This window comes from Lepus europaeus, chromosome 20 (assembly GCF_033115175.1).
Source record: "Lepus europaeus isolate LE1 chromosome 20, mLepTim1.pri, whole genome shotgun sequence".
NCBI classification, from domain to species: Eukaryota; Metazoa; Chordata; class Mammalia; order Lagomorpha; family Leporidae; genus Lepus; species Lepus europaeus.
In genome coordinates this window covers 4562136-4684573 of record NC_084846.1, presented here as the reverse complement: position 1 = coordinate 4684573, position 122438 = coordinate 4562136, and the positions used below count along the sequence as shown (strand labels likewise).

At 43.3% G+C, this 122438-nt stretch overlaps 2 protein-coding genes and 1 non-coding gene across 12 annotated transcripts; all 3 read left to right on the top strand.

Annotated features, from left to right (window-relative positions):
* Positions 1 to 3390: 3390 nt before the first annotated feature.
* On the top strand, positions 3391 to 68379 carry LOC133749560 (zinc finger protein 26-like). The gene is made up of 7 exons (XM_062178780.1): positions 3391 to 3612; positions 19043 to 19125; positions 20932 to 21058; positions 21958 to 22026; positions 22527 to 22606; positions 22821 to 24816; positions 61018 to 68379. The coding sequence occupies exons 2-7, from the start codon at positions 19051 to 19053 to the stop codon at positions 62382 to 62384; spliced, it is 3714 nt and encodes a 1237-aa protein (XP_062034764.1). The 5' UTR covers positions 3391 to 3612; positions 19043 to 19050; the 3' UTR covers positions 62385 to 68379.
* LOC133750158 (U6 spliceosomal RNA) lies at positions 30204 to 30310 on the top strand. Its single transcript, XR_009864660.1, has one exon. It is a non-coding gene; the product is annotated as a U6 spliceosomal RNA (small nuclear RNA).
* Positions 68380 to 80334: 11955 nt separating the features above from the next.
* ZNF266 (zinc finger protein 266) lies at positions 80335 to 96061 on the top strand. 10 transcript variants are annotated; one of them, XM_062178765.1, is made up of 9 exons: positions 80340 to 80423; positions 80614 to 80680; positions 83329 to 83503; positions 86275 to 86426; positions 86886 to 86974; positions 88548 to 88674; positions 90055 to 90141; positions 92262 to 92344; positions 93766 to 96061. In XM_062178765.1, exons 4-9 carry the CDS (start codon positions 86402 to 86404, stop codon positions 95197 to 95199), a joined length of 1845 nt encoding a protein of 614 aa, XP_062034749.1. In that variant the 5' UTR covers positions 80340 to 80423; positions 80614 to 80680; positions 83329 to 83503; positions 86275 to 86401; the 3' UTR covers positions 95200 to 96061. The 10 variants fall into 10 exon arrangements, with proteins under 10 accessions (XP_062034745.1, XP_062034749.1, XP_062034746.1 ...); XM_062178762.1 differs by lacking the exon at positions 83329 to 83503; XM_062178766.1 differs by lacking the exon at positions 80614 to 80680 and having other exon boundaries at positions 80360 to 80423.
* Positions 96062 to 122438: the final 26377 nt, after the last annotated feature.

Sequence of the window (122438 nt, the reverse complement as noted above, 5' to 3'; positions counted from 1 at the left end):
TCAGATCTTACACCAGTCTCAACAGTGCCCTTTAGGACACTGCTTACCAACCAGGATTCTGGCAAAATGCGGTAATTACCCCGTGGCTGTCAAGGATTTGGAGTCATGGGTTATCCTATGGATGGAGGCACCCCAGAGAAATTGAGACATCTTGCACCTGTCCCCTCTCCTCTTATTAACCAGAAACCCAAACCAATGGCCTAGGTCTCAGGCAGCTACAAGCATGATTCAGAAATATGATTGGGGAGGAAAAAGACAAATGCCAGTTAGAGGAAAGATAATGGTAGCTACAGATTAGTTATTGCTCTGAAAGCAAGCTCCTGGGTGCCAGGAGAGGAAATATAAGGGAATTGAATAGCATAATGAAATTTATTGCAAATGATATAAATATTGTTTAAATTTTAAATAACTTGGAAGAAATTTCTATCATTGGGTCCTATTGGAAATCCATAGTATATATACTAAGTGTATAACAAAAGAAAAAAAGCATTATTTGATTATTATACTTATATAGGAGCCAGGAGCCTGAAACTCCAGCCAGGTCTCCCACATGGGTGGCAGGGGCACAAGTATTTGGTCCATCTGCTGCTGCTTACCCATGTGCATTAGCAAGAAGCTGGATGGGAAGGAAGTAGCTAGGACTCAAACCAGCACTGCAGTATGGGATGCTGGTATTACAGGGGGCAGTTTAGCTTACTGTGCCTCAAAGCAAGCTCACCCAGAAATTATTTTTAAAAATAAATTCCTTGTGCTATGTAATAAATATTTTGTATACCAAATGTTGAAAAGTTAAAATGTCAAAATAGGTATTTATAGAGGCTTAAAACACATTTGGTTATTTATATGAACTTTTTAAAGATTTGTTTATTTGAAAGGCAGAAATCATGGCCACAATGGTCAGGGCTGTCCCAGGCTAAAGCTAGTAGCCAAGAACTTTACCCAGGTCTCCTATGTGGGTGCGGGGGCCCAAGCTCTTGGGCTAGCCTCTGCTACTTTCCCAGGCACTCAAGCAGGGAGCTGGATCAGAAGTGGAGCAGCTGAGACTCAACCCAGGGACCATATGGGATGCTGGCATTGCAGGCGGCAGTTTAACTTGCTATGCCACAACACTCTCCCCCCACCCCATATGAACTTCTTAATAAGATGACATTGCAGGCCGGCGCCGCGGCTCAATAGGTTAATCCTCTGCCTGCAGCGCCGGCACCCCGGATTCTAGTCCCAGTTGGGGCACCGGATTCTGTCCCTGTTGCCCCTCTTCCAGGCCAGCTCTCTGCTGTGGCCCGGGAGTGCAGTGGAGGATGGCCCAAGTGCTTGGGCCCTGCATCCCACGGGAGACCAGGAGAAGCACCTGGCTCCTGCCATCGGATCAGCGCGGTGCGCTGGCCGCAGCGGCCATTGGGGGGTGAACCAACAGAAAAGGAAGACCTTTCTCTCTGTCTCTCTCTCTCTCACTGTCCGCTCTGCCTGTCAAAAAAAAAAAAAAAAGATGGCATTGCATCATGCTTAAATATAAATGTGTTAAATTTGCAAAGATTAATCACTGCAAACCATATCAAGCATGAATATTTGTGAAAACTTAGAACCATTACTTAATATAGTATGCCTGCTATCAGTCTTATTTCACAAGGTTTTATGGGTGGTTCTGAACTTATGGTATGATCTGAGGAAAACAAATATGGGGTTCTAGATAGTTGTTGGAAAATGGAATTATAATGTTATTTTTTACAATTTTTGAAATGTTTGTTTTGTTATTTTCATCATCTTAAAAGGCAGGACGAGAGAGAGAGAGAGAGAGAGAGAGAGAGAGAGAGAGAGAGAGAGAGAGAGATTTTCTTTTTAAAAAAGGATTTAAGGGGGCCGGCGCTGTGGTGTAGCAGGTAAAGCCATCACCTGCAGTGCCAGCATGGTATATGGGCACCAGTTCTAGTCCTGTCTGTTCCACTAATGATCCAGCTCTCTGCTACGGCCTGGGAAAGCAGTAGAAGATGGCCCAAGCGCTTGGGCCCCTGCACCCATGTGGGAGACCTGGAAGAGCTCCTGGCTCCTGGCTTCAGATCAGCGCAGCTCTGGCTGTTGCAGCCATTTGGGAAGTGAAGCAGTGGATGGAAGCCCCCCAGCCCTGCACTGTGTCTGCCTCTGTGTAACTCTGGCTTTCAAATAAACCATACTTTCCACTTTTCTTTTTTAGATGAGCTTTATGTAAATATGTTTTCATAATTTGCAATCCCTTCATTTAGAACTGTACAATTTTTTTTTAAATATAGTGTGCTATGCAACAATCACAATTTTAGAAACTTTTTCATAACAGCAAAAGAATATTTTGGATGTCAAACCCTTCCCTTCTCCCATTAACTTAACTTCTTAACTTCTTGGGCCATCTTCTACTGCTTTTCCAGGCCATAGCAGGGAGCTGGAAGGGAAGTGGGGCAGTCGGGACTGGAACAGCACTCATACGGGATGCTGACACTGCAGGTGGTGGCTTTACCTGCTACACCACAGCGCCGGCCCCACAGTGTTTTGAAATACTCTCCAAGGGACATAGTCAGATGGCAGCCAAAATTCACTGAAACGTGACTGCTGTGATTGGCTGAGACTCAGTGCTTGTTTATAAGGGTATACTCTTAGGTTACAATTTGTTTACCCTTCAAGATGTGCTATAGTTCATTATGTACATGACAAAATATGTTGGTATAATGGCGTTCAAAATAATTTTTTTTAACTTCACCCTGACCATCTACTAAAAACCACAGCAAAAATGATTACCAGGAAAACTTTTATCTTTTTTTTTTTTTTTGACAGGCAGAGTTACCAAGAAAACTTTAAAACCATTCTTGCCTAAGTGAAAAATGCCTGTTATCAGTGCTATTTTATAATGCCAAATGGGAGGCCGTGGACTTAATCCCATAAATAAATACAAACTCATATTTGAAGAAGAAAAAATATTGAAAACTTAAAAAAAGGATCCGTGCATTCGAATAACAAGGACCCAATTACTAGTTTTTTCTGATGTTCACATTAATAAAAAGAGGAAATAACTACAAAGTGGACAACTGAATAAAGAATATAGACCATTTCAGGGGTTGGCGTTTGTCAAAGGCGCCAATCAGTGTAAGGCTGTAGGAACAGGTGTAAGAGCGGGTAGGTGGACACGGTCTCGCGAGCATCTCCAGCCCGGGCCTGGACCCCGGTCCCACCTCCAGCCCCGCCCAGGGCCCCGCCCCTGCCCGTAGCCCCGCCCACAGGCCTGGATCTGACCCCAGCCCGAGGCCCGGAGCCCGCCCACCCAGAACGAAGGCGGAAGCGGAAGTGAGGTCACGGCCCTGCGCCGTCTCTTCCGGCCGCGTCTCCGCCCAGTGGGTGGTTGTCGGCCTTCCCCGCGTGGAGGCGCCGCTGGGTGGGGGCTGGGGCGGCGGTAGAGGAGGGTGTGGGAGGAGCGCCCCGAGGCTTCCTCCTGAGGGCTCCGCAGGCCGCGGCGACTGCCTCTTCGGAAGCCTCCGAAGCGGTCGTTGGGATTTTTTTTTTTATTTTCCCCCGAAGAAGAAGGAATCTCCGTCCGTGGCGTCTGCCCGTGCGTGCCCGGCTTCAGCGGATCTTGGGATCCCGGCGCCTGAGGTGAGCGCTGTGGGGCCGCGCTGGCTGCCGCTGGCCGTGCTCGTGGGCAGATGTTCCGTCTGAGAATTTGCCTTCCTCGCTGCGTGTCCCCAGGTTCATTTTTAACGCGTTACGTTCAAAGTGAAATATAAAGCTACCTTTTTTTTTAGATGTCCAGGCTGTGCTTGTTTCTGTTTGAATGTAAATGTGTGTAGACCACAAGGCGTCTGTTGCTGCAAACTTGCAGCTTCCAACTGCTTTTGCTGCACCCCAGTATGTTGTATTTACATTCTCCTTTGTGTGAAGATAGCTCTTTGCGTCTCATCTCATGCTCTCCTCGGCTTTTCAGGAGTGTGTGCATGTCTACATATTTGTGAATTCCCCGATTGTCCTCCCATTTTGATTTCCAGTGTTCATCACTGTCGTTGGAAAAGATACCTGCTGTAATTTCTATCTTAAGATTGTTTTGTGGTCCGACCTAGGATTTATCCTGGAGAATGTTCCATGTGCCCTTGAGAAGAATGTGCATTTTGCTGTTGGATAGAATTTTCTGCGCATGGTCAGTGCTTTTGGTATAAACTGTACTCCGAGTTCAGTGGTTCCTCATTTTCTGTCTGGATGACCTGTCATTTATTGAAAGACTGGGTATGGAAGTTCCCTGCTGTTATTGTCTTCTAGTATCTTTCTTTACCTCTGTTAATTTAATTATATATTTAGGCTCTCTGATGCTGGCGGCATATATATTTCAGTTCTGTCTTCATGATGAATGGATCTTTTTATCATTATGTATTGACTGTGTCTCCTCTTAGAGTCTTTGACCTGTAGTCGATTTTATCTGATGAAAATATAGCTACCCCTGATTTTGTTTGGTTTCCATTTTCATGGAATGTCTTTTCCCTTTCTTTCAGGTTTTTTTTATTTTAATATTTATTTATTTATTTGAAAGGCAGAGTTACAGAGAGGCAGAGAGAGAGAGAGAGAGAGGTCTTCCATCCGCTGGTTCACTCTCCACATGGCCGCAATGGCTGGAGCTGGGCCAATCCAAAGCCAGGAGCTGAAAGTTTCTTCTGGGTCTCCCATTGGGCCACAGGGGCCCAATCATTTGGACCATCTTTCACTGCTTTCCCAGGCTATAAAAGGAGAGCTGGATTGAAAGGGAAGGTGTGGGACTTGAACTTGCGCCCATATGGGATGATGGCGCCACTGGCGGAGGCTTAGCCCACTGAGTTACAGTGCCTATCCCCCTTTCACTTTTTTTTAAAATAAATTTTTATTTATTTGTCTTTATTTGAGAGAGACAGAGTTCGTCCATCAGGTCATTCATTCCTTAAGTGCTCACACGGTCTGTACCAGTCCAAAGCCAGTAGCCTGGGACACAATTCAGATCTCTCACTTGGGTGGCAGGGGCCTGTTTACTTGTGCCATCACTGCTTGTCAGCACACACATTGGCCAGAAGGTAGACTCAGAAGCAGAGCTGGGATTTGTACCTTGGCACTGTGATACATGGTATGGGTGTCCCAAGCAGCATGTTAATTGTGGTCTCCAGTGCCTTTTCCCATCCTTGTAGTTTCAGTGTGTGTCCTGAAAGATGAAGTCCCCAGTCAGACTATGTCATTGTCTTGTTTGTTAATCCATGTAGCTGTCTGTGTTGTATTGGAGAACTTAATCCATGTACATTCATGGTGATTATTGGTAGGTAAGCACCTACTGGTGCCATTTTATTAATTGTTTTCTGGTTGCTTTGTACATCCTTCTCCCTCTCTTTCCGACTGCCTTTGTGATTAGATTCTTTCTCTAGAGATGTGCTTTGATTTTTTAAAAAACTTTTATCATTTGTATATCGCATAGGATTTTGCTTTGTGGTTACCATGAAGCCTACAGAAGACATCTGGATGTCATCACAGGGTATTGATAAAATTTTAATTTTTTTAAAGATATTTTATTTATTTTTTTGAGAGGTAGAGTTATAGAGAGAGAGAGGGAGAGACAGAGAGAGAGATTTTCCATCCACTGGTTCACTCTTCAAATGGCTGCAATGGCTGGAGCTGCACTGATCGGAAGCCAGGAGCAAGGAGCTTCTTCCAGGTCTCCCATGCCAGTGCAGGGAGATGTGGGCCATCTTCTACTGCTTTCCCAGGCCATAGCAGAGAGCTGGATTGGAAGAGGTGAACTGGTGCCACATGAGATGCTGGCGCTGCAGGAAGAGGATTAGCCCATTATGCCACAGCACTGGCCCCAAAATTTTAATTTTGATTGCATAAAGTAACTCCACTTTTCTTGAACTCTGTTTTATTGGATTCACAATTTTTGTTGTGTATCCCTTAACAAATTATTGTAGGTATCTTTTTTAGATTTACTTATTTATTTTTTAAAGATTTATTTATTTATTTGAAAGAGTTACACAGTGGCAGAGAAAGAGAAAAGAGAAAGGTCTTCCATTTGCTGGTTTACTCCCCAATTGGCTGCAATGTCCATCTGGAGCTGTGCTTATCTGAAGCCAGGAGCTTCTTCCGGGATTCACGCGGGTGCAGGATCCTGAGGACTTGGGCCATCTTCTACTGTTTTCCTAGGCCATAGCAGAGAGCTGGGTTGGAAGTGGAGCAGCCTGGACTTGAACCAGCACCCTTATGGGGTGCTGGCACTGCAGGAGGTGGCGTTACCTGCTAGGCCACAGTGCCGGCCCCTTAAGATTTATTTATTTATCTGAAAGTAGAGTTACACAGAGAGGGAGAGATATTTTCCACCCACGGTTCACTTCCCAAATGGCTGCAACAACTGGAGCTGGGCCAGGCCCAAGCCAAGAGCCAGGCCCAAGCCGGGAGCTTCTTCCAGATCTCCCACATGGGTGCAGGGGCCCAAGGACTTGGACCATCCTTCACTGCTTTCCCAGGTGCATTAACAGAGAGCTGGAAGGGAAGTAGAGCAGCCTGGACTGGAACTGGCACCCATATGGGATGCCAGCACTGCAGGCCATGGCTTAACCCATTGTGCCACAGCATGTGTCCCTATTGTAGCTATTTTTATTTGATAATACAGAAACTTTATATGTGAGTAATGTGATGGTGCTATTCTTAGACATATTGGGAAGGCTGTAATTTACCCTTTTGAAGCAGAAATAAACTTGACATTTTTAAATACAGGGACACCTTAAATGTTACAAAGTATGGCGTGAAACAAAAGTAAACATTGAGGAATAAATTGTTCTATCATTCAAGAAAATAGAAATACTAATGCTAACTTTTTGCTCATAGTAAACTGAAACATACAAACCAAGCATTTTAATAAATCTGGGATGGGGCCAACGCTGTGGTGTACTGGTTATAGCCTCTACCTGCAGTGCCGGCATCCCAGATGGGCACTGGTTCAAGTCCCTGCTGCTCACTTCCAATCCAGCTCTCTGCTGTGGCCTGGGAAAGCAGTGGAAGATGGCCCAAGTCCTTGAGCTCCTCCACCTACATTGGAGACCCAGAGGCCGGCGCCGTGGCTCAACAGGCTAATCCTTTGCCTTGTGGCGTTGGCACACCGGGTTCTAGTCCTGGTCGGGGTGCCGGATTCTGTCCTGGTTGCCCCTCTTCCAGGCCAGCTCTCTGCTATGGCCCGGGAGTGCAGTGGAGGATGGCCCAAGTGCTTGGGCCCTGCACCTGCATGGGAGTCCAGGACAAGCACCTGGCTCCTGCCTTTGGATCAGGGCGGTGCGCCGAGGGTGAACCAACGGCAAAAAGGAAGACCTTTCTCTCTGTCTCTCTCTCACTATCCATTCTGCCTGTCAAAAAAAAAAATAAATAAATAAATAAAAGAGACCCAGAAGAAGCTCCTGGCTCCTGGCTTTGAATCGGTACAGCTCCGGCCATTGTGGCCATCTGGGGACTGAACCAGCAGATGGAAGACCTATCTCTCTCTGCCTCTGCCTCTCTGTAACTCTGCCTTTCAAATAAATAAATAAATCTTTTTAAAAAAAATCTGGAATGCCTACCAATGATCTCATTTGCTTCTATGTAACATTCCATTTTCGATAGTTTTATGTTTCAATCTATATAGTAATGAGTTAAATATTTCACAAAACATCATTAAAGTATTTTGTGATTTACTGTGTTTAATTTTACTTGTAAATTTTATACTCATATGTTTTCCTGTTATTTAGCATCCATTTTTTTTCAACATGAGAAACTCATTTTAGGTTTTTTTTTTTTTTTTTTTTAAGATTTCTTCATTCAGAAACCAGTGACTTTCAGCTTTGGTTATAGACAGTAAAGAACTGAAGTGCTCAGTACTCAGTGATTTAAAAATGTTAATGCTAAAAAAAAAAAAAGAAAAGAAAATGTTAATGCTGGGGCAGGCTCCATGGCATAGCTGGTTAATCTGGTCCCGGCTCCCCCTCTTCCTATCCAGCTCTCTGCTATGGCCTGGGAAAGCAGTGGAGGATGGCCCAAGTGCTTGGACCCCTGCACCTGCGTGGGAGACCAGAGGAGGCTCCTGGCTTCTGGCTTCGGATTGGTGCAGCTCTGGCCGTTGCGGCCAATTGGGGAGTGAACCAACAGAGGGAGGAACTTTCTCTCTGCCTCTCCCTCTCACTCTGTAGCTCTGCCTCTCAAATAAATAAAATCTTAAAAAAAAAAAAAAAAAGAAAATGTTAGTGCTGTATAAATGTCATATAATTAATTTCCAAAGGAGTATGTATTAAGTAAAAGTCTATAAATATATTAATGAGGCCAATTTTTCTAGCATTTTTGATTATTTTTTTCACTTGTTAGGAAGCTGTTGATAGTACTTAAAACTGCAACTTCAAAAAACAAAATAAATAAAAAATATTTATAGGAGGAAATGACTAATTTCTTTATTGAATTTGTATAATTTCTCAATGAGTGTGATACAATTCATGGGAACATTCAAGTACCTGAGAATTTTTTGACCCTTTACATTTATTCTAAAATAACTTACAATATGAAAATAAGATAAGGCATTTTGAACTAAGAAGACATCTTCATATGCTTATTTAGCAAAAAAATAATTTTTCAGTTCATACACTCTCATGTGTTTGAAAAATTCAAAACATGTAATATTTATACTTTACATAAATGTTTAAGAAAAAACAGTACTTAAGACCATTTAAAGAAAATGACATTGAGTTATACTATGAAAAACTAGCTGTACTTGCGTACATTATTGTCACGTGTGTTTCTGAAGACATCAAGACTCAGGATAAAACATTTGATAAGTGTAGTTTGAATTTCAAATATTCTGTGTTAATTTTCTGTATTAGAGCATAAAGTATGTTGCAATCTGTGTGACATAGTTAATAAACATTTTTAATTTGTGTAAACAAAAAATTTATTTGAAAGGCAGAGCTACAGAGAGATTTTTTTTTTAAAGATTTATTTATTTTATTTGAAAGTCACAGTTATACACAGAGAGAAAAGTCTCCCATCCACTGGTTCACTCCCCAATTGGTCGTAATGGCTGGAGCTGTGCCAATCCGAAGCCAGGAGCCAGGAGCTTCTTCCGGGTCTTCCACGTAGGTGCAGGGGCCCAAGGACTTGGGCCATCCTCTACTGCTTTCCCAGACTACAGCAGAGAGCTGGATCAGAAGTGGAGCCACTGGGTCTTGAACTGGTGCCCATATGGATGCTGGCACGGCAGGCATTAGCTTTAACCACTATGCCACACTGTCAGCCCCTTTAGTATTTTTTATAAGTCAGTTTTGGTGTTTAGAACTAACTCTTGTGTTTTTGTTTTTTTGAGGAATTCTTTGTTTCATTAATTTTTGACAAATCGCTTTGCTGAGTGTAAGATGCTTGGTTGTTGTTTTTTTCTTTAGCAGCTAAATATCATCCCCCTTTCACCTGGCCTAAGTTCTCTGGTGACGAATCTGCTCATAGTGATCATGTGATTGCTTCTCATGCTGCCTTCAGGATCCTCTCTGCCTCTGACTTATGACTGTTTCATTATAATATCTCTTGGTATATTCTTGTTTGGATTGAATTTAATTGGGGACTTTTTAGTTTCTAATATATAGATATTTATATATTTTTCCAGATGTAGGGAATTTCCTGATAGTTTCTTTTTTTGTTTTTAAAGGTTTATTTATTTTTATTTATTTATTTAATTTATTTTTATTTATTTATTTATTTATTTTTTGACAGGCAGAGTGGACAGTGAGAGAGAGACAGAGAGAAAGGTCTTCCTTTTGCCGTTGGTTCACCCTCCAATGGCCGCCGTGGTAGGTGTGCTGCGGCCGGCGCACCGCGCTGATCCGATGGCAGGAGCCAGGTGCCTCTCCTGGTCTCCCATGGGGTACAGGGCCCAAGCACTTGGGCCATCCTCCACTGCACTCCCTGGCCACAGCAGAGAGCTGGCCTGGAAGTGGGGCAACCGGGACAGGATCGGTGCCCCGACCGGGACTAGAACCCGGTGTGCCGGCACCGCAAGGCGGAGGATTAGCCTAGTGAGCCGCGACGCCGGCTATTTTTTATTTTTTATTTATTACACAGGTAGAGTTATAGACAGTAAGAGAGAAAGACAGAGAGAAAGGTCTTCCTTCCGTTGGTTCACTCCCCAAATGGCTGCCACGGCTGGCGCTGCGCCAGTTTGAAGCCAGGAGCTGGGTGCTTCCTCCTGGTCTCCCATGTGGGTGCAGGGCCCAAGGACTTTGACCATCCTCCGCTGCCCTCCTGGGCCACAGCAGAGAGCAGGACTGGAAGAGGAGCAACTGGGACTAGAACCCGGTGCCCATATGGGATGCCGGCGCTGCAGGTGGAGGATTAAGTGAGCCACGGCACCGGCTCCTTATTTATTTTTTAAAGATTTATTTGAAAGAGTTACACAGAGAGAGGAGAGGCAGAGAGAGAGAGAGAGAGAGGGAGAGGGAGAGGTCTTCCATCTGATGGTTCACTCCTCAGATAGCTGCAACGCCAGAGCTGCGCCAATCTGAAGCCAGGAGCCAGGAGCTTCCTCCGGGTCTCCCACGCTGGTGCAGGGGCCAAGGACTTGGCCGTTTTCCATTACTTTCCCAGGCCATAGCAGAAAGCTGGATCGGAAGTGGAGTAGCTGGCACTCAAACCGGTGCCCATATGGGATACCCGCACTGCAGGCCGGCGGTTTTTACCCGCTATGCCACAGTGCCGGCCCCACGATTTATTTATTTATTTGAAAGAGTTACACAGAGAAGGAGAAGCAGAGAGAGAGAGGGAGAGAGAGAGAGGTCTTCCATCCACTGGTTCACTCCCCACCCAAGTGGCCGCAATGGCTGGAGCTGTGCCAATCTGGAGCCAGGTACCTCCTCCAGGTCTCACATGTGGGTGCAGGGACCCAAGGACTTGGGCCATCTTCTACTGCTTTCTTAGGCTATAACAGAGAGCTGGTTCGGAAATGGAGCAGCCTGGACTTGAATTTGTGCCTATATTGGATGCCAGCATGGCAGGTGATAGCTTTACGCTCTACGCCATAGCACTGGCCCCCTGATAGTTTCTGTTTTTGTTTGTTTGTGTGTTTTTTTTTTTTTTTTGACAGAGTTAGACAGTTTGAGAGAGAGAGAGAGAGAGACAGAGAGAAAGGTCTTCCTTCCGTTGGTTCACCCCCAAAATGGCTGCTATGGCCGGTGCGCTGCGCCGATCTGAAGCCAGGAGCCAGGTGCCTCCTCCGGGTCTCCCATGTGGGTGCAGGGCCGAAGCACTTGGGCCATCCTCCACTGCCTTCCCGGCCACAGCAGAGAGCTGGACTGGAAGAGGAGCAGCCGGGACAGTACTGGCACCCCAACTGGGACTATAACCCAGAGTACCGGCGCCGCAGGCGGAGGATTAGCCTAGTGAGCCATGGCGCTGGCCCCCCTGATAGTTTCTTTTTACCTTCTTTTTACTGTTTGTCTCTCCCCCTCTTGAAGTCCTATAAATCAAATATTTACTGTTTGGATGTTTTATAAATACTGTAAGTTTTCATTATTCTTTTTATTTATTTATTTATTTTTTGACAGGCAGAGTGGATAGTGAGAGAGAGACAGAGAGAAAGGTCTTCCTTTTTGCCATTGGTTCACCCTCTAATGGCCACTGCGGCTGGCACATTGTGCTGATCCGAAGCCAGGAGCCAGGTGCTTCTCCTGGTCTCCCATGCAGGTGCAGGGCCCAAGGACTTGGGCCATCCTCCACTGCCTTCCCGGGCCATAGCAGAGAGCTAGCCTGGAAGAGGGGCAACTGGGATAGAATCCGGTGCCCCAACCGGGACTAGAACCCGGTGTGCTGGCGCCGCAAGGCGGAGGATTAGCCTGTTAAGCCATGGCGCCGGCCTCATTATTCTTTTTTCATTTTTCTCCTGTGAATGTATATTTTCAAATATATTTTTAAGATCTAAGATTCTTCTCCATCAGTTTTGCTGGTGATACTTTTTATTCCTTTTTTTTTTTTTTAAACTTTGTATGAAAGTTAAAGAAGTTTTGGGGGTTGGCGCTGTGACATAGTGGGTAAAGCCACCGCCTGCAGTGCCAGCATCCCATATGGATGCCGGTTCGAGTCCTGGCTGCTCCACTTCTGATCCAGCTCTCTGCTATGGCCTGGGAAAGCAGTGGAAGATGGCTCAATTCCTTGGGCCCCTGCATCCACGTGGGAGACCCAGAGGAAGCTCCTGACTCCTGGCTTTGGATCGTCACAGCTCCGGCTGTTGCAGCCAATTGGGGAGAGAACCAGCTGGTGGAAGACCTTTCTCAGGAGCCAGGAGCTCCATCTGGGTCTCCCACATGGCGGCAGGGGCCCAAGGACTTGGGCCATCTGCTGCTGCTTTCTGAGAGCTGGATAGGAAGTGGAGTATCCACGACTTGAACGGCACCCATGTGGGATGCCAGCGCTTCAGGCAGTGGCTTTATCTGCTATTCTATAGCGCCAGCTCCTGATACAACTTTTAACACACAACAATTCTCAGTAAGTGGCACTCGATCTTAATAATATCCATGTTGTAGATTTTACTGTTTTAAGTGGTTTTTACATATATGAAGCTACATCAAAAAGTTCATTAAAATTTAAAAATGTTTATTTTGCTGTAAAAAATGAGGACTCTGTGCACAGTTTTTTCTTTTTTATGAGACTGTCTATGTATTGATCTATTTGTTTATTTGAAAGGCAGAACAGCAGAGTAGGGGAAGAGTAAGAATCTTCCATTTACTGGTTCATTCCCTAAATGGCCACAACAGCCAAATCTGAGCCAGGCTGAAGCCAAGAGCCAGGAACTCCATTCTGGTCTCCACCATGGTTGTCTGAGGCCTAAGTACTTGGACCATCTTCTGCTGCTTTCCCAGGTGTATTAGTATGAAGCTGGACTGGAAGTAGAGTAGCCAGTACTTGATCCCTCAGTACTTGATGGGATGCAGGTTTCACTAATCATGGCTTAATGCACTGAACCACAAATTCCAGTCCTGTGTGTAGTTTTCATAATGGATATTTTCCTTAAAGCTTTTGAGGACTCATGTGTAAATAGATTTCACAGTTTTTTTCCACACAAAAATGAATATTTTCAAGTGTCCGTATTCACAGAGAGAGTCAGAGAGCATGGGTGTATGCACTAATGTATGGTGTTCAATGACTGAAAATTAACACTTGTTGATTAATGATTGATGTCAACAGAAATTTAAGTAGCCCTGTATAAGATATCACCACTATTCATGTTACCCTGATGTGTTCTGCAAATCATAGAAGAACACGTTCAAGCATTTTCTCTGAGTTTTGAAGGATGGGAATTGTCAGAATGTCTCATGGGTAGATACTGTTGGTAGTTTTCAGAGAATCTGCTTTAGGTACTCCCTCCCCCTGGCCCTTGCACAAAGGTCTGGGCCATTATAATAACACTGTTAGGTTCATTTCTGAGATGTTGAAATGGACCAGAGAGGGCGGTTCTATAAGTGAGCTCCTTCATGTGTCTGCTTTGGGAAGTAGTACTGCATAATGTAATTTCTGGGTCAATGTTTTTCAGGCTTAACTCTTATTATCTGTAAAATGGGGCTGTTATACTTTTCCTAATGGGCATTGTGGCTCACAACGCCCCACCCTTTTGTTTTTTAGCTCTGCTTGACATATAACTACAGTAGTGTTGTATCTTTATAGTATGTGTGTGAGTTTCTGTGAATGTGTTGGAGTATTTGATAATTTCAAACCAGGATGGGATGCCTTCTAGGCATGTTAATATGGGATTATGGCCAGTTTGGGGTTCTCATGCCTTTTTGTCTGCCCTAGGAGATTTGCCTTCTAGGGTTCTAATCTGTGTTCATGAAGAAAAGTCAGAGGTATAACAACATGATTGACTGCCTGGTAAATTGTCAGACATGGAGAAAGTCAGAGGTATAACAGAACCTGATTGACTGCCTGGTACATTGTCAGACATGGAGAAAGTCAGAGGTATAACAACATGATTGACTGCCTGGTACATTGTCAGACATGGAGAAAGTCAGAGGTATAACAGAACATGATTGACTGCCTGGTACATTGTCAGACATGGAGAAAGTCAGAGGTATAACAGAACCTGATTGACTGCCTGGTACATTGTCAGACATGGAGAAAGTCAGAGGTATAACAACATGATTGACTGCCTGGTACATTGTCAGACATGGAGAAAGTCAGAGGTATAACAACATGATTGACTGCCTGGTACATTGTCAGACATGGAGGAAGTCAGAGGTATAACAGAACCTGATTGACTGCCTGGTACATTGTCAGACATGGAGAAAGTCAGAGGTATAACAGAACATGGTTGACTGCCTGGTACATTGTCAGACATGGAGAAAGTCAGAGGTATAACAGAACATGATTGACTGCCTGGTACATTGTCAGACATGGAGAAAGTCAGAGGTATAACAGAACATGATTGACTGCCTGGTACATTGTCAGACATGGAGAATGTGGACCTTCCTGTGAGCGGAAATATTTGCATCTACTAGGTATACACAACTCTTTCTAGGCAAAGTTGTTTTCAGAGCTTTGCAAAGCAAATAAAGCCTCATTTAAGAACTGAGAGAGACCCTAGTTGAATTTCTCTATGAAGTGAAGCATCGCATATTGGTGAAAGAATGCCTTGGGGCTGGTGCTGTGGCTTAGTGGGTAAAGCTGCCGCCTGCAGTGCCAGTATCCCATATGGGTGCCATTTGGAGTTGGCTGCTCCACTTCTGATCCAGCTCGCTGCTATGGCGTGGGAAAGAAGTAGAAGATGGCCCAAATGCTTGGGCCCCTGCGGCCTTGTGGGAGACCCGGAAGAAGCTTCTGGCTCCAGGCTTTGGATTGGGCCAGCTCCGGCCATTGTGGCCATCTGAGGAGTGAACCAGCAGATGAAAGATCTCTCTCTCTCTCTCTCTCTCTCTCCCTCTCTCCCTCTCTCCCTCTCTCCCTCTCTCCCTCTCCCTCTCCCTCTCCCTCTCCCTCTCTCCCTCTCCCTCTCTCCCTCTCCCTCTCCCTCTCCCTCTCTGCCTCTCAGATGCCTCTCTGTAACTCTGCCTTTCAAATACGTAAAAAACATCTTAGAAAAAAAAAGGATGAGTGCTTCCCAGCTCCTCCTTTAAAAAAAGAAAGAATGCCTTGACCACCATCTGTTTCAGTTACCCTCATTGTTTTGTATCCATTTTTCTGAGTGTGTGATTTACTTATTTGAGAGATGGAGACAAGCAGACAGCAAGAGCTCACATCTGCTGGTTCACTCCCTGAATGTCCACAATGGTCGGGGCTGGGCCGGGCTGAAGTAGGAGCTGAGAACTCTATTCACATCACCCGGGTGATAGGAGTCCAACCGCTTGAGCCATCGTCACCTGCAGCCCACTAGGGTGCATTAGTAGGAAGTTGAAATCTGGAATGGAACAGGACTCTTACCTAGGCATTCTGATTATGATGCAGTTGTCACAACCAGCCTCTGAATTGCTAGGCTTGCCTGAGAAGTTAATTTGATAGAGGGTAGTAAGACAAGAAAGACCTTCCTTTCTGGTTGTGATGACACAGTTCATATTTGAGACATGCTGTTAAAGCCATATGACTAGAGTTAAGAAATAGTGAATGAGTATGGATACAGAGAAGAATCCTTAGGACCACTGAACCCTGGCTTAGGCAGTAAGATAATCTACCTTTCGGGCCGGCGCCATGGCTCAACAGGCTAATCCTCCGCTTAGCGGTGCCGGCACACCGGCTTCTAGTCCTGGTCGGGGTGCCGGATTCTGTCCTGGTTGCCCCTCTTCCAGGCCAGCTCTCTGCTGTGGCCAGGGAGTGCAGTGGAGGATGGCCCAAGTGCTTGGGCCCTGCACCCCATGGGAGACCAGGAGAAGCACCTGGCTCCTGCCTTTGGATCAGCGCGATGCGCCGGCCGCAGCGCGCCAGCCGTGGTGGCCATTGGAGGGTGAACCAATGGCAAAGGAAGACCTTTCTCTCTGTCTCTCTCTCACTGTCCACTCTGCCTGTCAAAAAAAAAAATCTACCTTTCTATATAGGCATGGTGTTATCTGTCCTCATTTTCCTGTGCATGTGGTAGAGGTGTTACACTGCTCAAGCTGTGTATATGATGATTTAGGACTCTGACCTTTAATGATGTGGCTATGGACATAACCCAGGAAGAGTTGCCTTTATTGGAATCAGAACAGAGTAATGCATACAAAGATATGATGCTGGAGAACTGTGAAAGCCTAGCTACAGCTGGTAAGACTACCATCATGCCTTTCAGCATCTTAGGGAACAGATTATTTATAAAGAACATTATTTATTTACTCTGTCCTAGGATTTGTATTTCCATCTTGGAACAAATGAGAAATAAACACAGTCTGTGTCCTAATAATGTTTTAATCACCTTGGTGGTTCTTAACTGTTTTGCAAGATCAACAGAGTTACTGTTATTGCTCAGAAATATTCATTTTTCATCTCCACCCTTGACTTATTGTATCAGATACTTTAAAAAAATATTTATTTTAAAGAGTTACAGTGAGAGGTAGAGACAGAGAGAGAGAGGTCTTCCATCCGATGGTTCACTTCCCAGATGGCTGCAACGGCCAGAGCTGAGCCTATCTGAAGTCAAGAGCCAGGAACTTCTTCCGGGTCTCCCATGAGGGTGCAGGGGTCCAAGGACTTGGGCCATCCTCCACTACTTTCCCAGGCCATAGCAGAGAGCTGGATCGGAAGAGGAGCAGCTGGGACTAGAACTGGTGCTCATATGGGATGCCGGCGCATCAGCCCAGGGCTTTCACTCACTGCGTCATAGCGCCAGTCCGATACTTTCCACCTAAGACTGTCCTGAATGTTGTGCATTGTAATATTTAGGGATTTCTGGTATAGTTCTCCATGATAACAAAGTTCTCCTTGGTTGACTTATTTATTTCCTGCTTGACTACAATTTTTGTGCTTTGTCAGTGTTTTTTATTTATTTATTTGAAAGAAAGTTACACAGAGAGAGGAGAGGCAGAGAGAGAGTTCTTCCATCTGCTGGTTCACTCCCCAAGTGGCCACAACGGCCGGAGCTGTGCCAATCCGAAGCCAGGAATCAGGAGCTTCTTCCAGGTCTCCTACGCGAGTGCAGGGGCCCAACCACTTGGGCCATCCTCCACTGCTTTCCCAGGCCATAGCAGAGAGCTGGTTCGGAAGTGGAGTAGCTGGGACTAGAACCAGCGCCCATATGGGTCGCTGGCATTGCAGGCGGCTGCCTTACCCGCTACGCCACAGTGCCAGCCCCTTGTCAGTGTGTTTGTAGGCATGAATTTGTTTTTCAGGGGTCATGGATAACCAGTTTGTAGACACAAAATGAGTTGGTATTTACATTTTTTAGTTCTTTTACAACAATTTCTCTGCTTTTTTTAAAATTTATTTTTATTTTTAAAAATTTTTTTGACAGGCAAAGTGGACAGTGAGAGAGAGAGAGACAGAGAGAAAAAGGTCTTCCTTTTGTCATTGGTTCACCCTCCAATGGCTGCCGCGGCCGGCGCGCTGTGGCCAGTGCACTGTGCTGATCCGAAGGCAGGAGCCAGGTGCTTATCCTGGTCTCCCAAGCAGGTGCAGGGCCCAAGCACTTGGGCCATCCCCCACTGCACTCCCGGGCCATAGCAGAGAGCTGGTCTGGAAGAGGGGCAACTGGGACAGAATCCGGCGCCCCGACTGGGACTAGAACTCGGTGTGCCGGTGCTGCTAGGTGGAGGATTAGCCTGTAGAGCCATGGCGCCGGCCAATTTCTCTGCTTTTGTTGGACTTGAAGCACAGGATTCTCCTTCATTAGTCTCCTGCATTAACTTATTTTTCCCCATGTACAGGATGCCAGTTTATGGAACCCAGTCTAATCTCTTGGTTGGAACAAGCACAAGAGATGGGAACTGTGCAGAGAGGAGTTCTTCAAGTTGAGTGTTTGTGAAGAGCAACCTTGATTATCGAGAATTTGAGAGTGTTCAGAGGCATAATGAGGAATCTTCTCAGATGCACTTCATCCGAGAAGATTGATGTAATTTACCTCAGAAGTTAGAAGTTCCCATACTCTAAGTTCTGTCTCTTCCAACTTGCTATAATGTTGTAAAATGACATTTTTCTTTTTCAAGTTTTTTGTTTTTTGTTTTTTTTTTTTTTTAATTTGACAAGCAGAGTTAGACAGTGTGAGAGAGAGACAGAGAGAAAGGTCTTCCTTCCTTCCTTCCGGCTGGCGCGCCACGCTGATCCAAAGCCAGGAGCCAGGTGCTTCCTCCTGGTCTCCTACGTGGGTGCAGGGGCCCAAGCACTTGAGCCGTCCTCCACTGCACTCCCAGGCCACAGCAGAGAGCTGGCCTGGAAGAGGAGCAACCGGGACTAGGACCCCAGCGCCCATATGGGATGCAGGAGCCGCAGTTGGAGGATTAAGGAAGTGAGCCACGGCGCCAGCCCCCCTCAAGTGCATTATTTTGATGTATGTTCTTTGTTCAGCTATTTACTATTCTTCCCTGATAATACTCTTTTGATTTACTATCAGTTTTAGTTTTCTTTCTTACTTACTTATTGAAAGTTAGAGTTATAGAGAGAGAGAGAAAGACACACAGAGAGATCTTCCATCCACTAGTTCATTTCGCAGATGACTGCAATGGCCAGGGCTGGGCCAGGCTGAAGCTGGGAGGTGGGAACTTCATCTGGGTCTCCCCCATGAACACTTTGACCATCTTCCACTGCTTTCCCATTCCATTAGTAGGGAGCAGGATCTGAAGTGGAGCAGCCAGGACATGAACTGTGCCCATGTGGGATGTCGGTGTCACAGGTGGCAGCTTTACTCACTGTGCCACAACACTGGCCTCAGTTTTAATTTTCATTGAATAAATTTATAACAAATTATCCAAATTTTTGATCTCTGATCCTTAAGATGACCAAATTTTTGACAAAATCTGAATCTTCAGTATTTGATTTCTTTTTTAACATGTTTATTTTGAAAACAAATATGAAAAGACTTACGATTTTTAACACCTTTAATCTGTTTTTTTTTCAAACTTGTTTGTTTTGTGTTTAATTTCAGAATGGGAAATGCAACTGAAAACTCAAGGTTCAGCACTTGAGCAGGATTTGTTGGAAGAATATTCCTCTGATGGGTTAGAAATGGTAAGCTCAACATGGAATATTTCTTATTTTCCATATTCAGAGGAGATTTGGTATTCTGATATAGATAATCACCATATGTCTTTTTTTTTTTTTTTAAATTTTTGACAGGCAGAGTGGACAGTGAGAGAGAGACAGAGAGAAAGGTCTTCCTTTTGCCGTTGGTTCACCCTCCAATGGCCGCCATGGTAGGCGTGCTGCGGCCGGTGCACCGCGCTGATCCGATGGCAGGAGCCAGGTGCTTCTCCTGGTCTCCTATGGGGTGCAGGGCCCAAAGACTTGGGCCATCCTCCACTGCACTCCCTGGCCACAGCAGAGAGCTGGCCTGGAAGAGGGGCAACCGGGACAGGATCGGTGCCCCGACCGGGACTAGAACCCGGTGTGCCGGCGCTGCAAGGCAGAGGATTAGCCTAGTGAGCCGCGGCGCCAGCCAGCATATGTCTTTCATACATCCAATATTGTATGTTCACATTTTATCCCTGTCATCACTGCTAAACTGTGCTTTCTGTAAAGGCAGAAACTGCATCATAATTATTGATATCTGCATTACTTCCTATATAATTAATTATATTTAATTATTATAATTAATAAGTGCTCAATAAAGTGATGAAATGGAAAAAAAGGGAAAATCCACATATGTAAAAGAAAATGAAATTCTGTCTTTTGCAACAAGATGGACGCAATTAGAAACCATTATACTTAGTGAAATAAGCCAGTCCCAAAAAGACAGATACCATGTATTTTCCTTGATCTGAGGTGACTAATACAGTACCCTAAGTGTGATATATTGGAGTGAAATGGACATTTTGAGATTCAATGGTTGTTTACTTTCTTCATACTATTTGAACTCTTTTACTTAGTGTAAGGTTAACTTTATGATCACTAAGTAAACTGAAAGTAGATCTCTATAAAAATTAAGAATGGGAATGAGAGAGGGAGGAAGAAGACAAGTTGGAGCATGGGTGGGATATATCACTGTTCCTCGATCTGTATATATGAAATACATGAAACTTGTATGATTTAAATAAAACTTAAAAAATAATAATGAAAAATTTAAGAAACAGAAAATCAGCATAGAAGAAAGATACTTGAAAGAAATAGATTCACATAGGAGAAAGCAATGTGTCTGAACACATAATCTGATCATGCTGAATTTAGGTATATTCAGACTTAGTGTGAAATTTATCTTCTTCCAAAAAAAAAAATATGGCATAATTGGATCAACTAGGAGGACATATTTCCTTGTAGCTATACTTGTCTTCCTGGCTCCCTAGAACAAATACTGACTTAGAATCCATGCCAAGACTTGAGTCACCGATTAAATTTCCCCAGAATATCTTGCTTCTCACATTGGTGAATGATTATGCTGAAATGTATCTCAGATTTTTAGTAAGTATGTTAATCTTAACTATCCTTATGCCAACTACATATATATGTATATATATTTTGGCACTCTGACAGATACTAAGGAAGATGAAACTCCTTTACTTGAAGAATTCATTCATATATCAGTGTTCATCAAGTGTTTATAATATGTTCATGAGTGTGCTACAATATAGAACAGTGATACAAGACGAGCTCCCAGACTAGTCGTCGTGAGATAAGGTCACATAGAGATGAATGACTTATTTATTTGAGTTGTGTATATTGAAAGTGTATGAAAAGAAGCTTTCTTAGGACTGTTGAACCCTGGGGTAGATAATGAGAGACCTTAGAACCTTTATATGCATTGGTCTCACTTGTTCATTGTGTAGTTAACATTGATGGAGATGTTACTTGTCTCAAACCAGTGTGTTTATGATGGTTTAGGACTTGGTAACCTTTGATGATGTGGCTGTGGACTTCACCCATGAGGAGTGGACTTTATTAGACTCAACTCAGAGAAACCTCTATAGAGATGTGATGGTGGAGAACTACAAAAACCTGGCCATAGTTGGTAAAACTGCTATCATTCCTCATAGTTTCTTTGGGAACAGAAATACATTATATACTTACTGTGTTTTGAAGATTGGTGATGTCATCTCTGAGTATAATGGGAAATAGCAGAGACATAGACCTTGTGTTAATACAATTTAATCTTTGGTGATAATTTTCCACCTGATTTGGTCTCAGGATCAAATGGCATCATTGAATTAAAAATGTACATTGTGAGACTCCACCTTTGACGCACTGAATCAGAAGACCTCTAGTTGCACCTCTGTCATCTATGTCTTATCAGTTCCTCCACATGAATCTGATTCACAGTAAAGGTGACAACCACTCGGGCCGGTATTGTGATGCAGCAGCTTAGGCCACTGCCTGTGATGCCGGCATCCCATGTCCTGACTGCTTTGCTTCCAGTGCAGCTCCCTGCTAATGCACTTGGGATAGCAGTGGAAGATGGCCCAAGTACTTGGTCCCCGTTACCCACATGGGAGACCTGGATGGAGTTCCATTCTCCTGGCTTCAGCCTGGTGCAGCACTGGCTGTTGCAGCCTTTTGAGGGGTGAACCAGTGAATGGAAGATCTCTCTGTCTCTCTCTCTGTATGACATTGTGCCTTTCAAGTTAAAAACAAAAACAAAAACAAACTCCAATGCTGTTAGAGTTTCCCGTGAGAATATCTTTTTCTGATTCCATTATTCCTACTTGAAGAAAAGTCTGTTTAAGCCTGACTGTGGATTTCAGGCATTAAACATGGCCAGTGTCTGTGGGACACTGAAAAAAGTGATATTTGCATTTTGAGATCTTTAGAAATAATTAATGCTTTCCTAAGAAATATAGTTATTTTTTCATGAGGAGCTCTGTCATTCCTTGCATGAGCCTCTTCCACTGAGGTGCCTTTTCCTGTGTACAGGATATCAGCTGTTCAAACCCAGCCTTATTTCTTGGTTGGAAGTGGAAGTGGAACAATGTGTTCATCAAGGTAAGAGTTTATGGAAAACATTTTTGGTCATTGAGAAGTTCAGTGTGTTTGGAAGCATGAGGCAACTTAAAAAAAAAAAAAAAAGGAAAAGCATTTGGGATCTGGGATCTGAAGTCTGAGGCCATTAGACAGTGATTTTGGGATATCTTTGACTTCTCATAGTCTATTACTTGATCTAAACTTTGCTGTGATCTCACAATCTGCTCTTCTTTGAGTTCATGGTTTTCTTTGTGCAGATATTGCCTGCTTTTCTTCCCTCATAATACTATTTTTGTTACTATCATGTTTAATTTTCTAGGAAAAAAGTGGTTAATTTTTAAAGTTTATCCCTAACCCCTTAACATTGCTGAATTTTAAATATGACCTTCTTGGACTTCTCAAATCTGTCTTTTAATTTCTTATGTTTAATATGAATAATATAAATGAGCTTTTTAACATTTTAACTTATTTAACCTTTTACTTTATACAAACCCTTATATATGTTTTTTGTTTCACTTCAGAGTGGGAAGTGGACCTTAATACCAAAGGGACAGCTCTTCAGGATATTTTTTGGTCAGATACTTCAAATGGGATACAACTGGTAAGAGTAGTTTCTAAATTCAGATAAGATTGGGATTTCCATGATAGAAATCAGTACAAATGTGAGATGCTTGCAGGAAGTAGCTTTCGCCCAAGAGGGAGCAATGTCTGTGGAGAGAAACCCCAAACCTGGGGTGAAGCTTAGTACTCCTGCGTTCTCACTAGTACTCCCTTAAATCTGAAAAAGCCTTTAAACACCGTTCATTTATCAACAGGCAAGAAGTCGCAGTGGAGGGGAACTCCGTGAATATAACCAGTGCAGCAAAGCCTCCAGTGATGACTTTCAGCTACACACAGATACTCAAAATACAGAGAATACTTCTGAATATAATCAGTATGGAAAAGACTTTCTTCTGCCCAGGACAGTCTCCATAGGAGACACACTTTCAGAATTAATTCAGTGTGAAAAATCCTTCAGCCTGACTGCAGATGTCCAACAGAGAGAATGCCCACAAGACAGAGTCTTTCGGAACAATGACTACAGCCAAACCAATGTCAGTCAGTCATACCTTCAGACTCTTGGAAGAAACCACACTGAAGGAAAACTCTCCAATTGGGAGCGATATGGGAAAACTTCTACTCAGCCTATAAGCCACGTTGTACACATTCAAACACACATCGTAAGAAAACCCTACAAAAATAAGGAATGTGGAAAATTATTCACATATCCTTTGTATAGTAATAATATTAAAAATCATACTAGAGAGAAATCCTGTGATTGGAAGGAAGATGGGAAAGCTTTCACTGTGCCCTCAGGTCAAACTGCGCACATTCAAGATCATGCTGGGGAGAAGTCCTATGAATGCAAGGAATGCGGGAAAGCCTTTGGGAAGTCCTCAGGCCTCGCTGAGCATATGAGAAGTCACACAGGGGAGAAGCCCTTTCAGTGTGATGAGTGTGGGAAAGCCTTTACCTCTTCCTCCTATCTTACTGCACATTTGAGAACTCACACTGGAGAGAAGCCTTTTGAGTGTAAGATGTGTGGGAAAGGATTCACGCGTTCCTGCTACCTTCGCATTCACACGCGAACTCACACCGGAGAAAAACCCTATTCGTGTAAGGAGTGTGGGAAAGCATTCACCGAGCGCTCAGGCCTTAATCTACACTTACGAACACACACTGGAGAGAAGCCCTATGAATGTAAGGAATGTGGAAAGGCCTTCACGAGTTCTTATCAACTCGCTGAGCATATAAAAACTCACACTGGTGAGAAGCCTTTTGTATGTGATGTATGCACAAAATCCTTTAGAAATTCCTCATGCCTTAAGAAACATTTTCGAATTCATACTGGAGTTAAGCCCTATCAGTGTAAGGAGTGTGGGAAAGCCTTCGCCGGGCGAACGGGCTTTGCTACACATGTGCTCACTCACACCGGGGAGAGACCCTACAAGTGCAAGGAGTGTGAGAAAGCCTTCACTACCTCCTCGGGCCTTATTGAACACATGAGAAGTCACCTGAGAGAGAAGCCCTTTGAATGTGAGCAGTGTGGAAAAGCTTTTTCTTCTTCTTCGTATCTCATTGTACATTTGCGAACCCACACTGGAGAGAAGCCCTTTGAGTGTGCAGTGTGTGGGAGAGCCTTCACACGTTCCTCCTACCTTCACAGGCACATGCGAATTCACACTGGAGAAAAACCCTATGAATGCAAGGACTGCGGGAAAGCCTTCACTGAGCGATCGTGCCTTAATGTACACTCACGAACACACACTGGAGAGAGGCCCTACAAATGTCAGGAATGTGGAAAAGCCTTCACTACCTTTCCTCGACTGACTGAACATATAAAAACTCACACTGGTGAGAAGCCTTTTGAATGTCAAGTATGTGCAAAATCGTTTAGAAATTCTTCATGCCTTAAGAAGCACTTTCGAATTCACACTGGAGTGAAGCCCTATCAGTGTAAAGAGTGTGGGAAAGCCTTCGCTACATCCTCACACCTTATTGAGCATGCAAGAAGTCACACAGGAGAGAAGCCCTTTGAATGTGACCAGTGTGGGAAGGCCTTTGTGGCTTCCTCATCTCTGAATGTCCACTTGAGAACTCACACTGGGGAAAAGCCCTTTGAGTGTAAGATGTGTGGGAAAGCATTTAGGCATTCCTCCAGTCTTTGCAGTCACATGCGAACTCACACTGGAGAGAAGCCCTATGCGTGTAAAGATTGTGGGAAGGCTTTCACTGAGCGCTCACGCCTTACTAAACACTTACGAACACACTGGAGAGAAGTCCTATGAACGTGGAAAAGTCATCACTAGTTCTGACTTTACCGAACGTAAAAAAATACCACTGGAGAGAAACCTTTTCAGTATAAGGAATCAGGGAGACTCTTTAGGAAGTCCTTATTTGTAATCTCATTTGAATTCAGTGTTGGAAAACCTTATCAGTATAAGCAATTTGTAAAAGCATTCAGTTGTCCCTGTTTATTTCCAATATATAAAAAAAAACTCACAGATACTGAGAGCCACTGGAATTTGCACACCATCCAGCATGTAAGAACATGCCTTGAAGCTGTATAGTATAGGTAATACTGAAAAGCTTTACTGTTTCATGAGGGTCTTGCTAAAAATGTGGGATTTCCAATAGAGAAAGATGATTGGCCTAAAATATGGAAAAGTTACAGTTCAGCTGTATATTTTGCTACTCACCTGTGATTTCTGAAATCTTCATGTTGACAGAAACATGGCTTTCTAGGTGGTCCTGTAGATAATTTTAAATATTTCACTTGTCTCAGTATGTGTATATTTTTATTATTTTAATTATAAATGTTCAATTTCTTAAGTGATTATATCTTTTTTGAGGTTTAATTTTTTTTGAGAAGAAAACATAATTTCTTACGAAGTTTTAAACAAAACTTCCTTATGATTGCTTCTTAAGGAATCTTAAAATATCTTGAGGTATAATTAAAAACTCATATATATTTAGGGTGTATAACTCAAGGTATGATACATGTAAATATTATGAAATTATTAACACAATCACACTGATTAGTACATTAGTTACCTCATGTAGTTACCTTTTATTTGCCATATTGTGAGAACACTTTCTACTATTTTAAATTCCAAGTATAGAATATGTTATAAGGACCAGGCTGTATATAACTGAAAAATTGTACCTTTGAGCAGTATCTCCCATTTTCTTTTTTTAAGATTTATTTATTTAAAGTCAGAGTTACACAGAGAAGGAGAGGCAGAGAGAGGTCTTCTGTCAGCTGGTTCACTTCTCAATTAGCTGCAACAGCTGCAGCTGCACCTAACCAAGCCAGGAACCTGGAGCTTCTTCTGGATTTCCCATATGGGTACAGGGGTCCAAGGACTTGGGCCATCTTATACTGCTTTCCTAGGCCATAGCAGAGAGCTAGATTGGAGATGGAGCAGCCAAGACTCGAACTGGTGCCCATATGGGATGCCAGCACTGCAGGTGGTGGCTTTACCTGCTACGCCACAGCACTGGTGCCAATATCTCCCATTTTCTTAGATTTCTCCCTCCCCCAGTCTATAGTAGCCACTATTCTGTTTCTGTAAGTTGGGCTTTTTAAGGATTCCATATGTGTGGCAGGGATCCAAGTATTTGAGCCTACTGCTCACCTGTTGCTTCCTAGAGACTGGAATTGCGAGCAGAGCTGGAACTTGAACCCAGCCACTACAGTATGGAATGTGAGCATCTTAAGCAATGCCTTAACTGCAGTGTAACCGTACCTCACACACATAGACACACACACACACATTTTATTTTTCCATACATCCTTGAGTGACAGTTTTCATAACCTACAGGTACAGAACATAGGAGTACAGATTTCTTCAGATAGTGATTTTATTTCCTTGCATATACCATGAGACTGCAAAAAAGTTCATGGGAAATATGTATTGTGAAGAGACTTAATGGATTTTAATATGTTGCTCTTAAATAAGCCATTAGTTCCATTTTCCCAGAACTTTCTGAAGTCTCGTATACCCAGAAGTGGGTTTGTTGGATCCTATGTTTAATTTATGAGTAACTTTCATACTTTCTTCATAGTAACTGTGTCAATTTATAGTCTCACCAACAGTGTACAAGCATTGTTCGTCCACCATTGTCACCAACACATGTTATCTTCTTATTTTTTTTTTAGAAAGCTTTTATTTAATAAGTATAAATTTCATAGGAACAGCTTTTGGAATATAGTGGTTCTTCCCCCTATACCCACCCTCTCACCCCCACTCCTGTCCCACCTCCTACTCCCTCTCCCATCCAATTCATCACTAAGATTCATTTTTTTTTTAAAGATTTATTTATTTGAAAGAGTTACAGAGAGAGGTAGACACAGAGGGAGAGGTATTCCATCTGCTGGTTCACTCCCCAGATGGCTGCAATGGCCGGAGCTGCACCAATCCGAAGCCAGGAGCTTCTTCTGGGTCTCCCACGCAGGTGCAGGGGCCCAAGGACTTGGGGCATCCTCCACTGCTTTCCCAGGCCATAGCAGAGAGCTGGATTGGAAGAGGAGCAGCCAGTACTAGAACTGGCGCCCATATAGGATGCTGGTGCTTCAGGCCAGGGCATTAACCTGCTGTGCCACAGCACCAGCCCCTCCCCTGCTTTATTTTAAAAAATATTTAATATATAAATACAAATAAGCTATATAATTTGAATGTATTTATCCTCTCATATTGTGTAGACCCTTACTTTTGTTTTTGTGTTTTACTTCAGAATGGGAAATGTCTTTTTTTTTTTGACAGGTAGAGTTAGACAGTAAGAGAGAGAGACAGACAGAGAGAAAGGTCTTCCTTCCGTTGGCTTACCCCCCAAGTGGCCGCTACGGCCAGCGTGCTGCTCCAATTCGAAGCCAGGAGCCAGGTGCTTCCTCCTGGTCTCCCATGCAGGTGCAGGGCCCAAGGACTTGTGCCATCCTCCACTGCCTTCTGGGCCACAGCAGAGAGCTGGACTGGAAGAGGAGCAACTGGGACAGGAAGTGTGTCTTAAAACCAAAAGGGACAGCACTTTGGTAGGATATGTTTTGGTTATTCAGATGTCTTGCCTCTAGTAAAATTAACAATGGAAGTTTTTTTATTTTCCACATTTAGAGAAGATTGGGCATTTCACAGTATAAATCAGCATGGGATGGGTGTTTAGCCTAGTAGTTACGATGCCTGCATCCCATACCAAAAGTACTGGGTTCAGTAGCTGGCTCCTATTCCTAACTTGAGCTTCCTGTTAACGCAGACCATGGGAAACATCAGTGACGGCTCAAGTAGCTGGGTTCCTACCATCTATGCGGGAGGACTGGGTTGAGTTCCAGGCTTTGACCTGGTCCAGTTCCAGCCATTTAGGAACAAGGGGAAGTGAACTGGTGGGTAGGTGGTAGCACTCTTCCCCCTCAAAATTTTTTCTTTAAAAATCACTCTTAATATGTGAGATATTTGAGTGAAGGGAACAATGTCTCTTGAGGGATGCTCAAAACCGTTAAACTAAATGCTAAATTTAATCTCTAATAATGTTGTATAAACTATCCTTGTATTCCAGTGATAACCCCAATTAGTCATGGTGTGATCTAAGTTTTTATTTTTTAATTTATTTTATTTTATTTTTTATTTTTTGACAGGCAGAGTGGACAGTGAGAGAGAGACAGAGAGAAAGGTCTTCCTTTTGCCGTTGGTTCACCCTCCAATGGCCGCCGCGGTTGGTGCGCTGCAGCCAGCGCACTGCGCTGATCCGATGGCAGGAGCCAGGTGCTTCTCCTGGTCTCCCATGCGGGTGCAGGGCCCAAGGACTTTGGGCCATCCTCCACTGCACTCCCTGGCCACAGCAGAGAGCTGGCCTGGAAGAGGGGCAACCGGGACAGGATCGGTGCCCCGACCGGGACTAGAACCCGGTGTGCCGGCACCGCAAGGCGGAGGATTAGCCTAGTGAGCCGTGGCGCCGGCCTTATTTTTATTTTTTAAGATTGATTTATTTATTTGAAAGGCAGAGTTATAGAGAGGGAGCTAGAGAGAGGTCTTCCATCTGCTGGTTCACTCTCCAGTGGCTGCAATGGCCAGAGCTGAGCTGATCTGAAGCCAGGAGCCAGATCTTCCTCCAGGTCTCCCACATGGGTGCAGGGTCCCAAGCACTGGGGCTATCTTCTACTGCTTTCCCAGGCCCACAGCAGAGAGCTGGATCAGAAGAGGAGCAGCCGGGACTAGAACTGCCGCCCATATGGGATACTGGCACCACAGGCTGAGGATTAACCCACTGCACCACAGCACCAGCCCCAGGATCTTTTAAGTTTTTTAAATGTGAATGTATTACATTTGCCTATCTAAAGGCAGAGTATATAATTCCTCACAGAAAACCAGACAGCTGTGCTGCCAATAAAAGTAGACTGAAAGTTAAGGGATGGAAAAAGATACTCTTTGTAAGTGGAACCAAAAGAGGACACCGTTGCTGTACTTCTTTCAGACAAAATAGACTTTTTGTCAAAAACCATAATGAGAAAAAAGGAAGCCATATCACAAAGTTGTCACTTCATAAAGAGGATATAACAGTTGTAAATACAGTCAAATGCCATTAGGTAATTCCATTTTTTGTGTGAACATTATAGACTGTACTTACCCAAACTGACATGGTATAGCCTACTACTATACCCTGGCATAAACTTACTTCTAGGCTACACACATGTTACTATAGTGAATACTGTAGGCAGTTGTAACACAGTTTAATGCAAAGTTAAATAAAATATCTTAGTGGTGGCCGGTGCCGCGGCTCACTAGGCTAATCCTCCGCCTTGCGGCGCCGGTACACTGGGTTCTAGTCCCGGTCGGGGCACCGGATTCTGTCCCGGTTGCCCCTCTTCCAGGCCAGCTCTCTGCTGTGGCCCGGGAGTGCAGTGGAGGATGGCCCAAGTACTTGGGCCTTGCACCCCATGGGAGACCAGGAGAAGCACCTGGCTCCTGCCATCGGATCAGCGCGGTGCACCGGCCGCAGCGCGCCAACCGCGGTGGCCATTGGAGGGTGAACCAACGGCAAAAAGGAAGACCTTTCTGTTTCTCTCTCACTGTCCACTCTGCCTGTCAAAAAAAAAAAAAAAAAAAAAAACTAGAAACATAACAGGTTCTTATTTATAGGAACTTAGTGTTTTAATATAAGTACAATTATCAACCAGTAAGTCAAGGAATGTTTATCAGAAAACAGTCGTACAGGCCGGCGCCGTGGCTCAACAGGCTAATCCTCTGCCTTGCGGCGCCAGCACACTGGGTTCTAGTCCCAGTCGGGGCACCGATCCTGTCCCGGTTGCCCCTCTTCCAGGCCAGCTCTCTGCTGTGGCCAGGGAGTGCAGTGGAGGATGGCCCAAGTCCTTGGGTCCTGCACCCGCATGGGAGACCAGGAGAAGCACCTGGCTCCTGGCTTCGGAACAGCGCGGTGCGCTGGCCGCAGCGCGTTACTGCGGCAGCCATTGGAGGGTGAACCAACGGCAAAAGGAAGACCTTTCTCTCTGTCTCTCTCTCACTGTCCACTCTGCCTGTCAAAAAAAAAAAAAAAAAAAAAACAGTCGTACAATAATTGGCCACATTTCTGGGAGAAAAAGATGTAACATGTAATATGGCAAGTACATTTTATGAAGGGCAGATGTTTTTAAAAAGTGATATATTGGTGTGCTTGCATGGGCAGTACATATACTAAATTGGAATGATACAGAGAAGATTAGCATGGCCCCATGTGCAAGGATGACATGCAAATTCATGATGCATAACAGTTTTACTGGGGAAAAAAGTGATATGTTGGGGCCGGCGCTGTGGCATAGTAGGTAAAGCCACTACCTGTAGTACCGGCATCCCATATGGGTGCCAGTGTGAGTCCTGGCTGCTCCACTTCCGATCCAGCTCTCTGCTGTGACCTGGGAAAGCAGTAGAGGATGGCCCAAGTCCTTGGGTCCTTGCATCTGCGTGGGCGTGGGAGACCAGGAAGAAGCTCCTGGCTCGGATCAGCACAGCTCCAGCGGTTGTGGCCAATTGGGGAGTGAACCAGCAGATGAGACCCCTCTCTCTGCCTGTCCTCTATGTAACTCTGACTTTCAAATAAAATAAATAAATTTTAAAAAGTGATATATTGTTAAAGAAAGTTAGGAAATCTGTACATAGATTGTAAGGAGAATTTTTAGTGCAAGGCAGGAAACAATTTAAAAAATTTCGGCATAAAGATAAAACATTTTGTACAGGAAAAGATGAAAAATTAAATAATTATCAAGTCAAATGACTCATAAAACATTGAGATGGCACATGAATAATTCTTGGTAAAAGGCTGGTACATCGGTGGTCAGAATAATTTTATTAACTCCACAAAGGCCACCCACTAACAACCACAGAAAAATGATTAGCAGGGAAACTTTAGAGCCATTGCTGCCTCGTATTAGTGCTGCTTTGCAACCTTGGAGGGGTGGCCGTGAATCTATGGTTAGATTGGAGAAAGAAAAAGATATTTGAAGAAGACAGCAAATTCAGGTTTACAAAACGTTATCAGGACACTGGAAACACAAGCAATCGATTGTCAGAGTTCAGTGTCCTGATAAAAGAGACCAGGCGAGAGGAAGGCCCAGAGATTAGCTTGGAGAAGGGACCACCTCACGGATTGGCATTTTGTCCACAGGGCTCTGAACAACGTCACGGGACGGAGGTGGAAACCACTCTGTGACGTACAGTGGGTGAGTCACCGCGTCTCCATGGAAACCGGGCGCGCGGCCGGGTCCCCCCTCCACCCGCCCGGCCGGCCCCGCCCCCGCCGGTAGCTCCGCCCACGGGGCTGGCAATCGTCTCAGACCTTGGTCTGCGGGCCCGTTTCTGCCTCCGGCCGACGCTCGAGCGGACCGCAGGGCCCGGCCGCACTCGGGAGGGAGGGAACTGGAACTTCGCCGCCGGAAGCGAGTCCAGGGCGGCTGAGGCGCCAGCGCCCGGGGCGCGCCCCGCCCGCCGGTAGGCTGTGAGCGGAAGTGACGTCACGGCCGTCGCCTCGGGCCCGGGCTTGGCGCCGCTCGGCGCCTTTTCTCCTCAGTGGCGGTCGTTGTAACCTCAGCTTCGGTGAGGCCGGTGGGAGGGACGGGCCGACCTTGAAAGGCGGCGGTGACAGGGCGAGTTCGGCCGAGGGGCTTCCTGAGGGGGGCGTGGCGGGCGGGTCGCTGTCAGCTGCGAGGGCTTCTCCTCAGGGCGGCTCAAGTCACTGAGGTCCCTCTTCCTTAAGTCTCCTCGGTGACTCTCTCTCTTCCAGAAGGAATCGGACTTCCGCGTTCACTGCCGCGGTCGTGGGTCCTGCGTCGCCTCCCGGCCCGGCGGGCCGGCGCCTTGCGGTGAGCCCGAGCCCCGAGCCCCGAGCCCCGAGCCCCGGGAGAAAGTTGGCCCCGGAGGGCCTCTAACTCCTGTTTGAAAACAAACGTTCCTCGGGAGAATGTAGCTTTCCCTTACGCGTCGTAGGTTTAGTATTTATTTATTTTTAGATTTATTTACTTATTTGAAAGTCAGAGTTACACAGAAAGAGGAGAGGCAGGGAGAGAGAGACAGAAAGAGAGAGAGAGAGAGAGAGAGAGAGAGAGAGAGAGGTCATCTGATGGTTCACTCCCCAAGTAGCCGCAATGATCGGAGCTGCGCCGATCAGGAGACAGGAGCCAGGAGCCAGGAGCTTCTTCAGGGTCTCCTACATGGATGCAGGGTCCCAAGGACTTGGCCCATCCTCCACTGCTTTCCCAGGCCATAGTAGAGAGCTGGATTGGAAGTGGAGCAGCCTGGACTTGAACCGGTGCCCAGTGGGCACTGTAGGCAGCAGCTGTACCTGCTACCCCACAGCACTGCCCCGGTGTTTAGGATGTGCATATTCTAATTTGTGCATATAAAACTGTAGACAAGTCATTCTAAAGAAAATCAGGAATATTCAGCCCTTCTCTTCGGCTGAGCTTCCTAGGCTTGTATGCTCCACAGAACTTCAAAACAGAAGCTTCTAGAAGAAAGGATGACGGCTTTATTACACTAGTGCTATAATATCTGAATTTAGCCTTTGCTTTCTCTCTCTCCAGAAAAATAAAATAACTTTCTTTTTTCTTTTGGTGAACTGAGAGCAAGTAAATTGAAACTGACAGGCATGACACTTGAGCTTTAAATGCTTGGTAATTTATCCGCTGTAGATAAGACAATTTAAGGCCAAAGCCTTGGCTCAATAGGCTAATCCTCCGCCTGCGGCGCCGGCACCCCAGGTTCTAGTCCTCATGGGGCGCCGGATTCTGTCCTGGTTGTTCCTCTTCCAGCCCAGCTCTCTGCTGTGGCCTGGGAGTGCAGTGGAGGATGGCCCAGGTCCTTGGGTCCTGCACCCGCATGGGAGACCAGGAGAGACACCTGGCTCCTGGGTTCGGATCAGCGCAGTGCACCGGCTGCAGTGCGCCGGCTGCAGCGCGCCAGCTGCAGTGCGCCAGCTGCAGCGGCCATTGGGGGGTGAACCAACGGAAAAAGGAAGACCTATCTCTCTCTTTCATTAGTAAAAAAGTATTGTTATTAAGATATAGCCGGGGTAACATGAAGTTCATGTTGTTCCAGTGTGTGCTAGTTTTTTTTTTTTTTAAATTAATTTATTTATTTGAAAGGCAGAGAGAGAGAGAGGTCTTCAATCCGTTAGTTCACTCCCCAAATGGCAGCAATGGCTGGAGCTGAAACGATCCGAAGCCAGGATCTAGGAGCTTCCTCCGGGTCTCCTGCATAGGTGCAGGGGCCCAAGGACCCCAGTCCATCCCCCACTGCTTTCCCAGGCCACAGCTGAGAGCTGGATCGGAAGTGGAGCAGCCGGGACTCAAACTGGTGCCCATATGGGATGCCAGCACCATTGTGCCCGGCCCTGTTATTGGTTCTTACCTCTATCTATTCAGGGTTCGTGGATTCCGACTTTGAACCTAGACCAGCCACTATTACTTCTGTTATTTTTTGAAGAGTCACTCCTGAAGAAAGACACATTTTGATACCTTTTCTTGTATTCTTGTGAGAAGTTTAAGTATTTCCTCCATTTCTTGTATTTCCTGATAACACCTACATGGTTGCTTAAGGCACAGTGAAGAAATTGAACCTAAAGTTGTTCAAAGGGAGCTTCTAAACTAATAAAAGAGGCCAACATCTAGCCAAGAAAATAAATGTATTAATAGATATTCATGAGTGTCCGGAAGGTAGAGAAAGTATTATTTTCTCTTGTTTTTGTATGGATGTTGGTGAAGCTAAGAAAAGAAATTGATATGTGAGGCCAAAAATAAAAAGTGTAGGAGTTAGCCATGCTGAATGGGAAAGTGAGCAGGCAATGGTGAGTGTTGTGTGAATTGGCAGATTATATTTCCATGGAGATAGCAGAAAGTGCCTAAAGAATTACTCCCAGGTTTGAGACTGAGAGTCATTTTCTGATACCTATTTAAGTGATATAAATCAAGATAAAATAGGAAAAAGCATGAATATGTTTTTTTAAAAAAGATTTATTTTATTTATTTGAAAGACAGAGTTTCACAGAGGAGAAGTAGAGACAGAAAGAAAGGTCATCCATCCACTGGTTCACTCCCTAGATGGCCGCAACGGCCAGAGCTGTGCTGATCTGAAGCCAGGCGCTTCTTCCTGGACCCCCATGTGGGTGCAGGGGCCCGAGGACTTGGGCCATCTTCTATTGCTTTCCCAGGCCATAGCAGAGAGCCGGATTGGAAGAGGAACAGCCAGGACTAGAACTGGTGCCCATATGGGATGCCAGCGCTTCAGGCCAGGGCGTTAACTCGCCTCGCCACAGCGCTGGCCCCAATATGTTTTAATTTCTTAAATAGAAAATTAATTCAGGAAATTAGAATCTGTGGCTGATATTGAAAAATTGGTCCTCCTTAAAAATTCACTTACTTTTTAATAATCAGTCTAGGAAATGTTTGTGTCCATTAACAGAGAGTCAGATTTTTTTTTAACGATTTATTTATTTATTTGAAAGTCAAAGTTACACAGAGAGAGAAGGAGAGGGAGAGAGAGAGACAATTATTCCATCTGCTGGTTCATTCCCGAATTGACCACAATAGCTGGAGTTGCGCCAATCAGGAGCCAGGAGCTTCTTCTGAGTCTCCCACGTGGGTTCAGGGGCCCAAGGACTTGGGCTATTGTGCACCACTTTCCCAGGCCATACCAGAGAGCGGGAGTAGCCACGTCTTGAACTGGGGCCCATATGGGATGCCTGCACTGCAGGTGCCCCCACCCCCCTTTAAAAAAAAAAAAAAACAACATTTATTTATTTGAGAGACAAAGTTATGGAGAAGGGGGAGACAGTCAAAATCTTTTTATTTTTTTTTTCCGGTCAATCCTGGTGTTCTTTTCCTGTTCAAACTAATCTTTAGTTTACCTGAATTAATATTTCAAATGAACATTCCTGTATTACTTTGTAGACATGCACACATCTAGGAGGTTGGGATCACTTCATAAGTAAATGGACAGAAAACATGCCTGCATGGGCTTCTAGTAAGCTCTGAAGGGGGTGTGTGGTTTGGTAATGTCTGTGTTCTCTGTTTGCCACTTAGGGGTCCCATAGGGCTAGGTGTACATAGTGAAACAATTGGTGAGGATTCTGAAGATAAACTTGATTTTTCTTCATAAAATATACTTGTTTATTGAGAGTTTATTGGAGAATAATTTCAAAACTGTAAACAGTGTGTCCTAACTGTACATATACATACAATAAGTCCTGTGTCCTTTTGTGCCTTCAGAGAGGCTGTCCAATGGGCATGCTGTGTGGCGTTATTAATTTTTTTTTTTAAGGTGAAGCAGAAAAAGAGAGTTCACTCCCCAGATGCTTGTCGTGGCTGGCACTGGGCTGGACCAGGCTAAAGCTGGGCGATGGGAAGCCAGTGTGGATCTCCCATGGAGTTGCAGGAGTGGAACTAAACCACCTGAACAGCCTCATGAAGGTGTTAGTGTGGTAGACGTCACCTCTGACTGCAAGTTCTTAGGTTGGGGCGATGTCATCTGAGAGGCTGTCATTTCCAGTGGTGACATTTTAAGCCAAGATTAAGTCATTTGGAAGTGGGATTGGAGTATCCTTTTTAAGTGAATACCTGCTGGAGTTAATGTGATCTGATTAAAAACCAAGAAAGCAATAAATTACTAAACCAATAGTAATAAGACCGGTAGTTAATAGAATGATGTTAAGCTGCACTTGAGAAGGAGTTTTTGGCTTATGATTTATTTTGTTTAAATTTGAAAGGCTCCTGAAATGGCCACAACAGTTGGCTGTTACGGGCTGAAGCCAGGAGCCAGGAGCCAGGAGCCAGGAACTCCATCCTGGACTCCCACATAGGTGGCAGGAGCTCAAGTACTTGAGCCATCATCAAGTATTCCCCAAGTACATTAGCAGGGGGCTGGATCAGAAGTGCACTAGCTGGGACTCAAACTGACGCTTAGGGATGTGGGTGTCCCAGGCTGCGACTTAACCTGCACGCTGCAATGATCCACTGGTTTTTTTTTTTTGGTGGAAGTATAGTTTCACATGGGCCCTATATCTGATGAACAGCTGCGTGTGGAACAATCTATGGTTAATGAATTCTAGGTTAATTACCCAGGAGAGTATGCAGTCTTAATTTGGCCTGCAACCCTTGTGGAGGCTTGGGCCATGATAGGAAAGTATAGGCATTTATTTTTTCAACTGTAATTTGCAATGTAGCTTTTTGTTTGTTTAAAGATTTTATTTATTTGAGAGGTAGAGTTAAAGGTAGAGAAAGAGAGACAGAGAGAAATGTCTTCCATCTGCTGGTTCACTCCCCAAATGGCCACAACAGATCAGAAGCCAGAAGCTTCTTCCAGGTGGGTGCAGGGCCCCAAGACTTGGGCCATCTTCTGCTGCTTTCCCAGGCCATTAGTAGAGAGCTGGATTGGAAGAGGAGCAGCTGGTACACAAACCAGCACCCATATGGGATGTTGGTGCTGCAGGCGGAGGCTTAGCCTATTATGCCTCAGTGCCAGCCCCAATGCAGTTTTCTTTGAGGATATCATTTTGTCTTTCAGTGAAATCATTTATGTGGGATCTACTAGGGAAATGAAAGTTTTGTGAATACCTTTTTCAAGAGCCTGGCATTATGTATTTTAAGATGTAATTAAGTGGGGCTGGCATTTGTGTGCGGTGGATTAAGCTGCTGCCTACAACACTGGCATCCCATATGGGCCCTTGTTTGAGTCCAGGCTGCTCTACTTCCAACCCATCTTCCTGCTAATGTGACTGGGAAAGCAGCAGCAGAAGGCCCAAGTGCTTGGGCCCTTGTCATCCATGTGGGAGATCTAGATGGAGTTCAGGGCTCCTGGCTTCAGCCTGGCCCAGCTGCAGCCATTGCAGCCATTTGGGGAGTGAACCAGTTGATGGAAGATATTCTCTCTTGTACTCTGTCTCTGACTGTAACTCTGCCTTTCAAATAAAAAAAAACTTTTTTTTAAAAGGCTATAAATAAGTAGTAAACAAGTGTTTGTTGGTCACTCCTAGTAATGTCTGTAACTGAGGGGAATAAGGAGTGTTCTGGCAAGACCTTGTCATGTGGCCTCAGTGTGTGAGGAGATGTTTGATTTTGTTTGTGTCTTGGGCATCTGTCAGGCAGGAGAGTCTGTTTTTTTTTTTTTTTTCTTTTTCTTTTTTAATCTTGAAGGGGATAGTTTCTTTAAAGGAGTGGCCCAATAGTTAATAATAAACGTGGAGGCAGGATCATTTGTTGACCAAATCATGTGGTGCTAAGATTGTCTGCCATTTGGCCAGTGTTGTTTTTTGGATCCCATCTTTTATTAGGGACATCCTACATAAAGGATGGAATGCAGCAGGTCCACTAAGCTCTGTCACATATATGGTCAATAGTGCCCTTTGCATAGTCTCTGAACTTCCATCACTGTTCATTTAGTTAGTTCCAAGGGGCTGTCCACTTAATCAAAGGGGCCTGGTTGAGGGATGACCTTCTTTAACACTTTGGTATTTAGTGAGAGGCTAAAGAAAGGGTGAGCAGGTGGAATATACCATATGACCCGTGTTTAAATCTATCCCATCTTAATGAGGTCTTAGTAGCTGTGCCAAGGTTGTGATGTGCTGTTTTTGTGACATAAAGGGGAAGTGGATAGGAGAGTCATAGGCTCTGGGTTTGTGAGAGCCTCCATTTCCAGGACAGTGCAGTGGGTAGCAGCAGGTCACTTGTTGTTTTAATGGTGAACAATAGCAAGCCAGGGGAGGCAGTTTCTTACGTTAGAAGGCCAAGGGCAACTGATGGCCACCTTATTTGTTTAGAGACTTTAAAGAGGCATTGGAAAAAGTTGCCAAAGCCTCTGTCATGGAGTGTTTGGTTTACATTGAGTTTTTGAAGGCCCTACTAGGAGTGTTTGTTGATTTTAGTTTGGCAGTTAAATTTGCAAATGAGGGACATATTGCCACTTCTTAGTACCTAAGAAGTACTAAAGGATATTGGAGTTACAGGTCCGTTGTGAGTGTGTCAGCTGAGTCTCCTTGGGGAAAGATGTTATGGATGTGATATCATACCTGGGTTATGAAGGAGGTGGGTGTTATAAAGATCATGTATAATGGCAGATCTGTTGAATAGCCTGGAAAAAGTGAGTTGTGTGCCTTCTGACGTGGAGGCAAACTGCAGGTATGAGGCTGTTGTAAGTTTGAATCCCTGAAGCCCTGTTCTACATTGGTCCATGTTAACTGGGGATCTGTGGGGTACTATCTTAGGAGTATTTATTCTCAAACTGAAATATTATAGAGCCAGAGGTGCTATCATTAGGAAGTTTAAGCAAGGCTATGGTTAAAGTGAGGCATACTTTTTTTTTCCCCTCTGTATTTAGTTTCCCTTTGAAGATTTTAGAGGCACAATGGTTAAATTTAGTGGAATCCCTTTGTTTAACTTGATCCCCAGATTGACTAAACCAAAGAAATTTTGTTAATTGATACACCAATGGAGTTTTGTTGATTGATACATCTTAGCAAATATTAAAAATAAGTAAAAACAGTTTACCTTTGGATCTGTCTGCCTGCCTTTTTCTTCCCTCTCTCTCTCCCTATCTCCATCTCTCCCTCCCTCCCTCCTTCTCTCTCTCTCTCTTTCTTTGTATTTTTGCATTTCATAAGTACAACTTTAGGAATATAGTGATTCTTCCCATCATACCTGCCATCCCACCCACTCTCTCACCCCTCCTCCTCCTCCCTCTCCCATTCTCAGTCCCATTCTCCACTGAGATCCATTTTTGATTAACTTGATACTAAACTCTATACTAAATAAAGAGTGCAGCAGTTTGCACAAACAAAAACACCTGTTCCTCAACATTTGTGACAAGGGCTCTTCAAATTCATTGCATCTTTAAGGTAATTTCACTTTTTTTTTTAAGAAAGATAACTTTATTTTTTTTTTATTTTTTTATTTTTTTATTTTTATTTTTTTTTTATTTTTGACAGGCAGAGTGGACAGTGAGAGAGACAGAGAGAAAGGTCTTCCTTTGCCGTTGGTTCACCCTCTAATGGCCGCCGCGGTAGCGCGCTGCGGCCGGCGCACCCCGCTGTTCCGATGGCAGGAGCCAGGTGCTTATCCTGGTCTCCCATGGGGTGCAGAGCCCAAACACTTGGGCCATCCTCCACTGCACTCCCTGGCCACAGCAGAGAGCTGGCCTGGAAGAGGGGCAACCGGGACAGGATCGGTGCCCCGACCGGGACTAGAACCCGGTGTGCCGGCGCCGCAAGGCGGAGGATTAGCCTGTTGAGCCACGGCGCCGGCAAGAAAGATAACTTTAAAGAAGCACCCAAGGATGATACTTTTTTTTGCTAGCACTTAGACATAATTATAATACAACTCTTTGAGGACAGAGGTCCTGCAGGGGAAGTTAGTGTATAGTGACTCTTGTTAATTTAACAATTAACATTCTTATGTATGATGTCAGTGATCACCTGAGGCTCTTGACATGAGCTGCCTATGCTATAGAAACCTTTGAATCCACAAACTCTCAGTATTTAGACAAGGCCATAAACAAAGTGGAAGTTCTCTCTCCCTCAGAGCAAAGTACCTCCTTCTTTGATGACCACTTCTTTCCACTGGGGTATCACCCACAAAAGTCCTTCATGTAGGGCATTTTTTGCTACAGTGCCTTGGCTTTCCATTCATGTAATACTCTGGTGGGCTTTTTAGCCAAACTAGAATGCCTTAAGGGCTGATTCTGAGGTCAGAGTGCTATTTAAAGCAATTGTCACTCTATGAGTCTGCTGTGTGGACTGCTTCCCATATTGGAACATTCAGTCCTTTTAAATTCTATCTATTATTATTGCCAGACATTTAATCCTATCCATATTATCACTTTAACACGTAATATGGTATTTTTGCCACCCACCTTAAGGGGATTTGGGGTCCCATGGCAAGTTTTTAAACTGTACCCTTAGAAGTAAGTCTGTAGGAATGTATGCAGAACTATACAGCTTTACAGTTATAAACTTCCTACACTTCATAGTTACAACTTTAGGTACATGGTGATTCCACCATGCCTACCCTCACCCCTCTTCTTCCTCCCTATCTTATTCCCACTCTTTATTTTTTACTGAGACCTATTTTCAATGGACTTTATACATATGTTTAATTCTGTGTTAAGGTAAAGAGTTTAACAAAAAGTATAAAAAATAAGAATAAAAAACTATTCCTCAACAGTCAAGATAATGGCTGTTCAAATGATTGCTTCTCAAAGAGTCAATTTCACTTCTACAGATTACATTTTAGGTGCTCTGTTAGTTATCACAGGTCAAGGAGAACATACGGTATTTGTCTGTTTGGGACTGGCTTATTTCACTAAGTATGATGTTTTCCAGACTCATCCATTTTGTTGTAAATGACCAGATTTCTTTTTTCTTTTCTTTTTTTAACCACTGTGTAGTATTCCATAGTGTACATATCCCATAATTTCTTTATCCAGTTTTAAGTTGACAGGCATTTGGGTTGATTCCATGTCTTAGCTATTGTGAATTGAATTGCACTAAACATGGGGATGCAGATAGCTCTTTCATATGCTGATTTCATTTCCCTTGGGTAAATTCCCAGGAGTGGGATGGCTGGGTTGTATGGTATGACTATATTTGGATTTCTGAGGTATCTCCACAATGTCTTCCATCCCACAAACAGTGGATTAGGATATCTTTTCCCCCATATCCTCGCCAGCATTTGTTGTTTGTTGATTTCTGTATAAAAACCATTCTAACTGGGGTGAGGTGAGACCTCATTGTGGTTTTGATTTGCATTTCCCTGATGCTTAGTGATCCTATGTGATCCTAGTGATCCTAGCATTTTTTCATGTGTCTGTTGGCCATTTGGATTTCTTCTTTTGAAAAATGTCTGTTAAAGTCCTTTGCCCATTTCTTCACTGGGTTGTTTGTTTTGTTGTTGAATTTCTTGATCTCTTTATATATTCTGGTTATTAATCCTTTATCAGTTGAATCATTTACAAATAATTTCTCCCATTCTGTTGGTTGCCTCTTCACTTTCCTGAGTGTTTCTTTTTGATGTAATCCCATTAGTTAATTTTGGCTTTGCTTGCTTGTGCCTTTGGGGTCTTTTCCAAGAAGTCTTTGCCTATGCCAATGTCTTGCAGGGTTTCCTCAACGTTCTCTAATAATTTGATGGTATTGGGTTGTAGATTTAGGTCTTTAATCCATTTTGAGTGGATTTTTGTATAAAGTGTAAAGTAAAGAGTCTTGCTTCATATTTCTACATGTGGAAATACAGTTTTCCCAGCACCATTTGTTGAAGAGACTCTCCTTGCTCCAGAGATTGATTTTAGCTCCTTTGTCAAAGATAAGTTGGTTATAGATGCTTGGATTGATTTCTGGCATTAGCATTCTTTTTTTTTTTTTTTTTGACAGGCAGAGTGGACAGTGAGAGAGAGAGAGACAGGAGACAGAGAGAAAGGTCTTCCTTTACCGTTGCTTCACCCTCCAGTGGCCGCTGCAGCCAGTGCGTTGCAGCTGGTGCACTGTGCTGATCCGAAGCCAGGAGCCAGGTGCTTCTCCTGGTCTCCCATGCAGGTGCAGGGCCCAAGCACTTGGGCCATCCTCCACTGCACTCCAGGGCCACAGCGGAGAGCTGGACTAGAAGAGGAGCAACCGGGACAGAATCTGGCGCCCCGACCAGGACTAGAACCTGGGGTGCCGGCTCCACAGGCGGAGGATTAGCCTATTGAGCTGCGGCGCCGGCCGGCATTAGTATTCTGTTCTATTGGTCTATCCATCTATTTTTGTGCCAGTATCAGGCTGTTTTGATTATAACTGTCCTGTAGTATGTGTTGAAATCTGGTATTTTGATGCCTCCAGCTTTGTTTCTGTTGTATAAGATTGCTTTAGCTATTTGAGGTCTCCTGTGTTTCCATATAATTTTCAGCATCATTTTTTTCTATATCTGAGAAGAATGTCTTTGGTATTTTGATTGGTATTGCATTGAATCTGTAAACTGTTTTTGGAAGTATGGACATTTTGATGATATTGATTCTTCCAATCCATGACATGGAAGATTTTTCCTTTTTTTTGTATCTTCCTCAATATCTGTCTTTAATATTTTGTAATTCTCATCATAGAGATCTTTGATATCCTTGATTAGTTTTATTCCAAGGTATTTGATTTTTTTCAAAGAATTTATTTATTTATTAGAGGTATAGTTATAGACAGTAAGAGGAAAAGGCAGAGAGAAAGATCTTCCATCTGGTGGTTAACTCCCCAAATGGCCACAATGGCCGGAGCTGAGCCAATCAGAAGCCAAGAGCCAGGAGCTTCCTCTGGTCTCCCCTGTGGGTGCAGAGGCCCAAGTGCTTATGCCATCTTTAACTGCTTTCCCAGACCATAAAAGAGAGCAGGATCAGAAGAGGAGCAGCCAGGACTAGAACTGGTTATCATATAGGAAGCTGGTGCTCAGGTAGAGAATTAACCTACTGCACCACAGTGCAGGCCCGGGTATATGATTTTTTTTTTTTTTTTTCTTGTCGCTATTGTGAATGGGATTGATTGTAGAAGTTCTTTCTCATCTGTGGCTTTGTCTGTGTGTACAAAGGCTGTTGATTTTTGTGTATTGATTTTTTAAAAGATTTATTTATTTATTTGAAAGAGTTACACAGAGAGAAGAGAGGGAGAGGTCTTCCATCTGATGGTTCACTCCCCAGTTGGCCGCGCTGATCCAAAGCCAGGAACCAGGAGCTTCTTCTGAGTCTCCCACGTGGGTGCAGGGGCCCAACCACTTGGGCCATCCTCTGCTGCTTTCCTTGGCCATAGCAGAGAACTGGATCGGAAGTAGAGCAGCCAGGTCTCTAACCAGCGCCCATATGGGATGCTGGCGTTTCAGGCCAGGGCATTAACCTGCTGCGCCACAGCACCAGCCCCGTATTGATTTTATATCCTGCTACTTCACCAGACTCTTCCAGGAGTTCCAGTAGTCTCTTGGTGGAGTCATTTGGATCCCCTACATATAGAATCATGTCATCTGCATATAGGGATAGTTTGACTTCCTCTTTCCCAATTTGTATTTCTTTGATTTCTTTTTCTTGCCTAATGGCTCTGGCTAAAACTTCCTGGAATATATTAAATAGCAGTGGTGAAAGTGGGCCTTCTTGTCTGGTTCCAGATCTCAGTGAGAATGCTTCCAACTTTTGTCCATTCAATAGGATGCTGGCCATGGGTTGTCATTGATTGCCTTGATTGTGTTGAGGAATGTTCCTTCTATACCCAATTTGCTTAGAGTTTTCATCATGAAAGGGTGTTGTATTTTATCAAACGCTTTCTTTGCATCTATTGAGATAATCATATGGTTGGTTTTTTTTTTTTTTTTTTTTGACAGGCAGAGTGGACAGTGAGAGAGAGAGAGACAGAGAGAAAGGTCTTCCTTTGCCGTTGGTTCACCCTCTAATGGCCGCCGCGGTAGCGCGCTGCGGCCGGCGCACCGCGCTGATCCGATGGCAGGAGCCAGGTGCTTCTCCTGGTCTCCCATGGGGTGCAGAGCCCAAACACTTGGGCCATCCTCCACTGCACTCCCTGGCCACAGCAGAGAGCTGGCCTGGAAGAGGGGCAACCGGGACAGGATCGGTGCCCCGACCGGGACTAGAACCCGGTGTGCCAGCGCCGCAAGGCGGAGGATTAGCCTGTTGAGCCACGGCGCCGGCCATATGGTTTTTTTCTTCAGTTTGTTAATGTGATGTATCACATCGATTAATTTTCTAAAGTTGAACCATCCCTGCATGACAGGGATAAGTCCTGCTTGGTCCAGTTTTCAGGTTTAGGAATTAAGGTAATGCTGGGTTTTTTGAATTTGGGAGGATTCCCTCCCTGTCAGTTATTTTGAATAGCTTGAGAAGAATTGGAGTTACTTTTTTTTTTTTTAAGATTTATTAATTTATTTGAAAGTCAGAGTTACACAGGGAGAGAAGGAGAAGCAGGCTATAGCAGAGAGCTGGATTGGAAGTGGAGCAGCTGGGCCTCCAACTGGCGCCCATATGGGATGCCAGCACTGTAGGTGGTGGCTTAACTTGCTATGCCACAGTGCCAGCTCTCCCCCCCCCCCTTTTTAAAAGATTTCTTTGTTTATTTGAAAGAGTTACACAGAGAGAGGAGAGGCAGAGAGAGAGAGAGAAGTCTTCCATCCACTGGTTCACTCCCCAATTGGTTGCAATGGCCGGAGCTGTGCTGATCCAAAGCTAGGAGCCAAGAGCTCTTCCGGGTCTCCCACGTGGGTGCATGGGCCCAAGGACTTGGGCAGTCCTTTACTGCTTTCCCAGGCCATAGCAGAGAGCTGGATCGGAAGTAGAACAGCTGTGTCTTGAACCGGCGCCCATATGGGATGCCAGCACTTCAGGCCAGAGTGTTAACCCACTGTGCCATAGCACCGGCCCCTGGAGTTACTTCTGTTTAAATGTCTGGTGGAATTCAGCAGTGAAGCCATCCAGTCCTGGTCTTTTCTTTGTTGGGAGGGTCTTTATTACTGATTCAGTTTCTCTTAGTTTTGGGTCTGTTTAGGTTTTCTGTGTCTTCATGGCTCAATTTATGTAGGTTGTATGTGTCCAGGAATCTGTCCATTTCTTCTAGGTTTCCTGGTTGATGTAGAACTCTTTGTAGTACTTTCTGATGATTCTTTTTATTTCTGTGGTGTCTGTTGTTACATTTCCTCTTTCAAATCAGGACTCCAGCAGCCAAGAGCCTCCACACCAGCTTTGGAGAGTGAGGTGAGACGAGACTGCGGCAGCCCAAGCCTCTGGCAGTGAAGCTGCTTTCGCTCCTTACCATCTGTGTACACCCTCCTGCACCCATTTGAATTTCTTTATAATGTTTCAGTGTGTCTGTGTTTGTACCTAAGAACATATAAGGGAAAAAAGTTCTTACCTTCCCCAAAATGAGAAGATGCACAGTCTCAATAGTCATTTACATATTAATTACTCCTCAAATTTAATGAATTCTATTACCTAATAGCTAAATTGCAAAACTATTCTCTAATAACATGAATTTAAAATAATAGTGGAAAGGAGGTAGAAATGAATGGTTAGTTATATAAAGGAATATGTGAATGTCTATAAGTACATATGTATAACAAAGAAAACATGCAAAATTAATACAGTTTTTATTACTGTAATTGTCCTTGAGACTATAGTTGACATCTATGACTTACTTCTTTAACAATCATTTCTATACTTTCCTTGCCCTCAACCAGAACCTCAGCTGCTCTGGATTCTGTACCTGGTAGTGATTCAGACCTTACTTTCTCAGTGGTCTATCTCCTCCATTATCCTACCTTTTTTCCCCTTTAAAGTATTATTTATTGTCATTTTTATTTGAAAGGCATAGAGAGAGACAGAGAGATCTTCCATCTGCTGGTTTACTCCCCAAATGCCGGCAACAGCCAGGGCTGGGCCAGGCTGAAGCCAGGAGCCTGAAACTCAATCTGGGTCTCCCAGGTGAATGGGAAAGACCCAGATTCTTGGGCCATCACCTGCTGTCTCCCAACATGCGCATTACAGGAAGCTGGAATTGGAACAGAGCTGAGATGTGAAGCAGGAATTCTGATGTGGAATGTGGGCATTCCAAGTGGTGTCATATAGCCACTGCACTAAACACCTACCCCCACCTTTATCACTTGTAATTTTTCATTATACATTATATGCAGCGTGGAAGATTTGATGGTCCTGCCCTTTTTTCATCATTGATTCAATCATACATTGATATTGTACTCCTTTGGTAATTGGGATTAATCAGTCTGGCCAATAGATTAATATCTCTCACCTCCTTTTACTCTTGCCTTTTGGCTTGATGATATATGAAGCCCATAATGGCCAACTGGCAATCTCCTCTTCCAATGTACTGGGGCCAAAATTGTACTTTCCTGGGAGAGCATTCCTCACTCAGGACTGAGGTCAGGCATGCTGTAATCTAAGTTGCCAAGATTGAGAGTAAAATTAGTATTAGTGGAGCCAACTTTACCTTCCCCAGTCAGTTCCTGAACTTAAATGTTCTGGCCTTTGGGAGATGGTATCATGTAAAGCTTTGTGATTTAGAGCATATATCTCTCCTGTGATACAGAATCCCTTTGTTTCATTGATCAGTGGAGCTGTTGTGCTTCGGTTCTCTACTTTTGAGTAGTATTAGCATATTGTACAGACACATCTGTAAACCAGGCTTTGTCACAAGTAGATTGATATCCAGAATATCCCAGGAATCTGTAGTCCTGGATTGAAGAGTTGGGAGATTGTGAGAATGGAGTTTATTGAAAGGGTCTTTGTTGTCTGCCCATGCAGTTTGCTCATTGGAACTGCCAGAGCCAGATTCAATGTCTTCTATGCTGTTTGTGTTAGATGATAGATTACTGCTGCCTGTGCCCAAACTGATGGCAACATCCGGTTCATGGTGTGAAGCTCAGTTTACTTAGTCACTTGATGTCCCACAGTTAGTTGTTCAGAAGTATGGTGTACCAATGGGGAAAAAAAAATTAGTTTCATGGGGCTGGCATTGTGGCACAGTGGCTTAAACTGGCACTTGCAACACCAGCATCCCAAGTTGGAATTTGAGTCCTGGCTGTTCTGCTTTTAATCCAGCTTCCTGCTAATGGACTTTAGAAGGCAACAGAGGATGGCCCAACTATTCAGACTGCTGCCACCTATATGGAAGACCAGGATGGAGTTCCCAGCTCCTGGCTTCAGCGTGATCCAGTTCTTGCTGTTGTGGCCATTTGGGCATGAACCAGATCTCTCTCTTTGTCACTCTGCCTTTTGAATGAATCTTTTAAGAATAGTCTACAGAAGAGGATACAGATTTGCTCCAGAGTATTAGAGATCTGTGCTCTGGTTCTTCAGTTGGTGCTTGTGAGAGGCTTCCAGAAACATCCTGTTTACCATGGACACTGTCACTGTAGCCTTATCTTAATGTACAGTGCTCTCTTGCTGTTGTTCCATTTGAAACTAGAAGCCTTATGGGCAAGTCTGTAGATGGGTTAAAGTACATTCAAATGTGCTGGGTACTCCCTCCAAATTCTAAAAAGTGTAAGAAGTATTGTGCCTCATTTTTTGAGAAACAGGTGGTATGAGGTGCAGTAATTAGAGTGACATCTTTGAGGGACTATCTTGACATGATCTGAGTAATTTTTAAAAGGATTTATTTATTTGGAAGATAGGAAAAGAGAGATCGAGAGAGAGAGAGAGATTTCCATCAGCCGATTCACTTCCCAAATGGCTGCAAGGACCCAAGTTGAGCCAGGCTGAAGCCAAGATCCTTGTGCAGGTCTCCTGTGTGGGTTTCAGGGGCCCAGGTACTTGGACCATCATCTGCTACTTTTTTCCAGGCACATTAGTGTGGAGCCGGAGCAAAAGTAGAGGAGCCAGGACTTGAACCTCATATGGTTCAGTGCTCATTTGGGATGCCCATGTGATAGGCAGCAGCCTAACCAGCTGTGCCACAATGACAGCACCCAATCTAGGTCATTGAATCCTCAGAAGCTTCATTGATTTTGTTGGTCCTTTAATCTGCCACTCCATCCTATGTACACTTTATAATATCTAACGTAATTGCTACTTCTTGCTAACGGGGTCAAATTCACAGAATATATTCAGTGTAGTACACCAGTGTGATCCTTTCTGTAGTATCAAGACCTCTGAAGATTATGTTTTGATAGAGAACAGAGTTGATGTGTTTATCGTAATCTATAGTAATTCTCCAAAATCCATGTCACTCCTGTACATTTCTAAGTGGTGAGTCTCCTAGATCTGGAAATTGGGTGAGTGGCTGTGATTCTCTCTTGTAACTTAAGTAGGTTTTGGGCCACCAGACTTGAGACTTCTTACTCCATAGATCAAGCAATATTTTAGTACTCAGGCTGGCAGAGTATGGCCCATTGGACACATCTGATCATAAACCTGTTTTTGTAAATGATTTTATTGCAGCACAGCTGTATTCATTTGTTACCATTTTGTGTGTGTGTGTGTGTATCTTTGTGTCTGCTTACACACTATAAGGGCATAGTTGAATATTTACAAGAGACCCTCTGGCCCAAAGAGGCTAACTTTTCTTCACTTTTTCTTTAAGATTTATTTATTTGAAAGTCAGAGTTACCGAGATAGAGGGGGAGACAGAGAGAAAGAGAGGTCTTCCATCTATTGGTTCGCTCTCCCAAGTAGTGAAAGCTAGGAGCCAGGAGCTTTATCTGGGTCTCCCATGTGGGTATCAGGGGCCCAACCACTTGGGCTTCCTGCTGCTACTATTCCCAGGCCGTTAGCAGGGAGCTGGATCAGAAATGGAGCAGTGAGAACACTAACCAGCACTATATGGGATGCCAGCATCACTGGTGGTAGCTTTACCCACTACATCACAACAGCAGCCCCAGAGCCTAGCTTTTACTGTTTATTCTTTTAGAATATACTTACTGATCCCTGTTCTAGTAGATAGATGGCTTATATGTCATTTCTAGGGTCACTTGTATTCATTTTGCCACCACCAATGGTCTCTGCAAGCCAGAGCATTCTGAATACTAGTATGTTCTATCTGCCTTTGACAGTTGATGTTGCCTTATTATGTTTCATCATTAAAGGCAACCCTCCATACCTGTTTGCCTGGATGCTTATCATCCCTATTAATCAGGGAACTCGTCTCAATGATGGCTTCCCCTACAGTCAAAACTGCTGTGTGTAGAATAACCACAGAGCTTTACTCTCCTCACTTAACTCTCTTGATTGCTTTTTGAAGAGGGTAGCACTTGGGCCTCTCCATAGGTTGGGAAAAAGAGGCTGTATAGAAGACATGTGATGAGTCCAGCATGATATGCTAATGTCTCTAGATTCCCTCCTTCACATTAGCCAGGAAAGCTCAGGTGTATCAATCCCATTAACTGTAGGTATCTACTGAGTCCAGTTTTCTTTCAGTCATCCAACTAATTTAGCTGTCAGCCTGGTCCATTAGTTTATGAAATACAGAATGGGTAAGAAAATTCCCCTCTATCAATGAATTTGGCTCTATCTAGTGCTGTATGTTATATTCTGCCATCCTTGGTCTACCTTGGAATCCCTTGTCTTATGTGTTGCCTGAGTTTCTTCTGATACATAACATGTAGGAATTATTTTTTTTTCTCTCTTTTTTTTTTTTTATTTTTGACAGGCAGAGTGGACAGTGAGAGAGAGAGAGAGACAGAGAGAAAGGTCTTCCTTTGCCGTTGGTTCACCCTCTAATGGCCGCCGCGGTAGCGCGCTGCGGCCGGCGCACTGCGCTGTTCCAATGGCAGGAGCCAGGTGCTTCTCCTGGTCTCCCATGGGGTGCAGAGCCCAAACACTTGGGCCATCCTCCACTGCACTCCCTGACCACAGCAGAGAGCTGGCCTGGAAGAGGGGCAACCGGGACAGGATCGGTGCCCCGACCGGGACTAGAACCCGGTGTGCCGGCGCCGCAAGGTGGAGGATTAGCCTGTTGAGCCACGGCGCCGGCCAGGAATTATTTTGTAATGTGAGCTTTTTCTTTTGCATTCTGTTATATCCATACAACAGATTTCTGTCTCAGAAGTCTTTTTTTTTTTTTTAAGAGGGACATTTCTTTCTTTCTTCTTTCCTTCCTTTTTTTTTTTTTTTTTTTAAAAGTTTATTTATTTGAGAGGCAGAATTACAGACAGGGAGAGACAAAAAGGTCTTCCATCTGCTGGTTCACTCCCAAAATGGCTGTAACTGCTGGGGCTGGGCCAATCTGGAGCCAGGGACTTCTTCTTGGTGTGGGGGCCCAAGCACTTGAGCCATCATCCCCTACTTTCCCAGGCCATAAGCAGAGAGCTGGATTGGAAGTGGAGCAGCCAGGACACCAACCGGCACCTGTATGGGATGCTGGCACTACAGGTGGAGGCTTAATGTACTACACTACAGCACTGGCCCCTCCAAATATACTTTTTAAATGAGCCAGGCATCAATTTCCAGAGTCTTTTATATTTTGGAGAGTACCAGCTACCACAGGCGATCAGAATTTAGGGACAGAATTATTTGAATTCAAGTAGAAGTTATTTTTGTCCTTTTTTTTTTTTGTCTGTGTTTTCTTTAAAAGAATATTTTAAAAAGATTTATTTATTTGAAAGTCAGAGTTACACAGAGAGAGAAGGAGAGGCAGAGATAGAAAGAGGTCTTCCATCCACTGGTTCACTCCCCAGATGGGCTGCAACGGCTGGAGCTGCACCGATCCTAAGCCAGGATCCAGGAGCAAGGAGCCAAGAGCTTCCTCCGGGTCTCCCACATGGGTGAAGGGGCCCAAGGACTTGAGCCATCTTCTACTGCTTTCCCAGGCCATACAGAGAGTTGGATAGGAAGTAGAGCAGCTGAGACTCAAACCAGCGCTCATATGGTATGTCAACACTGCAGGTGGTGGCTTTACCCTCTACACCATAGCGCCGGCCCCTAAATTTTTTTTTTTTTAAATTTGTGTAATGGAAACAGATTTCATCTATTTCATATATACAGTTTTAAGAGCATGATACTTCCCACTCCACCCTCCCTCACTCCTACCCTCCCTCCTCCCTTTCTGATTTTTCTTTTAATTTTTATAATGGCATACTTTTTTATTTAATAAATATAAATTCACAGATATATATTTATTTATAATAAATATAAATTACAACTTTTGGATTATAGTGCCTTTTTCCCCCATGACCTCCCTCCCACTCGTGACCATCCCATCTCCCACTCCCTCTCCCATCCCATTATTCATCAAGATTAATTTTCAATTATCTTTATGTACAGAAGATCAACTTAGAATACCCTAAGTAAAGATTTCAACAGACTGCACCCACACAGACACACAAAGTATAGAGTACTGTTCGAGTAGTAGTTTTACCATTAATTCTCATAGTATAACACATTAAGGACAACGATCTTACATGGGGAGCAGGTGCACAGTGACTCCTGTTGTTGATTTAACAATTGACACTCTTATTTATGACGTCAGTAATCACCCGAGGCTCTTGTCATGAGCTGCCAAGGCTATGGAAGCCTCTTGAGTTCACCAACTCTGATCTTATTTAGACAAGGCCATATCAAAGTGGAAGTTTCTTCCTCCCTCCAGAGAAAGGTACCTCCTTCTCTGGTGGCCCGTTCTTTCCGCTGGGATCTCACTCACAGAAATCTTTCATTTAGGTTGTTTGTTTGTTGTGATTTTTTTTTTTTTTTGCCACAGTGTCTTGGCTTTTCGTGCCTGTGAAACTCTCATGCGCTTTTTAGCCAGATCCGAATGCCTTAAGGGCTGATTCTGAGGCCAGAGTGCTGTTTAGGATATCTGATAATTGCATACTTTGAATTTTGTTTATAATCATGAGCTTAATCCTCTACTAAATAAAGAATTCAACAAATAGTAAATAGGAAAACTACTATTCCTCAAGAGTATAGACAAATGTTATAAACAATAATCAAACCTCAAAATGTAAATTTTGCTCATGTGCATTTTTTTCCTGTACTTTGCACATTAGTTACCACAAATCAGGGAAATATATATTTGTCTTTTGAGACTGGCTTATTTCACTAAGCATAATGGTCTCCAGTTATATTCATTTCATTGTGAAAGACAAGATTTCATTTTTTTTTACAGCTGAATAGTATTCCATCTTGTATATATACCGCAATATCTTTATCAGTTCATCAGTTAGTGAACATTTGGGTTGATTCCATATCTTAGCTTTTGTGAGTTGAGCTATTATAAACATGGGGGTATAAAAAATTTTTTAAAATACTTATTTAAATTTCCTTTTGGTAAATTCCCAAGAGTGGAGTGGTTAGGTTATGTGGAGATCTATTTTCAGATTTCTGAGGCATCTCCATACTGTCTTCCATAATGGTTATGCTAGTTTACATTCCCACCAACGGTATTAGGGTACCTTTCCCCCCACATTTATTATTTTTGATTTTGGGATGATAGCCATTCTAACTGGGATGAGGTGAAACCTTGTTGTGGGTTTTATTTGCAATTATCTTTGTTTGCATTTCCCTGATGGCTAGTGATCCTGAGCAACTTTTCATGTGTCTGTTGACCATTTGTATTTTGAAAATTGCTTGTTCATATCCTTAGCCCATTTCTTAACTGGATTGTTTCTTTCATTGTCATTCAGTTTCTTGAGCTCCTTATATATTCTGGATATTAATCGTTTATCAGATCTATAGTTTGCAAATATTTTCTTTGATTGCCTCTTTGTTGAGTGTTTCCTTTTCTATGCAGTAGCTTCTTAGCTTGATGTAATCCCACTTGTCTTTGCCTTTATTACCTGTGCTTCTGGGGTCTTTGAGCAATAACTTATGTTTGTTTGTTTTTTTTCTATAAGACTTATTTATTTATTTGAAAGGTAGAGTTGCAGAGAGAGAGGTCTTCCATCTGCTGGTTCACTCCCCAAATGGCTGCAATGGCCAGGACTGTGCCAAGCTGAAGCCAGGAGCCGGAAGCCTCTTCCAGGTGTCCCACGTGGGTGCACATTTTCCCAGGTGCATTAGCAGAGAGCTGGATTGGAAGTGGAGCATCTGGGACTTGAACTGATGCCCTTATGGGATGTCAGCACTGCAGGCTGCAGCTTAACCTGCTGTGCCACAGCGCTGGACCCTGAATCTACATTTTTAAAGCATTAAGTAATAATGATATTAGCTGTGAAATATTGTTAGGATAATTAAGGAGGCTTATGTATATATGTATTAAGGGAGCTTATGTGTATATGTATGTGTTAAGCTCTTAGTATTGCTTTCAACATATAGGATGCTGTTCTCAGTAAATGTTAGTTACTAATACGTTACAGAACATGACAATTTGTAGTGGCTTTCACATATATCACTAGCAGAGAAGCTAATGTATGGTGTTCGATGAATGATAATTAATGTTTATTTATTCATCTCAACAGGAATCCAAATAACCCTATGTACGAGAAACAGAGATTACCACTGTCCAGTTAGATTCATAGCCCTGAATTGTCTGTGGTGTCACAAAAGAGAGTGCCCAGGTGTATTTCACCATCAGTCCTACAGGATGGAAGCTGTCAGTTTGTCCCTTGGTAAGTTCTACTGATAGCATTGCTATTTTTTAGAATATTTGTTTTATTTTCCCCTGCACAGTGTAGATTGCTGTGATCTGGGCCTGGTTCATTCCAGAAATGCCAGAGTTGGCCAGACAGGGTGGTTTTAGAAGAACCCCCCACCTTGTCTACATACTTTGGTTATAGGTGCTACATAATTTCACTTGTGTTCTGTCCCCATGGGTAGATAAAGAGATGTTTGTCAAGTCTTAAACTTATTTACGTGTTAAATGAGACTGTTATGGGCAGCAGGTTCATTTCTGGCTCTCAGTGAGGCAGGCTGCAGTGGCATTGTATAGGAGTTCATATGTGTGTTTTTGTGAGTGTGCTGGCTTATATGGGGATTTTGAACTAGGATGGAATGAATTCCAGGTATATGAATGTGGAAATAATAGTAAGTTCTGGGTTCTCATGCCTTCTTTCTTTCCTACCAGGCCTCTTTTCTAGACTCCCAATCAGCCATCATGAAGAAAAGACAGAAGCAAAAAGAATGGTAGCTGACTGCCTGACAAATTGTTATCAGGTATCCAGAAACTGTCCTGGGAAATGATGCACTTGTGTAAACTGGGTAGACATATTTCTTTCTAGGTATATTTGTGTTCAGAGCTTCTTGTTTGTTTTTAGACACTTTTTAACAGACATTCTAGATATCTCAATACATATATATGTTATGTAATGTCCAATTAGGGAAAATATATCTGTTTCCTATACCTAACATACCTGTCTCACATTTAACATTTAATTATGATGAAAACATTCAGACTTCTATCTTCTGGTTTTTTTCTTTTTAATAGAGAAATATGCAGTACATTAACTCCAGAACTTCTTACTCCTATCTTTAACCATAGCTTAGTACCTGTTAATCAACTGTTCTTCCCTCCTCAGCCTCTGGTAACCACCGTTACACTTTTAGCTTCTAGAGTAGGGATCACCTTTTTTTTTTTTTTAGTACTCCACTTAGGAGTGACATCCTGTGATACTTCTCTTTTCTGTGCTGGACTTATTCCACTTTACATAATGAACTCTGGTTCCATTCATGTGGTTGCACATGACAAGATTTTTATCCATTTTTGTGACCAAGTAGTATTCCATTGTTCTGTGTAGCACATTTTCTTTATACATTCATCAGTGGATGGATACTTAGATTGTTTCCATTTCTTGATTGTTGTGAATTGTGCTGCAATAAAGATGAGAGTGCAGATACCTCTTTGACATACTGATTTCATTTCTCTAGGTTGTCTGCCTAGTAGTGGGATTGCTGGATCTTGTGGTAGTTCTATTTCTAGTTCTTTTGAGAACCCTTTAGACTATTCTCCACAATGACTATGCTAATTTACATTCCCACCAACATTGTGCAAGGGTTCACTTTTCTTCACATCCTCACTTATTCTTGTTATCTTTTAGTCTTTTTGATAATGGCTAACTGAGCTGGAGTGAGATGATTCCTCATTGTGGTTTTAATTTGCATTTGCCTGATGATTAGTAATCTTGAGCATTATTTCATGGACCTGTTGGCCATTTGTATTTCTGCCTTTGAGAAATGTGTGCTTGGATCTGCTGGCTATTTTGTGATTGGATTATTTTGACGTTTTTGCTACTGAGTTTGGTTCCTTATATATTACGTTTATTGACTCTTGTCAGATATATAACTTGCAAGTATTTTCTCCTATTCTGTAAATTGTCTCTCTACTCTGTGATTGTTTCCTTCGCCGTGCAGAGGTTGCTTAGTTTGATGAAATCTTATTTTATTTTTGCTTTTGTTTCTTATGCTTCTGGATTCTGGTTCTTGTCAATTCCAGTGTCCTGAAGCATTTTCATATCTCATATGTAGCTTCAAAGTTTCATATCTTCTATGTAGGCTTTTAATTTGTTTTGAGTTGATTTTCATATGGTGAGAGATAGAGGTCTTGTTTCATTCTTCTGCATGTGGATATCCACTTTTCCCAGCCCCAGCTACTGAAAAGATTGTCTTTTTTTCCACTGTGTTTTCTTAGCACCTTTGTCGAAGATCAGTTCACTGTAAATGCATGGATTTACTTTTAGTGCACTGGTCTTTGTGTCTGTTTTAACCTATTTTAATGCCAATACCATGGTGTTTTAATTACTATAGCTTTGAATATTTTAAAACCAAGGAATATAATGCCTCTTGTTTTGCTCTTTTAGCTCAAGGTTGCTTTAGCTATTTGGGGTCTTTTGTGGTTCTGTACAAATTTTAGTAATGTTTTTTTCTAGTTCTGTGAAAAATATCATTGGTATTTTACTGGAGATGACACTGAATCTGTAAATTGCTTTGAGTGGTATGGACATTTTAACAATCCGTGAACACCAAGATTCAATCCAGGTCTCCCATGTGGTGGCAGGGGCCTAACCATTTGAGCCATCATCCACTGCCTCCCAGGGTGTATCCAGCAGGAAGCTGGATACAAACTGCAGTAGCCAGGATTCAAACCAGGCACTCTGTATGGGGTGTGTGCATTCTAACCTATAACGTAACTGCTTCACCAAACACCTGCCCATACATGATTTATCAATTCTGTCTTTTCAAAGAACCTGCTGTACATTTCATTGATCCATGTTTGTATTGTTTTTTAGTTTTAGTCATTTATTTGTACTCTGAGTTTTACTACTTCTACTGTTTTTTATGTTTGATTTGGTTCTGTTTTATTTCTTTAGTTACTTTTAGTTACTTTAGTTGGAATGATAAGTTGTTTATTTGAGATCTTTCTGCTTTTTTAATGTAAACATTGATCTATGTAAACTTCTCTCTCACTGTATCCATAGGTTTTGGAATGTTTTGCCATTTCTATTCATTTCAAGAAATTTTAAAATTTCATCCTTAATCCTTCCTTGATCCATTGGTTGATTAGGAGCAAGTAAGTAGGTTTTTCTCAGTATAGGTTTCTTGTTTTATTGCATGGTGGTCAGCTATTCAATATCTCAATATGATTTCTGTTTTTTTTTTTTTTTTTAATTTGTTGAGCTTTGTGACATACTATAGGTTCTATCCTGGAGAATGTTCTATGGCTGTTAGAAGGAATGTTCTGATGTCTGTTAAGTCTGTTTGATGCAAAGTACAATTGAATTCTGCTGTTTCTTTGCTGATTCTTTTTTTTTTAGTGCTTTCTGAGTTTTTCTGTATAGTTACTCTTAGCGGTGAGTTTTTACCTTCTGGTAAAATTGGGGGAGGACTGATGGAGGCAGTCCCTGGCCATGTGACTATGGAAAATCCAAATACTAAGTCTATAGGTATTAGCCTCAGAGCAGGAGCTATGGGGCTCTTTCTGACTCTGAGCTTTATCATGATGGGCCTGGCACTGAGATTATAAGGGTAAGGTAAATAACTAAGGACTGTTTTTAATTCCCTCTTCCTCCTCAAAGTAGGAGGTATCTTCTTCCATGCTGTGCCATGTGGTACTAAGGGATTACATTGGCAGCTCTTCCTCTCCCTTCTGTTTTCATCATGACTTTTCTTATTTTACTAAAACCAGGCACTGTGGTCTCTCACCTGGGTTCTGTAGCTCTTGTGAGGGTGATGTGGTGCTTGAAGTTGGTATCTGTGGGGAGATGTTCATTGTCAACTTACTTAGCTGCCACCTTGCTCAGCTTCCTCCAGAACTTTTTTAAAAGGTAAGTTAAACCTCACTGGAGGGACTGCATCCATAGTTGAATTTCTCAAGGGAGTGGAGCCTCTCATATTGTTGAAGGATGACCCTGAAAATCACCCCAGTATTTTAAGTAATTATGAAATAATCTTGACCCTCATGATGCCAAGTACATGTTTCCTATTTTACTGAGTGTCCTGACACATAAGGTTGGCTAAAGTCATCAAAGCCATATATGAATTGGTGCAGATAGAGAAAGGAGTCTGTAGGACCACTGAACCTGGAGTAGACAGCAGGAGGCCTAAAATTATTGGGTCCCATGTCCTCATTCTCCAGTGAACATTGGTTGAGATGTTATCAGACTCAAGCCCACAACTATGTCATGGTGTAGGACCTGGTGACCTTTGATGATGTGGCTGTGAACTTCACCCAGGAGGAATGGAATTTACTGAACTCAGCTCAGAGAGACCTATACAGAGAGGTGATGCTGGAGAACTATGAGAACTTGGCTGCAGTAGGTAAGACTGTTGTCATTCCTGGTAGCCTTCTACGAAACGGATATGTGAAGGCACTAGAAGCAGTTCATAGAAAAATGGAATTTAAAAATAACCTTATTTGGATTAAAAAGTTGAAATCCCTGCCTATTTTTTTCATAATATGCATTTTGCAGGAACCTCTTGAAGACTCCTGTATGCATGAATTTCACATTTTTTTTGCATTGAAATTTAATTGCATTTTATGTTAACATTTTGAAGTAATCTTGTATGTTATATTCTTTTTTTTTTTTTTTGACAGGCAGAGTGGACAGTGAGAGAGAGAGAGACAGAGAGAAAGGTCTTCCTTTTGCCGTTGGTTCACCCTCCAACGGCCGCTGCGGCCGGTGCACCACGCTGATCCGATGGCAGGAGCCAGGTGCTTCTCCTGGTCTCCCATGGGGTGCAGAGCCCATTTACTTGGGCCATCCTCCACTGCACTCCCTGGCCACAGCAGAGAGCTGGCCTGGAAGAGGGGCAACCGGGACAGAATCCGGTGCCCCGACCGGGACTAGAACCCAGTGTGCCGGCGCCGCTAGGCGGAGGATTAGCCTACTGAGCCGTGGCGCCGGCTTGTATGTTATATTCTTACTGTGCCCCAGTATCATGATGTCAAATCTGACTAGAGAGATAAATAACAGAGGTAGAGTCCTACACTAACATGGTTTAATCTCCTCTGGTAGTTTTCAAGATGTCATCCTAACATCAGTAACATCACTGTTACTCTTCAAAATGTCCATTTTCAGTCTCTGCCCTGACATCCTTAATCAAACTCCTCTTTTGCGGCTCTATGTTTTAGTGATTCCTCCACATGATTCTGATACACTAAGAATCACTGGCATAGTTATTTTTTCTAAATGTGTTTCACTTAACTTTCTATTTAATTAAAATTTTAACACTTTTTAGTTATGTAAATATACATCAGCTTGGGTTTCAAGGATTGGAGATCAGTGTCCTCAAGACACAGAAACAGAATGTTTGTATTCTGACCTCTTTAGCCTTCATTTCACTGCTTCCATTAGAACTGAAATTTCTTTTAAATAATTTCATTTTATTGAAAAACAGAGATCTTCTGTCTGCCACTCTCCAGATGCCTACAACAGCCAGAGCTATGCCAGGCTGAAGCCAGGAGCCCAGAACTTGATTTAGTTCTTCCATGTGGGTAGCAGAGATCCACATTCTTGAGTCATCGCCTGTTACTTCCAGGGTGCACATTAGCAGGAAGCTGGAATTGAAAGTGGAGCCAGGACTCAAACCAGGCACTCTGATATGGGATTCCAGTTGGCATTCTAGTTGGCATCTTTAACTACTGGGCCAAGCATCCACCATGATGTCTGAATCATGGTATGGTTTATCATTTCTTGCTTGAGCCTCTTCTAGTAATGTATCTTTTTTTTTTGACAGGCAGAGTGGATAGTGAGAGAGAGAGACAGAGAGAATGGTCTTCCTTTTGCTGTTGGTTCACCCTCCAATGGCTGCCACGGCCGGCGCACTGCGGCCGGCGCACTGCGCTGATCTGAAGGCAGGAGCCAGGTGCTTTTCCTGGTCTCCTACGGGGTGCAGGGCCCAAGCACTTTGGGCCATCCTCCACTGCACTCCCAGGCCACAGCAGAGAGCTGGACTGGAAGAGGGGCAACTGGGACAGAATCCGGCGCTCTGACCGGGACTAGAACCCAGTGTGCTGGCGCCAAGGCGGAGGATTAGCCTATTGAGCCGTGGTGCCGGCCCTTTTTTTTTTTTTAAGATTTATTTTATTTATTTGAAAGACAGAGTTACAGAGAGAGGTAGAGACAGAAAGAGAGGTCTTCCATCTGCTGGTTCACTCCCCAATTGGCTGCAACAGCCGGAGCCGCGCTGATCCAAAGCCAGGAGCCAGGAGCTCTTCTGGGTCTCCCATGTGGGTGCAGGGGTCCAAGGATTTGGGCCATCTTCTACTGCTATCCCAGGCCACAGCAGAGAGCTGGATCGGAAGAGGAGCAGCCAGGACTAGAACCAGCGCCCATATGGGATGCTGGTGCTTCAGGCCAGGGCTTTAACCCACTACACCATAGCACCGGCCCCTATTAATGTATCTTTACTTGTATACAGGATGTCAGCTTATTAAACCCAGCCTGATCTCTTGTTTGGAGGAAGAAAAAGAGTTGAGGACAGTGGAGAGAGCTGTTCTTCAAGGTTAGTATTTGTGGATAATATCCCTTGTCAATTAAAAGTTCAGTATGCTTGAATTTTAATGGGGAAGCTTTTAAAAATACTCTTTGTCAGAATACTCCTCCTACTCTTTCTCCTCCCTTCCTCCCCTCTCCTTTTCCCCTTCCTTCTCTTTTCCTTTCCTTCTTTCTCCCTCCCTTTCTCTTTCTCCTTCTCTCTCTCTCTCCTTCCCTCTCTACTTCCCCATCTCTCTCCTTCTCTTCTTTCATTCTCTTCCCCTTTTCCTTCTTTTAATAGATTAGACTTTCTCACTTATCTAAAGTGCAAATATAGGGATTTGAGATAGAGGTAGGAAGATCTCTGCTGTCTCTCATCAGTTCCTTTTGTCTTAATATCTGCCCTTCCTTGAGTTTGTGGTTTTTGTGGATGATCTCAGTTGAGATCTTCCCTTCATTACTTTTCTGATAACACTGTTTCTGTTAACTAGGACATTTTCATTTTCATAATAGATTATCAATAATTACTAAATTTTGAATGCAGATTCTCATGATTGCCAAATTTTAAACATAGCAGCATTGCTGTGATCTATTTTTCTTTGCTTCTAAGCATGTTTAAAATGAAAACAAATACAAATGAACCGTATCATTTTTAACTTACTTAATCTACTATTTTGTTGTGTAAATCATTACATATGTTTTTCTATTTGACTTCAGAATGGAACATACACCTTAACAACAAAGGACCAGCACTTTGGCAAGATATTTTTTGGTCACATACTCCAAATGGGATACAAGTGGTAAGATATACAGCAGATATGCCTTATTTTCCAAAGTGATTGGAAATTTCATGATAGAAATCAGCACAAATTATAAATTTTTGAGTGAAGCAGCATTTACTCATAAGGGAGTCATGCATCTGGAAAGATGCTCCAAACCTGGCATGGAGCTTGGTGCTTCAGAGTTCCCCTCAGGACACATTCCCCCAGCTATAACCTGACATTTGGTTTTTAAAGCAATTTTATGAAAGTCTACAGGAATCTTTTCCAAAATTAGTGCAGATGTCACTAATTTCTTTCAAAGTCAAAGAAATCCAGAGAGTAAAAACCATGTGCGTTTAATGAAAATAATAGAAATCATCATCATCATTATCATATTTGTTTTCATTATGAGTAAAATTTTTTAATAAGTTTGAAAATTTTTTAAAACCACCATTTATTTCTGTCAACAGGCAGGAAGTCAAAATGGAGTGGAGCTCTATGAATGTAAGTCAAATAGTGAAGTGTTCAAAGAACACCCAGGCCTTCTGACACACATGAGTGCTCAAAATAGAGGGAACACAGGTACATATGATCAGTATGGAAAAGTCATTTCAACTTTGCACAAGAAACCTGGAGAGAACCTTCCTGTGTTCAGACAGTATGGGAAAGACTTCAGTGTAACCCCAAATACTTACCAGACAGCAAGCTTGCGAGACAAATCCTTTGAATGCAGTGACTATGGACAAGCCTTTATTGATCAGTCATACCTTCAGGCACATGGGAGAACTCAAAATGGTGAAAAACTCTGTGAATGGAAGCAGTGTGGTGGCACCTTGACTTCCTCCGTAAGTTGTCCGGATATACATGTTCAAACACCAACTGGAAGAAAATCCTATGAATGTAAGGAATGTGGAAAAAGTTTCAGATATTCTGCCAACCTTAATATTCATATGCGAACCCATACTGGCGAGAAACCTTATCAGTGTAAGGAATGTGGGAAAGCCTTCTCTAGGTTTTACCCCTTAACTCAACATTTAAAAACTCACACTGGAGAGAAGCCGTTTGAATGTAAGGTATGTGGAAAATGCTTTAGAAATTCCTCCTGCCTCAATGATCACTTCCGAGTTCACACTGGACTAAAACCATATAAATGTAAGGACTGTGGCAAAGCTTTCACTGGGCGCTCTGGCCTTAGTAAACACTTACCAACTCATACTGGAGAGAAGCCGTATGAATGTAAGGAATGTGGGAAAGCCTTCACTACCTCCTCAGGCCTTATCAAGCATACACAAACTCACACAGGCGAGAGACCCTTTGAATGTTACCAGTGTGGGAAAGCTTTTGCTTCTTCATCATCTCTTATTACACATTTGAGAATTCACACTGGAGAGAAGCCCTTTGAGTGTAAAATATGCGGGAAAGCATTTTCATGTTCTTCTTATCTTCGTATTCACATGCGAACTCACACTGGAGAGAGACCCTATGTGTGTAAGGAATGTGGGAGAGCCTTCACGGAGCGCACATGCCTTACTAAGCATTTGCGAACACACACTGGGGAGAACCCCTTTGAATGTAGCATATGTGGGAAAGCATTTGCATGTTCTTCCTACCTTCAGAATCACATGCGAACTCACACCGGAGAGAAACCTTATATATGTAAGGAATGTGGGAAAGCCTTCACTGTCTCCTCGCATCTAAGTAAACATACAAGAATTCACACTGGAGAGAAACCTCACAAGTGTAAGGAATGTGGGAAGGCCTTCACTGTGCGCTCAGGCCTTACTAAACATATGCGAACTCACACTGGGGAGAAGCCCTATGATTGCAAGGAGTGTGGGAAAGCCTTCACTACATCCTCAGGCCTTATTGAACATATAAGAATTCACACAGGAGAGAAACCCTTCGAATGTTACCAGTGTGGGAAAGCCTTTGCCTCTTCCTCCTATCTTATCGCACATTTGAGAATTCACACGGGAGAGAAGCCCTTCGAGTGTAATATGTGTGGGAAAGCGTTCACGTGTTCCTCCTACCTTCAGAATCACATGCGAACTCATACTGGAGAGAAACCGTATGTTTGTAAGGAATGTGGGAGAGCCTTCACTGTTTACTCACACCTAAGTAAACATGTAAGAATTCACAGTGGAGAGAAATCCAAGAAATGTAAGGAATGTGGGGAAACTTTCAGTAGTTCTTCTCATCTTACTGAACATACACAAACACACTGGAGGGAAAACCTTTGGAGGTAAGGAATGAAGAAACTTTTAGGAAGTTCTCAGACCTTAGCACATTCAAGTTTGCACTGATAAGAGATGGCCCTCTTCAAAGACCTGAACAAACTCACTCTGACGATGTCCCTTGAATTTTAGGAATATGGGAGAGCTGTTGGAAACTGCTCACATCCAATGTAGGGATGCATCTGGAAGCCATACAGTGTCCAAAACATGGACAGCCTTCACAGTCCTTGGGTTCTTACAAACATGTGAGATCTTGTAATGGAGAGAAACCCTAATTATGTAAGATGAGGAAAAGTTGTAGTCCTAAATATTTTCATGTTCACTTGGGATCTCATGGTAGAGAAAGGTTTCATGAAAGTAAGAAATGTTGGAATATCACCTTAAAATTACATTGTCCCTCACCCTTTAATAAACATAAGGTTATTCATACTTACTGAGAAACTGCATGTATGGGATGTGAAAATTGCTTCCCTCTGTTCTAAAATGTTTGGCTTTTTTGGTTTTATGGATTTTTTTGAACATTTGAAGTTTGAATATTTGAAGAATTTTTAAATATTTGTGTATTTTTAAACTCAGTTCTATCTGATTTCTACTGCAGTCTTAATTTTTCTCTCATCTTTATTGAGGTATGATTGACAACTAAATTTATATTTAAGGTGTACATCCTGGTGGTGATACATGTATGCATTGTGAGATGATTATTCTAGTGAAGCAGATTAGAATACTCCTTACCTGGCATAATGACCTTTTATTTTTGGTGTTTTGGAAATTTTCTTATGTCTTAGAAGATTTTAAGTATATAGTATCTTATTAAAGTCACCATGCTGTATAGGTCTCAACTTACTCATCTTTCACTGAAAGTTTCACCAATATCTCTTTGTTTTCCCCATCCCACAATCCCTGGAAACCACTATTCTGTTCTGCGCGTCTATGAATTTGAGATTTTTAGATACCACATATTAAGTGTGGCCATACAATATTTGTTTTTGCGTCTGGCTTCACATAGCATAATACATCCAGGATCAACCCTGTTGTGACAAATGGCAGAAATTTCTTCTATATTTAAGGCTTAATATTTCATTATACACACACACAAACACCATGTTTTCTTTATTCTTCTGTCAAGAGACACTTAGGTTCTACTCTTACCATGAATGGTATTAGTATTGCTCCTTTGGATATAAGGGTGCATATATCTAGTCATTTTATTCCTTGGATATATACACAGAATTGTGTCTGCTGGATCATATGGTTCTATTCTTTGAAGGATTTATTTAATGTATTTATTTTGAGAGGTAGAGTTACAGACAGAGAAGGAGAGACAGAGAGAAAGGTCTTCCACATACTGGTTCACCCCTCAAATGGCTGCAATGGCCAGAGTTGGGCCATTCTGAAGCCAGGAGCTTCTTCCAGGTCACCCACATGGGCTCAGGGGTCCAAATACTTGGATCATTTTCTGCTGCTTTCCCAGGCCATAGTAGAGAGCTGGATCAGAAAAGGAGCAGCCAGGATTGGAACCGGCACCCATATGGGATGCTGGCACTGCAGGTGACAGCTTCACCCACTATACCATGGCACCAACCCCAGTTGTTCTATTTTTAATTTATTAGGATCCTTTATACTCATTTCCTGATGACTCTGCCCATCTTCATTCCCGCCAGCAGTGCAAACTAACACTTGATTATCTTTTGATGTTTTTGATAAGAGCCATGCAAATGTGACGTGATCATTTTGATTTTCATTTCCTTGATGACAGTGATTTTGAGCATCTATAAATATTTGCTGACCATTTGTATATCTTCTTTGGAAAAATATATATCCAGGTGTTTTTCCCCTTTTAAAATTATTATTTTTGCTATTGAGCTATATGAATTCTTTATATGTTGGATGTTTATCCATAATTGGGTATGTAGTTAAAAAATATTTTCTTCTTTTCCATACATTCCTTTTCCAGTTTGTTGTTGTTTCCTTCACTATGAAAAAAAGTTTTTAGCTTGATATAGTCCTGTTTGTTTTTGCTTACATTGAATTCTTTCCATGTCAACTCCAAAAATGTTGTTACCAAGACCATTGTCAACATACTTTTTCACTAATTTTCTTTTTTAGGGTTTTTATGTTTGTTTTTTTTTTTTTTTTTTTTTTTTTTTTTTTTTTTTGACAGGCAGAGTGGACAGTGAGAGAGAGAGACAGAAAGGTCTTCCTTTGCCATTGGTTCACCCTCTGATGGCCGCCACGGCTGGCGCGCTGCGGCTGGTGCACTGCGCTGTTCCAAAGGCAGGAGCCAGGTGCTTCTCCTGGTCTCCCATGGGGTACAGGGCCCAAGAACTTGAGCCATCCTCCACTGCACTCCCGGGCCATAGCAGAGAGCTGGCCTGGAAGAGGGGCAACCAGGACAGAATCCGGCGCCCCGACCGGCACTAGAACCCAGTGTGCCAGCGCTGCTAGGCGGAGGATTAGCCTGTTGAGCCACGGCGCCAGCCCGGGATTTTTATGGTTTTAAAGCCTTAGATTTTCATCTTTAACCCATTTTGAATTGAGCTTTGTGTATGGTGTGAGGTAGTGATCCAATTGCATTGTTTGAATGTATCTGTCTAGTTTTTTCAATATAATTTATTGAGTATCTTTTACACATTGTGTATTCTTGGCACATGTGGGCTTTCTGATGTGTTCCATTGGTGTGTCTGTCTGGTTTTGTGCCAGTATCATATTTATTTGATTGAAATCAGGATGTGTAATACTTCCAATTGTGTTTTTGCTCAGAATTCTTTTGCCTTTTCTGAGTCTTTTGTGGTTCTGTATGCATTTTAGAAGTTTCAAAAATAATGTAACAAATGCCATTGATATCTTAAAAGGGATGGCAGTAAGTAGGTTGCTTTGGGTGGTATGGGCATTTTCTCAATATTATTTCATCAATCAAATAGGATAGCATCCCTTGTAATAGTTTCTTATTTAATTTTTTCTGACTTTACCTTCAAGTTATCAATCTTTTATTTCCCTGGTTAAATTTATTCCTAACTATTATATCATTTTTATGCTATATTAAATGGGATGTTTCCCTAATATTTCACTGCTAGTGTATAGAAACACTACTGATTTTTGTATGTTGACTTGGATACTTCCCTGGATTCATCTGTTCCTGTTTTTAAATGGATCATTACAGTTTTCTATATTCAAGACCATGTCATCGCCGGCGCCGTAGCTTAACAGGCTAATCCTCCACCTTGCGGCACCGGCACACCGGGTTCTAGTCCTGGTTGGGGCACTGGAGTCTGTCCTGGTTGTCCCTCTTCCAGGCCAGCTCTCTGCTATGGCCCGGGAGGGCAGTGGAGGATGGCCCAAGTGCTTGGGCCCTGCACCCGCATGGGAGTCCAGGAGAGGCACCTGGCTCCTGGCTTCGGATCAGCGAGATGTGCCGGCTGCAGCAGCCATTGGAGGGTGAACCAACAGCAAAAAAGAAGACTTTTCTCTCTGTCTCTCTCTCTCTCTCACTATCCACTCTGCCTGTCAAAAAAACAAAAAAACAAAAAACAAAAAAAAAGACCATGTCATCTGCAAAAAAAAAAAAAATGCAGTTTATTTCTTTCCCTTTTGCATGCTTTTTATTTCTTCTTGCTTAGTTGCTCTGGGTAGGACTTGCATGGTGAATAGAAGTGGCAAGGATCGGTACTCTTGTCTTTCTCTTGCTGTTAAAGAAAAAGCTATAGGTTATCCTTGTTCATTATGCTGTTGGCTGTGGTCTTGTCATATGTGGCCATTATTGTGTTATAATACATTTGTTCTATGCATAATATGTTGGGAGCTGGTATCATGAAAGGATGTTGAATGCTTCTTCTGCATTTTTACCAATGTAATTTTCTCTTCATTTTGTTAATGTGTGTGATATTTATTGATTTGCTTATGTTGAACCATCTTTGCATCCCAGATATAGGTCCCACTTGTGTGTGGTACTTTTAATTAATTTAAATGTGAATGGGCTAAATTTGCCCATCAACATAGAATGGCTGATTGCCTTTAGAAGAAATGACACATTTTATGCAGCCTATGAGAGATTTCATTTTTAGGAATGTAAGTAGACTGAAAAGAAGGGATGGGAAAGATGTTTCTTATAAATGGAATCTGAAGAGAATAGGAATACCCATGTATGTTTCAGACAAAAGGCATGTTTAAGTCAAGAACTATGTCAAGAGAAAAGGAGATCATGATGAAAAAAATGGGAACTTCATGAAGAAGAAATAATTGCTGAACATATGTATACACCTAATAACAAAGCACCTGAGTATAGAAGGCAAAAATCAACAGCTCTGAATCAAGAAATATAACAATAGTAGGGGCTTCAATATCCCACTTTCAACAGTGGATAGATCATGTAGGCTGAAAATAAAACACTGGACCTGAATAACACCTTATACCAAATAGACCTTACAGATCTATACAGAACATTCCATTTAAAAGCAACAGAATATACATTCTATTCTATAGCATAGAGAACACTCCAGGATAGATGATATGTAAGACATTATACAAGTTTCACATTTTCTCACTTGTCCTTTATCTGGACCAGGATTCAGTTTATAATCTCAAGTTGCATTAATTTTGATATTGTAAAAATCCACACTACCAATAATTAATGATTGCAAATCACTATATATGTAATTACTGATGCTTGTATTTAATTCAGTGGTCTAATTTTAATGCTTTCCATTTTTATCATTTTTTAATGGGTCATGTTTTTCCTCATTAAATTCTTAAAGTCTGGGACTTATGTACTTCATTACTTTAAGACTTTTCTGCTTTAAAAGTCTTAATACCTTTGCTTTATCATAAAATGTACATTTTGAACACAGTCATTTCTGTGACCAAGATCCTGGCAGACACACTAGCTGAGGGACTTACAGACTGATGTGAAATCACACAAGTTTAAACTACAGGCCCACAGACTGGTGGACACAGCCTCTAGCAACCACCTGATAAACAGGTACACAATGATGAATAGGACTGATTCCTGGACCCAGACATTGAAAATGGTCCAGGGACACGTTGTGACAGATAAAAAATCGTTCCACATTCTTTGCAGCTCTTCTCATTGAGGTGTAGCCCATATCTCTCCCTTTATTTCTTGATCAGTCTTTTGACTGGGAGGTGTGTTCAGCCTGGTGGCTAAGATGCTGATTAAGATGTCCTGAAAGGCAGTGGTGATGGCTCAAATAAGTCATTGGGTTTCTACCACTCATGAGGAGGACCTGGATTCACCCCAAGCTATTGTGGGCATCTGAGGAGTGTGCCAGTGGTAGGGAACTCTCAGTCACTGTGCCTCATAAATAAAAGTTACACATACACATATGTGTTTTAGAAAACCATTTGACATTGCTACTGAGTTTGAACATAGGTATTCCTTGTTCTACAAAATATGTAGACATCAAGATAAAAGTCCTAGATTGCCCTGAGCTGATTTGAAATACCATTTGGGGAAAGAGCCTGAATTTCCCTGAGCTGAAAAGATAAATGCCCTTCTATAAAGAAAAATGATAGTTTGCTAGTTGTAGTAGCTTCCCATTCTTGGCACAAGGTGAATTAACACAAATATATTACCTCACAGTTTCCATTGGCTGGAATTGTAAGTATGGTTTAGCCTAAGTTATGCTCGGGATCTCCTAAGATGAAAGTGTGTTGTCCACTATACATGCTAATCTGGAGGCTACAATGTTTTAGGGTACGCTTGCAATCTCCATCAGATAGGTGGACGAGCTTATTTCCTGTGGCTGTGGAACTCTTGGAAGTTTCTTTTGTTCCAGAGAGCAAAAAGATAATATATGCTGCTGTTAGCCTTTGACCCTGTTTGAAGAGACTTGTGTAATTTGTTCAGGTGAATCTGTTTACAGAGCTCTCTAGACTATAAATAAACCCAGTGATTTTTCTGGAGATTGCCTTGCTTGAATAACATACAGTCTGAATGGGACTGGAATTTGATCTGCCTGCTTTTTTGCCCATAATGTAACAACTACAAAACTCTCATCCTTTGACCTTTGAAATACTTTCTTGGCTAGAAGGAAGTTGTTTGTCTTGCCAACATTGAGAGGGAAGGGAGGCCGGCGCCATGGCTCAACAGGCTAATCCTCCACCTGTGGGGCTGGCACACCGGGTTCTAGTCCCGGTCGAGGTTCCAGATTCTGTCCTGGTTGCCCCTCTTCCAGGCCAGCTCTCTGCTATGGCCCGGGAGTGCAGTGGAGGATGGCCCAAGTTTTTGGGCCCTGCACCTGCATGGATACCAGGAGAAGCACCTGGCTCCTGGCTTCGGAACAGCGCGGTGCACCGGCCGCAATGCGCCAGCCGCAGCTGCTGTTGAGGGGTGAACCAACAGTAAAGGAAGACCTTTTCTCTCTCTCTCTCTCTCACTGTCCACTCTGCCTGTTAAAAAAAAAAAGGAAGGGATTAGGGGATTATGCAAAGACATAGCAGAGGGCAGGATTTAAAGGGACCATTTCAGGATTCTGCCTAGTAAATGAGTACACTCAGTAACATGAATGAATGATCCAGAAAGAAATCAAACGTGAAAGATCGGATACTATATTGTCTTTTTTTTTTTTTTTGACAGAGTGGACAGAGAGAAAGGTCTTCCTTTTCTGTTGGTTCACCCCTCAATGGCTGCTGCGGCCGGCGGCTGGCGCATCGCACTGATCCGAAGCCAGGAGCCAAGTGCTTCTCCTGGTCTTCCATGTGGTTGCAGGGCCCAAGGACCTGGGCCATCCTCCACTGCACTCCCGGGCCACAGCAGAGAGCTGACTGGAAGAGGAGCAACTAGGACAGAATCCGGCGCCCCGACCGGGGCTAGAACCCTGTGTGCCAGTGCCGCAGGCGGAGGATTAGCCTATTGAGCCACAGCGCCGGCCAACTATATTGTCTTATACATGGACATGCACACATAGCAAAATTTGTTCCAGTTATGGGAAAGATGGAATGAGCATAATTATACTATCATGTCAAATACAGGTATGAAATATGGAAATGATGCATGGTGCAGCCACTTGAGGAATCTGTAAAGGAAATGTTAGCAATTGGATGATAAAAAGCATCAGATTTCAAATTACTGGCAATCAAATCCTTACTTTACCAGTTTTCTCTCCTCTGGTGTTTTCCAGTCTATGCTCAACATAGCTAAAACTCCCAAGGAAAATGTAAGCACATGCTTAGCTCGAGAAGCAGCTTTATGGTTCTGGCACAATGAGACGGGGGTTTCCCAGTGCTCAGTGAACTAGAGATAAATGCCAGTTGTTCCCACCATTCATTTGCTCCCAGCCTCCAAGTCATCCTTTGATGGCAGTGAAACCGCACAAACCTTGAAAACTGATGTAAGACAGATAATCTACATGGTCAAGTGGAATGGACGCTTAAAGTACTACAGTATTGAGTTCATTTTTCAATAAACTCACATTGAAACAACTTACAGTGCTGATTAAAACTTGCAAGCTGAGCCCAGCTGGGTAACTGCCTGGTTATAAAATATATTTATTCTCTGAAGGATTGAAGAACCAGAGGACCATAGCATATTACTTAAAATATCTAGTATATAATCCCAAATTTTCCAGTATAGTATCAGAGTCTCAGGGACCTGTATGACATTGCCAAAATGCTAGCATTCATGACATTAGTATCCTTTAAGAAGAGAAAGTGATGCAGCAAAAAATTTTGAAACATGAGAAATTTCTCAAATGTAATGAAAGATAAATCTTCAAAAAGTTCAGTGTCCTAAAATATAACTCCAAAGAAAGTAAACCCAGACATAAACTGCTGAAAGCTGAAGACAGTCTTGAAAGGAGACTGAGAATAATAACACATTACTTAAATAATTCAATTCACAAAAATCACAAAAACCAAAGCAAATTCCATGAGAGCTGAGAGAAAAGGAATAGTCAATGCTTTTTGGCTTGCTAAATGAAATATATTCTAAAACTTCTTATTTCTACCTTACACTAAGAGTTCTACAAATAGTATGACCGAAACAAAACAAAAAAACCACTGTTCCTCAACAGTATAGACAAGGGCTGTAAACAGTCATCGAATCTAAATATGTTCATTTCACCCAATACATTACATTTTAGGTACTGTATTAGTTAACCCAGATCAGGGAAAACATGATATCTGTCTTTTTGGGACTGGCTTATTTCAATAGGTATGATGGTTTCCAGTTGCATCCATTTAGTTGCAAAAGGAAGGATATCATTTTAAAAAAAGATTTATTTATTAATTTGAAAGGCAGAGTTACAGAGAGGTAGAGGCAGAGAGACAGACAGAGGTCTCCCATCTGCTGGTTCAATCCTTAGATGGCTGCAACGGTTGGAGCTGTGCCAATCTGAAGCCAGGAGTCAAGAGCTTCTTCCAGGTCTCCCACCTGGGTTCAGGGGCCCAAGGACTTGGGCCATCCTCTACTGCTTTCCCCGGCCATAGTAGAGAGCTGGTTTGGAAGTGGAGCAGCCAGGACTCGAACTAGTGCCCATATGGGATGCCAGCACTGCAGGTAGCTTTACTGCTGCACCACAATGCTGGTCCCATCATTTAACAGCTGAGTACTACTACATAGTGTATGTATACATCATAATTTCCTATCCAGTCATGAAATTGCTGGACATCTGGGTTGATTTCATATCTTAACTGCTATGAACTGAGCTGCTATAAACATGGAAGTACAGGTAATTCTTTTTTTTTTATTTAATGAATATAAATTTCCAAAGTACAGCTTATGGATTACAATGGTTTCCCCCCCATACCTTCCCTCCCACCCGCAACCCTCCCCTTTCCCATTCGTTCTCCCCTTCCATTCACTTCAAGATTCATTTTCAATTCTCTTTATATACAGAAAATCAGTTTAGTATATATAAAGATTTCAACAGTTTGCCCTCACATAGCAACACAAAGTGAAAAAATACTGTTGGAGTACTAGTTATAGCATTAAATAACAGTGTACAGCACATTAATGACAGAGATCCTGCATGATATTTTTTTTTAAAAAAATTAATTTTCTATGTAATTTCCAATTTAACACCAAGGTTTTTTTTTTTTTTTCATTTTCAATTATCTTTATATACAGAAGATTGATTCAGTATATACTAAGTAAAGATTTCATCAGTTTGTACCCACACAGAAACACAAAGTGTAAAAATACTGTTTCAGTACTAGCTATATCATTACTTCACACTGGACAACCCATTAAGGACAGATCCCACATGGGACGTAAGTACACAGTGACTCTTGATGTTGATTTAACAATTTAACACTCTTGTTTATGGCATCAGTAATCTCCCTAGGCTCTAGTCATGAGTTGCCGAGGCTATGGAAGCCTTTAGGGTTCACCGACTTCGATCTTATTCCGACAGGGTCATAGTCAAAGTGGAAGTTCTCTCCTCCCTTCAGAGAAAGGTACCTCCTACCTTGATGGCCCCGTTTTTTCCACTGGGATCACACTCGCTGAGATCCTTCATTTAGGTTTTCTTCTTCTTCTTTTTTTTTTCCCCCAGAGTGTCTTGGCTTTCCATGCCTAAAATACTCTCATAGGCTCTTTAGCCAGATCCAAATGCCTTAAGGACTGATTCTGAAGCCAGAGTGCTATTTAGGACATCTGCCATTCTATGAGTCTGCTGTGTCTCCCCCTTCCCATGTTGGATCGTTCTCTCCCTTTTTTGGTTTTATCAGTTAGTATTAGCAGACATTAGTCTTGTTGGTGGGATACCTTTGACTCTTAGATCTATCAGTGTGATCAATTGTGAACTGAAATTGATCACCTGGACTAGTGAGATGGCATTGGTACATGCCACCTTGATGGGATTGTATTGGAATCCCCTGGCACGTTTCTAACTCCATCATTTGGGGCAAGTCCGATTGAGCATGTCCCCAATTGTATATCTCCTCCCTCTCTTTTTCTCATTCTTATATTTAACCGGGGTCACTTTTCAGTTAAGATTTAAACACCTAAGAATAATTGTGTGTTAATTACAGAGTTCAACCACTAGTACTAGAACAAAAAAATACTAAAATGGACAAAGTATTACATTGTACATCAACAGCACAAGAGCTGATCAAGTCACTATTTCTCATAGTGTCCATTTAATTTCCACAGGTTTCCCTTTGGTGCTCAGTTAGTTGTCACCGATCAGGGAAAACAAATGATGGTAATTCTTTCATATGCTGATTTCATTTGGGTAAATTCCCAGGAGCAGGTTTGCTGTGTCATATAGTATGTCTATATTCAGATTTCTAAGATACCTCCATACTGTCTTTCACAGTGGCTGCACCAGGTTACAGTCCCACCAGTAGTGGACTAGGGTACCTTTTTCTCCACAACGTTGCCAGCGTTTGTTGTTTGTTGATTTCTGTGAAAGGCAGTCAAACCCGAGTGAAGCAAAAGCACGCTGGTTTTGATTTGCATTTCTCTGATGGCTAGTGATCCTGAGCATTTTTTCAAGTGTCGTTGGCCAATTTACTTGAAAAATGTCTGCAAGATGCTTTACCATGTCTTAACTGGATTGTTTGTTTTGTTGGTGTTGAACTTCTTGAGCTCTTTGTAGATTCTGGATGTTAACCCTTTGTCAGTTGCATAGTTTGCAAATATTTTCTTCAATTTTGTCAGTTGCCTCTTCACTTTGCTGAGTGTTTCTTTTGCAGTCCAGAAGCTTCTCAGCTTGATGTAATCCCATTTGTCAATTTTCGCTTTCATTGCCTGTGCTTCTGGGGTCTTTCCAAGAAGACTTTGCCTATACCAATGTCTTGCAGAGTTTTCTCAATGTTCTCTAGTAATTTGATGGCATCCGGTCATAGATTTAGGTCTTTGATCCATTGTGAGTGGATTTTTGTGTAAAGTGTAAAGCAGGGGTCTTGTTTCATACTTCTGTACACAGTGTTCTTATTTCTTAGCCATCATTGCTTGTATGCAGTAGCTCAAGCTCCAAATGATGTCAGTTGCATAGACGAGGAGTGTGTGTGTGCATGCATCCATATACGATGACTCAAAATTAATTTTGAATGTGTTTCAAGTGGTTTGGGGGCTATGTATAGGCTTGGATGCATATGCCTGCTTGTGATCTTTTGGGTGTTCCTATTGCGATGAAGGAAGAATAAAAGGATAGTAGAAGAATTGTTGATACTATTTTTTGACAAGTGAGGAGTTGGCTCTTTTTTTTTTTTTGACAGGCAGAGTGGACAGTGAGAGAGAGACAGAGAGAAAGGTCTTCCTTTGCCATTGGTTCACCCTCCAATGGCCGCCGCGGCTGGTGCGTTGCGGCCGGCACCCCACGCTGATCCAAAGCCAGGAGCCAGGTGCTTTTCCTGGTCTCCCATGGAGTACAGGGCCCAAGCACTTGGGCCATCCTCCACTGCACTCCCGAGCCATAGCAGAGAGCTGGCTTGGAAGAGTGGCAACCGGGACAGAATCCAGCGCCCCGACCGGGACTAGAACCTGGTGTGCCAGCGCCGCAAGGCGGAGGATTAGCCTATTGAGCCACGGTGCCAGCTGAGTTGGCTCTTGATCCAGCTTTCACCAGGGGTTATGTGAAAGTGAAGACCTCAGCATTTCAGAGAGGGTCACTGGATATTTGAGAAACCTTTTAACCATACTGGTCATAGAGCAAAGTGGTTGGGGTATGAGATCTAGGTTCAGATGGCCAGAGTGCACATCAGCTCTGCCTCTTGCTGGCTGTGTAAATTGGACAAGTTACATGGATTCTGTTACTTCAGTCTCCTCTTTAGTGAACTGAGGATGATTTTCATCACAGTAATTTAGTGTTGCAAGAATTAAATAAGCGCATCACTTAAATAGAAGAAAACTAAAACTGTTTAACGGTATTTAGTAAGATTACTAAGTGTGGGGCTGACATAGTACAGTGGATTAAGCTGCTGCTTGCAACACCAGCATCCCATATTGGAGTGCTAGTTGAAGTCCTGGCTAAATTGCTTCTGATCCAGCTTCCTGCTAATGCGGTTGAAAAGGTGGCAGATAGATGATGGCTCAAAAGTGTCTGGGCCCGTGCCACCCATGTGAGAGGCCTGGATGGAGTTCCTGGCTCCTGGCTTCAGCCTGGCTCAGTCCTGGATGCTGCAGCCATTCGGGAAGTGAACCAGCAGATGGAAAATTCCTTTGTCTTTCCCTCTCTCTTGCTCAGCCTTTCTTTTCTTTTTCTTTTCTCCTTCCTCTTTTTCTTTTTTCCTTTCCTTTCCCTTCTTTCCTCTCCTTTTCCCTTTCTTTTTAAAAATATTTATGTATTTGAAAGTCAGAAAGGGAGGGAGAGAGAGAGAGAGAGAGAGACACTCATCTTCCATCTGCTGGTTCACTCCCCAATAGCCGCAGTGGCAGGGGTGGGCCAGACTGAAGCCAGGAGCCAGGAGCTTTTTCTGGGTCCCTCACATGAGTGCAGGGGCCTAAGCACTTGGGCCATCCTCTGCTGCTCTCCCAGGCATATTAGCAAGGTGTTGTTTCGGGAGTGGAGCAGCTGAGACTGGAACTGGTCCACATATGGGATGATGGCATCACAGGCAGCTTTACCTGCTACACCACTCTGCCGGCCCCCTGCTCTGCCTTTCAGATAAATAAATCTTAAAAGATTACCAAGTCCTAGGTAATGACATTTTAAAGAAAACATCATTGTATGCAGATACTATAAATAGAATATTAGTCCAGGTATGATACAAAAATTAGTACACTATGATCAGCTGTATTCTAAGATTGCAAGAGTGCCTTATTATCGAAACTTCCTCAATGCAATTGATTTCTGTATTGGAGGTGAAAGAAAAATAATATTGCAGGGAAGTCCAGAAATAAGGCTTCACACACATTGCCAATTGGTTTCAATAAGGTTGTCAGGGTAATTTGATGAAGGAAAGAAAAGAATGTTTTCAATGAAGGATGCTTGTAAATTAGGTATTTGTATGCAAAATCATAAAGTTTGGCTCTTGCATCACAATTGAAAATCCACCAAATACAAATCTAATACCTAAAACTGCAACATTCCCAGAGGAAAGTATAGTGAGAAAGCTTTATTACATTGGATTTAGAAACGTCTTATGTGTGGTGCCAAAAGCACACAGTAAGCAGAGAAAAAATAAGCCAAACCTTATCAACATTAAAATCTTTTAGGTTTCAAAGTGTAGTCATTAGCATATACTTTTGAATTCTAACAGAGAACCTATGGGATGGGAGAAAATATTTGCAAATCATCTGTGATAAGGAACTTCTATTCAGAGTATATGAAGAGCTTCTACAGCTCAGCAATGAAGACAAATTTTTTAAACTTTTATTTAATAAATATAAATTTCCAAAGTACAACTTTTGAATTATAGCAGCTTTTCTCCCCATAACCTCTTTCCACCCGCAACCATCCCATCTCCCACTCACTCTCCCATCCCATTCTTCATCAGGATTCATTTTCAATTATCTTTATATACAGAAGATCAATGTAGTATATGCTATGTAAAGATTTCAACAGGCTGCACCCACAGACACACAAAGTATAGAGTACTGTTTGGGTAGTAGTTTTATCATTAATTCACATAGTACAACACATTAAGGACAGAGGTCCTATACAGGGAGCAGGTGCACAGTGACTCCCGTTGTTGATTTAACAATTGACACTCTTATTTATAACGTCAGTAATCACCCGAGGCTCTTGTCACGAGCTTCCAAGGCTATGGAAGCCTCTTAAGTTTGTCAACTCCAATCTTATTTAGACAAGGCCATATTCAAAGTGGAAGTTCTCTCCTCCCTTCAGTGAAAGGTACTGCCTTCTTTGATGGCCAGTTCTTCCTGCTGGGATCTCACAGAGATCTTTCATTTAGGTTATTTATTTATTTATTTATTTTGCCACAGTGTCTTGGCTTTTCGTGCCTGTGAAACTCTCATGGACTTTTAATCCAGATCCGAATGCCTTAAGGGCTGATTATGAGGCCAGAGTGTTATTTAGTGCATTTGCCATTCTATGAGTCTGCTGCATATTGGGCTTCCCATGTAGGATCAGTCTCTACTTTTAATTCTATCAATTATTATTTGCAGACACTGGTCTTATTTATGTAATCCCTTGGACACTTAATCCTATGTTTTTGATCAATTATGAACTGAAAGTGATCACTTTGACTAGTAATATGGCATTGGTACATGCCACCTTGATGGGATTGAATTGGAATCCCCTGGCACATTTCTAGCTCCACCACTAGGGGTAAGTCCAAGTGAGCATGTGATGAACTGTACATCTCTTCCCTCTCTTATTCCTACTCTTATATTTACAAGGATCACTTTTCAGTTAAATTTAAATGACTAAGAATAATTTTGTGTTAATTAAAGAGTTCAACCAATGGTATTAAGTAGAACAAAAAATAATAAAAGGAATGAAGTAGTAAGTTATTCCTCAGCAGTCAGGACAAGGGCTGATCAAGACATTGTTTCTCAAAGTGTCCATTTCACTTCAACAGGTTTCCTTTTAGGTGCTCAGTTAGTTGTCACTGATCAGGGAGAACATATGATATTTGTCCCTAAGCATGATGTTTTCCAGATTCCTCTATTTTGTTGCAAATGACCAGATTTCTTTCTTTTTTTTTTTTACTGCTGTATATATTCTATAGAGTACATATCTCATAATTTCTTTATCCAGATTTCTGTTGATGGGCATTTGGTTGATTTCATGTCTTAGCTATTGTGAGTTGAGCTGCAGTAAACATTGAGGTGCAGACAGCTCTTTTATTTGCCAATTTAATTTCCTTTGAGTAAATTTCAAGAAGTGGATGGCTGGGTTGTATGTTAGGGCTATATTCAGGTTTTTGAGCAATCTCCAGACTGACTTCCATAGTGGCTTTACCAGTTTGTATTCCTACCAACAGTGGGTTAGTGTCCCTTTTTCCCCACATCCTCGCCAGCATCTGTTGTTGGTAGATTTCTGAATGTGAGCCATTCTAACTGGAGTGAGGCGAAACCTTATTGTGGTTTTGATTTTCATTTCCCTGATGGCTAGTGATCCTGAACATTTTTTCATATGTCTGTTGGCCATTTGGATTTCCTCTTTGGAAAAATGTCTATTGAGGTCCTTGGCCCATCTCTTAAGAGGGTTGTTTGTTTTAATGTTGTGGAGTTTCTTGATTTCTTTGTAGATTCTGGTTATTAAACCTTTATCTGTTGCATAATTTGCAAATATTTTCTCTCATTCTGTTGCTTGCCTCTTCACTTTCCTGACTGTTTCTTTTGCAGTACAGAAACTTCTCAATTTGATGTAATCCCAATTGTTAATTCTGGCTTTGACTGCCTGTGCCTCTGGGGTCTTTTCCAAGAAGTCTTTGCTTTGCCTATATCTTGCAGGGTTTCTCTGGTATTCTCTAATAATTTAATGGTATCAGGTCATAGATTTAGATCTTTAATCCATGTTGAGTGGATTTTTGTCTAAGGTGTAAGGTAGGGGTCTTGCTTCAGGTTTCTGCATGTGGAAATCCAGTTTTCCCAGCACCATTTGTTGAATAGACTGTCCTTGCTCCAGGAATTGGTTTTAGCTGTTTGATCAAATATAAGTTGGCTGTAGATGTTTGGATTGATTTCTGGTGTTTCTATTCTGTTCCACTGGCTGTCCATCTGTTTCTGTACCAGTACCATGCTGTTTTGATTATAACTGCCCTGTGGTATATCCTGAAATCTGGTATTGTGATGCCTCTGGCTTTGTTTTTGTTGTACAAGATTGCTTTAGCTATTCTAGGTCTCCTGTGCCTCCATATGAATTTCAGCATCATTTTTTCCAGATCTGAGAAGAATGTCTTTGGTATTTTTTTAAAGTAATTTTTCCATTTCCTCTTTTTTAAAATTTTTATTTATTTATTTATTTATTTTTATTTGATAGATAGAGTTAGACAATGAGAGAGAAGACAGAGAGAAAGGCCTTCCTTCCGTTAGTTCATGCTGGTGCTGCGCTGATCTGAAGCCAGGAGCCAGGTGCTTCTCCTGGTCTCCCATGGGGTGCAGGGCCCAAGGACTTGGGCCATCCTCCTCTGCACTCCCGGGCCACAGCAGAGAGCTGGACAGGAAGAGGAGCAACCGGGACAGAATCCAGCGCTCCGACTGGGACTAGAACCCGGTGTGCCGGTGATGCAGGCAGAGGATTAGTCTATTGAGCTGTGGTGCCAGCCTAACATCTATTATATGTAGTAATATACAACAAACAGCTACCATCATATTTTTAATACTACATATTAAAAGCTGATATGAAACCACTGGAGTGGAAAGATTATGTTATTGGTACTGGCATAAATATTATATAGAGAGGAAACAGGTTTATAAATAGGAAATCATTTAATAAACATGAAATTCTGGCAAGTTACATACTGTTTATAAAGAAATGGTACTTACTGTAATAACTGGCCATTTTTCTGGAGGAAAAAAAAACTGGGGGTGGGCAGTTGACCCAGTGGATAAGAGTCCACTTGGAATGCCCACATCGCATATCACAGTATCTGAGTTCAAGTACTGCCTCTGCTCTTGATTCCAGCTTTGTGCTAATGCACACCCTGGGAGGCAGTGGAAATGGTTCAACTGGTTGGGTTCCCTGCCACCAAAATGGGAAACCTGGAATGAGTTCCTGGTTTCCACCTTTGGGCAGGCCCAGCCCTGGCTATTTCCGGCTTTTGGGGAGTAAAGTAGTGGATTGGAACTCTCTGTGTCTGTCTGCCTGCCTCTCAAGTAAATTAAAAAAAAAAAATTGAATCCACTATCCCATGCCACATGCCAAAATGCATTCCAGCAGTGTGAAAGATTTAAATGTTTTAAAAAGTAATGATATACAGCAGAGAAAAATTAAGCAATCTGTATGTAAGTTTATGAAGACTTTAGCCAAGACACTCAAATTATTTTGACAAAATTCATTTGGCTACATAAAAATTAAATATTTCATGCAGCAAAAGACAAATACTAAAAGAGTTAACAACAGATTCATAAAACCCATATGATACTGTACATGAACAGATCTTGATATAGTATTTTGATAGTGTTAATAACTTAATTAACTCCACAAAAATCCCCCCCTAAAAACCACAGCAGAAATCATTACTGGAAATCTTTAGAATCATTCTTCTGTAGGTGAAGAGAGCTGAAGTGAAGAATATTATTTACAACTTGGTCTGGGAGTCCCTGGAAGGTATGGTAAGATTTGAGAAACAAAAAACCTATAGAGGCTGGAGCTGTGGTGCAGCAGGTTAACGCCCTGGCCTGAAGCGCCAGCATCCCAAATGGGCGCTGGTTCGAGACCTGGCTGCTCCACTTCCGATCCAGCTCTCTACAGTGGCCTGGGAAAGCAGAAGATGGCCCAAGTCCTTGGGCCCCTGCACCCACATGGGAGACCCAGAGGAAGCCCCAGGCTCCTGGCTTTGGATCAGCACAGCTCCGGCTGTTGCAGCCAATTGGGGGGTGAACCACTGGATGGAAGACCTCTCTCTCTGCCTCTCCTTTCTGTGTAACTCTGACTTTCAAATAAATATTAAAAAAAAAAAACCCCAAAAACTATATATGTGGCTCCTGGCTTCGGATGGGAGTAGCTCCAGCCGTAGCGGCCATTTGCGGGGTGAACCAAAGGAAGGAAGACCTTTCTGTCTCTCTCACTAACTCTATATGTCAAATAAAAAAAATTAAAAAAAAACTATATATATATATTCGAAGAAAAAACTTTGAATTTTTACAAACAGTAGTACATTGAGAATACAAAGTCATCAAGTACTAAGAGTTTGCCATGGCGTCCAGATAGATAAAAGGAAAGAAGAGGCGTAGAGGCTGGGTGGACAGACAGGCAGGTTTCCCCAGCACCCGGACACCGCAGCGGCTCCGGGAAGGTGGGCGTCCTCCACCCCGTCCCCCAGCCCCGTTCACGTCGGAATAAACCAGAACCTCCCGCGGTGCCGCGGGAGTCCCGCAGCTGCGCTCTTCCGGGCGGGAGGCCGCGAGCGGAAGTGACGTCACGGGCCGCCGCCGCCTTTTCCGGAGCCGGCGGTGCGCGGCCAAGTTCAGCTGTTGCCTAGTCGTCTTCCGTCTGAACCTGGCCGTGGCGGGCCTGGGTGAGGGAGGAGCCGGTGACGGAGGAGTGGGGAGGCAGCAGTGCGGCGGGGCCCCGGGGCGGCGCGGGCCGGCGGCGCTCGCGCGTGCGGTGCCCTCAGGAGCCGGGTCGGGATGTGCCCTGAGGAACACCGCCCCTGCTCCTTCGGAAACCTGCATTCTGTGTGACTTTTTAATTTTTAACCCCCGAAGGGAAGGGATTTGCCTCATTTCCGTCGCGCTGGCTGCGGTCGTCGGAGCGGGCGGTGCCGGCGGGAAAGTAGGTGCGGGGCGGTGTGTGTGTGTGTGTGGGGCGGCTGCCTTGCGCTTGCGCAAACACCAGTTCCCTGGGAATCATTGCTTGTCTCTGCGCGGCCTCCTCCTGTTCTGGTAGCAAGACCAAGCCACCTCTTTTCTTACGGCGTCTGTGGCGCCTGCACGTTTCTGCGAGCAGAAAGCAAACGTGTGGAGACCGCAAGCCGTCCTACATAAAAACAAGAATTTTCCTGCACTCTCCAGGCCCGCGTCTCCCCGCAGAGCTGCAGGACAGGGGCCCTGTGTAGAAGCAATGAGGTTTTGTTGCACTGGTACTATTGTATTTGCATGTATCCTTGGCTCTGGCCCAGAAAAATGAAATGCATTTTTTTTTTTTTTGTGAACTGTTTGAAAGAAAATAGGAAATTTGATGCCTGACACTTGAGCTTTAAAAGCTTAGCAGTGCATCTGGTATAGATCAAGACATTGTCCTGTTAAAACCACAGTTCTGTTATTTGAACCAAGAAAAAAGTTAAATGTTATTAATAGCTGCTATGTGTTAAAAGGCAGAATCCTCCACATTGCTTTCTAAGATGTGATTTTGGTTGTTTTTAGATCTAACGTATTTTATACATTGTCCTGTGTCTTTCAGTCTGTTGTTTCTTTTTCCTATTGTCTTTCTGGAGAATCTCATGTTTGTTCAGAAGTTCACATGTTTTAATACTTCTAATTGCATTCTTCTGATGTGTTTAAATGTTTTCTCCATTTCTTTTTTTTTTCTTCTAATTTTTTCCTTTTTGACAGGCAGAGTGGATAGTGAGAGAGCGAGAGAGACAGAGAGAAAGGTCTTCCTTTTTGCCGTTGGTTCACCCTCCAATGGCCGCTGCGGCTGGCGCATCTCGCTGATCCGAAGCCAGGAGCCAGGAGCCAGGTGCTTCTCCTGGTCTCCCATGGGGTGCAGGGCCCAAGGACCTGGGCCATCCTCCACTGCCTTCCCGGGCCATAGCAGAGAGCTGGCCTGGAAGAGGGGCAACTGGGATAGAACCCGGCGCCCCAACCGGGACTAGAACCCGTTGTGCCGGCGCCGCAAGGCAGAGGATTAGCCTGTTAAGCCACGGCGCCGGCCTCTCCATTTCTTATAGTTCCTGTAAACTGGTGCAGACCTGAATGGTTGGTTAAGGCACAGAGAAAAAAAATTCAATCTAGGGCTATTTTTTTTTTTTTTAAGGGAAAAGTTTATTGTTGGGTGGGGGAAGCCCGATGAGCAGCGGGGAGAGGGCGAGAGAGAGAGAGAGAGAGAGAGAGATAAATCAGAGAGTTTTTAGGGCTTTTCTTAGGGTACTTATAAACTTAGGGAGCAGGCTGGCATGTAATGAAGCAAATAAATGCATTATCACACATAGGTGAGAGTCTGGAAGTAAACTACAGTGGTGTTTTCTCTTTGAGAGTAGGAGCAGGTGTATTCTTACAAAATATAAGTTGTATTTTTTAGCCATGCTGAAAAGGAAATTGAGGCCAGCGCCATGGCTTAACAGGCTAATCCTCCGCCTTGCAGCGCCGGCACAGCAGGTTGTAGTCCCTGTTGGGGTGCCGGATTCTGTCCCGGTTGCCCCTCTTCCAGGCCAGCTCTCTGCTTTGGCCCGGGAAGGCAGTGGAGGATGGCCCAGGTCCTTGGGCCCTGCACTCGCATGGGAGACCAGGAGAAGCACCTGGCTCCTGGCTTCGGATCAGCGAGATGCGCCAGCCGCAGCGGCCATTGGAGGGTGAACCAACGGCAAAAAGGAAGACCTTTCTCTCTGTCTCTCTCACTATCCACTCTGCCTGTCAAAAAAAAAAAAAAAAAAAAGAAAAGAAAAGAAAAGGAAATTGAGTAGGAAAAGCATTTTTGGTTCTTAAATGCTTAGGAAAGTGAGTATGAAATAGAGAAAGTGTTTGTGTCTGTTTGGTTTTGTTTTTTAAAAGATTTACTTATTTGAGAGGCAGAGTTACAGACAGAGAGAGGGAGAGACAGGGGGAGAAGTCTTCCATCCGCTGATTTCACTCCCCAAATGGCCGCAAAGGCTGGAGCTGGGCCAATCTGAAGCCAGGTGCCAGGAGCTTCTTCCGGGTCTCCCAGCGGGTACAGGGGCCCAAGCAGTTGGGCAACGCACTAAGAGCACTAGGAGTAGTAGGAAGATTGGTAGTTAATAGAGTGATGTGTTCCTGTACCTGACAGGGTTCTTGTGTGTGTATGTTGAGTGTTCTGTTTTGTTGGTGGATGTTTAGGTTCATATCGGTCCTATTTGAGAAGAGGAGCAACTTGGCCTGTGGGACAGAATTACCGTTAGTGAGTTCCAGGGCAGTGTGCTCCCTGGATTGGGCCTTGTGGAAGCAGGGCAAGATTGAAAAGTTAGGAACAAAACCAAAAAACAGCTCGAGGCCTGTGTCATGATAGAGATTTATTTGTTGGATTAGAAACTGAAAAGTAGTTGTTCGAGGACATCATTGTCTTTCAGTGAAACCAGTTATGTGGGACCTGTTAGGGGAATCACGTTCCTTTCCTAGGGTCTGGCATTGTGCATTTTAAGAAGTGAAATAAGTGTGTTGGCTACTACAGGTTGAGGATTCATGATTCAGAAATCCAGAATCTAAAATGGTCTGAACCTTTTTCTTGTTTTTGTTTTTATTTGAAAGGGAGAGAGAGAGACAGAGACAGACAGACAACACTTCCACCGTTGGTTCACTTCCTAAATGCCTGTGACAGCCATAGCTGGGCCAGGCTGAAGTGAGGAGCTGAAAACTGAATTCCTGTCTCCTACATGAGTGGCAGGGACCCCAGGACTTGAGCCATCACCTGCTGCCTCCCAGGGTATGATTATCAAGAAGCTGGAGTCAGGAGCAGAGCCTGCCAGGCACACCACATTGAGATGTTGGCGTCATAAGTGGCATTCTCCTATGCCAGCTGCCTCCCTCTGAAATCAGAAACTTTTTTTTATTTGTTTTTCTTTGGAAATCAAACTTTTCGAGCACTGACATGACACTCAAAAACATTCAGATTTGGAAGCATTTGAGATTTTAGGTTAGGGGTGTTCAACCAGTAAAGTCTATACTAATAATCCAAGGTTTCCCCACACCCACCCCCAAATTGAGAAAATGGGAACGTTTATGGTCCCAAGCATTCTGGATACAGGATACTCAACTTATATTAATAATGTCTAACTGATGGGAATATGGAGTGTTGTGGGAAGGCTTTGTTTGTGGAGCTGTGTGATTCTGTCTTATATTTTGGGCATTTGTTCAGGCAAGAGATTCCCCAGGTTTTTATTTTCACTTTGACAGAGAAAATTTTTAGGTAATGGGCCATTAGTCTAGAATGGTCATGGAGATGGGGCAGTGTATTGAGCAGGGCATCCAGGGCTAATGTGAGTGCCTGAAGGTTGGCCACGTGTGGCCATGGTGGCCATTCTTTCTGGCTGAGGGAAGGAGAGCCGCAGCTCTCCTCTAAGCTCTATCATGTATGATGGTAAATACTACCCCTTATTTATGGTGTGAATGCCTATTCCTGTTCCTGCTGTTAGTTCCATGGGGTTTGGGGTAGACATCTGCTGGCACCCTGGTGTCTGGCAAGGGACTGAGGATGGGGTGAGCCACCACCTCTTGAAGGTGAAATACACCAGGCTGCCCACGTTTGCTGAGGCCCCCGTAGTCCCGTGGTGCTTATGGGATGTTGTTAGATGTCCTAAAGCATAGTGGGGGCTAGATTTGGAGGGTCACAGGCCCTGGGTCTGTGGAACCCTCTCTAGGAGAGTCCGATATGTGGCCATTTTTAAAAAAATTAATTAATTTATTTGAAAGGCAGAGTTACAGAGAGGCAGAGACAGAGAGAGAGTGTGAGAGACGTCGAACTTCCATCCATTGGTTCACTCCCCAAATGGCCGCAACAGCCGGAGTTGTGCTGATCCAAAGCCAGGAGCTAGGAACTTCTTCCAGGTCTCCCACGTGGGTGCAGGGACCCAAAGACTTGGGTCATCCTTCACTGCTTTCCTAGGCCATCAGTAGGGAACTAGATTGGAAGTGGAGCAGCCAGGACCTGAACTGGCACCCAGCCCCTCTAAATGTTTGTTAAATAGGTAATCAGCCCCTTTATTCCCCTTTTGTTCTAAGTCAAGTCTTCAGAATGGCTTGGATCTCTAGGTGCCTAAAGTATTTTTTCCTTTACCTTTGGACGTTCACCTCACAAGCTCCTGGTGGTTCTGAGCGGCGTCCATTTGTGGTTCTCATGGGGTAGTGTCGTAGGGCAGCACACGCAAGGGGAGGCAGCGACAGTAGATTCCGGCCATGTTGCTGTCAGTAAGATGACTGTCATCTTCCTGGTGAAGGCTGGGAACTCTGGTGACCTTCCTAGATACTCTCCCCAGCTCCGTGGACCATCAGAATGCAGGCTCGTCCTCATCTATGCCTTTGACCCTTAGTGAGGGCTTCACAGTGTGATCTGTGTCCCTGTGACTAGCGTGGGAAGTGGTAGCAGCTTGGCTGTCGCCCTTCTTGCCCTGTTCAGGCTGGCAGTTGGCGGGCCCTGAGAGCGCTTGGGTTTCCCGAGTTAGGGAGGGGCGTTTGGTAACACTGGAAAGTTACACCAGGCTGCAGTGCCCAGCAGTGTGGAAGGACTTGGCAGCCATCGATCCTTCCCCAGTGGTGTCGACCTCAAGGGAGGGCCAAGTGGTAAACCCAGAGCACTCCAGAGGGGTTCTATTGGTCCTTGTGGCTATGACCACACACCTGCTTGCTGTGCCAATTCTGTGTCCCTGTTTTGGTCTGGATTTTCCATCTTGTAGTTCACTCCCCAAATGGCTGTAATGGCCAGGGCTGGGCCAGGCTGAAGCCAGAGGCCAGGAACTTCTGTGTCTCCCAAGTGGGTGGCAGGGACTCGAAAACTTGGGCCATCTTTTACTGCTTTCCTGGGCATAATAGCAGGAAGCTGCTTTGGAAGTGCAGCAGCTGTGTCTTGAACTGGCATTCATATGGGAGGCTAGGACTGCAGGCAGTGGCTTAACCCTCTGTGCCACAGTGCCAGCCCCTAGATTGAACTTTGATCATGTTGAGAGGTACAGGTTAAGTATTCTTAATCTGAAAATCTGAAATTTTTTGAGCACTGACATCAAGCTTAAAAAAGTTTTAGATCTCTGAGCATTCCAAATTTTGGAGTTTTAGATTAGGGGTGCTGAAATGGTAAAGTCTGTGCCAATATTCCAAAATCAAGAAAACTCCAAAATCGGAAACATTTCTAGGCCCAAACCTTTTGGAGAAGGGTTCTTCAACCTGTGACAACAAGCTGTGAGGCGTTAGAGACAAACTTCACTGCATTCAAGACCTCATTCCCACTCCCTAACTGAATAATGTTGGACCAATTATGAGTGTTCTCTTAATCTAGTTGTTTTTTCGGTGTTAAATAGAAATAATGGAATCTACTGTGAAGGGTTGTTATAATTAAATGAGCTTATGTACTATCTCTTAAACCTGACATACACTGGTTGTCAGTAAATAGCAGTTGGCATTGCTAATACTGTTACAGAGAGTATAGTTTGCAGTGTCTTTTACATAGATTATTGATAAGTAATACTTGTTGATTGATACAAACAGGTCTCCATTAACCCTGAACAAAGAGGAATGGAGGTTGCCACTTCCTTTGTGGATTCCTAAGCTGTCCGGAGGATCTTATAATCAAGGAAGAGACTGTTCGGGCACATTGCACCATCACCCTCACAGGATGGCGGCTGTTGAGTTGACTCATGGTAAGTCCTGCTGATGCCCCTTCTCAGAGACTGCTTTAGGTTGCCTGTGTACAATAAAGGGCCCAGTGGGCTGACCCTGAGCAGCCACGCTGACCTTTCACTTAGCAGGCCAGGGAAGGCCATGGTCTCATTCACCCCCCCTGGTGTCTGTGCTTTGGGAAGAGGTGCTGCCTAATCTTCATGAGTTTTATCCTCATTGGCAAATAGTTATATTTCCTTACCTGTATAATGAAACTGATCTTTTTCTTGATGGGTAGCATGACTCAAAACCCCCTTTCCCGGCTGTAGGTGAGATAGAATGGCTCTGGCAGTATATGGCAGTGTATGTGTGTGAGAGAGTTTTCATGAGTGTGCAGGTTTCTGTGGGAATTTCAAACATGGATGGAATGATTACTAGGCATGTGAATGTAGAATTTATGGGCAGCTCTGGATTCTCATGCCTGCTTTCTTTTCCATGAGGTCTTCTTTACAGGGACCCAGTGAGCCTTTTTGAACGAGAGAGAGCAGCAGAACGGATGTTGGCTGACTGCTTCACAGATTGTTACCAGGTATGCAGAAACTGTCATTCTACAAAATGACCTACTTGCATCCAGCAGGAAGACACATTTCCATCTGGGCAGATTTGTTTCCAGAGCTGCTCATTCCTTTTAAAATAATTAGTATTGTCTATATATGTGAGAGGCAGACACAGACCGACAGAGCTCCCATAGACTGGCTCACTCTCCAAATACCTGAGATAGCTGTAGCTGAAGCCTAGAGCTGGGATTGCAATCCAGGTCCTCATATGAGTGGTAGGAACCCAATTACCTGAGTCATCACTGATGCCTGCCAGGGTCTATATTAGCAGGAAGCTGGAGCCAGAGACTAGAGCTGGGACGCAGACCTCTGACACTGATGTGAAACACAGATATCTCAACTGCTAGGCCAAGTACCTGCTCCTCCCGAGCTTCTGACAGCAAAAAAGCCTCATTCAGGGACTGAGTCCCCAGTTGAATTTCCCTAGAGAATGAGACCCCTCATATTGTTGGGGCATTACCTTGAAATCATCCCAGGTTTTCATGTTTACTAATTACTCTTTCCTTATGGTGCTGACTGTTTTTTTCTATGTTTTTTTTTAAAGATTTATTTTAATTTGAAAGGTAGAGTTATGGAGAGGCAGAAGCAGAGAGAGAGAGAGGTCTTCCATCCACTAGTTCACTCCAAAGATTTCTGCAACGGCCGCAGCTGTGCTGATCTGAAGTCAGGAGCCAGGAGCTTCTTCCAGGTCTCCCATGTGGGTGCAGGGACCCAAGGACTTGGTCCATCTTCTACTGTTTTTCCAGGCCACAGAGTGCTGGATCAGAAGTGGAGCAGCCGGAACCTGAACCGGTGCCCATATGGATTGCCGGCACTGCAGGTGGCGGCTTTACTCGCTATGCCACAGTGCCAGCCCCCGACTGTATGTTTCTTATTTTGCTGGGTGTCCTGGCAGATGGTAGGGCAAATAAACTGTCTTTTGTTTCGTGAACTTACTCATTAGCATTTATCTTTTTTATTTATTTATTTATTTTTTGACAGGCAGAGTGGACAGTGAGAGAGACAGAGAGAAAGGTCTTCCTTTGCAATTGGTTCACCCTCCAATGGCTGCCACGGCCGGTGCGCTGCGAATGGCGCACTGCTCTGATCCGAAGGCAGGAGCCAGGTGCTTCTCCTGGTCTCCCGTGGGGTGCAGGGCCCAAGCATTTGGGCCATCCTCCACTGCACTCCCGGGCCATAGCAGAGAGCTGGCCTGGAAGAGGGGCAACTGGGACAGAATCTGGTGCCCCGACCAGGACTAGAACCTGGTGTGCTGGCGCTGCAAGGCGGAGGATTAACCTAGTGAGCCACGGCGCCGGCCCTCATCAGCATTTATCAAGCATTTGTGGTGTGCTCACAAGTGTCCTGTGATGGAGGGAAGTAAGATGAGAGATCCCCAGTGAGTGGGTGTGAATAGAAAAAGGGATACACAGGACTTTTGAACCCTGGGATAGACAATGGGAGGCCCCAGAACCCTGTAGAGGCAACAGTCTCCCTTCCTCATTCTCCAGTGAACATTGGTGGAGATAGTACTTGGCTCAAACCAGCATGTGTGTGATGGTTTAGGAGTCAGTGACCTTTGACGATGTGGCTGTGGACTTCACCCAGGAAGAGTGGAATTTACTGGACCCAGTTCAGAGAAATCTATACAAAGATGTGATGCTGGAAAATTATGAGAATCTGGCCACTGTAGGTAAGATCAACATCATTCCATGTAGCCTGTTAGGAACAAATCATATTATAAATAAGGTATCTGCAGGAAGTTCCTAGAAAATGCATGTTATGAAAAGATTATTCACAGATTTCAAAATTTTTGTTTACCAAAATAAACTTTTTTAAAAATTTATTTGACAGAGTTAGACAGTGAGAGAGAGACAGAGAGAAAAGTCTTCCTTCCGTTGGTTCACCCCCCAAATGACTGCTACAGCTGCTGCTGCGCCGATCTGAAACCAGGAGCTAGGTGCTTCTGGTTTCCCATGTGGGTGCAGGGCCTAAGCACTTGGGCCATCCTCCACTGCCTTCCCTGGCCACAGCAGAGAGCTGGACTGGAGGAGGAGCAACCGGGATTAGAACCTGGTGCCCATATAGGATGCCTACACCACAGGCAGAGGATTGACCAAGTGAGCCACGGCGCCGGCCCCAAATTAAGCTTATCTTTTAATTCCACTTTTGCTGTGAAGATTTTTTTTAAAAGATTTATGTTATTTATTTAAAAGGCAGAGTGAGAGAGGGAGAGAAAAAAAGAGAAAGAAATCTTCCATCTACTGGTTCACTCTGCAAATGGCTGGAATGGCAAAAGCTAGGCCAGGCCAAAGCCAGGAGCCTGGAACTCCATCTGGGTCTCCTATCAGGGTGACAGAGGCCCATTCACTTGGACCATCTTCCACTGCTTTCCCAGGTGCATTGGCAGGTACCTGGATCAGAAGTAGATCAGCCTGGATTTGAAACAGCGCCCTGATATGGGATGCTGGTGTCACAAGTCATAGCTTAACCCACTGCACCACAGGTGTCAGCCCCTCCACAAAGGTTTTGAAGTTCCCTCTTACTGTGTTGCAGAATTGGTGGTGTTACCTCCAGAAACAGTGGAAGATAACAGACGTAGCCCTTCCCTAATAGCGTTTAATCTTCATGACGTTTCCCAGAATGTGTTCTGAAGTCAAGAGCATCACTCTCACTGTCTCCATCTTTGACAGACTCGGTCAGAATGTCTGTGACTGGGGCCCCGTCATCTGCATTTGACGAGCTCTCCAGATGATACGATGCACTGTAATGTTTAGGAGTCAGAGATGCAGTTACTTCTCCTGTGAGAATGTAGATCTCTTCATTTCACTTTATTTTCTACTCGATTAAAAGCTTTAGTGCTTTGAAAAATGTGAATGTAAACCTAAATTCGGGTCTTCGGGGCTCAGAGATAACCAGCCATTTAGGAACACAGACAGAGATGAGAATTTCACTTTTAGCCCTTTTGAAATCATTTCATCGCTTTCATTGGAACTGTAGTTCTTGAGCCATCGGAAGGTGTGCCGTATCTTGTATGAGCCTCTTCCATAAGTGTACCTTTCCCTGCACACAGGATGTCAGCTCATGAAACCCAGGCTGATTTCTTGGTTGGAACAAGAAGAGTCAAAGACAGTGCAAAGAGGTCAAAGAGGTCTCCAAGGTCAGTGCTTCTGAAGACTGATCCTGATTAATAAGTTCAGTATGTTTGTAAGTATAATGAGGAAACGTACAATGTTTATTTTTCACTTACTTGAAGCGCAGAGTGGCAGAGAGAAAGATCTTCTATTGTTTATTGCAGGAACAGCCAGGACGAGGCCAGGCCAGAGTCAGGAACTTGTAACTCTCTGGGTCTTCAGTGGCAGAGGCGGAAGTACTTGAGCCAGCACCTGCTGCTCCTGGGGAAGCTTCAGAAGGAAGCTCTATTGGAAGCAGAGTAGCCCGAGCTCAAACTGGCACTTCAGTATGGGATATGGGCATCCCAGATGGCAACTTAACCTACTGTGCCACAACACCTGTATTTTATCAGACATATTTCTATCTCAGATGATTGAGATAAGTTTTCTTAGAAGTTAATGTTCCTGGTGCTGGTGCTGTGCCTTAGTGGGCTAAGGCCCTGCCTGCGGCTCCGGCTTTCCATATGAGCACTGGTTTGTGTCCCAGCTGCTCCTCTTCTAATACAGCTCTCTGCTATGGCCTGGGAAAGCAGTAGAAGATGGCCCAAGTGCTTGGGTCCCTGCACCTGTGTGGGATACCTAGAAGAAGCTCCTGGCTCCTGGTTTCAGATTAGCTCTGCTGTGGCTGTTGTGGCCATTTGGGGAGTGAACTAACAGGTAGAAGACCTTTCTCTGTCTCTCCCTCTCTGTCTGTAGCTCTACCTCTCAAATAAATAAATAAAAATCTTTAGAAAAAAATTAAAGTTTAAAAAAAGGAAAAAGAAGTTAATGATACCCTAAATTAAGAAAAAGGAAAAAAATAAGCCAATGTTGTGGGGCAGTGGATTATTGGAGCACCAGTTTGAGTCCTAGCTGCTCCATTTCCAGTCAGCTTCCTGCTAATGTACTTGGAAAGACAATTGAGCCTGGCCTGTTACAGTCATTTGGGGAATGAGCCAGCCAATGGAATATCTCTTTGTCTCTGTCTCTTTTCTCTGTCACTCTGCCTTTCAAATAAAATAAACCTTTAAAAAAAAGAACAATCAGAGGGATATTCTCTAAGATATTCTCTAATGTCCCTGATGATATTCCTTTGGGACTGGCAGGCCATTGCAGTGAGCTACCTGTGTTATGGTAAACTGTGATTGTATTCAAAGAAATTGAGGCAAGGGGAAGATATAAAGGCAAAAATAGGAGGATTACATCAGGTATTTTGAAATACTAGTCTTTGGCCACAATGATTAATAATCAGGATGACATCAGTTAAGGTGACAGATAGTTGCTAGGCATATGTCCTTGTAGAAGTTCTTTAAAGTATTTGTATATTGGAAATACAGTGTTGTGGGGGAGAAGATGAGATTTTGTTCACTAGTTCACTCCCCAAATGCCTGTAGCAGCCACAGATGAACCAACCTGAGCCAGGAGTAAGAAACTCCATCTGGGTGTCCCATATGGGTGGCAGGAACCAAAATACTTGAACTGTCATCTGTTGCCTCCCAGGCATATTGGCAGGAAAGTGAAGTGTGAAGTATCCAGGATGTAGCCAGGCACTCCAATATGGGATATGGGGTTTGCAAACTGTGGCTTAACCCCATGTAGCCCAGCCCCCACCCCTGAAGTACTTTTTGTGTAAGGTATGGTGGCTTCTTTGTAATGTGGTTCTTGCAGTCTTTTATGATAATTATTCCCAAGCAGTCATGTGTAAGAATCTTCCTTATTTTTTCACAAGTGACTCCTTTCTGCTTCTGACAACTTTGTATTAGGATATCTTCAGCTTCCCTTTGTCCATCTACTCAGGTTTTCCTCTGATCTCACAGTACAACCTGTTACGCTTAAGTTCATTGTTTTGATGTGTCCTGCTTGCCTTGTACTTTCTACGTTCTTTCTGTGCCAATAGTTGAATTCATCTTCAGTTTTAGATTTCATAGAATCAAGCTATAATAAACTACCTCAAATTTTGACATCATATCCTTAACTTTGCCAAATTGTCAACATAATCAGTATTGTCAAATCTGTCTTTTCTGGGCCATATTTAATTTGAAAACAATTAAAAATCATCCTGTGATTTTTCAGCTCCTTCTGCCTTCCATTTTGGTTTCTAAGCCCTTGTATTTATTTTCAACTTCAGAGTGGAAAGTGCAGCTTAATGCTGGAGGGTTGGCACACCAGGAGGCTACACTGAAGGGACACACCCCCAGTGGGATGCAAGTGGTAAGATTACCTAGCAGTATTTCTTATTTTCCATTTTTATGGGAGATTTTGAATTCCATTATATAAAATGAGTGGAATGAGAGATAACTGAGAGAAATAGCATTGACCCAGGAGAGCTGTGTCTCTGGAGAGGTACTTTGAATATGATGGATTTGGGGATGCCTCAAACCTATAGTGATAGTTGTTGCTTCAGAGTTCCCACAGGTATGCATTTTCATAATATAACTAGATAGTAGAGATTTTCCATCTGCTGGTTCATTCCTAGTTGGCCACAATGACTGGGGCTGGGCTAGGCCAAAGCTAGAGCCTGAAAATTTATCCAGATTTCCCACATTTGCGGCAGGGGCCAAAGCAGTTGGGCTGTCTTCTACTTTTCCAGGTACATTAACAGTGAACTGGACTGGAAGTGCAGCAACTGGGACTCGAACCAGTCCGCATATAGGATGCTGGCATCACAATTGGCAGCTTAGCCCCTGTGCCACATTGCTAGCCCTGATAGTAAATCTTAAAATAATTTAATGAAACTATAGAATTTTTAAAAAGATTTATTTTTTTTATTTGATAGACTGAGAGAAGGATAGAGAATGAACGAGCTAGTGCATGAGATAGAGATAGATACCTTCCATATGCTGGTTCACTCCCCATATGGCTGCAACAACCAGGACTGGGCCAGGCCAAAGCCAGGAGCCTGGAACTCCATATGGGTCTCCAACGTGGGTGGCAGGGGTCCAAGTACCTGGGCCATCTTCTGCTGTCTTCGCAGGTACACTAGCAGGAAGCTGGCTTGGAAGTGGATATGGACTGCTGGCATCACATGTGGCGGCTTAACCTGCTGCACCACAATGCTAACCTTGAGAAATTTTTTTTTTTTTTTTACAGACAGAGTGGACAGTGAGAGAGAGACAGACAGAAAGGTCTTCCTTTTGCCATTGGTTCACCCTCCAATGGCCGCCGCGGTAGGAGGCGCGCTGCGGCCGGCGCACCGTGCTGATCCGATGGCAGGAGCCAGGTGCTAATCCTGGTCTCCCATGGGGTGCAGGGCCCAAGGACTTGGGCCATCCTCCGCTGCACTCCCTGGCCACAGCAGAGAGCTGGCCTGGAAGAGGGGCAACCGGGACAGGATCGGTGCCCCGACCGGGACTAGAACCCGGTGTGCCGGCGCCGCAAGGTGGAGGATTAGCCTAGTGAGCCGCGGCGCCGGCCGAGAAATATTTTTAAGAGTAGAGTAGTTGGCAAAGCATTCCATTAGAAGCCCCTTACCATTTTACTTTAAAGAAATCAACAAGGTAGGAGCTGTGTGCATGTGATTAGAAGGGCAGAATGGAGGTGATCATCATATTAATGTTTCTACATTCAGATGCATGTAGTCTATTAATGAGTCTGGATTATGCTTTAATCATCAATCATCCGTTTATCAACAGACAGGAAACCACAGTGGAGGAGAACTCTGTGACCCTAAGCAGTGTGGGAAATTCTGCAATGAACACTCTGGACTTGAGACACACATGAGAATGCAGTGTACAGGGAACACTTCTGAATGTGATCAGCGTGGAATAGACTTCCTTCCTCTACACAGGAAAACCTCTTCTCGAGAGGTTTTGAATCCATGTGGAGAAACCCTCAGCCTAACTCCAAATCTCACATACCAGAAAATATGTACTCAGGACAAACCCTTCGAGTGCAGCCACTGTGGGAAAGCCTTTGTGAGCCTGTCACACCTTCAGGCACACAGCAGAACTCACAGTGGAGAAAACCTCTATGAATGGAAGCACTGTGGGAAAGATTTCATTCATTCCACAGCTCTTGCTGTGTGTTTACAAACTCCCAATGCCGAAAAGCCCTTCCAGTGTAAGGAATGTGGGAAAGGCTTCAGATACTCTGCATACCTTAACATCCACCTGGGAAGCCACACTGGAGGCAACCCCTATGAGTGTGAAGAGTGTGGGCAAACCTTCACTAGGTCTTGTCAGCTGACTCAGCATAGAAAATCTCATACTGGAGAGAAACCTTACAAATGTAAGGAATGTGGCAAAGCTTTCACTGTGTCCTCATGCTTGAGCCAGCATTTGAAAGCTCACACTGGAGATAAGCCCTGTGAATGCAAAGAATGTGGCACAGCTTTCCCTAGATCTCAACTTACTGAACACCTACAAACTCATACCACAGAGAAGCCTTTTGAATGTGAAGTCTGTGGAAAATCCTTTAGAAATTCCTCTTGCCTGAATGATCACTTTCGAATTCACACTGGAATAAAACCCTACAAATGTAAGGACTGTGGGAAAGCCTTCATTCAGAACTCAGACTTGACAAAGCACGTACGAATCCACAGTGGAGAGAAGCCATATGAGTGTAAGGATTGTGGGAAAGCCTTTGCGAGGTCCTCTCGCCTTAGTGAACATGTGAGAACTCACACTGGAGAAAAGCCCTTTGAATGTGTCAAGTGTGGGAAAGCCTTTGCAATTTCCTCAAATCTGAGTGGACATTTGAGAATTCACACTGGAGAGAAGCCCTTTGAGTGCAAGGAATGTGGGAAGGCATTCACACATTCCTCCAGTCTTAATAATCACATGCGGACTCACAGTGCCAAAAAGCCATACACATGTTTGGAATGTGGGAAGGCCTTCAAGTTTCCCACGTGTGTTAACCTTCACATGCGAATTCACACAGGGGAAAAACCCTATGAATGTAAACAGTGTGGGAAGGCCTTTAGATATTCTAATTCATTTCAGTTGCATGAAAGAACTCACACTGGGGAGAAACCTTATGAATGTAAAGAGTGCGGTAAAGCATTCAGTTCTCCAAGTTCCTTTCAAAATCATGAAAGAAGGCATGCAGAAGAGAAACTGTCAATATAAGGAAAAGCCTAAAGGTGTTGTGTCCCCATTCACTTTGGAAGATATGAAATAAGTCAGTGGGGGAGAAATCTTATCAATGTTAAGGAATGTGTAACCATCTTCATCACTAATCTCAGGGCTTAATGAGCACATAAGGGTTTACTGTGAAGATGATCATATATCAGTAGAGAATGTGAAAAGATTTCACAAAATCCTCAATACTTACATGTCAGAAATCTCACTGGAGAGAAGTCCTGTGAATGTAGAGAAAGTGGGAAATCTTGAATCATCAGACATTAATGTGCATATCAGGGTACTTCAAAAGTTCATGGAAAAAATGAAATTAAAAGATAAGTATATTTTGGTGCAGATTATTTTGGAAATCCATGCAGAGTTTTTTTTGTAATATGTGTTTCCAATGAACTTTTGAAGATACCTTGTATGTGATTTCACTTTGGAGAGGAAATCTTATAATTTCAAAGACCTTCCCCTGCCTTCTTCACCAGCATTAATTTTTTGAAACCTTAATGTCTAGGTCCTCACAATATAACTGCATTTGGAATAAGATATTTAAAAATGTGATCAGCTTTAAGTGAGGAGATTAGGGTCAATCCCTAAGTCAGCACCATTTGTGTCCCTGGTAGACACATGGAAAAGACCATGTGAGGTCACCAGAAGATGACCATCTGCAAACCAAGGACAGAGGCCTGTAATAGATCCTTCTATGAGGGTAGTTCAGAAAGTTCATGGAAAATGGAATTAGAAGGTAAGATGATTCCATGCATACCCATGTTATGGCCTCCAGGGGAACCAGCCCTAACCACACCTTGATAATGGGCTTTCAGCATCCAAAATTTTGAGACAATAAATTTCTCTTGCTTAAGCCGTTCAGTCTGGTATGTTGTTATGATCCTAGGAAACTAGTAAGGCATGTGGGAATAACTTTAGATATTTCACAAGCTATACTCTTTATGAACCCAGTATACAGGGAAACCTTATGAATAGAGAGAGTGTGAGGAAGTCTCCATTAAGTTTTCAAAACTTTTTTCTTAAAGAAGACTTACTGGAAAGGCGTCATCTGCTGGTTCGCTCCCCAAATGGTCATACCCAGGATGCAGGAACTCACAGCTGGGTCTCGCACATGGGTAGCAGGGGCCCAAATACTTGACCATCTTCTCTCCCAGGTACATTAGCAGGGAGCTGGATTAGAAGTGGAATAGCCAGGACTGGAATGGACACCTATCTAGGACACTGGTGTCATGGGTCTGACTTAATTCCCTGAACTGTCATGCCAGTCCCAGTTTTCAACCTTTTTGGAACATTTTTTATAAATCATGCAAGGGAGAAGTTCCCTGAAGGTAAGACATGTGAAAAATTAAGTGTTCTTATTTAATGTTCATTGCAACTCTTGTGGGTGATAGGCCCTGTGAAAATAGAGAAAGACTGTAAAGAAAAATTTATTTTTTTATTTTTTATTTTTGACAGGCAGAATGGACAGTGAGAGAGAGAGAGACAGAGAGGTTTTCCTTTGCCGTTGGTTCACCCTCCAATGGCCACCGCGGCTGGCACGCTGCGGCCGGTGCACTGTGCTGATCCAAAGGCAGGAGCCAGGTGCTTCTGGTCTCCCATGGGGTACAGGGCCCAAGCACTTGGGCCATCCTCCACTGCACTCCAGGCCACAGTAGAGAGCTGGCCTGGAAGAGGGGCAACTGGGACAGAATCCGGCGTTCCGACCAGGGCTAGAACCTGGTGTGCTGGCGTTGCCAGGCGGAGGATTAGCCTATTGAGCCAAGGCGCCGGCAAGAAAGATTTCTAACATGAAAGTAAGAAATGTGATCTTCTGTACCTTTAGGAACTTACACTGAAGCCCCATTATGAAGAAGTTGAAAGGGCTGTCATTAAATTTTTGTACTTTACAAAAGCTATGTAAACTCACATTGTGGGGAGGCACCATGGCATAGCGGGTTGAGCTGCTGCCAGCGATGCCAGCATCCCATGTGGGTGCTAGTTTGGGTCCAGGCAGCTATGCTTCCAATCCAGCTCCCCTGCTTATGCACCAGAAAAAGCAGTGGAAGGTGACCCAAGTGCTTGGGCCCTGCACTCACGTGGGAGAACTAGAAGTTCCTGGCTCCTGGCTTTGGCCTTTGCTCTTATAAAATTGCACTTAATGTTTCAGAGCAGGTTTAGGTTTACAGCAAGATTGTGTGGAAGGTACAAAGACTTCCCTATACTTGTATATCTGCTGCCACTACAAGCAGGCTGTTGTCACCACTGTGGTGTGGAGTGGCTAATTTGATAGAATTGATGTGTATGCTGACACATGATTATCACTCAGAGTCTTACAGTTTATATTAGGGTTCACTCCTGCCCTAAAAAAATCATCCATGCTCTCTACCTATTTGATTGTCCCCTTTAACCTCTGGCTGCCACCGGTCTTTGTATCTTAGTAGCTGATAGCTTTTCTTTCTTTTTTTTTCAAATTTTATTTATGGGGCCTGTGCTGTGGCTAAGCCTCCACCTGTGGTGTCAATATCCCATGTGGGCACAGGTTCGAGTCCTGGCTGCTCTTCTTACAATCTGGCTCTCTGCTATGGCCTGGGAAAGCAGTGAAAGATGGCTCAGAAGAAGCTCTTGGCTCCTGGCTTCAGACCGCCCCAACTCTGGCTGTTGTGGCCATTTGGGGGAGTGAACACCTTTCTGTCTTTCCCTCTCTAACTCTACCTCTCAAATAAAATCTTAAAAAAAAAAAAAGATTTATTATTTGAAGGGGTGGGAGGGAGGGAAGAAGAGAGAGAACAAGCTTCCATCTGCTGGTTCACTCCCCAGATAGCCACAACAGCCAGAGCTGGGCCAATCCAAAGCCAGGAACTTCTGAGTTTCCCACGTGGGTGGCCCAAGCACTTAGGTCATCTTCTGCTGCCTTCCCAGGCTCATTAGTAGGGAGTTGGATGGGGATGGAGCAGGACTCGAACTGGTGACCATATGGGATGCTGGCACTGCAGGCAGCAGCTTTACCTGCTACACCACAGTGCCGCCCTGATAGTTTTGCTTTTTGCAGTGTCACACATTTGGAATCATGCAGTATGTGGCGTTCTCAGATTTTCTTTCACTCTGCAATGTTTATTTAAGTTTCTCCCATGTCTGTTCATGGCTCAGCTATGATAAATAAAAAATAAAAATTTATTTTTAGCAGTGGGTGATACAGATGGCCCTCAGCTTACAGTGGTCTGGCCAATTTTTCAACTTTATGATGAATTTATGGAATATTTAGGTGCATTAGCAGGGAACTGGGTTGGAAGTGGAGCAGCCAGATCTCAAAACTGGCACTTGTGGGATTCTGGCATTACAGGTGGTGGCTTAACTTGCTGCTCTGCAGTGCCAGCCCCCTTAAATAAATTATGAGTTTTTGACTTAATGGATGTTTCAGGATGAAACCACATCATTGAGGATCATCTGTAGTTTACTATCCCATAGTTTGTTCACCTGCTCATCTCAGTTCCTTCTAAGTTATGGCAATTATGAATAAAGCTGCTGTAAACACCCATGTGGTGCTTCTGTGTGGATCTAAGTTTTTACACTATGTGTAAATACCAAGGAAAGCAATTGCACTGTACGTTAAGAGTGTTTAATTTTGTAAGAAATGGCTATAGATGTTCTTTCTATGGATTGAACAGCTTTAACATTGGCCTCTTCCATCTCTGGAAAACTTGCTCTTCGCTATATTCCTCAGCCCCAGGCAATGCTATCCGCTAGGTTTCCCATTGGCCACTGGGCTGGTTGGGACCACTTCAGCCTGCCACTGTTCATTTTTCCTTCTGATCTCCCACCTGGGTGCAGAGGCCTAAGGACTTGGGCCATCTTCCATGGCTTTCCCAGGCTGTAGCAGAGAGCTGGATCGGAAGCCCATATGGGATGCTGGCACTGCAGACTTAAACTTTTTTTAAAAAAAGATTTATTTGGAAGTCAGAGTTGCAGAGAGAAAGCAATGTCTTCCATCCACTGTTTCACTGCCCAATTGATGCAATGGCCAGAGCTGCACCATCTGAAGCCAGGAGCTTCTTCCAGGTCTCCCATAAGGGTGCAAGGCCCAAGCTCTTGGGCCATCTTCCAAAGATTTTCCAGGCCGTAGCAGAGAGCTGGATTGGAAGTGGAGCAGTTGGGTGTTGAACTGGCGCCCAGATGGATGCTGGCACTGCAGGCAGCGGCTTTACCTGACAGACCAAAGTGCCAACAGATTTAACCTACGCCACAGAGCCAGCCCCCATTTTTACTTTTTTTTTTTTTTAAGATTTATTTATTAATTTGAAAGAGTTACAGAGAAAGGCAGAGAGAGACTTCCATCCGCTGGTTCATGCCCCAAATGGTCGCAACGGCTGGAGCTGTGCCGATCTGAAGCCAGGAGAGGAGCTGCTGCTTCCAGGTTTCCCACAATATCTAGGACTGGGCCAGGCTAAAGCCAGGAGCCAGGAAGTCTTTCCTAGCTTCCCACATGGGGGGCAGGGACTGGGGTACTTGGGTCATCACCCACTGCCTGTTCAGGCGCATTTTCAGGAAGCTGGAGCAGAGGCAGAGCAGCCGGGACTTGAACCGGCTCATCCCGGATGCGATGCCAGCATCGGGGGCAGCAGCTGAAGGCGCGGCCAAGAGAGGAACCAGCTGTAGCTCATTTACCGAGTCCTTTGCAGCTCCACGGTGCCGGCCAGCACACGTCCACACCCATGGCTCACTCCCCGAGACGAGCACATGCTGCTGGTACACCCAGAGACCAGCCCAGCCAGGTCAGGAGGGAGACCCGAGATGGAAGGGGCCTTGTTTGGAGGGCAAAGTTCAGTAACCACGCACAGCCCCAAAGAACAGTGATTCCATCCCCCTCTGTCCTGGGTCGATGGTCATCCCAGCCCCGGCAAGAGCGTGGAAGACGTCAGGCGGCCCTGTGGTCAGATTCAGAGCCCCCTTTTTACTTGGCCCTCATGACTCTGGCCGCTACAAGGTCCTCTACGCGTCTGTTCCCCACCCACAGGGTGGGCAAAGTACAGGCGCCATTTCCGCGAGGCCGAGGCGGCGCCCTGCGGGGCCTTCCCCTGGGGCATCTCCTCCGACCCCCGTGTGCTCCCTGGCCTCGGCATTTCCCCGCCGGCTTCCGTCTCCCATGGCCTCTCGACCTCGCGCCCCAGCCCGCCTGTAGCCGGAAGCGGAAGTGTCGCCCCGACTCCGCGTGCGCCGGGTCTTCTGGTCTGCGCAGGCGCGTGCCGCGCTCTGGAGGAGGTGCGGGGTCCGAGGGCGGCTGCTCCTGAGGTAGGCTCTGGGCAGGCACCACGGCCCCTCTGCCTCAGGCTGGGGATGTGGCGCCGCCGCCGCCCCCGCGTCTCTGGGTTCTCCCAAAACCCGCGGAGCCTCTGCCCTCGCTGGGCTCCCGCTCCCAGAGCCTCGTGATCCTGCGTCTTCCTCAGGGCGAGAGCATTTCCCTCGTGGGGCCCTGGCCACGCTGCCCGGTGGGGTCGCCGTGGGAGTCCCGCCAGGTTGGTGAGCGCTGGTTGAGTTTGTCCCTGTCTGGGGTGCGAGTGGCCCCGGTTCGGCACATGATATTCGGGGGAAAGATTGGTCGCCTGCTGGGGAGGGCGCAGGTGCATCTGATAGCGCTGAGTGCACGTGGGAGTGCGGACAAATGTGGAATTCACAGGTAGGCACGAGCTCTGCGCGAACCGGCCCTGCCTCGCCTCCTGCAGGGCCTAAAGATACTCAGAGCTGGACAGTGGGAGCGGCTCCAGGGAGGAGGAGAACGGAGGCCTTGTTTGGTGTGGGAGTTTGTACTCGGATTGGCTGTAAATAGGAGGAACCTTTTGCTTAGATTTTGCTTACTCTGTTGATTTGAAAATGTTCAAACCTGAAAGCAAACATCAAAGTCCAGTGCTTGTCTTGCAGAAAGTACGCTGCGGTTCGATGGCCTCCTAAGGGTTAATGTGTTACGTTACTCTGCCCCTCATCCTCTGTCATTTTGGTAAATGGAAAAAATTCTGTAGAACTAAATGGTGCCTTTTTGTTGTGGTGGTCCTGGTGCTTCTCCTCAGGTGACATGAATGCGCATTCTTCCACTATCAGATTCGCTGGGGTTTGCTCATTAGAATAAGGTGGTGAACCCAGGATTCTTCATCAGCGTTGAATTATAGTACAGATGAGAACTAAATAATCCTCGAGCAGACAGAGCCATTAGGTCTGGAAAATAATCTTAATCTCAGTTAAATTGCAAATAGGAACAAAACTTGGGTAATTTCTTGTAAGTGCTTGTATTAGAGAAAAACAGAGTTCAACCAATCAGCAGCAGCCAACCAGCCAGCGTAGACCTAAACATTTTCCCATGGGATGGACCAAATAAGACTGCTTTGTGACCAACACAATGTTTTCTCTGTATAACTCTCAGCCTTCACTGGGTAAGAAGCCTGTCCATTGCTCCTTCAGTGGAGCCTCCAACTTCTAATTTGTGAATTCTGTTTGCTCAAATAGTCTTGAAAAAACTTTTTGTGCCACAATTTACATTATCATCATTGAAGTTTCATTTTTCTTTGTAGTCAGATTGAGGTTTTAGCACTGTGGGAATATCATATTTGTCAACATTTAAAAATTTTTCCTGAGTTATTTCCTTTTTTAAAAAAACATTTTATTGGGCTGGCGCCGTGGCTTAACAGGCTAATCCTTCACCTTGCGGCGCCGGCACACCGGGTTCTAGTCCCGATCAGGGTGCCGGATTCTATCCCAGTTGCCCCTCTTCCAGGCCAGCTCTCTGCTATGGCCTGGGAAGGCAGTGGAGGATGGCCCAAGTCCTTGGGCCCTGCATGGGAGACCAGGAGAAGCACCTGGCTCCTGGCTTCGGATCAGCGAGATGCGCCGGCCGCAGTGGCCATTGGAGGGTGAACCAACGGCAAAAAGGAAGACCTTTCTCTCTGTCTCTCTCACTATCCACTCTGTCAAAAAAAAAGAAAAAAAAAAGAAAAAAACATTTTATTGAAATACAGTATACATATTTCAAGAAGTGTACATAAGTGTACAGATAAAGTATTTTGTCATCTAATCACATTCATAGCACCCAAGTTAAGAAAAAAGCATTACTAGTACACCAAGGTTCCCCACTGTTCCCTCCCTACTTAATTTTATTGACATGTGAAATGAATATATTTTTATTTAAATAGCATAATATAGTTAAACATTATTTATGACTATATGATATGCCACCCACAGAGTTTTTATTCTCTTTGTAAATTAGCACAAATAAGAACACATGTGATATCTTTTTAGGGCTGGCTTATTTCACTTACAATAATGATCTCCAGCTGCATCCATTTTGTTGCCAATGTCAGGATTTCATTATTTTTATGGCTAAGTAATATTCCATCATGTATATAGATATATATCCCATTTTCTTTATTGGATCATCACCTGATGGACGTCTAGGTCGGTTCCCTATCTATTACCTGAGCTGCTGTGCTATAGGAGTGCTTATAACCCTTTTGTATACTGATTTCATTTCTTTTGGATATATAACCAGGAGTCGAATGGCTGGGTCATACCTGCCTCCCCACAATGCCGGCCCCAGTTTTTTAGTTTTCTGAGGAATCTCCATATTCTCTTCTCTAATGGTTATATCGTTTTGTATTTCCACCAAAAAATGTATTAGTACCCTTTTCTCTACATTCTCAGTAGCATTTGTTATATTTTTATTTTTAGATGATAGCTACTCTTGGTAATATCTCACTTTGCTGAACTCTGCTATGAGTTATAATAGTCTCTTATCGGAGTCTTTTGGACCCCCTGTATGTAGAATCATGTTATCTGCAAATCAGGATAGTTTGACTTCTTCCTTCTCAATTTGTATGCCTTTGATTTCTTTTTTTTTTTTGCCTGATGGCTCTGGCTAAAACTTCCTGGACTATATTGAACAGCACTGGTGAAAGTGGGCATCCTTGTCTGGTTCCAGATCTCAGTGGGAATGCTTCCAACTTTTCCCAGTTCGATAGTATGCTGGTCGTGGGTTTTTTGTAAATTGCCTTGATTGTATTGAGGAATGGTCCTTCTATACCCAATTTGCTTAGAGTTTTCATCATGAAAGTGTATTGTATTTTATCATATGTTTTCTCTGCATCTATTGAGATAATCATGGTTTTTGTTCTTCAGCTTATTAATGTGATGTATCACACTGATTGATTTGCAAATGTTGAATCATCCCTGCATATCAGGGATAAATCTCACTTAGTTTGGGTGAATGATCTTTCTGATGTGTTGTTGGATTTGATTGACTAGAATTTTGTTGAGGATTTTTGGGTCTATGTTCATCAGGAAAATTGGTCTATAGTTCTCTTTCTCTGTTGTATCTTTTTCAGGTTTAGTAATTAAGGTGATATTGGCTTCATAGAAAGAATTTGGGAGGATTCCCTCCCTTTCAGTTGTTTTGAATAGCTTGAGAAGAATTGGAGTTAGTTCTTTAAATGTCTGGTAGAATTCAGCAGTGAAGCCATCTGGTTCTGGGCTTTTATTTGTTGGGAGGGCCTTTATTACTGATTCAGTTTCTGTCTTGGTTATGGTCTGTTTAGGTTTTCTATGTCTTCATGGCTCAATTTAGGTACATTGTATGTGTCCAGGAATCTATCCATTTCTTCTAGGTTTCCCAGTTTGTTGGCATAGAGCTCTTTGTAGTAATTTCTGATGTTTCTTTTTATTTCTGTGGTGTCTGTTATATTTTCATCTCTAATATTATTAATTTGGGCCTTATCCCTCCTTTTTTTGGTTAGTATCTCGTAAGTTTTGATTTGTTGTATTGTCTTCTTGTTTCCAGAAATTTTTTGACTTCTTTTGATTTCTTCAATGACCCACTGTTTATTCAGTAGCATGTTGTTCAGTCTCCATGTGTTTGCTTTGCTTATGTTCTAGAGATTCCTGAGTTGCTGAGTCCCAGCTTTATTCCATTGTGGTCTGAGAAGATGCATAGTATGATTTTGATTTTTTTTGAATTTGCTGAGACTTGCTTCATCTCTTAGCATGTGGTCAATCCTAGAGAAAGTTCCATGCACTGATGAGAAGAATGTGTATTCTGCAACTGTAAGATAGAAGGCTCTGTAGATATCTGTTAGGTTCATTTGGGCTATGATGTTGATGAACTCTGTTGTTTCCTTGCTGATTTTCTGTCTGGTTGATTTGTCCATTGCTGAAAGTGGGGTGTTGGAGTCTCCCATTATTTTTGTATTGTATTATTGTATTGGTAGCTTTGTCTCCCTTTAAATCCCTTAACATTTCATTTAAATTTTAGATGGCCTATAATTAGGTACATATAAATGCGCGCGCGCGCACACACACACACACACATATATATATATCTTAAAGCTTTTATTTAATGAACGCATTTTTCATAGGTACAACTTTAGGAAAATAGTGGTTCTTTTTCCCATACCTGCCCTCCCACCCTGACTTCTGTCCCACCTCCTACTCCCTCTCCCATCCCCTTCTTCAATTTCATTAATTTTTAGTTTAACTTTATATATGGTTTATGCTATATACAGATTTCAACAGTTTGTAGGTGCATATACATTTATAATAGTCACATCTTCCTGTTGAATTGATCCCTTAATCATTAAATAGTGCCTTTTTTGGTCTCTTTTAACAGTTCTTGTGTTAAAGTCTATTTTGTTTGATATTAAGATGGCTACACCAGATGTTTTTTGGTTTCTGACAGTGTGGGGTATCTTTTTCCATCCTTTCACTTTCAGCCTATATGTATTGTTGTTGATGAGATGTGCTTCTTGTAGGCAGCATATAGATGGGTTTTGTTTTTTAATTCATTCAGCAAGTCTGTATCTTTTAACTGGAGAGTAGAGGTCATTTACATTGAAAGTGACTATTGATAAGTAATGACTTTGCCCTCCCATTTTTCCATAAACATTCCTGTTGTTTACTTTGTATTTTTGTACTTTTACTGGGAGGTTTTCTGCCTTCACCTCTTTTTGTAGTAATTACCATGTTTGTGTGTTTCTGTGTGTAGCACATCCTTAAACTTCTTTTGTATGGCTGGACTGGTGGTGACAAATTCTTTCACTTTTTACAAAAATTTCTTAGATTACTTACAGAATTTTTATTTTATTTTATTTTTTTTTTATTTTTTTTTTTAATTTTTGACAGGCAGAGTGGACAGTGAGAGAGAGAGAGACAGAGAGAAAGGTCTTCCTTTGCCGTTGGTTCACCCTCTAATGGCCGCCGCGGTAGCGCGCTGCGGCCGGCGCACCGCGCTGTTCCGATGGCAGGAGCCAGGTGCTTATCCTGGTCTCCCATGGGGTGCAGAGCCCAAACACTTGGGCCATCCTCCACTGCACTCCCTGGCCACAGCAGAGAGCTGGCCTGGAAGAGGGGCAACCGGGACAGGATCGGTGCCCCGACCGGGACTAGAACCCGGTGTGCCGGCGCCGCAAGGCGGAGGATTAGCCTGTTGAGCCACGGCGCCGGCCTACAGAATTTTTAAAAAAGATTTATTTATTTGAAAGTCAGTTAATGGGCCATCAAAGAAGGAGGTATTTTTCTCTGAAGGGAGGAGAGAACTTCCATTTTGATTAAGGCCTTGTCTAAATAATGACAGAGTTTGTGAACTCAAGAGGCTTCCATGACCTTGGCAGCTCATGACAAGAGCCTCATGTGATCACTGATGTCATAAATAAGAATGTCAATTGTTAAATCAACAGGAGTCACTGTGCACTTATTACCCATGTAGGATCTCTGTCCTTAATGTGTTGTACTATGAGAATTAATGGTAAAAATAGTCTTCAAACAGTTCATTATACTTTGTGTGTCTGTGTGAGTACAAACTGTTAAATCTTTACTTAGTATATACTACGTTGATCTTCTGTATATAATGATAATTAAAAATGAATCTTAATGAAGAATGGGATGGGAGAGGGAGTAGGAGATGGGATGGTTTGCAGGTGGGAGGGTAGTTATGGGGGGGGGGAACCGCTATAATCCAAAAGTTGTACTTTGGAAATTTATATTTATTAAAGTTTTCTAAAAAAAAAAAAGAAAAATATCAGAGTTATACAGAGAGAGGAGTGTCAGAGAGAGAGAGAGGTCTTCCATCTAATGGTTCACTCCCCAACTGGCTGCAATGGCCGGAGCCGCACCGATCAGAAGCCAAGAGCCAGGAGCTTCTTCTGGGTCTCCCATGCCGGTGCAGGGGCCCGAGGACTTGGGCCATCCTCTACTGCTTTCCCAGGGCATAGTATTACACTGGATTGGAAGAGGAACAACCGGGACTAGAACCGGCGTCCATATGGGATGCCAGTGCCACAGGTGGAGGATTAACCTACTGCACCACAGTGATGGCCCCCCCTTTTTTAAAAATTTGTATCTTTTTCTAAATCTTGGGTCCTACTATTTCTAATTACCTGTATCCTACAATATACGCATATTGTGAGTTTTACAGTTCTAACATTACTCGACTCCCCATTTATTTTCAGTTCTTTTTGTACTTGAGAATGTGTATTTGAGAGAAATAGAATTAAAGTGTAAGTTTGTTTTGTTGCTGGAAATCTTGAAATTACTTTTTAGATGTGTTTCCATGAAGTTGTTGAGGTCCTTTGTATATTCCATTGTGTATGTAAAGTCTAAAGTACTTTGCTCAAAAAATACTGACTCATTCTTCTGTGTGGGTGAGGTACCAATTTGATTAACAGTTAAACGTGCTGATTTTGTGTTCAATTTTAGAATTTGTGAGATTCTTCTCCCTTTTTGAGCTAGTTCAATTTTGAAATTATAAAACGTTCACGTGGTTCAGAAGTCAAAACTATAAAAAGGCATCCTGAGTTGTTTCCAGCATTCACAACTCTTGCGCTGCATTGATATCTGCTGTGGTGTGGAAGCTTTGTATCCCTTACAGAATTCACGTGGAAGGCTGAAATAACTGCAGCCTTGTGGAAGTGGTTATGTTGCGGGGCAGAGACCTCACGAGTGGGTTAGCTACCCTCCCACATTCTGCCACTGTGTGGACACAGCCCTGTTGTCCTCCAGATGTGGTGTGTGTGGCATCATCTTGGAAGCAAAGACTGATCCCTTACCTGGCACTGACACTGACCTTCCTGCAGCTCGATCTTGGACCCCCCCCCCCCCGCCTCCAGAATGGTGAGAAGTAAATTTCCATTTATAAATTACCCACTATTTTAGTATAGCAGTAGAAATAAACACAGTACCTTTGTTTTTTAATGAAAGATTTAGTTTTATTATTTGAAAGGCAGAGTTAGAGAGTGAGAGAGATATATTTCATCCAGTGGTTTACTGCCTAAATGGATGCAGTAGCTGAAGCCAGGAGCCCGGAACTCCATCTGGGTCTCCCACATGTGTGGCAGGAGTCTGAGTACTTGGGGCAATTTTCCACTGCTTTCCCAGGTGCTTTAGTAGTGACCTGGATCAGAAGTGGAGCAGCCAGTGGAACTGGCATTTATATGGGATGCTGGCATTACAGGTGCTGGCTTAATCTGCTATACCATAGTTCTGGCCCCAACAATGTCTTTGAAGTGTTTTCTTCTGTGTATTTGAAAGGGACAGTGAGATTGAGAGAGAGAGATTGAGTGATTCCCATACACTGGTTCACTCCCCAAATGCCTGCAACAATGGGGCTGGGCCAGGCCAGGAACTGGGAATTGAAACTGGTTCTCCCACCTGGATGACAGGGAACTGACTTCTGTGCCATCACGTCTCCCTCCCAGGATGTGCATTAACAGGAAGTCAGGATTGGAAGCAGCAACAGAACTTGAACCTAGTAATTCTAACATGGGTTGCGGATGTCCCAAGTGGTATCTTAACTGCTGCCCCAAATGCTTATCCCACTAGGGTTTTTTTTATGAGAACAAGGCATTTTGTGTTCTGATAACACATTTTTATGTATTATTCCAGCCCTAGAATCATTATACACTTGTATCAAGGAGGATGGAAAATGCCCTTACCATTTGGTCTCGTAAGCTGCTCTGTCTGGCCTTGGCATCCGTGAAAGAAGTGTTCAGGCAAATTTCACCATCAGTGTCACAGGTGGCAGGTATTAATGAATCTCATGGTGAGTCCTAGTGATGATATTTTTGAGACTCTGCTCTTGGTTCATCTTGTACAATATGGGGCTCAGTGGCCTTGCTCTGAGCAGTCATGCTGCTCTTTGGTTTTTATTTTATTTTGACTCATTTATTTTTTAAAGATTTATTTATTTCTTTGAAAGTCAGAGTTAGAGATATATATATATATATATATATATATATATATATATATATATATATCGAGATATCTTCCGTCTGTTGGTTCACTCCCCAAATGGCCGCAATGGCTGGAGCTGTGCTGATCTGGAGCCAGGAGCTTCCTCTGGGTCTTCCTCTTGGGCCATCTTCCACTGCTTTCCCAGGCCATAGCAGAGAGCTGGATTGGAAGAAGAGCACCCAGGACTAGAACTGGCACCCATATGGGATGCTGGTGCTTCAGGCCAGGGCTTTCACCCACTGCACCACAGCGTTGGACCCCCTACTGTTTTTTGTTGGACTTAATTGGATAGTTCATTTCTGTATTTCTGTTTGGTTCTTTTTCAGAATTTCTCCTTGTGAATTTCTTATCCATGTCATGTACTGGTATCCTAATTTCATTTAACTGTTTCTTTGTATTCTCTTGTATCTTGGAGTAACCTTACAATCATTCTTTTTAATTATTTCTCAGGCATTTCATCAGTCTCCCTTTCTTCACAGTCCAATATTAATTTATTATTGTTTTCCTTTTGAAAAGTCATTTTTTTGCTTGTTCCTATTTCTTGTGTTGCTATATGAGTTTTACACATCTGGGGGGATCATTTTTTCTGTCACTTTTAGAGGATGAGTTTTCTTGATTGAAGCCTTTTTTCCCTGGAGATGTACTTCTGGGTGTTGGTTTGGTAAAGTACTTTAGCTTTAGTTCTGGTTAGATTTGCAGTATAGTCTTCCTGTGCCTTTATTTGCTGTCATTGATGGTAGCTGTAGCGGGGATCTGGGCTGTTCCCAAGGCTCAGTGTGCTGAGATTCCTGTTACACAGTTCTCCAGCCATCTCCTAAGGCAGGGGCCTGTGTGATGAGCTTTTCAGGTGTTCCTGGGAAGGGCAAGAGTCTGAGAGACAGCTGATATGGGGGTGGTGTAGCACCTCTGGCTACCTGGCTGCTTTCAGTGCGGGTCTGAGGATGCTGGAGTGAGCTGGTGAGTTTGGCCTCACAGGGCTTCACTGTGCCAGAGAGAGTGCACAATGCACTTCACTCACCCAGAAGTGTGCACTGCTCAGAGCACCAGCACACTTGTATTGTGCCCTCCGACCCTACTGTGAGATGTGTCCCTAGTGTGCATGGAACTCTAAGCCTCCATAGGCAGATGGGCCAGTGCATGGGACTTCAGCTGGAACCTGCAAGTTTTCAAGTGGCTGGGGAGAGGGAATGGTGGAGGAGAGGATGGACCCTAATACTGATGGGGCTGGCCCTCTTATTTCCAGAGTCTGAGGGACTGTCAATGCCAGCTGCCGTGCTCCCACTTCTGCCATACAGAGCGGTGTGTGGATTAGGGCTCCGGGGTTGCTATTGCCCTGCCAGGCACATTGGACTGTGGGGCTCAGTCTGCCTTGCTAGAATGCAGGAATGTCTTTGGGGTCCCTGGGAAGGAGACAGACAAATGTACAGTCTGGATTCTGACAGCAACTCCCCCCTCAAGGTGGCAGCCCTCCCCCAGTCCCTGCTCTGAGGGGTGGGGAAGGGAACTGGGCTTGACTTCTTTAAAGTCGAGGAGCGGTGAGTTTCCAGGGAGTGCTGCTGAGCTGCTGCTCTGTGGGGGCTGCATTCCTCTCTGAGGAGGATCATGCAGGTGAGTGGTTTGTGCAGAGGGGCGCCACTTACACCTTCTTGCTCACCCTGTCTCCTGAGCACTGGGCTGGGGCTTCAGACATGCTGCTTTGACTTTGTGTGTCTTCCTCTCTCTCTGCTGCTATGCCTGTCTGACCGTGTTCCCATCATCCTCTGCTGCATCAGGTGCTCTTCCTCAGGCACTTACCTCTAGAGGTAGCTGTTTGGGTTTCCTCAGTGGAGGAGGCATATGCTGAACTTCTCTCTATGGCCATCTTGAAACTCTTATATCCTCTATTAACAACTGCTAAATGGAAGAGTATTTCCCTGAGTTCTGTGAGCTGCTTTAGCAAGCTAATTGAACCAGAAGAAATCTCAGGAACCACAATTTATAGATGATGGGTCAGATGTATAGGTGACAGCCTAATACTTTTTTAGCATTGAGAGTTGGTAGGGCCATCTGTGGGACTGAGTCCTCACCCTGTGGAATCTGATACTAACTCGTGGTAGAGTAGATAGCATCAGAATTGTGTGAAGTTATAAGTAACCATTCAGTGTCCACTTGGTGGTGGAAAAGTCCTTACACATCTGGTATCAGAACTGTTGGAGCTGGTGTTGTGATGCTGTGGGTTAAGCCACCAGTATTATGTATGAGCGCTGGTTTGAGTCTCGACTGCTCTCCTTCTGATCCAGCTCTCTACTAATATACCTGGGAAAGCAGTCAAAGATAGAAAGATGGCCCAAGTGCTTGGCCCCCTGCCACCCACGTGGGAGGCTTGGATGGAGGTCCAGGCTCCTGGCTTCAGCCTATAATAGACCTGATAGGCCATGTGGGGGAGTGAACCAGCAGGTGGAAGATCTCTGTCCTTCATTCTCTCTCTGTAACTCTGCCTTTCAAATACATAAATTAAATTAAAAATTTTTATTAATATGAAGAGAACAGATTTTATGTATTCCATAGGGACAGTTCCAAGAAGACAGCCACACTTTCCTCACTCTCCTGCCCTCCCATCACACTCTCTCCCTCCCCTCTCTTCATCAGTTTTCACATGGACATAATTTTAATCCACTCTATATTCACAGGCTTAATTCACCACTAATTACAGTATTCAACAAGTAAAAAGTAGTAAGACCACAGTTCTACAGGAAAATAAACAAAGGCTAAAAATGACAATTATCCCAAAGTGACCATTTTGAATAAAATATAGTTCTTGGTTTTCTATATTAACTGTCACATACCAAAGAAAACATGATAGTTGTTTTTTCCAGATTGGTCTATTTAAGTAAGCATAATAGTTTCAGTTGTATCCATTTTGTTGCAAAAGATAGGACTTCATTATTTTTTGTGGCTGAGAAGTATTCCATAGTGTATATATACCACATTTTCTTTTCTTCTTTGTTGTTATACCACATTTTATTTATCCAGTTGGACATCTGGGTTGATTCCACATCTTACCTATTGTGAATTGAACTGCAATAAACAATGGGGTACAAATAGCTTTCACATGCTGATTTCATTTTGTTTAGGTAAAGTACCAAGAATGGGGTGGCTGGGTCATACAGTAGATATATTTTCAAATCTTTGAGGAATCTCCATACTATCTTCCATAATGGTTGTACTAGTTCATGTTCCCACCAACAGTGGATTAGGGTACCTTTTCCACTACATCCTCACCAGCATTTGTTGTTTCTTTTGGATGATATCTGTTTTAACTGGGATGAAGTGATAGTTCATTGTGGGTTTTTCTTTTTTAAGATTTATTTGAGAGGCAGAGTTAGAGAGAGAGAGGGAGAGGTTCAGAAAGAGGTCTTCCAGTGGCTGGAGTGGGGTTGATCTGGAGCCAGGAGTCAGGAGCTGTTTCTGGGTATCCTGTGCACTTGGGCCATGCTCTGTTGCTTTCCCAGGCCATTAGCAGAGAGCTGGATTGGAAGTGGAACAGCTGAGACTTGAACTTATGCCCATATGGGATGCCAGCACTGCAAGTGGAGGCTTAACTTACAATGCCGCAGCACCGGCCCCAGTCAAGTGTCATTGTGGTTTTGATTTGCATTTTCCTGATGGCTAGTGATCCTGAACATTTCTGCATGTGTCTGTTTCAATTTGTATTTCATCCTTTGAAAATTGAATGTCCTTTGTCTATTTTTTTTCTTGGCACACAACACAATTTATTTACATTTTAAAACTTCATGAATATTGAACATATTATGATAAATAAAATAAGCCAGTGACAAAAGTTCACATATTATTCTTCCATTCATATGAAATTCTAAAATATGAAATCCCCAGAGCCAGAAAAAAAAGTTGATGAGAACTCAGTGGTTACTTGGGTCTGGATAATGAGAAGAGAAAGGAAGGTGATGCAACATTTTTGAAGTGATGCAATTTTTTGCAATTGACTGTAGTGATGGTTGCACATATGTGAATTTGTCAGAAGCCATTCGAATTGAATAATGGAAATGGGTGAATTATATGGTTTGTGAACTACATTTCAGTAAAGCTATTTTAAAATTTAAAAAAAAACTTCAAAAATATAATTAAAAACATACACATTTGATAAAAGTATTAAAACAAGAATGGAATATCAAGGAATTATCCTTGGAGAGGAGAGGGAAAATAGGGGTGGAAGGAAGGTAGGACTTTAGATTTTGTGACTTAACAGACCTGTAAACAGACCTGACACAAAATGGAACATCTGTCAAGTGTGGGAAATTGGTTCATGAGAGTCCGTTATATTAGTAATATTTGGAATAGTTCACAATTAATTTTAAACTAAAGATCACTGGTAGTGGGGCTGGCACTGTGGTGTAGCTGGCTGGGCCCCTCCCGGTGGCTCCAGCATCCCATATGAATTTCAGTTCCAGTCCCGGTGACTCCTCTTTTGATCCAGCTCTCTGCTATGGCCTAGGAAAGCAGTGGAAGATGGCCTAAGTGCGCAGGCCCCGCACCCACGCTGGAAACATGCAAGACTTTGCTCCTGGCTCTTGGCTCTGGATTGGCCCAGCTCCAGTCATTGTGGCCATCTGGGGAGTGATCCAGCAGAAGGAAGAGCTTTTTCTACTTCTCAAATAAATAAAATCTTAAAAAAAGAGATTTTGTTACAAAAAGCTTTGAAATCCATGAAATAGTCTTTTCATATGTATTTCCCATAAACTTTATGAAAACCCCTGCTATGCATGGATTTGAAAAAATTTTCATCAAAATAATTTTAAAATTTCATTTCCAGAACTTTTAACTTTTATTTAGTAAATATAAATTTCCAAAGTACAGTTTATGGATTACAATGGCTTTTTCCTCCCCATAACTTCCCTCCCACCCACAACCCTCTCATCTCCTGCTCCCTCTCTCATTCCACTCACATCAAGATTCATTGTCAATTATCTTTATATACAGAAGGTCAATTTAGTATATATTAAGATTTCATCAGTTTGCACCCATACAGAACATAAAGTGTAAAATAATGTTTGAGTACTAGTTTTAGCATTGATTCACAATGAACAACACATTAAGGACAGAGATCCTACATGAAGAGTAAGTGCACAGTGACTCCTGTTGTTGACTTAGCAAATTGACACTCTTGTTTATGGCATCAGTAATCTCCCTAGGCTCTTGTCCTGAGTTGCCAAGGCTATGGAAGCCTTTTGAGTTTGCTGACTTCGATCTTATTCCGACAGTGTCATAGTCAAAGTGGAAGTTCTCTCCTCCCTTCAGAGAAAGGTACCTCCTTCTTTGATGGCCCCGTTCTTTCCACTGGGATCTCACTCGCAGAGATCTTTCATTTAGGTCATTTTTTTTCCAGAGTATCTTGGCTTTCCATGCCTAAAATACTCTCATGGGCTCTTCATCCAGATCCGAATGCCTTAAGGGCTGATTCTGAGGCCAGAGTGCTGTTTAGGACATCTGCCATTCTATGAGTCTTCTGTGTATCCCGCTTCCCATGATGGATCCCTCTCTCCCTTTTTGATTCTATCAGTCAGCACCAGCAGACACTAGTCTTGTTTGTGTGATCCCTTTGACTCTTAGACCTATCAGTGTGATCAACTGTGAACTGAAATTGATCACTTGGACTAGTGAGATGGCATTGGTACATGCCACCTTGATGGGATTGTATTGGAATCCCCTGGCACATTTCTAACTCCACCATTTGGGGCAAGTCAGCTTGAGCATGTCCAAAATTGTACATCTCCTCCCTCTCTTATTCCCACTCTTATATTTAACAGGGATCACTTTTCAGTTAAAATTTAACCACCTAAGAATAATTGTGTGTTAATTACAGAGTTCAACCAATAGTATTAACTAGAACAAAAAAAATACTAAAAGGGATAAAGTATTAAATTGCACATCAACAGTCAGGACAAGGGCTGTTCAAGTCACTGTTTCTCAGAGTGTCCCTTTCACTTCCACAGGTTTCCTTTTTTGGGCTTTGTTAGTTGTCACTTATCAGGGAGAACGTATGATATTTGTCCCTTCAAGACTGGCTTATTTCACTCAGCATGATGTTTTCCAGATTCCTCCATTTTGTTGCAAATGACCAGATTTCATTTTTTAACTGCTGTATAGTATTCTATAGAGTACATATCCCACAATTTCTTTATCCAGTCTACTGTTGATGGGCATTTGGGTTGATTCCAGGTCTTAGCTACTGTGAATTGAGCTTCAATAAACATTGAGGTGCAGACAGCCTTTTTGTTTGCCAAATTAATTTCCTTTGGGTAAATTCCAAGGAGTGGGATGGCTGGGTTGTATGGTAGGGTTATATTAGGTTTCTGAGGAATCTCCAGACTGACTTCCACAGTGGCGTTACCAGTTTGCATTCCCACCAACAGTGGGTTAGTGTCCCTTTTTCCCCACATCCTCTCCAGCATCTGTTGTTGGTAGATTTCTGAATGTGAGCCATTCTCACTGGGGTGAGGTGAAACCTCATTGTGGTTTTGATTTGCATTTTCCTGATGGCTAGTGATCTTGAACATTTTTTATGTGTCTGTTGGCCATTTGGATTTCCTCTTTCGAAAAATGTCTATTGAGGTCCTTGGCACATCTCTTAAGTGGGTTGTTTGTTTTGATGTTGTGGATTTTCTTGATCTCTTTGTAGATTCTGGTTATTAACCTTTTATCTGTTGCACAGTTTGCAAATATTTTTTCCCATTCTGTCAGTTGCTTCTTCACTCTCCTGTTTCTTTTGCAGTACAGAAACTTCTCAATTTGATGCAATCCCAAATGTTAACTTTGGCTTTGACTGCCTGTGCTCCTGGGGTCTTTTCCAAGAAGTCTTTGCCAGTACCTCTATCTTGCAGGGTTTCTCCAATGTTCTCTAATAGTTTGATGGTGTCGGGTCGTAGATTTAGGTTTTTAATCCATGTTGAGTGGATTTTTGTGTAAGGTGAAAGGTAGGGGTCTTGCTTCAAGCTTCTGCATGTGGAAATCCAATTTTCCCAGCACCATTTATTGAATAGACTGTCCTTACTCCAGGGATTGGTTTTGGATTCTTGATCAAATATAAGTTGGCTGTAGATGTTTGGATTGATTTCTGGTGTTTCTATTCTGTTCCATTGGTCTATCCATCTGTACCAGTACCATGCTTTTTTTTTTTAAAGTGGAAAGTAAAAGTAGCAAAGTTTATTAGGGAAGGGACATCCGAAAGAATGGATGGGCACCTCTCCAGACGTGACCTGAGAGAGTGCGCCCAGTTGCTCAGACTGGGGAGGGGGAAGGAGCGAGGTTACATGGTTGAGAGATTACACCTGGCCAGACCAGGTGGGTGGCTCAGCAGAAAGGCAGAGGGCTGAGTGCGTGTCTGGTTGAGGCTGGAGGTTTTTAAGGAGATGGGTCTTACTTCCCCACCTCTGCTCCTCTTGGAACAAAGGGCTTTTTGGATGTAAATAGAAAAACTTCTATCAGTTTTCTCTTGAAGGTCTGAAACAAAGGACTTTATGGATGCAAATTTTACCAGACAGGAGGAAGGGTGGGCAGGACCCCCTAGAGAATTGGGATCTAGAGCAGGGTGTTTGAAATGCAGATACTGGGTTACACCTGAGAGATTGTGGAAGATTTGTCAGGCAGAAGTGGTGGGGACCCCCCACCTGGCAGGTTATCAGGTAGAAGGGGGCAGGGCAGGGCAGGATGTGAATACTGGGCTACCCCTGAAACACCATTAGGATGACTTTGAGATGCAGCATATGCTGGACATAGTCTTCCCTTTAGGACTGTTATACACACATAAGCTCATACCTAACTTCCTACCTAACATTCCCCCCTCAAGAGGCAATACTCTAAATTCTTCTTTGGGATTATGGATGGAGTTCCGTTTTCTGTAACTTCTTCATAGCTGGCAAGTGGGCGTTGAGGGGGATTTGGGCATTTCCTCTTGCTGTCTTATGGTGTGCAACAGTGGCCTTGGAAAGACTGTCCTGCTCGGTCCAGAGGGCTGCTCAGGTCATCCAATGGAATGGGCTGGAAGCCTTGTCTGACGACCATTTGGAGTTTGACAGCCTTTAGTCTGTTAGAGAAAAAATGAACAAGGGCATTAAAAACACACGGTCCAAAGAGAACCATGCTGTTTTAATTACAACTACCCTGTAGTATGTCCTGAAATCTGGTATTGTGATGCCTCTGGCTTTTTGTTGTGCAAGATTGCTTTAGCTATTCGAGGTCTCCTGTGTCTCCATTTGAATTTCAGCATCATTTTTTCCAGATCTGAGAAGAATGTCTTTGGTATCTTGATTGGTATTGCATTGAATGTATAAATTGCTTTTGGGAGAATAGACATTTTGGAAAAGCTTGTTGCGAGAAATCCAAGATGGCGGAATAGGAAGGGAGCACATTGATATTCTTCGGCAAGACACAGGTTAATAAAAGTGGAGATACTGCAGGGTCAAGGAAGAGTAGGGGAAGAAACAGCAGAGGAAACTCTTCCGGAACTAGTGATTCACAGTGGACCTGCGTGGAGAGCGTGGGAGCCCAAGTTCGGGACACCAGCGGCAGACTCAACGCACCAGCGCTGGAACGCGAGGTGAGCCGAACCTCCATAGCCCGAGACACCAGCGGGCAAGTGGAAAGAGGAGGCTAGAGGGAACGAGGCTTGAAACTCCGTGGGGAAAAGTTCACCAGGCTAACTAGAAGAGAGAGAGGGAAAAAAAAAAGTGACCGAAACGGACACGAGTTTCTCTCTCTCCGCTCACCCCTCAAGGGCGAGCAAGACAAAGAGCAGGCGCCATTTTGGACATACGTCATAAGCAGGGCGACCTCAGGTCTGCACCAGCCCTGAGCCTAGCAGAAAAACCTGACTCTGGGGGGAGGGGTGAAATAACAGGAGATTAGCATCTAACTTGGCAACCCAGTGGGAGACTGCAGGAGAATTGGAGCCCACACCGAGGGCAGCAGAGATTCCCTGAGTGGTCCTTGGGAAAGAGCTTCCAATCTCTGGCTCCTGTGGGTATATCATTTGCCTGCTAACTACCTCCAATTACATTCAGCTGTGCGGAATTACTTCCCTTTTGAATCAACAAAAGAAAGAGACATTTACCACACCTAACCTGGGAGTGTCATCTTGACACACCCTCAACCCTGAGGAACCAAACACAGCTCTCAGTCCACACCCATCTCAAGCCTCTAAGGCTCCACCAAAAGCAGACAGTCCACTTAATCTAGAGTCATAGTATAACAAGAAAAAAAAAAACACCACAGTGAAGAAACCAAATATCTCCAACATGCCAAACAACAAACGCAAAAACCGAGGTAACAAGAACAAGGAAGACACTATGACGCCCCCAAATGAAAAAGACACCCCAACTCAAGATTATGAAGATGATGAGATAGAAGAAATGCAAGAAGCAGATCTCAAAAAATTGATAACATTAAGAAGTTCTCAAAAACAAATTCTTGAACTACAGAAATCCTTCATGGACAAGATAGAAAATCTCTCTCGTGAAAGTGAAATATTAAGGAGGAATCAAAATGAAATGAAACAACTAGTGGAACAAGAAATGGTGATTGTGACGAGAAATCATAATGAAATGAAGAATTCAATAGATCAAATGACAAACACATTAGAGAGCCTTAAAAACAGAATGGACGAAGCAGAAGAGAGAATATCAGACTTAGAAGACAGAGAACAGGAAAGGAAACAGGCAAACCAAAGAAAAGAAGAAGAAATTAGAAATCTAAAAAATATTGTCGGGAATCTACAGGATACTATTAAAAAATCTAACATTCGGGTTCTAGGAGTTCCTGAAGGCATGGAGAGGGAGAAAGGATTAGAAGGCATTTTCAGTGAGATACTAGCAGAAAATTTCCCAGGTTTGGAGAAGGACAGAGGCATCTTAGTACAAAAGAGATCCTCACCACGACACGTCATAATCAAACTCACCACAGTGAAATATAAAGAAAAGATTCTAAAAGGTGCAAGAGAGAAACGTCAGATTACTCTCAGAGGATCTCCAATTAGACTCACAGCAGACTTCTCATCAGAAACCCTACAAGCTAGAAGGGAATGGCGAGACATAGCCCAGGTACTAAGAGAGAAAAACTGCCAGCCCAGAATATTATATCCTGCAAAGCTCTCATTTGTGAATGAAGGTGAAATTAAGACTTTTCATAGCAAACAGAAACTGAAAGAATTTGTTGCCACTCATCCTGCCCTGCAAAAGATGCTTAAAGATGTGTTACACACAGAAACACAGAAACATGGTCACCAATATGAAAGAAGGTAAAGGAAGGAAACCTCACAGCAAAAGATCACAGGAAGCTCAATTTCTCTTTGACATAGAATTAAACTCTGATGCTCTATTAAAGCAATGTGTTAAAGTAATCTATTATGTTCTCTTGATGTCTGTTAAATTCTAATTGTTCAAAAACAGCTGAATTTTTATTAAGAGCTATGGGTTATTTAACTATGTGCTTATTTTCAAAGACTTGAATAATCACCTTGTAACAATGATCAAATTTGGTCTATGTTATGTCATGATTTTAAGGAATCTTAGTTCAACCAGATATTTTGGATTTTGATATTGGTCTATTATGCTATGTTATATGTGCGTACATATTGTATGTCCACATGGGGAAATTTTATTAAGAGTTTTATTTTAAATGGCTTTTAGATAAGATTGTCCATAAATTTAAGCTGCTAAAATCAATCAAAGATACATTTTAATTTGTGTGACCTGAATCTGTGTATCATATGTTTTAAACTTGTTGGTAGAAAGAAACTAAAAACATTTTATATGGTTGTGCTTAAGTTTACTGGTTAAACAAACTACACCATCTTAGATATTTAAGAGGTGTTTTCAAATACATGATTCTTAAAATTTATAGAAGGCATTGGACCTTCTGGTAAATGTTTTATTAAGTTCTTATCTAAGGGTTGAAACGGTTTGCTAAGTATTCATGTAATATTGTTATTGTCAGCAAGCGATCTAGGACTTGCTCCCTCATTTCTCTATTCTAAGCCCAACTTGTTCTTTCATTTCTCTATTCTCTTCAAGGTAGGGAACTAATTCTATTATGAAGGAATCTGTAGGACGCACAATTTAATCTTTAGACCTTATAAGAGATGGCTAACATTTTTCTGTAATAGCATAGCCAAAATAAGAGCTTAAATAATAATCTCATAGCTAGATTCACATCGCCATCAGTGAAGTATACAGTAAGTAGAAAAAAAAAACCTCCCTTTCAGACCAAAGGGAAAGAAAGTTTTAAAGTGAGAATATAATTTTCCTCATGGGCATTGTCTACCTTAGAAAAACTACTACAGAACATGCCTGTGACTATAGACTTGTAGTTCAGGCCACCGAAGATTAGAGATGGGACATGGGCACTCCCTTGACTTGCATCCTCTGGTCTGCTTTAACACAAACCAGGAGGAAAAGAAAGCTAGGCATCAGAAGCAATGGGTGGCAGGCCTATTAATGGCTGATCTGTACGGTGATCTGCCCTCAAGGAGACCCAACAGGCCAGTCCACTGCAGTGGCTTTCAATGTGGTAAGTCTGGGCTTCAGCAGAAGTCAGCTTGTGAAGAGCCCTGGCAGCTCTGCCAAGAGTTGGGTCACTGGAAATGGACCTGCCCTGGAGTCGAAGGATGCCCAGGTCAGAGCCACAGATCTTATTGGCTCCAAGCTGAAAAGCCCTTCACTCAGCCCAACTTCCAAAGTGACCACTGCAGCTGAGGGGATGGTCAAGTAGGGTCAGCAACATTGCAGGCAGAACTGTAAATTTCTTGTTAGAGATGCCACCTGCCTTTACCTGGCCAGCTCTCCTCCCAGGCCAGCCAAGTAATGAAAGTCAACAGAGTGCCTTCCCCTAGGAGGTTCACACCTCCCTTAGGATATACCCCATGTGAAGAGATAGATAGGTCTGGGCCTCTTAACTTACAAGGCCTAAAGCCCACCAGATTATTATCAAGCCCCTTCTATCAGGTTCCATTTGCCTCTCAATCAGAAAACTTAATTGTAGCTTAGACAGCACCTTTCTTAGCTCCTCTAATAATGACTCTGTCCTTTGTTCTAGACCCTGTCTAGTGCACTTGGGCCTCATTCCTTTGTAATCATAACCTCTACTCTACCACCAATGGCTCTACTCCCAACCTGTGTGTACTGATGGTCCTCTTCCCCACTTAATGCTGTATAATTGTTCAGACCTGGTAAATGCCACTCTTAGGATCATTGGTTACTATCCTCACCCTGTCTTTTATGACCTTGTCTAAATATGATCAGAGTCGGGGAACTTGGAAGGCTTCCATAGCCTTGGCAACTCATGACGACAGCCTAGGGTGGTTACTGGTGCCATAAACTAGAGTGTCAATTTGTTTGGTCAACAACAGGAGCCACTGTGCGCTTGCTCCTGATGTGGGATCTCTGTCCTTAATGTACTGTACATTTTGATTTAATGCTATAACTAGTACTCAAACAGGATGTTTCACTTTGTGTTTCTATGTGGGTGCAAACTGTTGAAATCTTTATACTAAATTGATCTTCTGTATATAAAGAGAATTGAAAATGAATCTTAATGTGAATGGAAGTTGAGAGGGAGCGGGAGAGGGGAGGGTTGCGGGTGGGAGGGAAATTATGGGAAGGGGAAGCCATTGTAATCCATAAGCTGTATACTGGAAATTTATATTCATTAAATAAAAGTTGAAAAAAAAAAAGAATAGACATTTTGATGATATTGATTCTTCCAATCCATGAGCATGGAAGATTTCTCCATTTTTTGGTATCCTCTTCTATTTCTTTCTTTAAGGTTTTATAGTTTTCATCGTAGAGATCTTTAACGTCTTTGGTTAAGTTTATTCCAAGGTATTTGATTGTTTTTGTAGCTATTGTGAATGGGATTGATCTTAGAAGTTCTTCCTCAGCTGTGGCATTGCCTGTGTATACAAAGGCTGTTGATTTTTGTGCATTGATTTTATATCCTGCTACTTTGCCAAACTCTTCGATGAGTTCCAGTAGTCTCAGTAGAGTTCTTTGGATCCCCTAAAGAAAGAATCATATTGTCGGCAAAGAGGGATTGTTTGAGTACTTCCTTCCCAATTTGTATCCCTTTAATTTCTTTTTCTTGCCTAATAGCTCTGGCTAAAACTTCCAGAACTATATTGAATAGCAGTGGTAAGAGTGAGCATCCCTGTCTGGTATCAGATCTCAGTGCAAATGCTTCCAACTTTTCCCCATTCAATAGGATACTGGCTGTGGGTGTTTCATTAATTGCTTTGATTGTATTAAGGAATGTTCCTTCTATACCCAGTTTGCTTAGAGTTTTCATCATGAAAGGGTGTTGTATTTTATCAAATGCTTTCTCTGCATCTATTGAGAGAATCATATGGTTTTTCTTCTGCAGTCTGTTAATGTGGTGTATCACATTGATTTATTTGCGAACGTTGAACCATCCCTGCATACCAGGGATAAATCCCATTTGGTCTGGGTGGATGATCTTTCTGATGTGTTGTTGCATTCTATTGGTGAGAATTTTATTGAGGATTTTTGCATCTATGTTCATCAGGGATATTGGTCTGTAATTTTCTTTCAATGCTGCATCTTTTTCTGGCGTGGGAATTAAGGTGATGCTGGCTTAATAGAAAGAATTTGGGAGGATTCCCTCTTTTTTGATTGTTCTGAATAGTTTGAGAAGAATTGGAGTTAGTTCTTCTTTAAATGTCTGGTAGAATTCAGCAGTGAATCCATCTGGTCCTGGGCTTTTCTTTGTTGGGAGGGCGTTTATCACTGTTTCAATTTCTGTCTCAGTTATGGGTCTGTTTAGGTTTTCTATGTCTTCCTGGTTCAGTTTAGGTAGATTGCATGTGTCCAGAAATGTATCCCTTTCTGATAGATTTCCCTGTTTCCTGGCATACAACTCTTTGCAGTAATTTCTGATGATTCTTATTATTTCTGTGGTGTCATTTCCATTTTCATCTCTGAGTTTATTGA

What these genes read in the sequence shown, in the direction of transcription:
- LOC133749560 (XM_062178780.1), top strand. Translation starts at nt 19,051, where the DNA reads ATGCAACTGAAAACTCAAGGTTCAGCACTTGAGCAGGATTTGTTGGAA. An exon ending in CCTCTGATGGGTTAGAAATG is followed by an intron (nt 19,126 to 20,931) that starts GTAAGCTCAACA and finishes ATGATGGTTTAG; the next exon opens with GACTTGGTAACCTTTGATGA. An exon ending in CAAAAACCTGGCCATAGTTG is followed by an intron (nt 21,059 to 21,957) that starts GTAAAACTGCTA and finishes TCCTGTGTACAG; the next exon opens with GATATCAGCTGTTCAAACCC.
- ZNF266 (XM_062178761.1), top strand. Translation starts at nt 86,402, where the DNA reads ATGGCGGCTGTTGAGTTGACTCATG. An exon ending in AGGTCAAAGAGGTCTCCAAG is followed by an intron (nt 90,142 to 92,261) that starts GTCAGTGCTTCT and finishes TTTCAACTTCAG; the next exon opens with AGTGGAAAGTGCAGCTTAAT. An exon ending in CCCCCAGTGGGATGCAAGTG is followed by an intron (nt 92,345 to 93,765) that starts GTAAGATTACCT and finishes GTTTATCAACAG; the next exon opens with ACAGGAAACCACAGTGGAGG.